This window comes from Paroedura picta, chromosome 6 (genome assembly GCF_049243985.1).
Source record: "Paroedura picta isolate Pp20150507F chromosome 6, Ppicta_v3.0, whole genome shotgun sequence".
Lineage (NCBI taxonomy): Eukaryota > Metazoa > Chordata > Lepidosauria > Squamata > Gekkonidae > Paroedura > Paroedura picta.
The window spans coordinates 38,295,042-38,439,220 of NC_135374.1; the positions used below are offsets into that span (position 1 = coordinate 38,295,042).

Below are 144,179 nucleotides of genomic sequence, written 5' to 3' on the forward strand. Positions count from 1 at the left end.
TCACACTACAAACCTTGTGGTGGATCCAAGGTGGATTTCCCCTTCCCCTGTGGATTTCCAGTTCCCCCATAGGTTATTCTGGGGGGGTCTCCTGTTCATTTTGAAGCCATAAACAGTGTCCCTGGAACCAGCTTACAGGAAAGAACTGTAGCAAATCAAGTTTACAATACTGCGAGGAAACAACACAGAAAATGCCATGAAGGGTGAGTGCAATGCATCAAAAATACTCTGATGGCTTTTCTGTGGCGAAACCACATGCAGAATCTTTTTTGCAGACTTGTTGTGAATTTTCCTGCTATGCTTAATCAATCCAGGTTCAAAGTTTGGGTGATTGGTGTAATGGTTAGGAGCGCGGACTTCCACCATCGGACAACCAGCAGGCAACCAGCAGAAGGAACATATGAAGGGTGAAACGCGCTAGTCACCTGTGTAATGTCCTGCCCTTTCTCCTACCCTCCCCCCTCCATTTCCTGCTCAGTGAAGGAGACAGGGCAGGAGTGATGGGCTGTGTGTGTGAACCACCCCTGGTTAATTTGAACGGATCGATTGGGGTGTGGCTAGGAGCTTGCTGGGAACCTTTCCGTCGTTTTAAATGATGGGGGGGAATCTGCCTCCCTCACCATGCCTTCTGCTTGCCAGCCATATTTTTTTTTGGGGGGGGGGCTTTAAATAACATAGCAATGCATTTTCATAGAATGGAATATGCATTTCTATGTGTAAGTCTCAACTTAAAAAAAAGTGGTGAAACCAACAAACCACTGATTGGTTGGCCCCGTTGACTGACAGGCTGAGAAGTGGTGAGTGGAATAGCACATCACTCCCTCGTTTGCTGTTTGTGCAGCATGTGTGAAGCAGAAGACACAGTAGGACAGCTTTGAATTGTGGAAGGGAGGAGTATAGTGATTTAATATCACACTATTGCATGTTGCAGGCGTCTTGCCATTTTGACCACTGTGTGGAAATGCACCAAGTGAACTTGTCCCTCCACTGCACATGTTCAAATGTGGTTTGTTTGGGCACTTGTAAAAGCACAGAGGGGGGAAATGACATTTTTTGCTTGCAGCAATTCACTAGTAGAAATTAGGCTGCTCATGTCATTTTTTATATCGCTACATTTTCCGGTGAAATGTAATTGGTTGCACCCATGTCCACCATAACAAGTAGTTCCTTTTGTAACATGGTAACCAGGAATAATTTAGTCCTGTGAATACCATTCAGTGGAAATTGCCATACTTGATAACTTGATAAGTTCACATTTTGACTTGAAGCGGCAACCCTTGTGAATTCAGTTTGAACAGAAAGTTGTTGGATAACGTATTTAGACTTTATAGGGATACATAGTTTCCCACAAATCAAAGAAACTTGCCTGCTGGGTACCCGAGAGAGGGCCTTTTTGGTGACAGCCCCACAATGAAGGAGTTGTGCCTGGCCTCCTCGCTTTCCACTTCAGGAGACAGCTAAAGGCAGCTTTATTTAGGATTGCATTTGACTAATTTAGTTTTCATTTCTAAGCAGTTCTAATTGAGACTTTAAACTGTTGTCTTTTCTGTAGCTAATAACTGTTCTTTTTTCTAGTTGGAAACCACCTTAAGTGACACAAGGTAGAAAGGTGACTAATAAATGTTTAAAATAAATAAGCTTGGTGAGTTTTTTTTTTTGTTTTCCTCTGTAATGTGAGGTTGGATTGAAGCATCTGAGCTGTCCCAAATCTGTTTATGTTCCTATGGTTATTAGTAAGCTGGTGATTGATTAGTCTTGGCTGTGCCTCTGTGTGTGTGTGAGAGCGCTCTTGTCCTCTAGGTCTTAAATTTCTGGGTTGCTTGCACATTGTTTCAACCCTTCCCCTGCCCTTCCCCTGCCCTTGTCTGCAGTGGGGAACTGACAGTGCAATTCTGAGCAGAGCCACAACCTTCTTAGGCCAGTGTAGTCAATGTGCTTCCAAAAGTTCAACTCTGCTTGAGATTGCACTGTGGGGTTCCCTTTTTATGTGCTCTTTTACCCACTTTGGCTTCTGGAGGCAAAAAGATTTTTTCAAGGTCTCACACACCACAACTGTCAGATGCTCAATTTTAAAGATGATGATGCCCTAAGATGCTTCCATGCTTGAGAGAAGAGGAAGGGAGCATAAAGGGAGCATAAGGGCAAGGGCTCAGCTAATTGCTGTCAGCAACTGATTATATATTTGCTCATTACTCTCCTATTTAGACATATTTATTGAGCCTAAGATGCTTTCCATGAAATTCAATCTCCTGCAACTGAATCCAAACAAATCCCATTAGTTTATTATTCATATTTAGCTGTAGAATCTGTTAACCATTTTCATTATATTGCATGTTAATGTATTGATTACATTTTGCCTATAGGTATGTACTGATTATTGCCATTCCATGCCATTGTACCTGAGGAAGTGTGCGTACGCACAAACACTCCAGACTCCAACTTTGTTACCTCACAATTGTATATTCCTTACTGATACATTTTGAGACCTTTTCTGGGGAGAATAGTACTTGAAGAGGCTGTGTGTTTCTATAAAGCTTCTTTGTGACTTACTTTGTATTAGCGGAGGGAGGCACATGCGCTAGATAACAACATTCCATGAGAGATAACCCTGACCTTGAGATGATTGCCATCGATGGAGGTGAAGGTTTCCCCTCCACAGGGAATCAGTACTGTAGTATTTTGCCTTAAAGAACCTACCAAACAATTCAAAGATGTGGGGGAAAACTTCCCTCCACATTTCCTCAGTGTGCACCCATTGGGCTGTTCTGCCTCTTCAGCTCAAGTGAAACAGTCCTTTTTAAAAATGTTACGTTTTCCTGTAAAACTCACTTGCTGTCTCGCCACTGAAAACAAAACAGGACAAAGTAGGAATATCTGGTACTTCAAGCATCACTTTAAAAAAGAAAGAAAAGATTAGTTTATCATTTAATGACATTCCCTCTTCAAAGTGTCCTCTTTCTTTTCCAGTGGGGAGCAGAGCTTCCTTTAAGCAATGTTGAGAGGACACCCGTCTGCAAGGGGAATCATTCCTCGCCTCTAGCAGGAGCGGTTCTCGCGCCAACTTCTCTGAAAAGGCTCTCTTTGTGAATAATTGAAACTGTCCCCAGAGTTCAAGATTTCTTTTGCGGTGGGACTGACTGCACTCCTGTGTTCTTCTTAACAGTAATTGTGGAAGAAGAACTGTGTTGCAATTGATGGTAGTGTTTTGTTTTGGCTCTTTTCCCCTCCCATCTGAGCGGGAGGGATAATGGAAGGAACTGTTGTGCCTTTTGCTGGAAAAGTAAATTTTTTATCATTCAGAATGTCTTTTCTGGAAGTAAAAGCATCAATAGAAGATAATTGGAGGAGCCCCGTCGCCACCCTCCATATGTGGGCAAAGTTAATGTGTACCAGGAGATTTGTTTTTAGTGCTGATACAATGGAGGGAGCTTGCGTGTGAGATTTCAGTGCCACCTACTGACGATTCCCTGATACGGACCACTAGGGATTGATGGCAAATGTAGGTTTTGACCATGTTTTAAAATATAACTGCATTTTTGGGGAGGGAAAGACACTGTTTTAAAGCTCAGCCTTCCAAATAATGCCAATGTTATTTCAAACACTAAGAAAGGGTAAAGAAGTACTATTAAAGTAGAATCGCCCTCAGATACAAAAGCAAGAGTGACTATTATCCAAAAGGGAACAATATCCCAAAAGGCCATGAGAACTTTGTGGAACTGTCCAGAAAGATAATCATGTTCCTCTATTGCAGCAAAATTAAACAGGCAACTTAAAGACTAACAATATTTTACTGCAATATAAGTTTTCATGGCTTAACACCTACTTCCTCATATACTAAGCGCGGATTAAGTAAAAGTTTTTGAAGCATGATTTATTCAAGTGTTCCATACTATCCACCCCTCCTCAGTTGCATAGTGAGACATGTTAGGTGGATTCATAAAGTAGTCATACTCATACAAAAAAACAAACAAACATCCAGGCTAGAATTAGAACTTCGTTTTCCTTGCTGACATCACTCCCTGTGCACCGGGAAGTGATGTCAGTACATTACTAGACTCTATGGCATTTGGGCAAAACTCTATGGTTTAAACATATAGCACCATATCTGGGTGCAGGAGGAGTGATATCAGCATACTGATTGTCACTGCTAAAGGCTCCCTCCATTGGCAAGTTCCCCCAACCCTAGACTACTCCTTTGGCTACCCCTCTGAAATTTTATTCAAAACAAGGAGTCTCCGTTTACTAAAAGTCTGAGAACAATTGCTCTCTGAGGAAAATACCAACTACTGACCAATAGTTTTGGCTGAACGTCTCTTTTGTGAGCAATGCCAGTGCACAACCCTTTCATATGTGTTAGGTCGGAAGGATAAATTATAGGAGGAAAGTTCCTTTTATTATCTGCTATAAGAATATGGCCCAAGGCAACAGTCTGTTTTACTGGCATTCTGAACACAACATGTGCAACGGTGGGAAGGTGGGAGGTTTGAGGAAAATGAGGGAAACTTTTCAAATACAGCAATCAGAGGACCTTTATCACTTGCTGAGCCATCAGGCCTACAAGCGCCTTTCTTTAGGAATCCTTGCATAGCCTGTAGCATCCCAAATATGAAGGGATTGGAATGTTAGGTAATACTGAATAGTGGATTCAAGAAGGTGTGGAGTCACTCATGGTATGAAACATCTGCTATTTATTTAGATAACACCAAAGAACTGAACACAACTCACTACCATCTTAATTTATATACAGTCTAGGGTCCCTGCCAAAGCCTGTGATTGGCTCTGTGCAAGTTTAAACTAATTGGACCATTCAAACAATCCAATGGAGGACGGATCCTGCGTGCTAACCAACGGCATTAAGTGTCCCCGCTACTTGAATTGTCCCACTCTGCAGATCTGCTCCACTGCATACACAACAGGTAATATACCTGCATGCATAGTGCCCTGTCTTTGAAAGCTTGCTGATTATCTTCAGTGGGAGATTCCACAGCCCTTTCATGAATATCACAAGAGAGTATTTGATATATATCTGGAAAGCCAAAGCAAGCTCTGCATCAGAGGCATAATTTAAGATTTCGCATTTCCCCCCTGCCAGTTTATTTTTTCTCAGGTGTGAACAAATGCTGATCCTGAATGCCTGAAGTCCGGATGGACAAATTCAGTTACTGTTCTTATCTTCACTGTGTTCTTAGTGGAATGTCAAGTGCCTGCAAACATGGTCCACGGAAAGTCAGGGCCAAAGAATAATGATGGTTAGTATCCCTCTCTTTGATAGGACCTCATGACCTAGGAACTACTGAAAACTGAAGAATGTCCCTCTTATGGAAGTGACATATATCATTCTGTGCTCGTATTGCCCTACCCAATTGTGATGAATAGTTACAGGATCAATAAAATGGCTACCAAGCAGTTTTTGTAGCGTGCCACACACAGAGAGCTCCATATGCTGACCTCCTATGTCTCCTCCTCTAGCAAAAGGAAGGTAAAGAATAATCTGAAAGAAACACAGGCAAAAATAGAGTAGCATAGTGTGATTACAGGGTGGTGCCCCAGGAAATGGGAGACAGATGGGAACAGAAGATATACGCATCACCCTCCCAGGCTTTGTGTTCCCCCTTCCCTTGTGCTTTCAGGGGTGCCATTTCAGAATTTGGTAAGCTAGAGGAGGATATAGCTGGCTCCAAAGGCCTGCTCTTAAATACTTCTCATTTAGATATTTATCCTTCACTTTTTCTCCCCATTGGGGACCCCAAACACACTTCCTTCTTCTATTTTATCCTCACAGCAATAAGCCTGTTGGATAACTTAGGCTGAGACAGAATAAATGGCCTAAAATCACTCAGTGAACTTCCATGGCAGAATAAGAATTCCTATCTGGGTTTTGAAGATTCTAGTCCAACACATGGCAGATTAAAAAGAATAATAATAAACAGATATTATAAACACGCAAGTCCTATAATGTTAAAACTAATAATACATTAATTACTTTAAAATGTTATACATATGGAACTGCCACTTGGATCGATGAAAGAACATTACAGTTGCCAGATCCAGCCTGCCATCCCCAGCAGGAGATTGAGGGTGGCAGGGGGAGCAGATGTTGGCAGTGGCATGATGACATCCAGGGAAAAAACATCTGATGTCACACCTCTCCAAGAATGGTCAGAAAGAGTATAGTAAACCAACGTTTTCAGCAATTGCTAGAGTGGACAGCATTTTCGTCCATACTGCTGCCTGCTGGAGTCCCAGCAAGCAAATGGCTACCCTATAGAGGAGGGGTCAGTAGTAGTCAAACATTCCAACCAAGATGAAATCAACTGCTATATTTAAATAAATGATATTGACCTGCAGAATGCAACTCTACTCAGCAGACTTTAAGCCTTTGGATACATTTAAGTTAAAGGAAAGCTTCAAACATAGCTGAGAGAAATACTGAAGATCCAGTCCGTAAACGGCATGCTGTATTTGTACTGATGATACACTGTTTTCCAAAGGAATATCTCATATCCCATACAGAGATTCAAATTACTGTCAAACCATGGAGGTTTTTCTAGAACAAATAATATTTTTGTCTTCTTTAAATATAGCAATTATAGAAATTACAATAGTTCCTCCTTTTTCCAGCAACGTAAAGATGTATCTAGAAAGCATCACCTAGACTCACATAATAGCTGCATGGTTAATGACCCAAGCCAATAAGGCAAAAAAAGTTTATTTTAAAAAGTGGAAGGTCTGCTCCAATTAAGTTTTGTTAAGAGCACAGGGTCTGGCAAAAAAGAAAAAGAAAAAAAGGGGAGGGGGGGTAAATTCTTTGAGAAAGTGAACAAGCTTGTAGATAATGGTGACCTGGTAGACACCATATACTTGGACTTTCAAGTGGCTTTTGACAGAACACCTCTCCAAAGACTTCTGAGGAAGCATAGAATTCACAGGATAAGGGGATTAAAAGTTGGTTAAGTGACGGGAAGCAAACAGAAGGAATATACAGACAGTTCTCACAATGAAGGGACACAAGGAGGGAGTCCCACAAGGATTGGTGTTAGGAATAGTAATATATAATTTGTTTATGAATTATCAGAGTGTGAGCAGTATAGTAGCCACATTTTCAGATGACACAGAATTATTCAGGGTGGTAAAACAGACTGTGAAGAGCTCCAGGAAGATTTTCACAAATTGGATGAATGAGCAACAACATGAAAATTAAATGAAGTTCAGTGTAGGTAAATGTGTGGTGATACACACGGGAACAAAAAATCCCAACTTTAAGTTTATGCTAATGGGATCTGAACTCACTGAGACTGAAAGGGAAAGAAATGCTGGGGTCATAGTGGATTGTTGAATGAAAATGCCAACCCAGTATGCCTTAGCAGAGAAAAAGGCAAACTCTGTATTAGGGATTATTAAAACAGGGATTCAAAATAAGTCAGTCAATATTATAATGCCCCTGGATAGATCTATTGTGCATAACTGTGTGCAGTTCTAGTCAATGTGTCCCAAAAAGTACATTGCAGAGCTGATAAACGATGCAAAGGGAGCGCAGCCAGAGGTTCAAATTTCCTTGTGCCACACAGAGAAATCGTCAAAATTGCCCATTTCCTATAATAGGTTCATTTTGGGGGGAGGGGCAGAGTTGCCCTGGGAGGGAGAAGCCCTATGAGTCACTCCAGTTTATTTCTTCCCCTGCTGCAAAGGATAGTAGATTATGAAAAGGTAGAGCCTTAATAGTTATTCAAGTTGCTTTTCTTCATGTTGCATTTAGGATGGGACTGTGGCTTAATGGTAGAGCATATGTTTTATGTATGGAAGATTCCAGGTTTAGTCCTCAACATCTCAAGTTAAAACAGATCTTGGGTAACAGGTGCATTGTGCTATGATTTTTCTTTTTGTTGAAGCAAACTGTTTCACATACAGGCATACATATTAAAAAGACAAGTTCTAGCCATGGTTTCCTGTAACATACATTTCCTCTCAGTCATGTGAAAAAAGAGAATATGCAAATTACATTTCACCATTTGTAGAAAAAGAGCTAATCCTTCTGTGGTTTGTCTGAGTCCACAAGAAAGAACATTTTGACGTCTTTGCGTGTCTTTGAGAGAAGCACAGCGTGATTTCACTTTATGTTTTAAAAACTTTCTTAGCAACACAAGATGATAAGATGGCCATTTCAGGCACATTACTTGTTCATCCTGACACATTTTATCAGAGGTAAGTGTTTTCTTCTAACAAAGCTATTTCAGTTACATTGGTAAACCTGAACGGAGAATCCAGTGCATATGGTGATGCCTATTGTAGTATTTCTTTTTAATAATACAAGATTGTAATTCCTGCTGGTTATTTTCAGAAGCAAAGATCCTGGCTAGATTGACCTTTGATCTAAGCTTGCCAGTAATTCTTAAATTCTCCTGATAAAAGCATTAATGAGTTTTATTTTCAAAGGGAGCTTTTTAGAACAAGTTCTTAGAATGTATTAAGGATAAAATGATAACGTTCCTTTCTCCTAAAGGGCAGCATGATTACATCAGAGCATTGGTAATACCCTGCAATATTTCAGGGTTGAAAATAGGGATGTACTTGTAACTCTTCAGTTCTTATGCCAAGGTTTGTCACTTGAACCTCCTTACTCCACCACCCCTGATATATACATGTAGGTAAAGGCTCCAGTTCTTCTGCTGGAGTGCCAGAGGACCAACTTATCTTTGGTTGTTCTGAAAGCCAAGAGAGAAAACCACTGGAAAAACAAAATTGTCCTAAAATATATTATGAACGGTTCAAAACATATGTCAGCAGCTATGAAATGGTGATGTATATAATGGTGATATACAGATGGTATATACTGATGGCATTTGTACTAGTCCACTGATAATCAGTGGATGCAAGATAAGATGCATCCAGCCTCAGAGTTTTAAGTGTCAGTGCCTAAATCACACCCTTATCCCTTTGGGCTCGTTTTCTCCTATGGGTCTGGAGCTCACTCAGAGCTTTCCCCCAAAGTGCAACTTTAAGTCTTGCTACTCTTTTGCATGCCAAAGCAATAAAGTGTTTACAAGTTGGGCACATGGTTGTTTTGTGGTCCTCTCCCAAACACAGGAGACATCAGGAATGATAACCGTTTCAGGCTATTTGCACTCTGCACTCCCCATACTTCTTAAGTAAAGCCATTTTACTGATTTGTAGGTGATAATCTTCACTGTTCTCCATTAAATAAACCCTTGTTTTATTCCTGAGGCCCTATGCAACAGCAGCTTAGAAGGAGTGAGGGAAGGAGTGCTTGTCCTGCCTCTGTCACATAACCTTTTAGGTGAGAAAAAGGAACACTGTAGTTTGAGTGGAGGGGGGGAGCTCTAGAGCCTAGAAGCTTGTTCAGAAAAGTTTGGAAGCTCATCTCCATATCTGGCCTGCAATCATGCAGTCTCCCATGTGTGCCTGCACAGAAGCCATAACAATGAACTAGGATAATATTAGTAATCTTACACAGCTGTTGTTCTTTTCAATGGGATTCCAGTGGCTGAAGTTCCTGGTAGAATGTGCCCATAGTCAATACAAGCATATGATTTGCGCTGCTGTAGCAACCCCTTGCTGTTGTTATTTCTAAGCAAATGTGCATTTTGGAGTTGCTCAAGTGCACTTGATCCCAACAGATAATGTAATCAGTTGAGTCTCGGTATAAGATTATAAACCTAAACCCAGACTGAGCAGCTGAGCTTCAGGCAGAGAAGCTTAAAAATATTGGTCTGTTAATAAGACCTCTCACAACAAGTTAAAAGATACAGAAACCCAAAGTTGCAACACATTTAGAGAAAAAAAGGGCTGTTAATAAAAGTTAACTATTAAAATATTTATTTTTGATTCCCTGCCTGCCGATCTTGCCCTTTGATCTTCATGTACGCTCTTAAGAATCCTTCTCAGAAAGAATTTCCTATATAACCGCCTGTCAGAACTGAAGCAGCTTTCTGAATACAGAATGCTGAACCAAAGTAAACCTCTCTGTGGTCTACCCTGCAGCACTTCCTGTAGTCCTTTTTATGACTTCTACAAGTTGCAGGCTTATGAGCCTTTCCCTCATGCTCTGGCATGTCTCGCCCCACTTTTTTATATGCTTCTGCTCCTGAACACAGGGTTTCTAAATACATTCATGTACTGTATATGGTATATATTATATGTTTTTTTAAATAGAACTATATACTATTTCCCCTATTTATATTATATGTTCCCTATTTGTGAATAGCCAAATAGGATAAAGAGAAAAATATTATTTTTTTAGAAAACTATACAAGAAAGTTTTGAATTCCCCCAAATTAAAAAAAGGTGTTCTCAGTGCATTCACAGAAAATGTACTCAGCATTGGGAGTTGTAGCAGAGCTTGGCTATGTGACTGCTAGGGAACCTGGTGGCTGTGAGCTGCACAGGGCTCATTGACACTTTCTTGGGGGGGGGAGAGCCTTGGTGAATAGCAGCTGGGAGTCACACTGGGATCGCTGCCACCATTGTTGTCAATGGAGGGGGAAACCTTGGTTGGCTCAGCAGGTAGGGGCCAGATGGTGCTTGCTGCCACTGATGGAAGGCAAGAGTTGTCGTGGCCCTCAGGAAAAGGAATTACCTCCCCATGGATATTGTGGATCTCCACTTGCCTATATAATAATAGACAAATCTGAGGATACTTAAATCTGCTGACTGGAGCTGTGAAGAAAAAACAGATTGTTCAACAAGCCTGAAAAGGGCCTTGGGTTGGCAGGAAAATGTGGAATCTATAAAAAGAAAAGAAAAAAAAAGAAATATAGGGGTGGTTATAAAACACCTGAAAATGATTGGAAATGTGCATGTAGTTTTAAGCAACAGATTCCCTCAGTGGCAGTTGCTAATCAACCAAAGCATTCCAAAAAAGCTTTCCAAGACTTAGTTCTGTCAGTGAAAGTCTGAGGAAGGACCTTTCCCAGGCCTATTTTGGATTGCTAGGTCCAAGTCGGAAAATTCCTGTAGATCTTGTGGTGGAGTCTCAGTGCAGGGTATAGAGAGGGGAGAGGCCTTAGTCACATATAAGGGCAAATAGAGCAGTGGTCCCCAACCTTTTTATCACCGGGGACCGGTCAATGCTTGACAATTTTAGGCTTGGTTGCTTGCTACTGTTCAACAGCAGCCACCCTAGGAAAGCCAGGGTGGTAGAGCAGTCAGAACGTCAGAGGAGGATCTGGGAGACCCAGCTATGAATCATCATCTTGCCGTGGAAGCTCACTGGGTAATTTGTGACCAGTCACAGACCTTCACCCTAACCTACCTCACAGGGTTCTATGCAGATAAAAGGGAGTAGAGGGTGGGAACCAAGTCTCATCCACAAGCTGCACTTGTGAATCAGTTAACTTACTGTAAAACGTGTGCATTTCTATTTTTCATTTCAGCCTGGCCGGATATCACCATTCAGAATGAGAAAACTATCTATGCTATGCCTGGCAGAGATGTGACCCTTAGGTGTTGCATTCTGAAGCAAGATGGAATCCACGTCACACAAACTCAGTGGTCAAAAGTGGATGCTGCCCCACCATCCAAGATAGCTGTATATAATCCTGTCTATGGTGTAAAATACTTACATTTTACTGAAATGGGATACAACCATTCTGTAAACTTCAGTCAACAATGCCACCATCACCAGTCAGACTTGGACAGAACTTGTGGCCACAATCCTTCTACAGCAAACTATACAGGATGCAACCAATGGAGTTTACAGCTGAATAATGTTAGTCTGGAACAGACAGGACAGTATGAGTGCAGCTTTGCTACATACCCAGTTGGAATACGAAGCTCAGAAATCAATCTCATTGTTAACAAGCCTGGTAAGGAATAGTGAACCATTACTATTCTTTAATGAGGAATATATAGATAGACTAGCAAGAAAGTCCATTGCAAACAGGAATGCAATGGGTGCTAGCACCCAGGGGACACTGGGAGGTGCAGATCTCTCTGTGTGTCTCTTTCTCTCCCTCTCGCTGCATGTCTCTCTCAGCAGGAGGCATAGCAGGTAATTAGGTCTCATTCTTAGGAGGGAAGCAGGGCTGGTCAGCAGCTTGGAGCAGATCTCTCTGTGTCTCTCTCTGCCTCCCTCGCAGCAGGAGCGATAGGAAGGAATGAGGGCTCGTGTTCAGTCTGGCAGGGCTCTGTATGTCTCTCTCTGTCTCTGACGCATCTGAGAGGAATGTGGCTAGCATCCAGGGAGGGAGGGCGGGAGCTATAGGGGCAGGGCCAATCAGGGTGCAGTCAACTTGGACAACCGGACACGTTCCACCCCCCAGACTGTTTCACAAATATATAGGGGAACCATGGATAAGGATATATCATGTTCATATATATTGTCCAATAGAACTGAATCCACCCACTTGGATCGTGTAAAGTGTTAATCATGGAGCTCTTAGATGATCCTAACCTCACAATCAAATTCAGGAGATGAATTGGATATTCACACGCAATATACAATGGTGTGTGAATCCTACCTGTGGCTCCAGACAGGAATGTACTGTTGTTATTTACTTAGCTATCTGCTACTTGCATAGCAGCTGTTTTCTTTTTCAAAGGCTGTGCTTCGTTTTTACAATGTTCTGCAGGTAGTACACTGGTATTCAGTTTATGCAGTGCCAGATCTGTCTGTCAGGAGCATGAGGATCTCCACACGGCAGAACTTCCATTCAGGCAAACCAGAGTCTGCGTGTAAACCCCTGCATTATCCTTTTCACATGATACAGAGATCATGCATGTCGTGCTCCCAAATGCATGACAGATGGGCTCCCACATCATGTGAATGGAACACCAGCATATTATCTGGAGAATTAAGTTCCTTTCTGTTGACATTCTGCAAAGTCACAGCCTTCTGGGGGTTTTATATTTGTTTTCTTTCATAATAATTATTTTAATTAAATGGATTTAAAAAAAAGAATTATCTTATTTTATCATTACTGGAAGCTGCTTTGGAATCTCATTTGAAATACCGACTTAAAATTGTATAAAAATATCTTTTGTAAAATATCTGTGAAGATAGCTCACAATAGCATTAAAGGTCATGTTTCTGATTCTATAACGTTAAAGCCTTTTGTTAGGAAACTGAATAGTAAATTTTGGAGATGAGAATAATGGGTAAAAACATTGTATAGACACTGAAATCCTGCTATCCCCACAATATTCTGATTTTTGTGTTTATTTAATGATGATAAGCAGATGCAAAGATTGTCATCTTCAGAAATTTTTAAGCAGAGGCTAGATAGCCATCTGATGGAGAGGTTGATTCTGTGAAGGTTTAAGGGGGTGGCAGGTTACAGTGGATGAGCGATAGGGTTGTGAGTGTCCTGCATAGTGCAAGGGGTTGGACTAGATGGCCCATTATTATTATTATTATTATTATATTTATATTTATACCCCGCCTCCCCCCGAAGGCTCGAGGCGGCTTTATGAGGTCCCTTCCATGATTCTATGATTCTCTGATCCTGAGGACTAATTATTCTTTGGCTTATATTTATTTTAATATGTAGTAATGTGAATTTAGAGCCTCTTGTGGCGCAGAGTGGTAAGGCAGCCGCCTGAAAGCTTTGCTCATGAGGTTGGGAGTTCGATCCCAGCAGCCGGCTCAAGGTTGACTCAGCCTTCCATCCTTCCGAGGTCGGTAAAATGAGTACCCAGCTTGCTGCTGGGGGGTAAACGGTCATGACTGGGGAAGGCACTGGCAAACCACCCTGTATTGAGTCTGCCATGAAAACGCTAGAGGGCGTCACCCCAAGGGTCAGACATGACTCGGTGCTTGCACAGGGGATACCTTTACCTTTACCTTTTAATGTGAATTCACATTTTTCCTGATAGAAATGTTTTAGGTCTGGTTCTAATTGAAGAGTATACTAAGCAAAATGGTGGATGATTTGATGTGCTCAGGGATGGCCAAAGAGTTGGAATTGTATCTGGGAGTCCCAGGTTTGAACCCACATTTTGCCATGGAATCTTGCTGGTGACCTTGGCTAGTTATATACTTTCAGCCTGACTTACCTCACAGAAATGTGTATATAAATGCAAGGAAACAAAGAGGAAAATTTTTGGACTCCAAATACAGATGTCGGCCATGTTGCATGTTTCCTATATGGTTTTGGCAGCTGAGCCAGTCCCCATGGGTTGTTTACCCTGGGAGAAGGACAGTTTCCATCTCTAAAATGGTAGCTTATTACACTTCCTCTGCTGGGGTGAAGTATAGCATTTTACAAGGAATGCTGAAGTGTCACATTTAGGAAGAACATTTCATGGTAATTTCAGGGTCTGTTATAACAAAACAGAACAAGAGTCTTTTATCACCTTAAAGACTAACATTATCTTATCCCAGTATAAGTTTTTGTAGACTAATACCATGCAAGTTCCACAAACCCAACGCTTGTTTTATGTTAAATTCAGTGTTGAGTTCAGTTTCGGTCTTGAAAGTATCCAGTTCACTTCAAGGACCGCCTGTTATGTCTGCTTTTAGTTACTTTCCTGGAGAGAATTTCCCTCCCCTTAAAGAAGCACATTTGTACTTTGGAGGTGCTGCTGGGATCTTGGCCAAAAGCTGGAGGATCAGGCCTCTTCCAGAACACCTGGCACCTTTTATCAGGTTATTTATTATTCAGGACTGCCTTCAAAAATTATCCAGGCACCTGAGCTTATGAAACATGCAGCAATCAGGTGACTGTTATCTGTCTCTTGCTGTGCTGGCTGTCCATCAGTTTCTGGTAGAGCTGCCAGATCCAGGTTGGGAAATATCTGGAGATGTTTTTGGGGGTGGGGCGGTGAAACTCAAGGAAGTGGGGTTTGGGGAGGAGAAGGACTTTAATGTGATATAATGCCAATGGGCAAAAGCAACAACTGCCCATTCACATGCCTTCTCCTTTGCAGCTCTTGTAGGATTACCTTTACAAACTTTACAAGTTTACAAACTTACTTGGATAAATGATTGAGCCTGTGGTCTAGACTGCTTATTATGGATTGATAGATTTGATTTATATACCGCCTTCCCAGCAAAACTGGCTCAGGGTGGTATACAACATTAAAAAACACAATAGTACAAATTAAAAAGTTAATAACAATTCAAAACATTTAAAAACTATTAAACCATTAAAACTACATCTCCTATTATGTAAGCTCTGAACCACTTAATATGCCTTGTGAATCCTTATGCTACCCTTCAGTTCGTTCTGGTAGTTCCAGACTTCTGAAATTTTAGTGTTTAGTGCCTTGAGACCCTGTGAGAAAGGCAGATGATAAAACAACATAAATATTTTTTTAATTAGTTCAAGATTTCTCCAGACTTTCTCAGCTAAGAACAGCAACCTGCATATCCAGCCACATGATACCGGTGAAAAGGACACCGTTTTTGATGTTTGACCGTTGTCTTTATATCCTTGTTTCTTGGGCTGAGTTCATCCCTTCCAATGCTTGCTCCTTGCTGATGTGTGACTGCCAATGCCAACAACCCATCTAACATTATCACGACCACTGAATTAGGACAACAGTCAAAGAGCTCTTGTTCACAGTCCATTTATTTTACTTTTCCTCTCTCTGCCATGATATCCCTGCCCCTGAAGCTCTGCTGCACTGACTGCTAGACAGAGTTCCAAAAATAGTTAGCAATTTTTAGTTTTGTCTTTCAGCTCACTGGATAGAACATGCACACAAATTGTGAGTGGGGGGATGTGGGGCATTAGTCATTAAGGAAGCATAACTCCACATCAAAGTCAAACAAGCCCATCTGGATGAAAGAAACGTATGCTAAATCACTGGGGACTGATAACTGGCAAACAGGAAGGCCCAAAGCGGGGGCAATGAGGGTTACTGTAGAACTGGATCAAAGGAAATATGACAAAACAGAGTAATTGATGCAGCACTGTGAGAATGCAAAGAGCTCTTGGAAAACTGTAAAGAATCCTGCTGCTTAGCCAACCTTTTCCTGTTTGTCTCCCAACAACATTATTTAAACCACCTGGTCTATGTTCCTCTGCTTGAATTATTTACAGTGCCATTCTAAGTAGCATTGTTCAGGTCTGGGACCATTCACTCCAGTTGCTTTACAACTCCTGGTGTAACAAAAAAGCACTGCACTTAAGAACATAGTAAGAACTGTTCTGGTTGACTGGACAAATGATCTTTAGGGCCCAGCATCCCCTTTCTGACGGTTGTCAATCACATGTCTCATAAGGTACACAAGTAGAGATATAGAACCTCCCACATTTTTTTAATCCTTTGAGGTTTATTCCTGGAAGCTCTCAGCCCGGGTGGAGTAATAACCACGTGAGTTAGAGGTTACTGAGTGAAAGGGGCAAAAATCCTCTTGATTGCTTGAGCAAAATTCCAATGAAGGGAGACATTTCACTCTTTCTATTGTCCCATTTGTATCCTACAAGCTCATATCAGCTACTAGTCCACATGGGTTAACTCTAACCTTTTCCAGGTCAGAAATTAATGTTGGGAGGAGAAAACCAGGAAGATTAGGGACCCTTGAACAGATTAAACATGGTCCTTGCACAGGATTTCAAACGTAGGCTCAGCATAATGTAGGCCCAGTATTTCAAATGTAGGCTCAGTATAAATCTAATTGATGCCACCAAAATCTGGAAGGAATCCTGCTGCATTTCTGATGTCTGCTGTTACACTAGATCCGTGCATTTTTGAGAAAGACTTTTTAGGACGTTGAAATGTCAATAAATGTATCTCAATACATTCTACTGTCTGAGGCCACTTATTACAGCCTAACCCCATTTTACCTCCTCAGCCCAGCTTTCTTTAAAAGAAATGTCATAGTCATAGAGTTGGAAGGGGCCATCCATCTAGTCCAACCCCCTGCTCAACGCAGGATGAGCCCAAAGCATCCTAAAGCATCCAAGTGCCGCAAGCCATACAAACTTTTGCATGATTCTTGCCATTTCAGAGAGTTAGGCTATTAGTTTGGTCTGTTGGACCAGCTGACAGGAGATGGTGTGAAGTTCTGTCAATTACTCCCAATGAGCAGACTTCATTGAAAGGAAATCTCCTTATTGAAATAATAGCGAATTGATAATCATGAGGCCCTTGCTAAGACTTATATCTTACCCCTACAGCCTTCTAAACTACCCTCCACCCAACAGTTTTGGCATGAAGGCACTTTGGTAATCAAATGTCCAGGACATGTGCAGGCACCTGCCAAGTCCCAAAGATGGTGGGAAAGATAGCCATTTTCACAGTTTCAAATGCAGGGCCTCTCCATAAAGCCCCAGGGTTGGCTAGCTACAGTTGCACTTAAGCTAATCAACAGTGGATAAAATGCTCATTCAGGATCAAAGACCACTGTGATATGTAGATAGAACAGGAAACAATCCATAGCAAGGCAAGTGATACAAGGAAAAAGTATAAAATATGCTTTTGACTGATGGGAGTGAACTTCCTTGGAAGGGAGAGGGAAGAAGCCAGAAATAAATATGGCATGTCTACTTCACTCAAAAATAACATAGAAGAAGGAGAGTTGGCTTATATATCTCTACTTTTCACTGCCTGAAGCAGTCAAAAAGCAGCTTACGACCGCCTTCTCTTCCTCTCCCCACAACAGACACCCTGTGAGGTAGGTGAGGCTGAGAGAGTTCTGATAGTTCTGTTGAATCAGAACAGCATTATTAGGGTTGTGACAAGCCCAAGGTCACCCAGCTGGCTGCACGTGGATGAGCAGGGAATTAAACCCAGTTTGCCAGATTAGAAATCGCCAGTCTTAGCCACTATACCATGCTGGCATGTAGACACATTGAGGGTTTGTGGGCAAAATCCCTATGGTAGAATGAGCTTTTGTCATAGTATTTTGCCCAGAAAATCATAGTGTTCCACACACACACACACACACACACACACACACACACACACACACACACACACCTATCTCACTTCTAGGTGATGGTGGCACGTTGTTTTTTATTTCCAGCTTCTTGCTTGTAGGTGACGAAAATAATAGTAGAACTTTTGCAAAGGTTTATGAAGCACTTCATGGCTTGTTGTGCTGCCTTAAAAGTGCTCTGAGAGAAAGAGGTCATGGAGGATTTGCTGCTCCAACTCTCAGGTGGATACAGAGGTGAGAAGCAGAGTTGACATGATAGCAAGTTAGCAATGGGTGGGTGGGATGTTGCACCCCTCTAAAATCTACTGTTGCAGTTTTCCTCATGGTACGTACAGCCTGTCAAAAATGCCATGAACTCATTAACATGGTTTTTTATTGATGTTCCTGACTGTTCTCTGTCATTCGGCATCCTTTGTCTTTAGCTCATTTAGCTGTCTTTAGCTGGTATGCTCTTTTGCCTTTAGCTCATTTTCTTCCTCTGTGTTCAGTATCACAATGAAACTTCCAGCCATAAAATACCTGTGGAATCCAGTCAGCATTTTATAAACCTGGCAGAGCAGAGTAGACTTCATTTTGAAAGTGCTGTACTGTGATTTTAATCATCATTTTATCTCTTCATCATTTTTTGTTCCATTATGCAAGATGAGAAAAGTTCTGTGGTAGAAATATTATTGAACCAGACACTGGAAATTCCATGCTTTAAAGGCAAGAATTCTTCAATCCTGGCAAGTGCTCCTTTGAAATGGCTGATGGTAAGTAGCATTTTCTCAGGCTATGATAGCAAAAGGAAATTATATACTATCAATCACAAACAGTAATATTCAACTTCAACTGACTAAAGTATCAAAACATACCTTTATGAAAATGGGTTTTTGGGATCCAAGTGGAAAAATTCTGTAAGACAGTAGGCACATTCCAAAAATGATGTAGAACTACCACATATGCCAGATAACGGAAGAGCAGCAATACCCAAAATAATAAACCTCAGTGAATAGACTTAAGTAGAATTCTGAGTGGACCTGTTTAGATCACACCTTTAGTGCTCTAGCAATTATTAACCTCCCAGAATTTATAAAGATACTAGGGACAAAGCCCGTTGCATTCAGGAATACAATGGGTGCTAGATTGGGGGGGGGATGGAAGAACTCTGCAGATGGCCTCTCCCTCCCACCAGGACTTGGAAAGGCTGCAGGCTGGAGACCCCCAGGCAGGGAACTCACCGGCAGGGGCAGCTCTCACACAGCAGGAATCTGCAACCTTTGAGCCTCAGAGGGAAGTGGAAGGAGGAGGGGGTGGTCAAAGGTGGGGGACAGAAGGCGATTGGCTGGCCACTGGACAGACAGGCAAGCTGGTTGGAGAAAGAGGTACTCAGGGGTGGGACAGCCACCCTGAGTGGATGTTAAACATTGAGTGGCACTTAAGCCATGAGACCAGCTCCTCCTCTTAGGCCCTACCAGAAATATTAAGTGGAAAAGATATAACAAAACTTCCCCATGGTATACAACCAGGAGCCGTTTGATCAGTGGAAAAATTGGTGTGCTTCTTGTTCAAAGAGAGCCAGTATGGTACAATAGTTAAGAATATCAACTTCTAATCTGGAGAACTGGGTTTGATTCCCTGCTCCTCCACATGCAGCCAACTGGGTGACCTTGGGCTCGTCGTAGCCCTGATAGTGCTGTTCTAGTCAAGCAGTCTTGTCGAAGCTCTCTCAGCCTCAACTACCTCACAGGGTATCTGTTGTGGGGAAAGGAAGAGAAGGCAATTGTAAGCCAGTTAGAGACTCCTTTGAACATTGAAAAGTGTGGTATAAAAACCAATTCTTCTTCTTCTTCAAACTGATTCCCTTATTTGAAATGACAAGAGGGCTAAAATTACTTGGAAAACTGCATGCCTCTGCTTTAATTATTTTGCTTTTAAAAATGTTTTTTTCTCTTGCAACAAAGCTGCAGCAGCCTGTGTCTGCTGCCATAGGATACTGATGGAGTATGAAAATAAAAATATTAGAAAATATAGTCTAATACACAGCAGCACTGTGTTCATTTATAATTCATAAATGTCTTATATTTTCTTATAAGTATTCAAATTCACACTTCAACCACTCTTCATCAGAATCTTTGATGTCTTTCTTCATCCATAGAGATGGATGTGAGGTGTTGGTGGGGGGCAGGGGGGAGACATCAATTATAATTCCTGCCATCTCTATAATAAATACAGAGACAAGTCAGTGATGCATATTGAAAGGAAGTAAATTTCAGAACGAAGGAGCAAAATCCTCCAGTGTCAAACTGTGTTGTTTTCTAATATATCTTTCAGAAGAACGTGTAAAAGATGATAAGGTCCAATGCAGACAGACAGAAATAAAAATCTCAGGGCTTGTAAAGTAAACTGCCCTGTGGGCAGCTGAAGAGGCATGGTGGAGCTAAATATTTTATCTGTGTTTCTGAGGATGGTAATGAATAGCCTGTCTGGATCTCTTTCTGATACCCTGTGATGTTGGGAATTGTTTCTTATCCAATAGAGCCCTCTCGAGTTCCTAGTCTGATTTCATAGAGTTAAAGAACTTCCGGAGGTTAGTCTAGGTTTTTGCTTGAGCAACAGTCAATTTTCACTGAGTTTTCCTGATTATATCCTCCCCCTTCTCTGGTTCCCTGCCCTTTTGCTAGCTCGAGCCTTCTACCTTTCTACCCTGCTGGCTCTCTTTGGCTGCTTAAAGTGTAGCATCACAGCAGAGCATAGAGCTCAAAAAATAAACTGTAAGGCAGCGATTCTCAGCATGGAGACAAGGCAGCTGCCAGTGTGTTACCTGGCGTCCCCTTGTTTCATCTCTCAAACAAACATCCAGCCCTGGTCTTTCTCCACTTAAGTGACTGATAACTCAGAGTGGCCTAGGAAGCATCAGGGAAGACTCAACGGCTGCCTTCATCATAGTTCAGGATGCTTGTCTTGGAATGTTTTAACTTTATAAGGAACCTTCCCATGTTTGGGAATTGGATCCAGTCTGTAAAGCAGCCACTGTTATGGTACCCACTACTTGTTCTCAAAATTCCAAGGATGCCCACAAGTTCTGCACCACTGGGAGACCCCCGCTGTACAGACAAGGGAATTCATGGTTGATCCCAGGAAAATAAGCTAACATGGCTGTGTCACAATTCATTTCCACAGGTGTCAGGTTGCTAACAGTTGTTCTTATGGGTGAAGGAGACTAAGTAGATTCAGCATTTATCTATACTTATTTTTTTTATAAGAGGATAAAATTAGTAATTATTCTGAACATAAGTTAACAATGTTGATTTAAAAACAAAATAAAGTTTACAAGGATGTTAGATGAGAATAGGGTAACTGACATTTTTCTTGTTTTAAGCAGAAAGGAATGGGAAATGAAGAGATACTTATAACCAAACAGCTGTTTTACCCCCTTGGGTATAGAACCAATGACACCATATCTAAGGAAAGAATCCATGTGGGTCCAGAGAACACACTGAGGATATCACCTGTCTCCATTCTTGATGATGGCAAGATATTTGTCTGTTGTCTCACCCCCAACCCTGAAATGAAGAGCACCACTGAAGTAAAAGTATTTGGTAAGGAGGAAGAATCCTTCTAAAAGTAACTTGTAATACTGCTTTTAGAGATTAATTTGTAGATGTTATTTTTGGTTGTGTGTGTGTGTTTAAGTGCTAAGGGCCCAATTCATCTCAGCACAACATAGCAGGAGAACAAGGGACATCCTCAGACAATTTTTTTGACCTGAAACAGCCTCTGGGGGAGTTGTTTGTCCTATTGGTGAGCTGCACATGCAATTCCTGCCCTGAGTACCATTTTTTTTGGGGGGGGGAGGCACTACCCTCTTTTCCTGTGCTGAGGTCCCAGTCTGAATCAACCCCCTGCAATATTTCCAAATTTAGTTCCCATCCTGTGCAAACCTCTGTCATAATCACATAGTGTATGTGATCTATAGGTAGGCCCTAAGGTGTGTATACATAAAGTGCAACTGAATGTACATTTTTATTTAGAACCGGGTTCTAAAAACACAACGGTAGAGTTTTTAAAAAGCTCATCTGTTCCTACAATTAATACTGAACATTATTCATTGTTTATAGTATTAATTTTAAAAATATGGATACTACTTTCCCACCAATTTAAAGTGGAAACGTAAGACAAAATTAAAGCCCACTATTGAGATAAACATATTAAAAACAACCCATTATAATAATTATAATTAAAATTATGGGTTGGATCCTATGACTTGTCCACTAACTGTAGTGCTTTCCTCTGATTTAAGGATTTTTCTTCCAATCTGATTGGCAAAAAAGCTTCTTGTCTGGAAAGTTTATTGTGCTTTAAGAAAGAACAGCCACTATTCAAATGGAGTCTTAGGATCCAACTGAGTCACATCAGCATAAATCAAACAATCACCAGGCTTTTCCTGCCAGATGAAAATCCCACTCCCCTCCACACACCCAGGTTAGCCTTCCTTTGAAAGATGATTGCAGAGGCTGGTCAGAGCTACAGAGAAGGCCTCATGTCTGCTTCAAGTGATTTCATCTGTCAAAGAAAAAGGGAAAAGCCAGTAAAGCCCATTGGTTTGATTTTAATTGGTGCCAGTGGATCACACTGGGTTTGCAGTTTCCCCACAAAATGCTCAGATTCCCTAAGGAGAGCAGTGCTTCTTACCATCGCCCAGTTTGTACTGAAACCTACACATTCATTATCTTCTCACAACAGTTTTGTTGTGGGCTCGTGTGGCTAGATGTCAGTACCTGCTGACTGATTCTACTGGCTGCCACAGCCTGAGATTATTGTACTGAAAATCTGCCCTAAAGCATATATTTTTCTAGGTCATCTATGTTAGAACAGCCTCCTACCCTACCCTGTGTTTTAATCCTGTTCTCTGGAGTAGGTCAACTGTTTCTACTGACAAAACTGTAGTAATATCAACAATGCAGATATTCATGTTAACTCTCATGGCAGCCACTAAGCTTATATAGTGTTGAGAATATTCACCACATTTTCTTTTTCTTTTGAAAAGTATGCTGGAAAAGTGCCAAGGTCCATGTTTCAAAACCAATCAACTGCCTGTCTGTGCTTCCCTATGTGTAGTGCAACAATTCCCAAACTGTATGACATGGCACACAAATACGATTTCAGTGCATTGATGATGGAAATGATAACGAATCAAAACAATTTAAAGCTCTGGCAAATTCAGAATACCAACCCACAGAAAAGGTTGTCCATTGCACAAGTCACTGTTCTGACTTTGCCGTCTCCCAGTCATTCTCCAATATAATCGGTTGATTCTGTTTGTATATATTTAATTGGATGTGATGGGATCGTTCAATCGTTTTGAATGCCTCAGAATTACCATGCCATACAAAGCTTGCTCATTATGTCTCCACATGAGGCACTGCTTTTGACTTGTCTTCTTCCATTATGATACAGAATGTACTTCTCTGTGTGTGCCTTAGCTGTCGTAAGATCGAGGAACAATGATATAATATACTGTGGGATCTCAAAATATGCACTCTTAGTGCCGTTAAAATGAATGAACGCCAAGCGGATAATTTTCTTTGCAGAACTTCCTACTTTCAGTAGCCAGTGACCATACACACATGCAAAGATTTGCAAGGAACAGATGAGGGGGATAAGTGCTTGTCATTCACTCTTGAAAAAAGAAACAAAAACAGAAATTGATGGGCTGTGATTTCCATCTGTGTTTATCTCGCACAAAAGTAGCTTTAGAGTTTATATCTTGACAGAAGGTTCTCCTTTCCCTCCTTCCTGAGGAGATTAAAATAGAGTTACTGCACTGCAATCTATTTCATCATAATTGTATAAATAGATTTTCTACTAGGGAGTCGTAGTGAACAAAATCAGTACTGTGGTATAACTGAAAGCATAACCAGCCTTTTAAATCCTCAGGCGCATAGTACTCTGTCTTGGCTGTCCTTAAAATATCACAACACTGGGCATATTTGATATGATTCCAAGTCCAGTGAAGCATCTGATAAGCTCCATAAGTAACATGACTTCTTCTGCAATAGGAACAGGGTTTCTAAGATTTGCATTGTTTTCATAATCTCTCTCGTGCACATATGAGGTGGATAAAGTAATAATGTGGATGAACTAGCTTTATCAGCCTCCATGTTGGACCTGGAGTTCTCCCAGAATTGCAAATAATCTCCAGACTATAGAGATCAGTTTGTGTGAAGGAAATGGCAGTTTTGAAGGGCAGACTCTATGGTATATCATTGTATCTTAGGATTGCCAGCTCTTGGCTTGTAACTGGCAGGAGGATGGAAAGGTGGAGACAGGTGTCAACAGCTTTGAATAAAACCAAGTAATTTCCAGCCAAAACCCCAGAAATAATGTGGAGGTTTTGGCTGGACAGAAGGTTATTGTATTCACAACAGTGTCCTTTCCCATTTTGCTTGATGCGTTGTTGCATTTCTCCTACCAATGATAGAATTACCCATTTCATATTGCAAATGACAGATTCCAGGTATGAAATGTTCTTTTGCATATAAAATGCCAAACAAACTAGTACAGTGGATAGTTTTTGTATATGTACAAAACGGTGGGCTGGTTGTGGTATATGTGATGTTTAACATACAGGACTATCCTTGAATGCTGTCCAGTCACACCCTCCTGTGGTACAGCCCATTCTACCAACTCAGAAGTCTACCTTTCATTCTCATTCATTATGCTGCATGAGTCGGGTTGCCAGCTCTGGGTTGGGAAATACACTGGAGATGGGGGGGGGCGGAGCCTGTGGATGCAGGGCTTGGGGCGGGAAAGGACTTCAGGGTGGTAAAATGCCAAAGAGTCCACACTCTAAAGTGGCCATTTTCTCTAGATGAACTGATTTCAGTCATCTAGAGGCTGACAACACTATGCATGAGTGAATCAGGCTTTAGCCTCTCCTGTGAATGTGCTAGGTTAGCACCAAGGCCTGTGACTCAGTGGCCAGTAGAATGGACAGAAGCCAGAAAAATGTAGTTCAGGATGGTTTGTGATTCATGGCAGAAGCACGAGCTGAACCAGCTAAAGTGGCCTTATAAGAACTGAACTGCTTCAATTGGAGAAAAGGAGGTTGAGAGGGGACATGATAGCCCTCTTTAAGTATTTGAAAGGTTGTCACTTGGAGGAGGGCAGGATGCTGTTTCTGTTGGCTGCAGAGGAGAGGACACGCAGTAATGGGTTTAAACTTCAAGTACAACGATATAGGCTAGATATCAGGGAAAAAAATTCACAGTCAGAGTAGTTCAGCAGTGGAATAGGCTGCCTAAGGAGGTGGTGAGCTCCCCCTCACTGGCAGTCTTCAAGCAAAGGTTGGATACACACTTCTCTTGGATGCTTTAGGATGCTCTGGGCTGATCCTGCGTTGAACAGGGGTTTGGACTAGATGGCCTCAGATGTGGGTGCACAATTAAAGAAGCTGGTTAGGTAATTTGAGTGGGAAGTCCTGCAGGCATGAGTGAACACTACAAATAAGTTTTCATTTGCCAGTAATGTACCAAATATGCAGAAGGCTGGGCTATTAAAAGAATCCTGATATCACAAAGTACTACTCATGATATGTGAACTTGCCTGTGCATTGTCATTAAAGACACAGGTTTTTGCATCTGTTATGTTAACAGACAGCTGAGCCTTATGCAAAATTTTACTGTGCTATAATATTTGTTGCCTATTTAATTAAAATGTATGTTTTGTTTTTGTGATAAAGTCAAGCCAGAAATCACTCCCATCCTTCACACAAGCATAGCAGGAAAGGTGAGTAAATTTGCTCACGAATGAATGGCTTTGTGTCCTCTAGTTGTTCAGTTAAAAGTGCAGTGTGGGGCATATTTGGTCAGAAACACTGAAACTAAACACTGTACGTTTGGTTGATGTTTGGAATTGGCCTCTGAGTAATTGAGTAGGTGGGATAACTTCCCTCCAAGGGTAGAATTGCCTTTGTCCATGGGCCTTTTAAGTAGTGAAGTAGTGGACAGTGAAGTGGATAGTGAAGTAGTGGATAATTCCAGAAATATGCACACTAGTGGATAATTCCAGAAAGTTAATCTGTTTCAGTAAAAGTAAATGAGAGTCCAGTGGCAATTTATTCAAGCATAATCTTTCATTTATTTACTATTTATTATTTGATTTCTTAACTGCCACTCCCAGACCAAGCCAGCTCGTCACGGTTTACACTAAGGGCTTTTCCGCATGCCATAAATATAGTGAAATGCTTACCTGGTGAAGATGCTACATTTTTGGCATTTCTCATGATGTCGCCAATATCTAGCGTCCAAGCAGCTAAGGTGACCAGATTGTCCCACCTTTGGAGGGATATCTGGGAGTGCCTGGTAAATTGTACTTATGTTGAAATTTAAAAATATATATTACAATACTATTTTTGCGTTCTATGCATACTATGAAACTTTTTGTTGCTCCATATAGACCAAATTTAAAATCAAGAACCCCCCTGGTCAATGGTGTCCCGCTTTACCAATGTTGAAATCCAGTCACCTTAAGCAAACCGCTAGCTACATCCTCCATTTTAAAGTGCTATCTGGGGAATTGCATAAGGTGGATTCCCAGCTTAAAAAGTGCAAGCTACAGGAGAACAACCACCAGGCCACACGCTAAGGCTTGTTCAACAAGGACTCTTGATCTTTTCTACCATTACAGAGAATCTAACACACTGCCCATCTTCAGCTGGTATTGTGATCCTGATAGAAACAGATGACAATAGTTTTTAATTTCTCAGATTAAAAAACAAATGTTTTGCAGAATAGCTGAGTTTGTGAGGAGGTTATTTTGCTAAATTAGTTCTGCCTAAAAATATGGGCCTATGTCATAAATACCTGTACGGGTAGCCTAAGGAGGAACACGTTTGAATCATGATTCGTATCTATCTACCTCCTCTTATCATTGTTCCTTTTATTTTATGCCCACAGAGAAAAAGTTAAATAAATTGTTCACAAGGGGACTCTTCAAAAATCAAAGGCCTAACATCCAGAATACTAGAAATTATGACCATAATTGTATTCTGTAATTCAGTCTGTACTAAGTTCAAATCCTGAATGTAATACATTATTTCACTAGTATGAAGACATCTGTTAAGCTGACAGTGTTTTTGGAGCATTCTAATAAAGTCAGTTCACCATTTTGTTTTTTGTGCATCAAGAACAAGAGTCAACCTCTCAGCCAGGGCCCAAACCACATCCTCCCTACTTTCATGCAAACCGCATGTCAGACAAAGCCACTTCATTGTTTCCTAATAACTGTGTCAGCGCTAATCGCTGCGAGCTTTCTTTTCACATATGACTCAGTCGAAAACGTACAGACTACTTTGGGGCCAGGAAATCCAGGTTTTCGTTATTTACCTGGGATTTGGTGGACAATATGAATAACAGTAGAATCTTAGAATCGACAGTCCAGAAGTCAGTAACAGGATGCATTTAAATATTATGAAGCTGGTGTTCACAGATCCATTAACCTCAGAGCAGACCCTATGCAGAAATCCAATGCAAATTCATGAGCTTCCAATTGTACAGCAGTAAAGCTAAGGTCAGTGACTGTGTGCTTCAGTTTTTATGTCACAAAAGAAAGGCATTTGCTCTTTCTGTTAACGGATGGTGCATTTCTGAGCATAGCTAATTTTCAGAATGATGCTTCCTTTCATTTCACAGCATTTAATCAAACATAAGTGACAGGATTTATAGATGAGGTTAATCTCATGCTTTCCTGCAAACTCTGGCCTGCCGTTTGTATGAGCCCTGACTTCAAGATGCTTTCTGGTTTGGAAGGTCTGCTCTTGTCTCCTTCCTTCCACTCAGTTCTACAGCAAAGATCTAGAAATTATGGATAATTTCAGCAAACTTCTTCGCTTTCAATGGAGAAACGAGAAAGTGGAGAAGTTAAGTACTCTTCACATCACACCACTCATCAATGTTTCAACCTTCCCTTCAAAGCCATGTAACCATTGCACTCAACGACTGTTCAAAAGTGAATCACAGCCCTACTTAATAGATGGGGTTTTAGCCTCCAGGGGGCCTGAGGATCTCCCAGAATTACAATTCATCTCCAGATTACAGCTTCCCTGCAGAAAATGACTACTTTGGAGGGTAGATTCTATGCTGTTATACCCCACTGCAGTCATTCCTCTTCCCCAAACCCTGCTCTCTCCAGGCTCCAGATCTTCAGGAATTTCCCAGCCTAGAGCTGGCAGCCCTATTATTAGAGTTAAGAACTGAATGGATCAAATACAAGACTAAAATAACATGGATCAGAGAAGCCAGCACTTTTCTTCTTTAAAAAACAAAAACAAAAAACAGTGCCAGTATTCATATATAAAGTCGCATCCGTTTCCATCAGTTCTCCCCTTAGGAGTTGGGAGAATCTCCCTAAAAGGTGCCAGTACTCAGTTATAGTGAGAACCATCACTCCACCACACACACAGAAAAAGAGTATATATGCTATTAATTATAAAAATAAAGGCTTCTGAATAACTATTTGATTAGCACTGTTATTGTATAGCGATGATGTTCTCTATTACTTAAAGTCCAGTTCTAACCAAAAGCAATTGAAAATATGTTTAGAATTACAGCCTTCGAGCCAAACCACTAAATTTCACCACCATTGGCATGGTTTTCTTTTCCACCCTCTTCCACAGGTTACTCTTACTTGTGTAGTAAGAAAGGCATTTCCCAAGCCAGATCTACTGTGGTCCATGGATACAAAGATTCTGAAGGACAACTCTGAAGGTAGTACCATTTTTCTCTAAAATGGCACTCAAAAATAACCTTTTTAACCTTATCTAGATCTAAGAATCAAGCAGAGCACTGTAACTACATGCTAGAGTTTAGGAATCCCTGTTTTATATAGCAGGACAGACATTTTATAATGCCTAAAGCAGTGAAGGAAAAAAGTCACAAAAGAATCACAAGTCTAAACTAAGAATATCATATCTTTGATATTGCTTTCATTTTCAGGGCAACTTTTTCAGTTAACTGATAGAAAACAATATAGATGGGAGAATATTCTTTTTTTTCTGTCTCTTTTCCAAGGAATGTTTCTTGAAAATGAAGATATAAAGGATGAAGAAGGTTTTCATGAGATGAGATCACTGCTGACAATATGGGATACATTTCAGCCACCAGTTCCTAACATTTTCAGATGTACGGCTGTCTACCGTTTCCCAGGAAATGAACTGCGGAATGTTTCTAAAGAAATACATTTTCCTTTGAGTGAGTAAGATTAACTTAGCAGCCATCCAAAATGTGTGCAATCATGTACAAGAAGTCTAACTGTATATACTTTAAAACAGTGGTCCCCAACCTTTTTATCACCGGGGACCGGTCAATGCTTGACAATTTTACTGAGGCCTGGTGGGGGAGTAGTCTTTTGCTGAAGGACGTTGCCACTGCCGCCTGAGCCCCTGCTCCACTTGCTTTCCCGCTGGCGCCCCTGACTTCCCATTGCCCACTGGGGGGCGCTGCCAGCAGTAGCTGTGCAGTGCCGCGCCAAGGGGGAGCCCCAGCTATGGCAGCCACTGGAGAGCACCAAAGGTGAGCCAGCGGCAGAGTGGCAGAGCAGCCCCTGAGGCAGCAGCCAGGGAGGACAAGGAGGAGCCGCGGCCCGGTACCAACTGATCCACGGACCGGCACCGGTCCCCGGACCGGGGGTTGGGGACCACAGCTTTAAAAGGATAAATTCAACGTGAAAAACCTATCTTCCTAAGTGTTCCGTGAACCACTGCATACAAGTTTTTGAAGGCATGAACTCAGTTATGCAGAGGAACCAGTCCACGGTGCTGATACATATTCAACTCTAATGCACATCTTTTTTTTTCACCTTTATTTGTCCAAATCACAAAAGGAGGATATGGTAGCTAATGTCATATCTAGGAATTTGCCCTTGGGATCTGAAAATAAGGGCCAAGCCAAAACATAGTGGAGACGATCCTCCACTGAGAAAGTACATAGTACTATTGTCCTTAGTTACTGGATATTTTATCTACTACATTTCTGGCCATGATTATTTCAACAGGGTTTCAGACAACTTCTTTGCCAGCCCCAGAAATCATTAGTCAAGTCACTGCAGTTTCAGATTCATCCCGCGAAGGTAAGTTTCTGCTTCAGAACACATATTTAAATATTTTCTTTGATTTTCTCAAGGACAGGAAAAAATAACACAAATGGCAATTTTGAGACAGTTGATTGGTAATAAAGTATTCTGGGCAACTCCCATGGCCTGTTGTTTTCCCCCATGTAGTTGTTTTCCATGAATACAGAACCAGAAAGTTATTAAAGCCTTACACCATGTTTCCACCCCCCCACACATAAAAAAAATACACCTGGCAATGCTAATTGAAATAGGATTCCTAGAATGTTTTGAATTTCTTTGTTGGCGAACATTGCAAACATTAACAGTAGGTGATTGTGTATGCCAGCAATAAGTATATGTGCATGTATGTTGTTTTAAAGTACTATTAATCATTGGCAATAAAGTCATAAAATGCTAATCATAATGTTGTGACTAACCATGTGCTCCATCCTGAGCACCTATAGTCCTGGAATTATGCAGTTGGAGAGAATCCAAGTACCTATAGTGCTTCTGGTTTCCAAAATAGGTGGGGTATAGAATTTTTCCACTTGCCGACCTCATTTCTAGCCCTTGTGCCCAGTTATGGTTGCTAGCCTCCATCAGCGGTGGCTAGAGATCTCCCACAATTGCAACTGATCTCCAGGCAACAGCGATCAGTTCACCTGGAGACAATGGTTGCTGTGGAAGGTGGACTCTATGGCATTATGGCTCTTTGAAGTCCACCCCCTCCCCAAACCCTGGTCTCTTCAGGCTCCACCCCCAAAACCTCCAGGCATTTCCCAATCCAGAGCTGACAACCATTTGCCACCCCCATAAAATCAAGTTGTCTACTCACAGTATTGTTTAAGGGATGCCTTGAATGTGTACTCCCAAGATCCACAAACTGAGCAGACATCCAGCTCTGTATTGCCTTTTGGGAATCTTAAGAGAAGGAAAATGTCATACAGAACTCCTGTGCTTTAAGATGTAAGAACAGAGGGCTGTCCCATTCCACACTCACTACCTCCACCCTTCCCTTCCCCCATGTCCTTATACATCTACTTCCCCCAGTACTCCACTATCTGGCCAGTTTTAGGGGGAGGGACGTGGTGTGTGTGTGGGGAAATGGAACAGCCTGGATGAGTTTTACAGGATGTCAGCATTTACTCTCTCCCATGTGTGCAGTTTGCCTCCATAATGGCATTTTCAGGGTAGATATAGATTACCTTTAATGGCATAAAACCTTTGCAGGGTAGCACGAAAGCTGCTGTAAGAGGTCCTGTTGTATTTTTTAAATTCTCTTTAGTAATGCTGATTAAGTTATATAATTGGCTTGTTATCTATTTGCCATAGCTCTTAATGCTTGCTTTTTGTCCTTAGTTAGGCACCCTTATCCTGGAACTCTTACTCAGTTCATAATAATGAAACATTTTTGAATTGATGTCTTGTTTTTGCATCAGGTAGCTGTCATGCTAGCTGTTGGCACATGCTCAGGAGTTTAAACATTTTAATTCCTTTCTGCTTCTTGTGAGCTGAAGGGGACTTTAAGTCCCACGGACATTTACAAGAGAATGTCCCAGCGCCACCTTCAGTTCAACAATCTAATTGTCCTTATGGAAGCATCACCCTGTTTGAGAAGGATGATGATGATGATGATAATGATGGTAATGCACTATTGCCTTCACAAATCTGGCTCTAGAATTGCCACAGCTGGACTGTGAGAACACTTAGGAGGGGAAAATCCTTTAAAAAATTGTTCATGGAAGAACTGTGTAATTAGCAGCCCAAATGTGATTTTAACAGAGGATAATTCACCTTGCAAAGCCTTCTCTCCAGGCTGACAGTTCATAGAATGAGTTAGCCTTCTTCTGTTTTTCTACATCAAATTTTGCTAAATCCAAAATGTCAATATATCTAATTCTTCACCTGATCCCATCAGTGGATGCTTAAATTCAGAACTGAGGACATGGGCAGACAAAGACAGATCTTTCTAGAAACCCCATAAAAGCTTTAGATTTAAAAAAATCAGGGATATTAAGCCCCACCTTCATGAGCCTATAGCTATAAGAGGCAGAGGCCCTCAGGAGCCATTGCTAATCAACTGCAATAGTATTGCTGGCTTTCAAACATTGGTTTCTGCCAGTAAAGGCAGGGGGAGGTCAGGATTTCAAGCTAAAAGAGCTAGGTTCAATTCCCCACGATGCTTTGCACCAGTCATATGGACTCAGCCTAACCTAGCTCATTTGGTTGCTGTAAGAATAAAATGGAGGAGACAAGAAAGATGTAAGCTGCTTTGGATCCCCATTGTGGAAAGAAGTGAGATATAAATGAATTAAGCAATAAATATAGCTGAAGGTGGAGAGCAGATAAAAGTTAAGTTTGTTGGGGAAGGGGAATGAAGGCAATGGAGAAATGATATGGGTGCTGCCAGGAGCAGGGAAAGATAAATACTATGGGAAGTGGATGCAAACGAAAGTGAGGTACTCCACAAGAGTTCTCCATTGCAGGTTCTCTACTACACAACTGGACTTGACTTAGCTGGAATCACAAAGCTTGGCCAGAGCTTTGCCAGGGAGAAGCCACCAGGGGAAAGGAAACTGAAGATAGGAGGGCAGATAAAGATAGGCTAGCTGGTGCTTGGGAAAGAGAGAAGTAAACATGAAAAGCAGGGGAAGGCTGTGGGGACTGGAAGGAAGGAGGAAGGAGAAACAGGAAAGAGGGCAAAAAGAGATGTCTTGTTGCCATGTGGGTGTCCTGCTTGTATATTTTCTGAAAATGATACAGAAGAAACCTGTAACGACAACAGCAAGAATGAGAGACTTATCATAGCAAAATGATGCAGTAAAAAGGGAACGCAATTGAAGAGGGCATGTCAATAGTCCCTGGATATATCTCTCCCTAGAGTCACTGCACAGACATGAAACTACATTCAGAGCTATCAATAGAGCTCAGAGTCAGTTGTTTGCTGAACCTTTGTTCTGAGCTGGCTCAGATTTCCCTGTAGGTCAGATACAGTATATCATAATGATGGGACATAATACATTTGACAAAAGAGACTAGACTGCCTGTTACTGCTTTAAAAATAATCACCTACCCCTGGCTTGTTTTCTTCCCATGCATTTATCTTTATGTGTTGTTGCCAAATGTATTGATTCTATCACTCCTTCATATTTTTTCAAAAAATTAACTGGGATTAACTCCCTATGTGCTTAGCTTCCAGAGGAGCATCCTTTGTATGTTGCACCAAGTCCAGGCAAGCCCGATCCCATCAGATCTTGGAAGCAGGGTTGACACTGGCTAGTATTTGGATGAGAGACCTTCAAGGATTTTAGGTGGTAGTTCCGCCAAGGAACACTAGGAGTCACAACATGAAGGCAAGCAATGGCAAACTATCTTTTGCCAGCTTCCAGACAATCCTCAGATCCTCTGTCTGCACCATTTGATAAATAAATAAATCTATCAAGAGACAATTTGATACTGAATGTTAATCACTGCACATCTCATCTTCTCAAGTATACAGCCATTTTCAGATGACTAAATTCTACTCTTCCCAAAGCCAGATAGGTGTCAAGGATGATTGACCTATTCCCATAGAATGTCTGAAAGAAGTCCTTTGAATCAATATTGGAGGGCATGATTTTTGTTTTCTTTTAACTCTGAACTAAGCTCAGGCAAAGCCAGCTGGGAACAGGAAGGGAAAACAGGACTGACAGTTCCCTGACGGTGGAGAGCTTAAACCACTTTCAAACATGCAGGGGGCCAATTCCAATTGGGTCCCAAGCATGTGAGGAAGGGGTTTTAATACTCTTGCTCCACAACGCGCAGGTGGATGTAAGTTTAGCTTAGTGGGGTAAATACAATTCCTTAGAGAAGTTTCAGGTCAAGAAAATGACCCCTCCCCAAGCTATGGTCCCAATCAGTTTAAAAGCAAGCTTGTTTGTGGGGAGGAGCACTCTAAAAGACAGACAGATAATTCTGTTTTTAAAACTGTTGGGTGCTCTAAATGCAGAACTCCCAGCACACAACTGCTACAGCCTTCACTGATGAAAATGGTTTTGAAGCAGAAGCCAGGGGTGCCATTCTTCCTGCATTCCTGATCCCCGTTTTAGTGCTCAAATTGTTTTATTTTGTCACAATGCTTGTCTTATAAAATTGGCAGCTTTTTAAAGCCCAAAATTAAATCTGCTCATACATTTTACATTTCCTCCAAATTGAATTTGAGTTTGTCGCTCCACAAAGCAGTGCTTTTAACGCTGAACTTAAAGGGACTATTTGGTTTCCCCAGGACACTTGCATGCCACTACAAACCTGCAAGACATTACTGTTATTAAAGCCTCCAGCCACTCAACAGTGCCACAAAGTAAGTAATTTATGAACACTTCTGCAAATTATTAATTTTGTTAATATCCCAAGGTAATGAAAGATGATGGCTTGGTAGTACCACCAAATGCAGTAATACAAAAGATTAATCTGTTTGGGCTACTATCCATGAAAGGAATTTGTTACTGTCTTTAAAATAAAGCAATTCCCTAGACATTTATTTTTCCCTAACTAGTTTAGCTCTGTAACAGGCCACTTTAAGACCTTCTCAAAGGATATGTTTTTAATACAAGGAACATGCAATGGTCGTAAAGTGGCTGCAACTGCTCATGCCTTTTGGCTTCCGGTGCTGAAAATAGTTTGCTCTGGTTTCTAGGCTACCGCATGTGAATCTATTTAAGGGTTGCCAACTCTGCCTTGGGAAATTCCAAGAGTCTGAGGGCATTACCTGGAAACTGTGATGTTTGGGGAAAGGGGGGAGCTGAGTGGGGATGTGGAGCCATAGACTCTGCCCCCTGAATAGTGTGGCCAGTGGGGGTAGGGGAATGCAGTCCCCATTTCCCACTGATGCTCTGAGCAGTGTCTGCAGAAAAACAATGTAAATGGCCATTAAATGGCCATAGTGTGATGTCACTTCCAAGTTTCCAGTGATTCCTACAGAATCGTCATGTCAGTTCTGGTCCAGGATTGGCGGTCTATCAATGCAATTAATAAATAATAAATAAGTGACATCACACTGTCACAAAAAGCTGCTCCCTCCCCCCCCTGTGTCTCTGCCCCCAGTCTTTCACTGGTTGCCAGGCTGGGAAAGTTGCCATTTTCTCCTGGGTAACTATTCTCTGTAGCCTGGTGGTCACTTTTAATGCCAGGAGAACACCTAGGCCTCACCTAGAGGTTGGTAACCTTAATTGCAGTTAGATGGTTTTGTTCTACTGTCATTGGAAATGCTCAGTTCCTTACAAATTTATTTCAGACACAAAACAGGCCATTTTCCCAGCAGCTTCTGCCAACTGTCTGGCAAGGCACCTCTCACTCCCACAGATATCTTGTCTAGTAGTACCTTATAGTTCAGACTGAAAACCGTGCTCTTTATAGCCAAAGGCTTTCAGTCATTATTCTGGGAAGAATCTAACCAATGACCTGTGGGTTAATGTTGTCCATTCAGAATTACAATCCTCTTAACACAATCATTCCCCATGTCTAATATGTTTAGCTGGCTGCTGCTCTTTAAGTCTGAGGAGTCTTGCTTGACTTATAAGCTGCGAAATACTATTCCCGGTGGCAAGACATTCTGCTTGTAATGGCTCACATACATAACACACAAAATTAGGTTGACACAAACGAATATTGATTGTTCTCTCCCAAACCATTCCTGGAACATGAGCATTGCAAGTGTTGACTGAAGCACAGAAGTTTGTTCCCTGACAAGAATAGTTATTTTTTCTTTTCACCTGCATGTTTGCTTCAGGAGCCTAGAGGAACAGAAACCTGCATCACTCTCCTTCTCCACCCCATAAGCACTAGAATCAAGCTGCTTTCAGTTATTATAATTTTGGTGCTCATACTCTGTATGCTGGGAGAGCATGCTACATGTGACCCTCTCAGTGCACATGGTCTTTTGTGTGAACAGATCAAATTCATACTTTCAGTGCACACATATATGTTTATGTGTGGTTCCCAAGAACTGTCCTATGAAGGTTCTGAACCAGACTGGCTTTAGACCATACCTTGGATTCCGTTCTCCTAGTCTTGCAGCACTGCAAAAAATTGAGCTGTTTTAAGAATTGCAGCCTAGAAAAGACAGGTGTCATTGACGGCACACAGCAGCTAACTGGGGACACTACATACCCCCCCAAGCTCCCTATACTGCCTCAGTTGTGAAGAGCCAAAGAATTTCTCTGGTCCTTGGTTGCCCCATGGAAAGGGATTGTGGATTCTTCCTCCTTTCCCTCCCATGCCAAAGGGATCATCGGAGCCTAGGTCAGGCCAGGCATATCTGGTGGGCAAGAATTGGGCCACTCAGGCCCAGCTCTTCCCCCAGCCCAAGCACTGACCCCAGGTGGCTCCACAGCACTGGCTACCCACCTGTGGCAATTTTTTGTTTAGGAATGTTACTGCACTCCTAGACAGAGAAATAAATGGCTCCTGCCACGCCTCTGTGAGGCAGAACCTTTCTGCCCTGGCTGCCTCATGGAGAGGCACTAATCCAGGGCAGACTGGGTCTGGCAGGGAAAATCCTTCCCCATCTGGACCCAGGAAAAGGTGGGGCAAACTGCCCTATTTTAAATACACCGGTGCTGCCGGTGTGGAATGGGTATAGGTATCCCTGACTATGTCCACTAAAGAGGGAGCCCAGGACCACCTGAGGGCCGAAATGAAAAGTCATATCTACCTTGTCCTGTTGGAGCATTGCCTGATGAAAGAGAACTTGGAGATGGTCATAGGGTACCAGCCTCCTGGTGGGGCCTGGTGATTTCCCAGAATTACAACTGATCTCCAAACTACAGAGGAAATGGTAACCCTGAGAGGGGATCCCATTGTACCTTCTCTTTTATGAACCCCACCCTCCACAGAATCTTCCCTAAATCTCTAATAATTTTCCAACCCAGAATTGGCAATCCTAGCACTCTTCATTTTCTTCCCTTTATGCATTTGTTTGATTTTCACTGCAGATCCTTTTTGTGTTGAACTATTCTCAAAACTTTGGAAACTTGACTTGAAACTTGAAAATTGACTTCTGTAAACTGTCTTCATACAGGAATGCAGGATTCTGCCACTGTAACCTCAAAGGCCCCTGTGTACACCACTCACCACCAGATCTTAACACCATCAGGACGTAAGTGTTCAGGTCTTCTTGTATATGGACCACTACTATTGTGTGATAAGCATGAATAACAAGTGGGGACCCACAACAAACTTGCAGGGAGGGTGCATCACATCCTCCCACACCTTTCCTTCCTTCCCTCTTATCCTTCTCAAATAATCGTTCACCCCTCCTCCTCCCTGGCAATCTTACCCCCTCTCTTTCTTTCACTCTTCTGCATCAATCTCCCCCTCTCTTTGTTCCCCCTCCCAAGAATTTCCACCCTCTCTTCCCCGGACACTTCCCTGTCAATATTCTCCCATTGCTCTTTCTCCCTCCTCCCTCCCTTGACCTCCTCAGCTGCAGTGGCAGCCCATCCAGCAGGGCCTCCAGGAGCCACCACATTGATGGCAAGGCGTCCAGGAGCTTGCAGGGCCCATGGAGCCTCCATGTTATCAGCAAGAGCCCCAGTAGTTTGCAGAGCTCTCAGGCTCCACCATGTCAGCAGCAAGACCCTGGAAGCCACTGTGTCAGCAGCAGGGCCCCCGGCAGAGCTCTCTAGAGCCATCCCATCAGTGACAGGGGCCCTAGGAGCCACTGTATCAGTGGGAGGTCACCCAAGGAACCACTGCACCTTCCATCTTTACATTGCAGCCTTAGTATAAGGCTGCATACTCAGAATTATAGCAAATGTTCCCCAAATCCCAGGTTCCCTTGGACCCTAGAAACACATCAAGGAGTGCACCTGCAAAGCTACAGCCAATTAGATTAGATGACAACAGGAAAGGTGAGTCAATGAGATGATTCACCATATGAAGAGGGATTCTAAAATAGGATTTGGTATAGTAGTGGTTTACCATGGTGCGAACATGGATCCAGACAAGATAGTGAAGGGATCGTGATCCTGATCAGATTGTCCTGAAGGGCGTTGTCAAAATTTATGTTAAACAGCATTGCACCTGTACTATTGCCACCTATTGGACAGCACCAGGCCTTTGCAGCTTTGCTGAACTTCCAGTTGTAATCCTGTAAACTAGCGATCCCCAACCTGTGGGCTGTGGACCACATGTGGTCCTTCGACTAACTGGAGGTGGGCCCCGAAGGGCGCCTTCTCCCCCCCCCCGGCCCTTTACTTCATCCCCCCCCCAGCCCTTTACAACACACTTTGGGTGTCATTGTCTCCCATCACTCCCAGATTGGACTATCTCGTTGAAGAGAAACAAGCTCAGGGTTCCCATTGATTTGTCATTGTCATGAGTTAAAATTTCCATGAAAATAAAATGTTCCTTGTGTTCATTGTTGTGGCGTGTCTGTATCTTATTTTGAAGGGATGTTTAAACATTACCATAGCAATCAGAGAGCGTTAGGGCAATGGTTGAGAGTAGAGGAGTAAACTACCGGGCCTCAGTAAAAGGCGTTGAGTGGTCCACGGTGAGTGGTCCCCGGCATTGAGTGGTCCCCAGTGATAAAAAGGTTGGGGACCACTGCTGTAAACTGCTTGCACAGTAACATTTTCTTTAAAAAAAAATAGATCAAGTTGAGTAGCCATGTTTGTCTGCAGCACTAGATAAGAGATACGGATATCTGAAGGATTGAGCAGTGACTTAGAAAAGGCCTGCCACACATTGTGTTAGTCTTTAAGGTTCTACTGGACTTCTGTCCTTTTTCTCCTTAAAAAAATTGGTGCTATTACCCCATTCCACCATTTCTAACATGTTGTAATACTCCTATTACCATGACATGAAAATGCCCATTGCTGTAAGATGGAAAAAAATTAAAGAGGGAAATTCTGCTGACATCAGCAGAGAGGAAAGAAGATTCTCAATCATAATGAACAAACACCAGAGGCCCATGGAGAAACCTAATTAGTAATTCAAACATATTTGCCCTCTAAATACTCACATCCCATGTTGCAAATTATCAGGTGCTTGAGCATACCTAATAGTGGTATCAATTCTTTTTCAAAAATTCAAAATGTTAAAATCAAGCCTTTCCCATACATTATACATTTTTTTTTAAAGGCCAGCTATCTACCAAAAGAGTCACTGACCTGACCTCGGAGACTATCTCTAGCTCATCACCCACTGTCAAGGGTGGGTTTCATCTTACTGGTGAGTCATTGTTTCTTCTCAAATCTAGGGCATTTCCACACCCATTAAAAATAGTGAAATGCTTACCTTTCATTGTCATTATATTCTGGCCCCTCCATATGATGTTGCCGACATGCAGCATCTGGGCAGTAAATGGCTGGCTACACCCTCCATTTTAAAGTGCTAGTTAGTGAATCCCAAAAAGTGATTCACCAACCTATGTAGTACTATCTAATGAAGAGTAACCAGGAGCTCCCCAGCCAAAGAAAGGTATGGAGGTGAAGAAGCGCTATCCTCTGCCTCCAATGTCCCGCCCTCTCCCTTCTCTCAGGGATGGAAGGTTCTTTTTGGTTTTTTTAAGCAAACTGCCTGGAACAACAAGCATGCAGTCAAACGCAAAAATAATTTTCTCCCAAAGTTGTAACACAAAGCATGCCTCCTTAAAGTGTCCCCCCCCAAAAAAAATCAGGAAAAATCAAGACTCGTGATTGCGTAATGGGTGACATTTAAAAAAACACTATGCAGCTATGAATAGTTGCATATGCATTTCTATGGAGAAGGATTGCTTTTTAAAAAATTAGCTGGCATCGTAGGCCCTTTAAAATGCTGAGAAATGGTATTGTTTACCTGGTTTGATTGACAGGCAGAAGAGAGTCACGTGTAAAGTGCTTTGCTCTCTTCCACCATTTCAAGCAGGCATGTAGAGAGTGGGAAGCGTGAAAAGGCCAGAAGGCGCGATTAGAGAAAAGGAGGTTGAGAGGGGACATGATAGCCCTCTTTAAGTATTTGAAAGGTTGTCACTTGGAGGAGGGCAGGATGCTGTTTTCGTTGGCTGCAGAGGAGAGGACACGCAGTATTGGGTTTAAACTACAAGTACAACAATATAGGCTAGATATCAGGAAAAACATTTTCACAGTCAGAGTAGTTCAGCAGTGGAATAGGCTGCCTAAGGAGGTGGTGAGCTCCCCCTCACTGGAAGTCTTCAAGCAAAGGTTGGATACACACTTTTCTTGGATGCTTTAGGATGCTTTGGGCTGATCCTGCATTGAGCAGGGGGTTGGACTAGATGGCCTGCATGACCCCTTCCAACTCTATGATTCTATGATTCAATATTTAGCATTATGTCATTTGGCTGGCGTAACACTATTTTTACAGATGTGTGGAAATGACCCTATTTTTAGTTAGCCATGTTGTTTTGTACTGGATCTTGGTATCTTGAAATGTGCTTTTTAAGACAGGAGGCAGTGACAGATAAATGTCCGGGGCATGGGACTACTGTAAAAAAAAAAAAAAGCATCCTAATCATGCGAGAAAGCAGTGCAGTTATGCAAAATAGACACATCCAAACATTGCACTGAAAAATCAGCTCCCTGCTTTCAAATGAGGGATGTGGTGTAGTGGAAAGGCTAGGATCTGGGAGGCCCAAGTTCTGATCCCTGCTCTGCCACAAAAGCAAACGGGATGGCCTTGGGCCAATCACATACTCTCAGACTGACAAAGGGTTGTTTTGAGGATAAAATGTAAGAAGAGAGAATAATGTTGTAAACTGCTTTGGGTCTCCATAGTAGAGAAAAGCAGGGTATAAATCTCTGATACAAATCAATAATGCTACCAGTCTAAATGGCAGGTACCCAAGTATACTTAAAAGTGTTGCTGTGTTTTAAATAGGATGTTAAAATGAAGACATTGTAATATATTGCACTTTTTTTTAAGACCATCCCTCTACACAAAGAGTGACTGAAGTGACCTCACAGACTAGCCATAAGTCTTCATCCACGATAAAGAGTGGCTTTGATATTTCTGGTGAGTCCTGATCTTGATATCTTTCCCTATAGCATCTGTAAATATGGCTGGTGTTGCCAACTCTGAGGAGTGAGAAATTGCATAACAAATACGAGGGAATTGATGCAGTTAACAAATAAAGGAGCTTGCTGGCAGGGACTCATGGGAATTGTAGTCCATGGACGTCTGGACGGCCGCAGTTTGACTACCCCTGCACTATACCAAGCATTTCCCCCTCCCTCTGACACATCAGGGCAGGGTGCTCAGGAAGTGTCAGGAGAGGGAAGGGAGTGGGTAGTTTGAGAAGAGGGTCAGAACACGGCAGATCCTTTATAAAGCAGGCTCCAGAATCATGCAAGGGAAACAGGAGGGAACCCTGCTCTGGAGGTGAGTGATCAGACACACTGGGAATAGGGAGCAATATAATGGAGCAACCCCCTCCCCTTCTCATTTTGAGGCCTGGGATGCGCTAGTGCAGGTCAGCAAGATAGCAGAAGGGCTGCCCTCAGGATCAAGAAAGAAGCAGTCTTACAAGGGAGAACACCTCCTCAAACTGTACACTATATTCAAGTTGAGATAATATATCGTTTGTGTCTGTGTGTTTGTTTTTAGACAATCTGTCTGTCATAAGAGCAACTGAAGTAACCTCATTAATTAGCCCTGGTAATTCTCCCACTGTAAAAGTTGAGCTTAATATTACTGGTAAGTTGATTTTTTAAAATTCCCATAAGTAGTTTTTTGTCCTGATCTTGACATAGTTCCATGTAGCACCTGGAAGAATTACCACAGTTACCAGCTCAGGCGACTTTGGTCAGGGTGGTGCTGATGGTCAATACGGTCAGATCCGTCAGCGGTATCCATATATTTGGCAACACAAATGGTGTGGGAGCAATGAAGGTTAGCTGTCCCCTGCACATTTTGATGCATGCAAGAACACTTTTGAGTAAATCGTGTTTCCTATCCCATGGTACGCGCTCCTGAGATCCTCATGTCTTATTTTAGGGGTCATCATCACTCGTTGTTGGTGAAGATTTGTTCCATAGTAGCAGTCCCAAGAAAGTAATTATGCTTCTCAAAATTTGATTTCCTAGGGAAATATGTAGCATATTCTGAGATTTCCTGGTGGGCAGAAATGGTAGAACAACTGGGTAAAAATGTTTAGATAGCTTTCCCCAGGTGACACAGACTTCGAAATCTATTCTACTTGGGACATCCCTTAAAGGATTTATAGTGGACTCTTATACATACTTACACCATTCTGTGTCCATGGAGTTCAGTGGATTTAGTTGAAGGGTATAGCTCATACTGTGGAAAACAGTGAACTATAGGTGTGGCCCATTACAATTTGTGGCACCATAACCAGTCGTCCCCCCCCCCCCAGTTTCTCTTAACACAGGAATTGATGCTGTACCTGTTCTCACCACCAAAATATTCCATTTTGCTTGGGGGTAAATACCCAAGACACCTTGCAATGTACTTAACAAAAAGGTCCTACTCAAAGCTTATTGTATAGCCTGTAACTGGGGAATTCCATAATTTTTGCAGGTGTCACAATGAATCCAGAACCCCATCCTTTTTCCTGGCCGGCATTCATAGCAGCGTTGCTTTTTGTCTGCAGTCTCTTAATGATTTTGGGGATCAGAAAATGGTGCCATTATCAGAAAGAAATGTAAGTACAGTGGAACTGATGTAGCATTTCGTATTTTAATACAAGGAGGGAGAGGGGGGGGGGTAAATCATGTAGAACCCAAGAGGCAGTGCTGGATCAGATCAAATATCCACATATTCTAGCATACCATAGTAACCAACCAATTTTTTTCTTGGAAACTCACCAACAGGAAATTAAAATGATGGCATTCCACCAGTGTTTGCTCCCAAAGCTGCAGTACTGCTCTGACCTATGCTGCCTGCTGATGGACCTCTCCTCTATGAAAGCTTCTGATTTCCTTCTAAAGCCATCTGAGCTAGCAGCCAGTAAATGCCTCAAATCAATTATATGCATTTGGGGATGGGGTGAAATTCACTTCTCTTGTACCTCTATCAGGAATAGCACTGGCTGACCCTCCCTCAGTCAATGGGAGACAAACAAAACTGTGTCAATTCATCTGCTCTGTGCCTATCTTTAAAAACCATCATGATGCTCTCTCTTAAGCTATACTCAGGACATCACTTATAACTGCAGGTGAAGAAATGTGTATGAGCCCCACTAACTGTTGGTCTGTGTATGCATCTTACAGCTCCCGCCTCTCTCTCCCCTGCCCCCATAAGTAAACACTGGTGCTGGTATGAATACAGGTGTGATGCTAAATAAAGTTCATTTCCTTTCCAGTAACTGCATTTCTAAGCTTGGAATAAGCCCTGCCTTAGGATCCTGGTTAGTGGAGGGGGGGGGGGGAAGTCCTGATTGCTCATTCTGCACACACTGGATAATGCCCTTTCAAATGGTTTATGCAGTTGGAATATTGCAGTCTCATTCACTTCCAACAACCTGAACCCAAAGAATAACACATCGGTGTGCATCCCTGTTTGCTATTGTTCAAGGAAATTAATGATGGTAACCCCCATACAATCAACTATCAGATCCTCCTAACAGTGCCAATCATAAATGTAACACTATTAATTTCAACAAAACTGAACAAGCACTAACATCTGTGAAAATTCTTTTTAAAATCTGCAATACCTGAAAAGTAATGCTAACTTAACAAAAGCATTAGAAGGATTTTAGAAATCACTGCCTATAAACCATAAACTTTCCCAGGTACCTGTGAAGTCACTGACTGCAGACCTATACCTATTATTGCACCTGGCATTCCAATCAAAATCTGTGGGGTGCTTGTGTAAATTTTGGCACCACGGTGACCATTTTCATCATTATGTGTTTATGGAGAAAGAACTCGATGGTAAGAATATAAGCATTTGGCACAAATAGTGCTATGGAAAATGATTAACTGCCTGAGACGGTCATATCTTCTTTACAGAATGGTGAATATGATTAACTTTGTCTACCTTGCCTACTGTTTTATCCTATACATTTTATCAGCGGCTTACATTTCAAAGCCCTGTTTTCATTTTCAGAATGAACAGACCACCATCTTTCAAGCCTCCACCTCCACCTATCCAGTACACATCTATGCAGGAATCTGAGGGAATTTACCCACCCTGCCCTGAACTGGAAAATCTGTAATGGGCCTGAAATGCTCCACCGAATGGGTTCTTTCATTGTTTTCAAAATGAATTGCCAATGTCTGCCGGTGGTGACCCAGATTCCAACTGGGACTACCTAATCTCGCATTAATTACAAGAGCACATAAGTACTCTTATCCAGTGCAATTTGTCCTTGTGCACTCAATTAATGCTCTGAAACCTAATATATTCCCAGTTACTAGTAGGCAACCTGAATTCCAAGGTCAACAGGGTATTCACAGTACGTATCACTTAAGAAAAGCATGAAACTATTGTCAGTCTATTAGAGGCTTAGTTGATACACACAGCATCCGTTCTCTCTCAGCCTAACTTACCTCAAAGAGTTGTTGGGAAGATAAAATGGAAGAGGGGTAGGGTAGAAAGGTACCACTTCCTTATTTTCCTTCTTTTTTCTATATCACAGTAGCAATATACCATTTATATATTCTCAGGGAGCATTCTGTTATTCATAAGGTAATGTGGGGCATGTTAATTTGCATGCATATGAATGGTCAGGATCCATGTTAAAGCTGGCAACTATATTGGTGGAACACTAGCTGTTTAATAGATAGTAAAGCATCCAGAAATATAAATTTACATATGATTCCCTAAAATCCAAAAAAGTCAAAACTAATATTTGCAGTATAATCCTACACAGAAATAAATGGGTCTAGACTTGAGTAACTGTTCTTAGAATGGTGCCATAAGTGTGGGAGTTTTTGAAGCTGATTTAAAGTATTTCCACTTTCCCTATCAGTGAAACTACAAAATTATTTTTGCAATACTTTGCATACAGTTTTAATACAGCCAGCGGGATCCTGAACATCTTTTCCTTGGGACCAGATCGAACCTGCATCCTCCCCAAGAGCCAGTGTGGTTAAGAGCAGCAGACTGTAATCTGGGTTTTCCCCCCTCCTCCATGTGCAGCCAGCTGGGTGAACCTGGGCTATTCATAATTATTCATAATTATATTAGAGCTGTTTTCACAGAGCAGTTCTCCTAGGGCTCTCTCAGCCCCTTCTGCCTTACAGGGTGTCTGTTGTGAGGAGAGGAAGGGGAAGTGTTTGTAAGCTGCTTTGGGACTCCTTCAGGAACTGAAAAGTGGGCTATAAAAAGCCAGCTTTTCTTCTTATACAAAATCAACATGGAGTAATTATGTTTATGCTGATGACCATCAAATACTTATGTTCAACTCTGGACACTTCTGAAACCTGATTTATCTTTACCTTTCCATATTGTGGTTGCTGCCATACTCCTAACATAGGAGGTACTTATCTCACCCACATTGTTAGGATGAAATATGGAGTTAGAAATCACACTGACAATATACTCTCTGACTGGATGGGTGTTTCCAACCTGAAACATTACTTTGAAATGTATGTATAGAGATAGATATAATAGTTATAGATACATATACATATGCTTGCCCTTATCTGTATGGCCAGGGCTAGTCTGATCTCATCAAATCTTGAAAACATTAGCAGTGCCAACTCTGCTTAGTATATTGATGAGTGTCCATTAAGGAAGTCCAAGGTTGCTTTCAGCGTTCTGCAGGGCCTGCAAGACGGAGCTCTTCCACCAGGTCTATGGTTGAGGCTGGTGCACTAAGGAAGATCTGTCTGACCCCCCCCCCCCCCCAGTACAAAGACATTGTTACATGATTGGCAGACTTGGGGTTTATCTGCCCTTCCTTTCAGGGACAGAATTGTGAATTTTATAGTTTTGCCGCATCTTATTGTCCTTTATTTGCTGTATTTTATGTCTGTGGTTTTAAGGGGTATTATGCAAGGGTTTTATGCAGACGCTTGTAACCCACCATGAGCTGCTGGGAGTGGCGGGTAAAAGGTCTAATACAATACAACACAATATGCAATTCATAGGAAGACAATGGCAAGCCCCTTGGGAACATCTTTTGCCTTTCACATCCTTCAGCATCACTGGCTGGGTCTTGACAGCTCTTTCTGCCACCTCCAAGATGATGCATTATCCTTTGGCGTATTGTCTCTCCTTACATTTGAAGCATGATGCAAGTATATGATGGTGCCGTAGCCATCTTCCACCAGAAGGTGGTACTATAGGCTTACATTTACTCTTGCTGTTAAACTAGTTCATGCAAGCTAGGTAACTTTGTTAATATCAAATATGTTGAAATCCTGTATAGTCAAATATGTAAACTGAATAGTCGAGCTGAGATCATTTTTTAAAAACATTTTTTAAGTCCTGGCTTTAGACAAAAGAAGAGTTAAGACATGACTATGATATATCAAGCATGCTTAGATTTCAGAAAATCTCCTCTGTCACTTGGAAAGAAATAGACAGCTTGACAATGTAATGACAGCACATCTGAAAGATTCTGACAGCAGCATACCAAACAGTTACTGCCAAATGGTCTCCAAATCTCCAGACCGTTAAGTATGCATCGTGTTTTTGAGAAGTTATTTTTTAAGACCGTTGAACATTTGGTAACGTTGGAGTTAGCCTTTCTCTACACTATACTTTGTAAGGCAGAGGGAATTATGCAATAAATAAACAAAAGTAGAATTTAATTGCAGATGCATCCTGTGATTTCATTTTGTATGTTTCGGATGATATGGCTCTGCATGATATGGCCGCTGCATTAGAGAATTGGCAACCAATGCAGCTGCCTCAGCACTGGCTGGACATGGGCTTTCCAAGATGATTTTGTAATTCCCTCAAAACTCTGGCCAACCCTCAGAAGAGTTTTAATTATTAGGAGGAGGTGGATTTTAAAATGATATAATGTTTTTAATGTTCTATTAAGTGATTGTTTTAAGCTTGTTGTCACCCGTCCTGAGCTGACCAGGGAAGAGTGGGATACAAATAAAATTTTTATTATTTTATCCTTTGTTTGCCAAGGTTTTGCATCATGAGGAAATGATGAAGCCACCATAACGTCTTCCAGAACACACTTGAGGTTTGAATATATTCTGTTGAATAGCATCTTTAATATGGGGAGCAAAAAGAATGGAACTTTCAGGAGAATAGTTACCACCCCCAAAATACACCATTTACCACTGCAATAATGTTGTGTAAATCATGCTGTTTGAATTCCCACATATGTAAGCTAGAACTATCAGAACGACATAGGATTATTAAAGGATTTGGGAATCATTTGTTGCTCCATCCAAGACTTTGTGATCTACATGTAATCAAACCCACTGGAGAAGGCATGTGGAATTAAAATACCAGATTGGTTTTTAACAGAGGCATTTCCCCTGATGAATAAGAACTGACTTTCTGTTCCCTTGCAAGACTCCCAAGAGATTTATTGGCAGTGAGTCAAGGCCTTGTATAATAAACTCTTCAGGGCAAAGCTCTTCACTGAATCAGGTAAAAATACATACATAGAAAATAACACTGAAACATAGAACTGAACATTATTTCCTTAAAGGCTCATTCCAAAACAAGTGCAAGAAGTCAATGTTACATTGACTAGAGCGAATTTTAAACTGAATCTTCCTTGTACACTCTATTTTTCTTGTTTTTAAATACAGAATTCAGAATTCTATTATATTCAAAAATTGCTACAGGGGCCAAAGGGATACCGATAGTGGTAGTCTGGAGATCAGTTGTGATTCCAGGAGATCTCCAGCGCCACTGCTGATGCAGCTCACCACACTGAATCCTCCTAATTTGTGCTCAGGCTAGCCTGATCTCACCAGATCTCAGAAGCTAAGCAGGGACAGCCCTGGCTAGTATCTGGATGGGAGATCTGCAAAGAATATGAGGGGTGTGGCACAGATGCAGATGATGGTGAACCACCTCTGAACATCTCTTGTCTTAAAAACCCTACCTGGGTCACCATAAGTCGTCTGTGACTTAGCAGCACTTTCCACTGCCACCAGTTTGTGCACAAACTTCCTCCAAGTGGAGAATTCAGACATCAAGGAGGATGATTCAGGCAGGGCCTTTTTGTGACATCTAGTTGTCAATGTGCACAGCATATTAATATAGAAGAACATTAAGTTATGGAAACCTGAAGTCTGAGATGATACAAAATTTCTCCGTCAGTGAGGGCCAAACTATTGGGAAAACTGTTCACAAGTCTTCTGTAGTTTTCAGGCTCAATAGCAGTCATATGAGAGGGAAATGGGGGGATTGTGAATGGTCCTTCAGCTATAAACACCAATTTACCAATGTAGTGGTGAAAATACACCCTGGAACAACGTTCTCCAAAGATCATGTGGCATAGCTTGGGGTATTTCTGCTACACTTCAATGCTCAGCTTTGGGGTTGGTGTATAGTACTGTGGAATACAGTGCTTTGGTGTGGCTCAGTGACAACAGGGAGCTGCCCACCCACAAAGACATGGCAGCTGTGCAGCTATCCACACTAAAGTTCTGACATCCAGCAATAAGAGTGACATAAATCCTGCAATCACAACATTTCAATCTAGGGAATGAATGGTTTCAAACATGGATGAAAGTAGTATCACCCGGTATCCATAACCTGAAAAACACCAATGAGAGGCCTGCAGGATATGACTTGCCACATAAAGTATGGAAGATTGTGATGCAGCCCACCGAACTATTTTCCATCAGTCACAATAATGTGAGCATTGTACTTTTTAGGGAGAAGTGACAGAGTTCTTTGTATTCTCCCCATCTGCAATTAAATTGATTTAAAATGTAGATATTAGTATTAAGAGGAATGGCCCAATCTGTCTGCATAACTGTTATATCGATTTGGTGACATATTTTATATTATTATATCCTTCTGTGTGCAACTCTGCCATAAAATAAATACAGACTGTGATTAAGATGAACTTAGGAAAATTAAGAAGGGGTAAGACATGAGGGTAGGTTTTCTTTCCTTTAGTGATGAGGTATGGCTTGAAGGAACATGTAAAAAGGGCATAAACTGACCATTGAGTCTAGAACTAAAATAGGACAGGGTATAACTTCAAATAAAGATTCAAACAGAAAAAGCCACGGGAGACTTACCTGCCAGGGCCATTGCGGCAGCGGGAACAAGAGCGGCGAGGACACTGGGCCTGGGAGTGCAAACTCCATTTCCCAGCTTCCCCGGGCAATCGCGCATGCGCGCGAGTGGGGAGGGGTGGGGGCTGATCGGCCGGCTACTTAAGGAGCGGCCGTTGTTGCCCGGGCCTCTTCCCGCTCCTACGGCCCCTTTAGAGCGCGTCGCTGAGTGGCGGGAGCGGACGCTAGGCCTGCCGCCTCGGCGACGTGAGGGGAGCTGCTGGAAAAAGCGAGGGATTTTGAAGCAGAGAGTGGGAGCGGGACGAGCGGCAGGCAAGCGGCGAGGCTATAAAAAAAAAAAAAAAAAAGCCATTGCCGTTTGTCTTTCGGGGGGCTATTCTACGGAGCCCAACCCCTTCTCCTCAGCTTACCCAGCGGGATGGCCCCTAAGAAAGGAGCACAGGGCGGGAAGAGGCCGGCCGGAAAAAGGCGGGAACGGGCGGCGGTTGGTTCTTCCCCCGATCAGGGCCCAAGCGGTAGATCGGCCCCGTCAACGGCTGCAGGGCCTGCTGCGGCCTACGGAACCCGCGTATACGGGACCCGCGGTAATTCGAGACGGGCAGCGAGGGCCGCAGCGGCTTCTGAGAATTTAATGGCAAGGGAGGCGAATTTGGTTCCTGTTCCCTCACAGAGGGCTCCTTTCCGCGTTGGGGATTCCCCTACCATGCAAGATGGATCGCGGGGGGAGGATTTTATGGCTCACCCGGGCAATTTGGGCATGGGGGAAATTTTACCCACCCAGGTTAGGGAGGGGGTTTCATTCCCCATCAATGCCGGCACTGGACAGGGGTCTTTGGGCTTCAGCCCAGTGCCAGCGGGTGGGCATATGGGACTCAGCCTCCCGGGGCATAACGTCTTAGGGGCGGATTGGGGGCAAATGCCTTACATGGGAGCAGGGACATTGCCAGTTACCCATGCTGGGGCTGCGGGTCGCCCAGGGTCAAGGGGTTTTCACCCAGTCGGGCCGGCGCTTCATCAGGAGGCCCAGGCCCAATTAAATTATGGGATGGGTGCTCATGCAGCGCAGTTGCCTGCCCCTCATTTAGGTTTGGGGCAACAAGTCAGCACGTGGCCAGGACATCAGCAGGTGATGGGGCCAGTGCCCCACGAACAGAGGATGTCTGATTTTCAGACATGGGGGATGCATGCCATTCAAGGGAGGAACGTAGGTGCTCCACCCCATGTGGCATATAGCGGTCCATATATTGGTCCATATGGCCCGGTTGAGGCCAATGGGCGTGGCTGGCCGCATCCAAGCAATACCGCTTCAACGTGGTATGTTAATAGGGAGCCCTTGCACTCATGGGCAATGCCTTTTCCTGGATCCCATGGTGGGCGAGGTCCTCAGTTAGATCAAGGGGGTTCACTGGCACGGGGCTCCTCGGCAGGGGGGGGGCGATTTATTGAGGCCAGTCAGGGGGCGCCTTTGCAGGCTGATCAGTCCGCGGCAGGTTCTGACTGCTCGGTGCCTTCCTTAGGGATAGCTCGGGCGGGTGCCGAACCTGAGCAACCCCAGATAGAGTCGCATCAGGTGTCTCGATGTGAGCAAGTGCCTCAATTGACGCAGGGGCCGATGCAAGATACAGCTTTGGTTCCCTCGCAGGCTGTTACCACGACAGTCGGCTTGGATGCAGTGTCACAGACGAGCCAGGGTCTGGCCGGTACAGCCGGTATAGCCGACTCTGTTACAATCCCTTCAGCCATACAGGCAGTGGTTTCCACGGCCCAGGGTTCCTCATCGGGGCAGGTTATTCTGGGCGTTTCAGGTGCGGTCGGCTCTTCCGGAGACGCACCACGGGGTGGAACCGAGCAGCGAGAGGCTAACGGGCAAAAGGCGGCAAAAAACCGCGGGAAGAAACGCTCCAGGGCTCGGCATGCGGTTAACACCTCTGGTGAGTCATCCTCTACGGAGGATGAAACCTCTGAGGGTCAGCGTGATGGCTCTTATTGGCTGCAAAATTCTCTTGTTCCAGGGATCCCAATTTGGTTGATGAGCCGTCGCGACTCGGCTGACACTTATTATAGAGAAAAGGAGGGAGTGGGTCCATTACCCAAGCCTCCTTTGGGGTATCCTTCGGGGGAGCACCCTCCGGGTGTTCATTTGCCTAGGAAGATAAGAGAGCGTGCCCTGGACGGGTACTATGTCGACGTTTTCGATATGGTTCCGCCTGACGGTGATGCTCCTCGAACGGGCCCCAGGAAGGATAAGAAAGGTTCCGGTCATATTGACAGATCATTTACTAATTGGATGAGGGGGTTCACGGAGTTCACCCGCCTCATTACGGGTGCCTACCCGGAGAGGGGCTGGCACTTAGCAAGTCACCTTGCTAATGTGTTAGAGGCCAAGTCTCTTTCCGGGGATACAGCTGCAATGTCATACGATATGCTTGCTCGGGAAAGAGCTTCCAATAACATCCAGGCAAGATGGGACATAAAGGACCATGATGCCTGGATTGTTAAAGTGGGCCCGCATGTTCGGAAGACAGATTATGATCGGCGTAGACAGGTGGGCAGGAGAGACAGCAGGGGTACATGTTGGGAGTTTAATAGGGGCACATGCCAAAGGCGCAGGTGTCGGTTTGATCACTCTTGTGAAAGTTGCGGTGGGGCCCATTCGAAGAAGGAATGCGAGAAGTCAGCTGGCAACAAGACGCCCTTTCGAGGGGGCCGGCTCTCTTCGAAGAAAGGAGGAGGGTCGGGATCAAAAAATGATGATGCCACCAACTGAGATCCCGCCGGAGTTGCTTACTCTGGCGGCTACCCCCATACGTCTGCCTGTATTACTTGAGCTCCTGGCATCGTACCCGAACATTGAGGCGGCTGCCTATCTTGCCAGAGGTTTTTCAGAAGGCTTCAGAATTCCTTTTACAGGGAAGAGAATTTCCACCACTTGTGGGAATTTAAAGTCTGCGGGCCAATTGCCTGACGTCCTGGCGGAGAAGATAGGTAAGGAATGTGCAGTGGGTCGTATGGCTGGGCCTTATAATGTTCCACCAATAAAAAATTTGAGGGTATCTCCTTTAGGTGTAGTGCCTAAAAAGGCACCTGGTGAATATAGACTTATTCAGCACTTGTCGTATCCTAAGGGATCATCAGTAAACGATGCGATTGATCCGGATCTTTGTTCGGTAAAATACGCATCTCTAGACCATGCCATTTCGATAATTAGGGCTTGTGGAACGGGAGCATTATTAGCGAAATGCGACATTAAGTCTGCCTTTCGCTTGCTTCCAGTTCACCCGGCGGATTTCTGCCTTTTAGGATGTTGTTTCAGGGGTTGCTGGTATGTTGACAAGGCTATGCCAATGGGCTGTTCCATTTCTTGCGCAGCCTTTGAGACGTTTAGCACCTTCCTGGAATGGGTCCTGAAGGACAGAACGGGTTGCCCACACATTACGCACTATCTTGATGACTTTTTGATAGTGGGTCCGCCTGATTCGTCAGCATGTGCTGATCGGTTGTTGGCATTCAAAGTATTGGCTGAAGAGTTAGGTGTACCTTTGGCTGATGAAAAGACGGAGGGGCCGACAGTTAGACTTACTTACCTGGGTATTCTTTTGGACTCTGAGGCCGGGCTGTCTCTTCTTCCTTCGGATAAGTTAGAGAGGTTGAAGGGGCTCCTGGATGATGCGCTTAGCAAGAAGAAGTGTACGCTGAAAGAAATGCAGGCTTTGTTGGGCCATTTGAATTTCGCTTGCAAAGCAGTATCCCCAGGGAGGGCCTTTTGTGCTCGCATGGCTAGATCCATGTCGGGAGTGTCCGCACCACATCATCACATCCGTTTGACCAGGCAATTAAAAGATGATTTACGGGTGTGGAAGGAATTCCTGCAGCACTTCAACGGTGTTGCAATATGGCAGACCCCCATCATTCCGGAAAACTCGTTACAGGTGCATTCTGACGCCTCTGGGAGTCTCGGGTTCGGAGTTTACTATAATAACAGATGGTGCGCGGAGCGTTGGCCGGCATCTTGGCATGACTCCGATATCTTACGGGACCTTACATTCCTGGAGCTTTTCCCGGTTTTGGTTGCAGTGACATTATGGAGCGAGTTTTTCCGGAATCATAGGGTGCTTTTTTGGAGCGACAATCAAGCGGTTGTCCGCATCATCAATAGGCAAACTAGTCGTTCTGCCAGAGTTATGCGCATAGTGCGCTCCCTTGTGAGATCCTGCCTGTTGTATAATATAACTTTTGCGGCCCGGCATGTGCCAGGCGTGAATAATGAAGTGGCCGATGCGTTGTCTCGGTTCCAGGAACAACGGTTTCGGGCTCTGGCTCCCTCAGCGAACCTGGCGCCGGACCTGTTCCCGGAGGAACTCTGGAATCTTGGCAACGAGCCCTTCGACAGGCAGTGACTGCTTCATTGGCCCCCGCGACTCGACAGGCTTATTCAAAAGCAGTCGAGGGATACATCGCGTTTACTGAGTCTTGGGGTTGTTTCATCCCTCTACCACCAAAGGAAGATTTCGTTTTACGATACTTAGTTCATCTGAAGGCTAAGGGAGCAGCTCCGAGAACCTTGGGGGTGCAGCTATCCGCTTTGTCATTTTTCTGTAAGGCTCAAAATTGGTGGGATCCTGCAACTTCGTTCCTAGCCCGGAGGGCCATTGCAGGATGGAGACGGTCTGGACCGCCAAGGTCGGACTCTAGGAGGCCACTGTCTCTGCAAGTTTTAGGTGACATGGTCACGGAGCTTCCAGTCATATGTGACTCGGAGTTTGAGTCTCTACTTTTTGCTGCAGTTTTTACGGTCACCTTCTTTGGGGCCTTCCGGTGTAGTGAGGTTGTTTCCACATCAAAAGCAGCAGTGTCTTCCAAGGCAATTTTATTTCAAGATATAAGTCTATCTGATGAAGGGTTATATATCTGGCTGCGATGTTCAAAAACTGATCAAATGGGAAAAGGGACTGGGGTATTCTTGCAGGCTAGATCTGAAGGGTCACCCTGTCCAGTACGTAGCATTAGAGCCTATCTGCGGGTGCGCCCAGCAATGGAAGGTCCCCTTTTCATACATGTGGACGGGACATGTTTATCCCGTTTTCAGCTGGTCGCAGTGATGAGGTTAGTCCTATCAAAACTTGGCCTTCCTGCGTCACAGTATGGGATTCACTCATTCCGCATTGGTGCGGCAACCCAAGCAGACATGTCGGGGGTGTCGAGGGATGATATCAAGACCCTGGGACGATGGCGGTCATCTGCTTATAAACATTACATTAGAAGGGATCTTCTTCTTTGAACTTTGTTTTTTACAGATTTGTCGCCGCCTGCCCCTGTCGTTTGGGTGTTGGGGCACAGCATTGTGTACTGGGCCTCCATTTACGCTTCCTCGTCGGGATGGGATGACTGCCTGGGACTGGGAAGTCGAGTTCGAGTTGTTTGGAAAGGCTACCGAGGGATGCGTTGGAAGTCATTTGTGAGCACACTTATGAAAGCAGTGCAACGTGATGGTCCCCCGGACATGCTGGTTATACAACTCGGTGAAAATGATATTCCAGAGACTCCAGGAAGAATCTTGAAGCAAGAAATTCATCAAGACCTGGACTTCATCCGGTTCCATCTTCCATGGATGGCACTTTGCTGGTCATCCCTCCTCGAACGTCGTGCCTGGCGAGCGGCAGTCAATCCCGACAAAGTAGATCTTGCAAGGCGTCGTGTTAACAAGGCCATTGTTCGTATAATCGAAGGCGTTGGAGGCCTGGTGATAACGCATTGTGACATCTCCCATCGGCAGTGGGCACTTTATCAAAATGACGGGGTACATCTATCAAATTGGGGCATGGACATCTGGCTCCATGGTATTCGGGATGGCATTTTGAGTTGGCTACATAGATGAGCAGTGGCGGAAGCACAGAAGGCATTGGCCTTTGATGTGCTTTGTGGCGGAATTGGAGCATGGGAAGGGTTGAGTATGGGGTGGCTAAGCTTGCGCGCTGGCCTCCCCTAGGTTTGGGGGTCCCATTAAGGGACTGTGTGGATGCTGAGCCTGATTGAAGGCCCGCATTTCCGGGAGGCAGGATAACCCAACAGAGGCGGACGCCCAGTAGGGTTAATCCACCGTGCCTCCTCCCATTATTCAGCCTGCCATTGCATCCGGGTTGAGGTGGGCTATTTGCCATAGTCACCCGTTGGGGGCAGGCTGGATCCGGGGCTGCCTTGTGGTCGGCTGACCACAAGAGGGCTGCATTCCCTTCCCATGTATGCCATGCTCATAAAATTGTTAATAAAGGCTGTGGCCAAATTATAATGCCAAAGTCGTGTGCCAGTGTCTTCTTAGAGCGTTTATAGTTCCCTGCAAAGCAATAAAACAACCTCCCCTATTTACCTTATCAAACATTAGTGAATGTACTATATAGAAACGATTTTCTGAAAACTTAGGGGGAGGGTGGAAAGTAAGAGCGTGCAAACATTGGCCCAGGAACAGTGATAATACGCAAGCATTGTCTTGTAGAAGGCATGCTTTTCCAAGGCCTGTTACATCCCCAAAGAAGTGAGCAGTGACTCATGAAAGCTCATACCCTGCCGCACATTCTGTCCTAAAGGTGTGGCTGGATTCTTGCTTTTTTGTTTTATTCCTGTCAGCTTTTCTTCCAGCATTTATTGAGAACATTGGTACTGCCGCTTAGAACATTATAGAACAAGGCCCATCTGGCTGAACAGAAGTACCGACTTTCTGACCTGCATAATTATGGATTTGCTGTGGGTTAACCGAGCCTGCACCTGCTCCTGCTCCTGTTCCTGCTCCAGGCATCTGAGCTGTCCTCTAGCTGACCTCGACAGGACTAAGAGCAAAGAGCCATCGTACAGCAACATAGCTTATAAATGGAGTTGAGAGACAGGCACTATTTTGTCCAGAGCTTCTTGTGACAGAAGTGGCCTTTCAGTGATAGGGTTTGCTAAGGATACAAACAATCTTCTTTCATTGCTAGGACACCACTTTGGAATATGAAAGAGTCCCTGAGGTGTTGCAAAGTGCATTTTCATCTTCACAGCAAGTGGTCCCAAGTAACTACAGCAAGTCCCATTTATTTATCATGAATTAAATCCCATTGAGACTAGCAGAACAAGTTAATCAGGGCTAAATCCCATAGAAAGAAATGGGATTTAAGCTAATCTCCACTAACTTTAGCTGGTAAGGGATGACCTCTTTCAGTAATCAGACTGCCTCGACACACTTAACGGTGAAACTCTTGCTCATGGATTCAGTTAAAAAGCGACAACATAGCTTTGCAGCATTTTTATAATTCTGTGACTAAGGGAGACTTAAGGTTTGTGAATCTAAATAGTTCTTTGACTTCCTTATAACAATGTGAAATATGGCTATATGTGCTCTACCTCACTAACTGGCTACAGTTCCAGGAATAGTACTTGGTTTGCTTTGGAGGAGAAAACACTGGAGACTTATTACATTTAGTTATATTGCTTTAATTATATTTGCACAGGTGGAAGTGAAGAAGGGTTCCTACAGAGCAGCATATTAGTTTTCCCAGATCAGATCCCCAAAGGCTTTTCTACTTGCTCAGCTTATGCCTGATTTTCTTGGGAGTGGATCCGTAATAATAAAAAGAGAGAAGAACCGGGGTTTCCTACCCCACTTTTTACTACCCAAAGGAGTCTCAAGGTAGCCTACAATCACCTACCCTTCCTCTCCCCACAACAGATACCCCACTTCAATGGAGTCACAGCACTCTCCTTTCGTGCACATTTATGTCAATATTTTGATAACATGCCCACAAAGGAAGGGGATAGAGACTTACTTTCTTTTAAAGGGAAGCTGGAAATTCAGAGAACCTGTTAAACCTATAATCACGATGATAAATCGATATAACAATATAAAGGATTTTTTAAAAACAAAAACAATCACCTTTAGTATGGGGGTAGGGGGAGGGATTCGTTTGACACTGATGACACTCCAATCATCAAATAGTAGGCTGGAGTGGGTGGGAATGGGAAGGACAGAAAACTGATACATTAAGCATGAGGAAAAAGGTTACCTCAAGCTGGCCATCAGAAAAATGATTGAGGTAAAAGTGGTCTCAACAGAATCCAGGGGGGGGGGTTGAAGCAAAAACAAAAAGCCCAAAAATATATGCAGAAATCAGGGGATAAAGAAATGTGGGGAAAACCAATGTGGAAACACAGAGAGATAGACAGAGTGCATTTGATGACATGCTCAAACCCCACCTCTTATTTTCACATTCAGAAACCAGAATATATATATATAGATGAATTTCAAAAAACTCATTTTACAATAGTATTGTGGCAAATAGCACAGAAGGAGGAAGTAGGGAAGATACAAACAGGCTGACTCAGTAGAACTTGAATCACATGTCACAAGAAATGGAATTCTTTTGATATATTGTGGGTAATATTTCATCTGATCAACACCTGTCATCCTACAAAGTGCCTATCTGCACTTGTGATGCTTCTCTTTGATTCACAGAAAAAGTGTGTAGTCATAACTACACAATACGGTTGACATGTGTCGGATCACTGACTCCTGTGCAGCTCACAGAAATGTTTGCTGTGGTTGATTCTCCTTCAACAATACTAACAGTTAACACTTTGTAGTCAGATGTATATGGCAGAAATTTACCTTTAAAAGCTTGTGTTCTTTCAGGACTGTAAGTTTAACTCAACAGTTTGGTGTAGTGGTTAGGAGTGTGGACTTCTAATCTGGCATGCCAGGTTCAATTCTGCACTCCCCCACATGCAGCCAGTTGGGTGACCTTGGGCTCGCCACGGCACTGATAAAATTGTTCTGACTGGGCAGTGATATCAGGGCTTTCTCAGCCTCACCCACCCCACAGGGTGTCTGTTGTGGGGAGAGGAATGGGAAGGCGACTGTAAGCCGCTTTGAGCCTCCTTCGGGTAGGGAAAAGCAGTATATAAGAACCAACTCCTCCTCCTCCTCCTCCTCCTCCTCCTCCCCTCCTCCTCCTCCTCCCCTCCTCCTCCTTCTTCTTCTTCGAGAGCACCCATTTTCCTTCTCTCCTGGTCTGTGGACAGAAACAGTAGGGAGGGGGGGTGCTTTTCACCCCTTTTCTTCGTCTTCGCCATGTGTAACTTGACATATACTTTTTTATATAATTTTATAATTTACTAGATTTAAAGCCCATTTCACATGCAAATGAAATGGGCGCTAGATGGCCTGGGAGAAGGCCTACCCCCCACCCGTGGCTCTCTGGAGCCTTCTCACCACCCGTGGCTCTCTGGCAGAAGGCGGCATGGCCCACCTCCCACCCGAGGCTCTCTCGAGCCTTCTCCCGGCTGGCAGAGCTGCCTTGCTGCGTCGTAGATGCTGCGAGCCCGCTCCGCTGCCCGGGAGAAGGCTGGCCGGCCCAACCCCCACCCGAGGCTCTCTGGAGCCTTCTCCCGGCCGGCGCAGCGGCCTCGCAGCGTCCACAATGCTGCGAGGCCGCTCCGCCGGCCGGGAGAAGGCTGCCCGGCCCACCCCCCACCCGAGACTCTCCCGAGCCTTCTCCCGGCTGGCGGAGCGGCCGGGAGAAGGCAGCGCAGCTTGCCCCTCACCCGTGGCTGTCTGGAGCAGCCGGGCAGATTCCCTGGGCGGCTGAAGCAGCCAATGGGTGCTCCCCATTGGCTGCTTGGGGCGGGATGGACACTCGGAGGGGCCAATCAGGAGCTGCGAAGCGGCTCCTGATTGGCCCCTCCGAGTTTTTATCCCGGACAGGCCCGCCCTAACTCTTCCCACACAGCCCTTACTCCTTTATTCAGTCCGTGGCGCTCCGCACCACGGGGCTGTTTAAAGATTATTATATGAAGCATTTACAGAAAAGTAAAGAGAAAAAGCGACCAGCTGATATGGTTTGCCATCCTCTTTTAACATACATATTCAGTTCCCATCACATATTAATCCTAATCTAGAGGTTTTTACCATCTTTCTTATCAAAATGATTGTTAATACATAAGAATATATTCTATTATTATCTTAAGTGATATAAGGTCAGTCCCCTTCATAAATTGGCCCTGACCTAAGAGTTACTGCTGCTGTCTTGTTAATACATATGAAGTATAGTTTGCCATCCTCTTTTAGCATACATATTGGCATACATATTCAGTTCCCGTCACATATTGATCCTGACCTAGAAGTTATTACCATTTTTCTTAGCAGAGTAATTGTTGATACATATGAGAGTATAATCTATTATAAGAATATATTCTATTATTGTCTTAGATGATATAAAGTCAGTTCCCTTCATATATTGGTCCTGTCCTAAAAGTTACTGCTGCTGTCTTCCCCACAGGAAACCAGAAGAATGCTCCACTGTTCATCACATACTTCAGGTGGTCGCAGAAAATGAAATTGTGTTTTTTTCCATAGTAGAGTATTTCTAGTTGTCCTTCTGTCAGGGCCAAAGTAGTCTCTTGCTTGATTCTTGCTTGCAGTCGCCTTTAAGTAGGCTCTGTATACTTTATCAATCTGGATCTCTTCCTCTGGTCGCACAGAGATATCTCCTGATAGCTTCCTGCGTGCTGTCGCCTTTGAATAGACTCTTTTTATTTTGTTGATCCAAATCACTTCCTGCTCTAAATAGACTTCCAGGTTTTCGGTGCTTTCCTTCCTTAAATCTGTTTTCCCAAGTTCTTCCAAGGTGCTTTGGATTTTTACGTCCCTAGCTCTCTCCCCCTCCTGTTGATTAACTTCCAGACATTGAATTCTCGTTTGAAGTATTGTTGGCTGAGTTGTGTTTTCATCAGCTATTTTTTCCAGACCGTCGATTCTGTCTAAAAGCTTTTTCTTAGTCTTTCGGATTTCCTTTTCCACCTTATTGACTGCTTTCAGTATCTTTGAGTTCTCTTCGCATAACAAATGGAAAAGCTGTGCCTTAGTTAATTTTTCCGTAGTTCTAGGCAGTCACAAACTATAAACAGAAAGTCTCATGAGGTCTCGCGGGAGCACGAGCGATCCAAAATTATCAGTTTGTCGATCTCCGTATCAAGTCAGCTTCCCCCACTGAACTCTCTCCAGCAAAACTTTAAAGTCTCTCTTTTCTTAAGCTCTCTCTCTGTTTGGTTAGTGGGTATAATTAGCTGGGAGCCTCTCACTCGACGAAAGAATTCACTTGTAAATTGGTTGAGGAGGGGGGGGGAGAGCTTGTGGGGAAAGAAAGGAAAAGCCAGAAAACTTACAGTCTTTACTGTTGTAGACTTCGGCTCCTGTCAGTCTGGTAAAAGATGATCTGGGAAGAATGTAGGGTCAGCTGGTCCTTTCAGGCTTAGAAAGTTATTTACGACAAGGGCGCCATCATGACCTTGAGCACATGCCACGGCGATCCGGAGAGCTTAGTCTCCCTCCCTCTCCACGGATCTGTAGGACCCTCAGGATGCCGTTCCCGGTTCCTGGGGCGACCGGCGAGTGAGATTTGCATATCTGCTCAGGTCTGCCAGGTGTGGTTGCTCCTGACCCTCAGCATGGCTTAAGAGCCGGACAGAAGCCCAGCTGTTACGGCGCCATCTTCAGTCGAATCTCTTGACATATACTTTTGATTCAACTTTAAATGGGTGCTCACAGAAATTCTGAAAGTATTTTCCAAGAATCTTTAGGTGTCACATTTCTAACTCCATAATCTCTGCTAACTGATTAAAAGAAAACCAAACAATGGAACCATGCATCTCAACAATACTAATTGTAATATGCAGCAGATTTTAATCGCAAGACACTTTGTAGCCAACCTCCTCCAAAACTGTTGTGCTTCTCTCCAGAGCACTCTCATATTAGAACAAAGTGATCCAGAATTATATACATACTAGGGGCAAAGCCCGTTGTATCCAGGAATACAACGGACACTAGAGCTGGGTGGTGGAAAGCGGAAGGGGAGGAGTTGTCCAGTCTGTAAGGACATGGGGTTGAATGTGTGTGTTCTGTGGGAGGCTGTGGTGCTGTGGAGGGCATAGGTGTGGAGAGATGGGTGTTCGTTGAGTGTGGGAGAGGACTGACCTTTGGGAATTGTGGCATAGTGGTTATAGATGAGCTTTCCAGAGCCATGTCTTCAGATATGTGAAGGGAAAATCAGATTGGAGACTCTTCTTAGGGGGAGATTATGTTGCAACCAATTCCTCCCAGTTCTGTGTTCAACCTCATTTCCCTTCTTGTGTGAATTAGGCCACAGACCATAAAATGTGCCCCTGCTGTACACAATACACAGGTGTCCACCCTGCTCCTTCTATCTACATTTATTTACTGTTGATAAAATGTTCAGACCAGGAACAGCCAACCTCCAGCTGGGGCTTAGAGGTCTCCTGGAATTGCTGCTCACCTCCAGACTATAAAGATCAGGTCCCCAGGAAAAAATGGCTGCTTTGGATGGGTGACTGTGCAGCATTGTATCCCACTGAAGTTTAGGGATGGTAGCCTCCAGGTGGGGACTGAGAATCCCCTGGAAGTACAACTCATCTCCAGGAAGTTAGGCTGCAAGGTGGCGTGAGGGCTTCCTGGCCTAAGTGGGAAAGGGAAAACTCTCTTTCCTCACATGCATCCCTTCAAAAGGAATGCATGTGGCCCCAGATACCCCTTGGTTGCTTGGCTGGTGATGTCTGCCCTTCTGAAGCCTGTGGCCTACTGCTGGCAACTGCAGTCCCTGTTGTGGTCTGCAAGGCCAAGTTGTTGCCTAATAAAAGTGGATCACCTAGTTACCCCCAAAGTTGCTAGTAAGGGCTGGCAGGAGGAGCATACTCGCAGGACTGATGCTAGTCTTTCTACACCCCAAAATACAAACAGTTGCTAGTAAGGGCTTACAGGAGGGGCACACCCACACCACTCCACCCCAACTGCAGTCTGCAAGCCTCTACCATCATCTCTAGATTATAATGATCAGCTCTGCAGGGAAAAATGGCTACTTTGAAGGCCAAACTCTGAGGTATTGTACAATTTTGAAGTCTCACCTCCAAACCTCCAGGAATATTTCTAACCCAAAGGCGGCCAACCTTCATGTGGAGCCTGGAGAGCTCCTGGAATTGCAGCTCATCAGACTATAAAGATCAGCTCCCCAGGCAGAAAGGACTGCTTTGGAGTTTAGACAGGGTTGTTGTGGAAAAGGAACAGGGTTGTTGTGGAAAAGGAACAGTAGGCCTCAAGTGTGAGTTAAAACACTTGAGGCCTACTGCACAGGCCTAACTGTCACGTCTAACAACTTTCCTCACTTTTCCTGAGACCACTGATGGAGCTGGCAGGTGGCTCCCTTCAGGCCTGCTGTGAAGGAGCCTCTGACTGCTCCTGACTGAGGTGAGGTAGAAGAAGAAGAGTTGGTTCTTATATGCCGCTTTTCCCTACCCGAAGGAGGCTCAAAGCGGCTTACAGTCGCCTTCCCATTCCTCTCCCCACAACAGACACCCTGTGGGGTGGGTGAGGCCGAGAGAGACCTGATATCACTGCCCGGTCAGAACAGTTTTATCAGTGCCGTGGCGAGCCCAAGGTCACCCAGCTGGCTGCATGTGGGGGAGCGCAGAATCGAACCTGGCATGCCAGATTAGAAGTCCGCACTCCTAACCACTACACCAAACTGGCTCTCTGAGGCATTTCTGAGAGCAACGCAGAGGAGTCTGTGGGCATGGGTGTGCTTTCCTTTTGATGGGGAGGGAGTGTTGCCCTTCTGCCAAACAGTTGGCTGACATAAAAGTCCCTTCTCATTTAAAATACTGCTCTGGCCAGCCTCACTGCTGGAGGGAAGAAACAGCTAAGCCATGTATATTTCTCTCTGTGACTCTCTGCAGTTTTGAGGCCTACTACACAGGGTTGTTGTGCAGATGAAACAGAGGCAAAAGAACCTCTGCAACAGCAAGCGTTGGGCTGGAAAGCCCTCACGCTCTTCTGCATGGTAGCATGAGGGCTTCCTGGCCTAAGGGGGAAAGGAGACCACCACTCCCAGCCCACTTACTGTGTCCCTGTCAGCAGCTTGCCAGATTGCCCCTGGCTGGGCTGGGGGCTTTGGGCTGTGTCACGTCCCTATTGGTCCAAAGTCCAGGAGGGCGGGGCCAGTCCGAAACATCTTCTGATTGGTCCAAATACTGGACTGGCCCCGCACATTCTCTGCCCACCTAGGCCTTCGCTTTTTATATTATACAGCGAAGCTGTTCCAGATATATATGCCTCCCTTCAAGATACTTGCTCACATTTAAAATTGGAGGCTTGTATCGGAATGACTGAACTAGTCAGCATAAGAGGCACCAAGCATGGCTCGCATCCGTACAGCTTCTAAAAGTAAATGATAAATTCTGAGGCGCTACAGCTATCAAATGTCACAAGCGATTCCTGAGCACAGCTGTCCTTTGTAGTCAGGCATGTGTTATTTTCAAAGAATGAAACTGTTACGTGGCCACATCATTTTTGTCATGACATGGTGCTATGGATGTGAGTGATCCGGTTTCAAGCCCTTGTCTGCCCTAACGCTCATTGGCTAACAGTGAGTGAACCACTTTCTCTCACCCTAATCTAGCCACAGGATTGTTGACAGGATTAAATGAGGGCTGCTTCTGAAGTTACATCTCCTTACTCATGCTTTGAAAGCTGCCAGGAAATAGTTGGCTCAGTTTCCACATAAACTACTCTAGAATTGTCAGACATGCCGACTCCAGAGACGGTTCTGAGCATTTTGCAAAGCACGGGTCCATTCTCAAATGAGCCTAAATCTGCAGTGCAGTTTGCAACCATTTTCTAGTTGCCATCCTACGTAAGAAGATATACATTCATGACCAGTCCTACCTTGATTGGTGGATCAGGTAGAAGGGCCTTTCCCTGTGATCTTAATCCCCAAGCAAACATCTATAGGCTAACACAATCCTTCAGATATTTTGGTTCCAAATATTCCACAAGACCAAAAATTCTGTTTTATAGATAGCACATTATCTCTTTTCAAGAATGAGGGTGGCTTGACACCCTAACTGTGCTACAGTTGGGATCAGTCTAGAAGAACACGACTTCTGCTAGTCAGTTGCTGTTGTTAGAAGACAAACTAGGACCATCCAGAGTTCCTTCTTGCTGGAGAAACAAGAAGTGTCTCCTCTTCAGGTAACACTGGACAGAACAGCATATTTGTAGCCACCACCAGTTCACTGACACCATTTTGAAGTGATTTTTAAAAAGTAGGAGTCATGCTATCTACAGTGAGCAGTGCTTTTTTCGTTCAATTCTAATAGATCTTTCTATATAGTGGCAAAATTGATTATGTTAATACATTCATAACCCAGCAGTGCTGTAGATTTCATTTCAATGGAATTTAGTTCTGAAGCAGGCATCATTCTATGTCTGTACAGTGAGCATAACAATCATCCCATGTCCAAGTGAAAGCAATACCCTCAGATGTTTTGGCAAAGCATGAGAATCTTTAGTCTGCAGAGACGGGGCTTCCTTCCAAAACAGCATCCCTGTTGCTTATTCAAAAATGGTCCTCTGTGGTCAGGTTACTAAATTAGGAATACAAGAGATTTTGAAAGCATCAAATACATTCTATGATTAAATATATCCATCTGGAGAATTTTATGGGCACCTCAGAATACAATATAGATCACATATAAAAGCTTTGCATTTTTGAATGCTTCTATAAGGTTCACATAGCAATGGCTTCATAACAATGCATGGACAAATACCATTCAAGAGGTCGGGTCCATGTCACACCCTGCAATGTCATGTTCATGGCACCATTCCTGAGTTTTTTTTTCAAAGTCAAGACTTGAAAATACATTATCTATTAAAGTTTTATTTAAAATAGAAATCATAAGTACCTATAGGGGATAAAAAGCTTATGCACAGAATTTGAGGGCCTAAGGGAAAACAAAAGATAATTATTTCTATGTATACGTATATGTGTGTATGAACTTTTTAATATCTGAGCCATTTGGTAGGGTGACTAGAAATATCTGATATGGAACTAAAAATATGGGTACTAGTTCATCTCAAGTTAGACTAAGTTCCATTACAACAAACTGAAATCCTATTTGTTTTAAAGAGCTATTACAGTCACCACTAAGTCTACCTGGACTGGAGATAGTTGTCTTCCTACACCCTCTAATTAGAGGTGACTCCTCTAATCCCGCCTTTCTCATGATGTGCTCCGCATACAAGTTAAATAGGCAAGGCGACAGTATACAGCCTTGCCGAACTCCTTTCTCAATTTTGAACCAATCCGTGATTCCATGTTCAGTTCTCACTGTTGCTTCTTGACCTGCATATAAATTTCTCAAGAGACAAATAAGATGCTCTGGTATTCCCATCTCTTTAAGAACTTGCCACAATTTGTTGTGCTCCACACAATCAAAGGCTTTAGCATAGTCAATGAAGCAGAAGTAGATGTTCTTCTGGAACTCCCTAGCTTTTTCCATGATCCAGCGTATGTTGGCAATTTGATCTCTAGTTCCTCTACCTCTTCGAAATCCTGCCTGTACTTCTGGAAGTTCTCGGTCCACATATTGCTGGAGCCTAGCTTGTAGGATTTTGAGCATAACTTTGCTAGCATGAGAAATGAGTGCAATGGTGCGGTAGTTTGAACATTCTTTGGCATTGCCCTTCTTTGGGATTGGAATGTAAACTGACCTTTTCCAATCCTGTGGCCATTGCTGAGTTTTCCAAATTTGCTGGCATATTGAGTGTAGCACTTTTACTGCATCGTTCTTTAAGATTTTGAATAGTTCTACTAGAATGCTGTCACCACCACTAGCTATATAACAGATTATATTACCAAACCAGAAAAACTGAAAATACTGAAGAAACAGACTATATCAAACAGCAGTCTGGTATGACAAGAAGTTAGTTGTGTGTCTGTGTGTGCAAAACAAAACCTCTCAAACAAGGGTTTTAAAAAACAAAACAAAACATCTGTATGTAGGAAATATCCTGATGCTGTTCCTCCACCGGTTCCTCGGATTTAAGGGTTCCACAAGAATACAATCCTTTGGACTCTTATGATTTTGTTTGTGTGCAGGGAACAAAAGACTGGGGAGACAAAATAAATGCAGCAGCTGTGCCCCCAAGGAAAAGGCCTCCAAACAATGGAGAGGTGCCCTTTCCTCTTCTACAGGGCTCATGGCTTCTGCCACTGCTGCTTCCCCCAACCAGCCTCTCCCCCCACTTCTCCTTTCCATTTCACCGGTTCAACCCCTGAAAGCGTCAAGAAGCCGCTTTGGCGGGTGAAGCAGTTGAAATTGCAGGAAGGAAACGGCCTCCCAGTCCCACCAATCGGCCTCCGAGGACTGGCCGGCAATGCGAGGGACAGGCTCCCTGCCCGAGGCCCGGGGGACGCGCCCTACCCGTCTGCGGCCAATCCCCGAGCTCGTGCCGAGCGCTGCCTGCTCCGCCCTCGGCCCCAGTCAGAGAGGTCCCCGCGGTTGCCGAGTGCGAAGGCGGGGCGCGCCCTTGGCTTGCAGGTGCGCGCCGGTCCTTGTTACATAAAAGGCGAGGGAGGCGCGTCCGGCGGGGCAATTTTGCTGGAGGGAGGCTGCTTGCGCGCCAGACTGCGCGAGGGCAGGGGGCCGGCGGAGGCGGGCTCAGCTGGGTCGTTCGCGGAGCGGGTAGCAGGGCAGTGGCGGGCACGGGCGCCCTGGTCTACCAGAGCATGGCCGGGAAGGGGCGCCCTGAGGCGCTCGCGGCTGCCCCCCGCCCCTGACCCCGAGGAGCCGCCGAGCCACTAGGAGGGCTAGCGGCGGCCAGCGTGAAGTCGCGGCTCCAAGGTGGCGAGAGGCGGCGGCGATGGCCGGGGAAGGCAGCAACGCCGAGTGGATGGGCAACTTGCCGCCTGCGCTCCGCGCTCTGCCTCTTTCCAATCTGGCGATCCCAGGTAAGGGGCGGAGTCCCCCGGTGGCGCTGAACAGTTGCTCGGGATACCTGCTTTGCTTCTCGCCCCTCTTCCCCTCCTCCCTCCCTCCCTATCTGGCTTTAGTTTCGAAGGCTTCGTTTGGGGTTTTCACTGGCATTGCGCTTTCTACGGTAAACCTGGAAGGCGTGGGAAAACCCTCTGTGCCCCGGAACTGTGTCCCGAGTACGGCTGTTTTTCTAGTACAGTTCTTCCTTTTGGGGAAGAGGGGGGGGGGGGGAAATCAACTCAGGTTTCCTTATTTCTTTCACCTAGCTTTTCGTCCCGAGGGGATTCAGTATAGTTTACAACTTTATTTTTTGCTTACTCAGTTTTATTCTCCCAGTAACCCTACCAGCCCAACGTCACCCAGTGAGCTTTCATGGCACAGCAGGGATTTAATCTGGGGACTTTCAGGTCATAGCCTAACTGCCACCTAGGCTCTGGCTCCTGTTTGTTTCAGATAATATAAATCTAGACATTTTATTTACTTGATGTGTATTTCATCTTTCTCCCCACTTGGAGCACAAATTGGCTCCCCTCCTCCCCTCCTTCACAACACCCCTGTGAGGTAGTTTTGGCAGAGTGTGATTGGCCCAAGAGCACCCAGCAAGCTTCCATGGTGGAATGAGGATTCAAACCTGGTTTTCCCAGATCTAACCAATGGTATTATTTTGAAGTTTTCTGCAAATTAAAATATAATTGTAATTTAGTCTCAAATTTATGGAAATATTTTAATGACTTTTCACCCATATTCCTCATATGTGCAACTTAATGTTTCTAAAAATTGGAATATATAACAATGACCATTTAAACATTTATCAAGGAGGGAAGGAAAACATGCTTCTCCTTCAAGTTACAACTTTAGTCTTGTTTATTAGTCTTTATATTAGTTATCATGAACTTCATTTTTTCTTTACAGTACCTCTCTTTAGGGTGACCAGGTGCAAAAGGGTCCTCGATTTTTAATAGTTGTCTTAGGAAATGGATAGTTGGGAAGTGCAATTTGTTGTGCCAGGATGGAAAGGCCACATCCACTTCTATATGATTACAGGACCTGCATCTGGTCACATTCTTTTTTGAGCTTTAATCTCTTCTAATAAAATGTTGTAGTCTTTGGTCTGACCACCTTCAGCTGGGGCACAACCCAGTTGTGGGCCTTGATCCTTTATGAAATTAGAGAAAATTCTACAGAATACTTACTGCATTGCAGATGTGAGAGCAAGTGTATTTGGGACAAACTAAAAGCCATTTTCCTGGCACACATCTTTACCACCACCTAGCTAGCTAGCTATCATTAATATATATATATGTGTGTGTGTGTATGTATGTGTATATATCTATATGTATATATATGTGTATGTGTGTGTATACATACACACACGTACACGCGCACACACACACACATATATATACATACACACACACACACACACACCGCCCTTCCCTATGGATCTGGGTGGTTTATGAGTTCCTTTATAGGATTTCCTCTGTGGATGAAATATTATTCTGTTACCTGCCTCACTGAGTCTCAAGGCAAATTGCAGAATATATTTTTAAGAAGTCAATTAGACAGTATAAAACAGACAAATTGATTTGTTTTTAAACAATGCAGTAGGACTGCGATTACAGAATTAGAAAACAATGCAAGCTCAAAACTGTCTCGGCCAACTGTCTAAGGTCACGAACACTGCCCGCCAGGCATTCTACCGCCTACATTAGGCATGACAACTATCTGTCAATACCTAACCTAGTCACTGTAATCCATGCAACGGTCCCCTCCAGGCCGGATGACTGCAGCTACCCTTGTATCTGATCTGGAAGCTCCAACTATGCAGAAGGCAGTGGCCCAAGTCCTCACCAGAACAGGATGGAGTGAGCACATTCAACCAGTGCTTTCCCAGCTGCACTGGCTCCAAGTTGAGGACCAAATAAGGTTCAAGGTATTGGTACTTATCTTCAAAGCCCTAAATGATGTGGGACCTACAGGAGAGGAGACATGATAGCCCTCTTTAAATATTTGAAAGGTTGTCACTTGGAGGAGGGCAGGATGCTGTTTCCATTGGCTGCAGAGGAAAGGACATGCAATAATGGGTTTAAACTACAAGTACAACGATATAGTCTAGATATCAGGGAAAAAAAATTCACAGTCAGAGTAGTTCAGCAGTGGAATAGGCTGCCTAAGGAGGTGGTGAGCTCCCCATCACTGGCAGTCTTCAAGCAAAGGTTGGATGCACATTTTTCTGGGATACTTTGGATGCTTTAGGATGCTTTGGGCTGATCCTGCGTTGAGCAGGGGGTTGGACTAGATGGCCTGTATGGCCCCTTCCCACTCTATGATTCTATGACTGCCTCCTCCCCTGTACCTCTCAGAGGAGCCTCCACTCAAGCTCAAAATCTGCTGAAGATCCCTGGCCCCAGGAGGTAAAGACAACCTCAACCAGAACCAGGGCTATTTCAGCCCTGGCCCCAGCCTGGCGGAACAACCTCCTGGGTAAGATTGGGACCCTGTGGGACCTGAAACAGTTCTGGAGAGCCTGCAAGATGGAATTGTTCTACCAGGCCTATGGTTGAAGCTTGTGTGACATCAAAGGTCCTTGCCTCCCTACACACACTCAGCTATTCCTGAGAGGCAAATGAATAATATCAGTTGCCTTAAAACATCTGATTGGCACTCTGCCCCTCCCCCACTGTGAATAACGTCAAACTCCTAATGTGAATACAAACTACCACCAAGAATTGAATGACTAAATATTATGTAGAATTTTAATTATAGCAGTTTTTAGAATTTTATAACTGTCACTAATGTTTTGTGTTGTGATTGTGATTTTATTCTGCATGTTGTAAACAGGCCTGAGCCCAGAAGGGAAGGGCGGTGTAAAAATCAAATAAATAAAGATGGTCCATGACAAAGTCCGAGAGTGGCTTATAAAGGTAGGCATGGGGAAAGCAAGGTGATACATACAGTAAACATTGCAATAGATTATAGTGCCTTTTCCTTATAAAAGTGCCCTTCTGGATTGTTCTATTATACTGCGGTTCTAATCTCTGTATTTAAAAAAACCCTATTGAAAAAGAATTTGCTTCGTACAGTCTGCAGAATGATGAGGGTGTGGGAGCTTTCTTCATCTTTCCAGGTAGGCCATTCCACAAGGTGGAAGGTAGCACATAGAGTCGTGGTTGTGCTGGAAATCAAGAGAAGTCCTCTTCTCACTAGCCACTGGTCCAAATTTGGTCTTCCTGCAAGTGCTCTTTACACTTCTAAAAATTCCATCTTCACACCCAGCTTTTTCCTATTGTGAATGAAGCTGGAATTTATTTAAACATTTTTTATATGTCTTATACATTTTATGCCAATAAAAGGTTACTGACTGACTGATTTAAACATTTGTGTGTGAGAGAGAGACATATTTATTTCCCCTCATTCCCTCTCCCCCTTCTTTCCTCTCAGTATTCTTTAACTCTGTAAACTAATGGCCAAACAACACGAAGAAACTCTGTGATTATTACATCTAAAGTATAATTTGGGACTAAAAGGCAGTTTCATGGTGGCTTCATTGGGGACACAAGTACTAGAAAAGAATTTGTGTCTTCATTATTTCTTGAAAAGTAACTCCCCCAAATACCTTCTTCATCTGCTTTAAGGCCTAGTAGGGAATACTGACAAGCCAGTGTGTTCCTTTATCTCTTCTGTATTGGGCTTAAACCAGCCAGGTTGGCATTTAAATATCAGGTCCTGCTATGGATGGTTTTCAGAGGCAGACAGCATATCAGGAATTGCAGCCATGGAACATTTGTTTTTGACACTATGTGAATAATGTTTTCCTGCATATTGCAGATGCAGAAAGGTATGAGTGACAGAGGCTTATCTAGGGTTATCCAGTGACTCATACCCAGCAGAGCTTCATATAAGGGGCTTGAAGGTGATTTAGTGCCATCAAAGTACTTAATTTTAAATATCTCCATTTCATGTTCTTTCCAATGTCCAGCCTTCTTTAGTCCCTCCCCCAATCTTGCATATCTTAAACAACTAGATTGTAGTCAGTAAGATTTCATAGCTCTTAAGGCAGAGAAATGGCACCTTTCCTAACAGCACCTATCATCCTGGTAATAATAATAAAAATATATAGTTGTTCTTTTGGTGGCCAACCAGATACTTCTGGCAGCCCATAGGCTGGTCAAGAAGACAATAGACATTGTCTGCTGTTACCCCTACACAGTTAAAAGGTTTGTCAGATGGTTGGACCAGTCCTAGTTATAGTGCAGGTTCATGCTAGATTCATGGTTTAAACAATCTCTAGAGTGATGGACAGTATACATGACTGTACTTTGCAGTGCAATAATCTGCTTCTCCCAGGCATAGCTAAATATCAGAACACAGTGAAGGCTGATTTTTTAACTCAACGGTGAAGCTCACTGGTTAAACTGATGCTTGTCATTTTTTGTTGGATTCAACTACCTCAGAGGTTGTTACAAAGATAAAACTTGCTGAAAGAACACCAGGTATGCTATCCCAAGCTACCTGGGGACATGGACAGATAAAATATGATTAGGTAAACTTATTCTGTTGATTCGCCAGAAAGCCCCAGATTCTCATTGTATGAATGGTATTTTGAGCATTCTTGCAAGAGCTAAATATGGGTACCATGATTTTCAAGGGTTCCCACCAGGGTGCCCTCTGACCCCTTTCCTAACCATATGTTTTTAGAATGTTGGGCCAAGTGGCATTTTGCTAAGCTGCACCTCTGATTGTGCACATTGTTTAAGCATTGCTTTAGCAGCAGCTGCCACCATAGCACAATGATCTTCATTGTTTTAAGCTCTGTGTGTGCAAGAAACCATTTTTCAATAATATGTTCATTTGTATACATTTGACTAGGATAGGCTTCATATTCTCACCATGTTTTGGAGGATAGGCAAGATGCTTCTTGCATTATTTTAAATTTGACTTAATTTTTAAAGTCGTCTGATTGAGACAGGCTCAGTTCATGCTTTGGATCATCTCTTCAGTCTCAGCATCTCCATTTGGATAGAATGGGTTGGGAAAGATCTCTGTCTGGAAAGCCACTGCTGCCAGTGTAGATGACACTGAGCTAGATGCACTAATTGTCTAACCTAGAACAAGTCAGTTTTCTGTATTTCGGCAGCTGCATAACCCAGGAGCCCCACTAGCAGTCACTGCAACCTGGAGCACCCCCTTTCCATTGCTGTTTTGGCCTGCAAGGGATGACTCACTGGACCGGGCTTGGAAGCAACCACTGGGCTGCCTGCTGCTACCTGACTTACATGCTTCTGGGATGCTTGCTACTGTTCAACAGTAGCCACCCTGGAAGACTCAGGTTCAAATCGGCCTGTCATGGAAACTGTCTAGCTGATATAGGGTTGTTGGGAATAGGAAAAGGAGAAGAGACAATAGAGTTGCCAATTTCCAGGGGATGCAGCAATTAAAACTCCTGTGACTACAACTGATCTCCAAGAATCAGAGATAAGTTCTGCTGGAGCAGGTGGCTACTTTGGAAGGTGGACACAATGACATTATACCCCACCGATGTCCCTCCCCTTCCCAAACTCCACTGCCAAAATCTCCAGGAATTCCCCAACCCAGAACTAACAACCCTAGAGTAAAATGAGATGAGGTGTCATGCCCTCACTGTGGAGAAAGATGGGGTGTAAATGAAGAAAATAATGTAGCTGAGAATGGGAGGGAAATAAAAAGGTTAATGGTGAATGACTGAGATGAAGAGAATAAGGCAGAGGGTACAGGGTTGCTGGGAGGAGGTAAAAAGGAAATAGTGTGTGGGGATACTGGGGAAAGTGAGGTGTCCCCCCGTACACAAGTCCTTGGGGATTCTTTGCCATACAAGTAAGCCTGACCCAGTGGCCAACACTATACAACTTGGCCTTAGTTTTCCTAGGCTGAGGAAGGTAAACATAGGTTGGCTGTTGGGTGGGAAGGAGATAAGAATGAAAGCAAAGGGGGGGAAGCTGTGGGTGCTTTTAGGGAGAAGAGGGAAATTGGATGTCCCCCAGCAATTCCTTGCAGGTTCCAATTTGTAAATTTCTGTTACTCAATTCATAAGAAACCACTGGGTTAGAGTTTGTTATTTTAAAAATATTTTTAAAGAAGTTAATTTAAAAATGCAGTTAATATGACCATATCATGTCAGGTCAACACACCCACCACGTTCCCAAAATGGCCTATAATGGGCCTGGAGGGGGTGGAAATGGGAAGGACCCCAGTCATAAAAATGATTTATGGGGGTGTGACAGGAAGGTGTGGAATGCTGACATCACTTTTTGGGTTTCTTAAAGTATGAAGAATGTTATCAGTGGTTTCTCATTTATCCCTTTTCCCTTCACCCTTATTTCTCTTCCCTGAGAGATAAAGGCTTAGAAGGGTCAGCAAACCTTCTCTCGATGGTCAATTTTCTTTATAATACAGTCATGTCTATATTAGCTTTCAGATTCTTTTGCAGACCTGAGATTTCAGGTCTGTAGAGACATCCCCCACTATTTGCCCCTAGCTCAATTTTGTGGACTTATTTATAAGTCCTCTGAAGTGTTGTTTAAAAAAATTATTTCTAACCCATCCTTCTAAGTTGCTCAGGTTGGTTAACAACATTCCCTTAAGTTTTCTGAGCCCCTGTCTATATCTCAACTCCCCCTGAATGCAGAAAAGAGTTTTGGAGGAAAGCAGTAAGATATGCCTATGAGGAAATTGCATGTTGTAGACCAATAACATTGCCCCCTGAATTTTTGCTCTTTAAATAGGTCTTGGGGCCAATGCCTCAATGAAAGCTAGAGGTATCTAAAATTCAATTTATCACCTCTCATAGTGATCTGCTTGTACCCAGAGGATGCTCAGTTTTCAGACCACTGCCAAAAGCTTTGAAAAAAAGTATAGGTTCATGTGTTTTCTTGAAGTGAAATTTGTGGCCTAACTTTTTACCATAATATATCAGTTTATATCCAACGACAGAGATATATATGAAAGGAGCCATTGTTGTGCACAAAGGTTTTATGTGAGCTTAAGATAAGATGGACGTAAAATGTTCTTCAGGAGACCCACTTAACCTTCTGTTTTTCAACTTTATTTTACTATTGTCTTCTTGAAAATGCTTTAATACATTTAAAGAAAAAATGACCCAGTATACCAAGATCATGTCACGAGTATGATGACATCAAAGTATCACATAGCTCTGGTTATATTCACGAAGCCAAATCTGGATAAGGATGAGTCCGGTAGGCTTTCACTCTGAATAAAGCACTATTTTTGTTTCATTCCATCAAAACTTTTGTACTTATGCTGGAGTTTTACAATGATACCATTCATTGTGAAATGTACTCCTGTTTTGCCTTAGCATATATACTATTATGTATATGTGAATTATAATTCTACATATCACATTTCTATTCATTTAAACAGTTGTGATAGGTAATTCTTTGGACTATGAACAGTATATTTGTTTTTGGATGTTGGAAAATGCACTAGCAAAACCTGCCTTTCTAGCAACATGATTAAAGTTGGCTCTGCTCAACACCCAAGTTTCCTGTTACTTAAGTGTCTTGCATATGGCAAGCCAAATGCCACCTTGTGCCAGACTGTGGATATGCCCATTTTGGAAGATGACCACACATAAGCATTTCTACAGTCAAACAATGATTCATCTAGTCTGGAATCCTATCTCTAACAGAAAGCAGTCCTGGATGTTTCAGAGAAAAGATCACTCAATAATTAACCCGTGCTTGCAGTAATACATTAACAGTATGGGCTGGGGCTGGGAATGTTACTTGACCTCTGCAAGTTATCAGCTTACATCGTAAAGCCGGAGGTAGACAGTACTGAACACTTTATCCTGGTTAGCTAGGCTCATTTACGGCAATGTGCTACAACTCTTATGCTATTTTAAGAATTGGGGAGGTGTCATTCTTACCTTTGCATAAAAAGAATAAGATTCACAGGTGTTTAAAGGAATGTATCTTGGTAGAAAGTGCTGCTTAGGAATTACTTAGAAAATTCCAAACTTTTACTGATGTATTTTAGATAACCAAGCAAGTCTTAGAGAGAGGACACATTAAAATCAGGCAACACTGCTGGTCACTACTAGTAATCTGTGTGCTAGAAAAAATAAACAGAAAAAAGGTCTTTTTTTAATGCTTGTCTGTAGGAATCTCCAACTAGCCATATGTTAGCTTCCTTCTTTAGGAGCTCTCAAAAAGGCAAAAATGGTTTAATCATGTTTTTCCTTTGCTAAGGGCAGCCTTTTTCAACCTTTTGACCAGGGAGGAATTCCTGAAATATTTTCCCAGCTTCAAGGAACCCCAGAAGTGGTATCATGTCTTTTTAGGCAATTAGGTGGGGAAGTAAGTCATGAGAGCCAGAAACTCTGCTGTCCCCTCTTCTTTTGCCCTCCCAGCATTAAGCTCTTTTCCAGGGAGTCCTTCCTTCTCATGAGGTGGCCAAAGAATTTGAGTTTCATCTTCAGGATCTGGCCTTCTAAGGAGCAGTCAGGGCTGATCTCCTCGAGGACTGACCAGTTTGTTTGCCTTGCAGTCCAGGGGACCCTTCAACACTACATTTCAAATTAATCTATTTTGCCATCAGCTTTCTTCATTGCTCAGCTTTCATATCCATACACACTAAGAGAGAATACAGTGGCATGAATTATCTTCTTGTTCATCAGTTGACACATCCTTACACTTAAGGCTCCTTTATGACTGCCCTTCCCAATCTCAGTCTTCTGATCTCTTGTTTGCAGTCCCCCTTTTGGTTGATGGTGGAGCCAAGGAACAGAAACTCTTGAACAATTTCATTTTCTTCATCAATAGCCTTAAAGTAAAGTAGTTCCCCAGTATTTAGTACCTTTGTCTTCTTGAGGTTCAGCTGTAATCCCTCATTGGCACTAATATTTGTCCATAGTCATTTCAAGTTGTTAATGATTTTTGCAAGTAGTATGGTGTCATCTGCATATCTCGGATTGCTAATGGTCTTTCCACTAATTTTCACTCTGTCTTGATCTAAATCTAGTTCAGCTTTCTTTACCATATGTTCAGCAAACAGATTGAACAGACATAGATAACTTTGCCAACTGTTTCTTGATATTTTGTCCTGATAGTAACCTCTTGCCTAGAGTATAGGTTACACATCAAAACAATCAGATGTTTTGTCACATGGTTCATTTTGAAACCAACATTTTCATGATCCACATAGCCAATGTAGGTGCTTGTGTAACAATTTAAATATTAAGAACTGGTTCCTAAAAATATCAGATTGGTTCCTTGGAATCAACATAATTTGTCCAGGCCAGTATGCACCAAATTAAAAGAGAAATGGCTAACTGACCTGGAACAGGTTACCATAATTTATTTTAACAGCATCTTCTTAGACTTAAAAGGTCCCATGTGCTCTGATACAATATCGTCTGGGTTGGAGCCATTGGTTTGGTATTATTCAGTCTGAATATTGGTATTATTCAGGGTTATAGCTATCATCAGATAATCTAAAACTTAGAATAAAAACAATTTTTAAATAACTCAAAGTTTCACAAACTCCCAGATTTTAGCTCATCTCCATACACTATTAGCAACCCACCTTTGTTACAGGTATTTCAAAGATAACTGAAAGTATGCTTAATGAATATGTTTGTGGCTGTGAGAAGAGTTGCTGTGCAAAGATTTATGGTTGATGTGCTACATCTTGCCAATGTCAGGGCACATAATCATCAGTCATCTATGCAACATGCCACGTGTTAGGTTGGAGAGAAGTCTGAGATCTGCTAGCTTTGAGTTTTCTTGTCTTTATGGTGCCATCAATATTCTAGGTTGTTGGGAACTAATTACCACAATTCCTCAACCGTTATCAAATAAATGATACAAATGTCTTCTGTTATGAGGCAGGAAAGGACACATAGTAATTATTTGGAAAAAGAATTGCTTAGTGCAACCTTGCCATGTGTATCTATGACTCCTTCCCAATGTGTAATATAGATGATATGTAATTAAAGTCTGATCAATTATGTGATATATCGGGTGATGCACTACCTTTGTGTTACATCATAGTTTATATGAGATGCACAAAGTACATTTTAAGATAAGCTAATGACTCTTCAGACTAAGTTAGATGACTGTCAGTTTCCTCTTAATGCCCTTCACATGACACCATTACTGACAGCATGGATCCTATGTCTTGCTTTTTAAGGCATACTATTGTAATGACAAATATAAGCAATAGGAATCTTTGTAATGTTGCTCAAAATTATTATCTTTACTTCTACACCTGGCTAGGAACAATGGAAGCACTAAATTAAAAGCAAGGCACCCCTGCTTTCAGCTGTATTTAACAGCCTGAGAACTGTCTTGCGGGGAGGCATGTGGAATTCATTTTCACCAAGCCCTACCAGCATAAAAGTTTGCCAACTGCTTCCCCCCGCCCCACCCTCTGGTGATTTTATGTAACCCTTATCACTTTTAGAGGCAAATTTTTGTCATGCTGCTAGCGTGACACAAACCCATTAATGACCAAACACTAAAAGAGCCATAGGAGTAGTAGAACAGATAATAAGAAAAATCAGTCCTGCATTTTTAAATCTGCCCCATGTATCCTCATGCATCTAATCAACAGTGTACAGAAGTTCCCCATACTGTATCACAGTATGTTAAAGGACTGCCCCTGTTAGGGTCCTTGCACTTCTCTCCACTTCATTATTTAGGTATGTTCAATTTAGTCATGGGCTGCTTCTGTACTAATAGTTCTAATTCAGTGGAATAAGCTCATTGAGGATATATGTACTATGTTCTTAGTAATGGACTTGTACAAAGCATGTAAAACATCTTTATCTACATGGCATTTTGTGATTAGTTATCTGTGACGGGTTAGGGTTAGGGTTGATGTGCTGTAACTGTACCATACTGTACTATAACTGTACAACCAGTTATGGTAAACAAATGACAGTTAACTGGAATATCTAAATCTACTCATGTTCAAAGACAAAACTGTTTGCGTAAAGGAAGTTTTGTTTAGTGTTAAAATAGGAGTCCCCATTCTCTGGATATATAAGATGCTTAGAGTTAGCATTTCTTTTCCAATTTTTTCCCCTAAATTTTCCCTTCTCCCTGAGCAAGAAAAATTAAGTTATAATCATGCTTCTCTATTGTCATATGTATCACTAATGTAAGTGGTACTCTCACTTTTGCACTAATACTTTACTTTGAAACAAATGTTCCAATGATTAGAGGAGAACCAACTGTGATAGGAACTTGCCTTAGTTAAGGCTGCTTTCACACAGAGCCACAAAGCCACACACAGAGCAGAGTCAAGTAGCATGGCAGAATGGGCCAAGATAAAGAAGAAAATTTGAATTTTTTATTGCTGAGAAGTGTGAGAGTTGCATGAATCATGCCTGGATTAGGCATGATATCCTATGGATATTACCAAAGTCTGTGGGGCAACTTGCTGCTTGGAGTGAGGATGGTGGGTGGGGGAGATTCCTGTGTGGAAGTAGCCATGGCCCAATTCGAAACCAGACTTTGGGGCTGTCTTGTTTGTGTGACTGGCTGAATCAAAGTTATTTTCAATTTTCAGTTGGAATCATTTTCTGTAATTTGCTGGACTTTCCTCTTAAAGGTTACTCCTTCAAAAAGCTTAGATAGGGATGGAGCGCACTTCTCCATTACTGTTCCATGGCGGCTGATCAGAAACAACCTGAAGAAGGACTTTGCTGAATTATAGAATAAGAAATGAAGGTGACCATCTGTTTTCTTTAAGGTCATGGACATGAGAAAATGCAGGAATGGACAATTAGGAAGTGAACCCCAAAAGACTGATTCATCCCTGTAGCAGGATGATAAGCCCTGTATCAGAATTGGCACTGAAATCTGGGCAAAAATGTGCACAAACTTTGAGTGAATCCATCATTCTACATTATGACCCAGGATTCCTAGGAGACTGGGGTGGGGTGGGGGGCAGCATCACAGTGAACTGTGAGCCATAAATTTCATTGTAAACAACCCTGTGCCACAAGGGAGGGTGGTATAGAGGTGTAACAAATAAAATAAATATTTTCAATAAACAAATTAGTAGGTTTCCTTTTGTAAGGATAGGCTTATTTCAGTGGAGCTGATATTAGTTATATAGTTATGTGTTATATAGTACATAATTCCTGAGTTTTGAAACAGGAGGACCCTGAAATGCCTTCAAAAATAAAAGACAATGGAGAAGCAAATAAAATGGTGTGCCTGTAAGGAAATGGTGTCTAATGGTGTCCAAAAGCAAATGCTAGTATTGTGTAGTGGTTAAAGTAAAAGAAGTCACCAGATATTAGCATTCTTGGGAGGATAGGTGGTCCTGAAGATATGAGGGTCCCAGACTGTAGGGCTTTGCCGTTTAATACCAAAACTTTGAGCCTGATCTGGCTTCCAGTCTGGAGCCAGTACAGTTTGGAGACCACAGACTGATTATGTACTTTCCATTGGGTCCCAGTAAGAACCTGAGTGGCTGCATTCTGGACCAGTTAGTGTTTTTGGAGCAGATTCAAGAGAACAAGAGGAGTTGGTTTTTATACCCTGCTTTTCACTACCCAAAGGAGTTTCAAAGTGCCTTCCCTTCCTCTCCCCACAACGGACAACCTATGATGTATATGGGGATGAGAGATCCCTGACAGGACTGCTCTATGAGACCAGACTATGACAAGCCTAAGGTCACCCAGCTGGCCACGTGTGGAGGAGTGGAGAATCAAATCTGGCTCACCAGATTAGAAGCTGCCACTCTTAACCACTACACCAAGCTGGCCTTGCATAGAGCAAGTTACAGTAGTCTATCCTGGAGGTGACCGTTGCATGGATCACTGTGGCGAGGTCAGATGCCAAGAGGTAGGGTATGAGTTGTGGTGCTTGATGGAGATTATAAAATGCCTGGTGGGCAACATTTGTGATCTGGGCCTTAACCACGGTGGATGGTATTATAGTGACCCCCATTAGGAACTGGGAGTTGCACCACCTCCCCTGTGGCATGCCAACCCAGCCAGAGGACCTCCATCTTAGTTGGATTCAACTTCAGCCAACTCCGCTTGAGCCTGTTCACCATGGCCTCCAAGGCTCCAATCATCTTGTCAACTAATCGAGGACAAACAAATGGCTGTCCATCAGCAGAAATAGCTTGGTGTCATCCACATGCTGGTTGACAACCCAGCCCACTTCACAGATTCCTCATGAAAATAAAAAGGATGCGAACTTGGGTTGCCAAACAAATGCTAGCAACTTGTGGGAGACACTAGGGGGAAGGAACAATGACACTGGCATTATGTTGGGAACAACATTGCTGTTTTGGCACAATGCCCATTTCCCCACAATTCTTGATGCTGCACCAAGCAGGAGCAGAGGAGTCCTAGGCAGGATACTGAGCCCTGGCCCGTCTACGGATTGCCCTTCTGCTCCCTGGAAGAAAAGTGGGATACAAATGTGATGGACAAATGCATACTAAAGTGTCTTCCTGATTGGGAAGACATTTTTCTTACATCTTTTTGAGAGAACTGCTGACAGCGTTTCACGAAAGTGAAATCATCCAGATGACAAAATCATATTTTGCCACATCCTGAACATTTTCTAGTGTTTTGTGAGTACTGCATGTTTGTACTTTTCAAGAGGCCAGTGCACCACATGAAGAAAAGTAATATGAGGATCTTTCAGTTTTAAAAAAATAGTGTATGTGATTTTGAGACTAATTGATTTTATGGATGTAAACAGCATGGATTGTTGTAAAATAAAATTTTGAAAGCTTTGACAGCATGTGTAGTGTCAGGAGAAAGATCTCTCAACCATAGCCACAGGTTGACCTTGCTGTATGTATTTCTTACAGCACTTCTGTGAAACTTACTCTGTGTGGGCTGGTGATAATAGTACAATTAAGCACGTGGCAGCAGATGCATGTGGCTGACACAGCACATGCTGGATATATCTGGGTGTCAATGTGTATCATGTGTATCATATCTAAAATGTGACCAGAGATGTCAATCTGTAGGTCCCGCCCTTCATGAACGATCAGCCCCCTGGATTGGCAAGATTAATAAGGTAGCCCTTGGCTGGCACAGTTATAGGTTTTTATGAGATTAAGGAACTATGCCACCATCTGTTTTTTGGCTTCTGTTTTCTATTTCTATAATTAATGGCTTTTGTGGGGGTTTTATATTGTGTTTTTATTGATTTTATACTGTAAACTGCCATGAGATGGTCTGTCATGAGGGGCCGTATAAAAATAAAAATAAATAAAATGATCATGGCCTCAGTGGAATTCCCAAACATTCTTAAGCTCTCAGTTATGCAGGTTAAGCTTTGTTACAAGTTTGAGAATCCCTCATTTGTGGTGGTCACTTGTGGTGCTTTTTTTCTTGTGGGGGGGCAGAGTACCTTGCCAAATTCATTTTAAGTTTTGCTGAGCAGATAAAGTGCAAAATGCACTTGGGAAAGTGTACTCTTATTTTGGGGAAAAGCAGCCTTGGAGAGATTGCAATTGCAGGAAGAGAGCAGCAATAGTGGTGCCTGCTAGCCCATCCTGCAGTCGTTGGATTCAAAACAGCACATTCCCCTCGGCACCTTTTCTTTTTGTGGTGGAAAGAAGGCAAAGCGTTTCTCCACTTCCCTATCTGTACCTCATATCTGTGTCCAGACCTGGGAAGGGGGGAGGTGCTTAGTGAAATTCCCCTGCTCTACTCCTGACTGTCCTCAAATTTAGTCACACCCACTGATCCCTTTAATGCCAATTCTCTGCTTTGATTCTACAGAAATTATTCCTTCAGTTTTGCTGGGTACAAAAAGGAAGTTGCTCCCCAGTGCTGGATTTGCTCCAAGCAAGAAGAGACAAATAAGATAATAGTGGGTAGCACAGGATGCAGTAATGTTGTAGTGTTTCCCTTGACATGATTCTGTATTCTTTGGAATTCTGACCTTGCTCCACGTAAAAGGGTAGATCTAAAGAGGCTTAATGAGACACTCAACTTGCGTCAGTTGGTATTTGGAGCTTTAGGGGTGTGGCAAGATAGTCTGATGGACAGGAGAGTGCATCGGACCAAATTAAGGACATGGGGGGGGATGGGAAGGTACCTTGTTATCTGACTAAAGACTATCTGAGATCATGACACAGTTGGCTCTGAACAGGAGGAAGATAGCAATGTGCAGCTGGCAGACTATTCTCAGCCACACAAATGGCCACAGAAAGATGTGATCAATAGATCCAGACAAGGGAGCCCTTCAAACCAGTGGTCCCCAACCTTTTTATCACCAGGGACCACTCAACGCCTTTTACTGAGGAGGGGTGGGGGGGTAGTTTACTCCTCTACTCTCAACCACTGCCCTAACGCGCTCTGATCGCTATGGTAATGTTTAAACATCCCTTCAAAATAAGATACAGACACGCCACAACAATGAACATAAAGAACATTTTATTTTCATGGAAATTTTAACTCATGATAATGACAAATCAATGGGAACTGTTAGCTTGTTTCTCTGCAATGAGATAGTCCCATCTGGGAGTGGTGGGAGACAATGACACCCAAAGAAGTGTGTTGTAAAGGGCCGGGAGGGGGGGGGGAGGTGTCCTTTGCGTCCCACCTCCAACTAGTCGACGGACCACATGTGGTCTGCAGCCCACAGGTTGGGGATCGCTACTTTAAACAACAGCTTAAGGGGTCCATCACAAGATGCAAGGTATCTGGATACCTTCTACTCCCTCCTGTAATTTAAACAAGGCTTCTGTTCTCTGTTGAAACCTCTGAGGCTTGAGCTCACTTTTTAAAAACATGTTGGGAAAGAACTGTGCAGTATGTAGTTTGGCCATAAGAGAAAATTTTGGTGCCTTGATGGTCTCTTTGTTAAATTTATTTAATAGATCACTATAAAATTAGCATGCTTGCCTAGATTGTCTGATTGTATCAATAATATAATGTCAATGCCCTGACAATTACAGCCTCAAACCTACATCCTTCTAATAAACAAGTAATTGTTAGCTTATATTTGAAAACTGGGCTTAAAATTTTAATCATTAGTCAGCCTTGTTAAGAGCATGCATCCTAAAGTCCCAAGAGATGTTGTAAGATAGCTTTATGTGCAAATATGGAGTTTACAAAATGAGGAAAGCTACAACTTGACCTGAAGTATCTTTTTTAACCTTTATATCAAATATATACTTTCCCAAAAGTCTTTATATTGTGTTAATCTGGTGGGGGGTGGAGTATGGTATACTTTGGAAATTGTGCTTTGCATTTCACATGCGGTACAAATCTGTAGTCACCTTCACTGTGATGATAGCAATACAATATATTAAACATGGCATTCGCCATAGGCAAAAGGCAAATTAAGATAAGGGTTATGTTGTTCTTAGAGCTGGCTTCAGCAGCAGGTGGAGAAGCATCAGTGTTACCTTCTGCTGTTCAGAGAAGCAGCCGACATCCCCTCATGCCTTCCTTATACTGAGGAGCAGTTCTAAATGTCAATCATATGTAGGGTTGCCAATATCCAGCTGGTGGCTACAGATCTCCTGTGGCAACACCTGGTTTCCAGGCAACAGAGATTAGTTCCCCTGGAGAAAATGGCCACTTTTTTGATGATAAATTTTATTTAGCTAAAAGAAAGAGAAATGAAATAGTGATAGATGACACATTGTGACATTTTTACATTTGTATTATACATCAATTAAAAACATGTTAAAGAAATTATTTATTTATTAAATCTTTATATCATCCTTCATGTTTTTTTTTCCAGGGCAGTTTATAGGATAAATATTCTTTATATTCTGAATTAAATTTGCATCATACATCCTATTGTTTAATATAATTGTTTTTGTCCAATATCAGATTAAGATATCTAAACTTCTTTATTAAGATACAGGTTCAAAAATAAGATCTAAAACATTTTTTGATCTAATAAATATATTCCCAAGATTCAGCATTTTAACAGCTTTAACCAATTGAGGAAATGGTCACTTTGGAAGGTAGACTCTATAGCAGGGGTAGTCAATCTGTGGTTCTTCAGATGTCCATGGACTACAATTCCCATGAGCCCCTGCCAGTGTTTGCTGGCAGGGGTTAATGGGAATTGTAGTCCATGAACATCTGGAGGACCACAGGTTGACTACCCCTGCTCTATAGCATAATACCTCATTGTAGTCCTTCCCATCCCCAAACCCTACTCTCCCCAGGCACACACCCCCTCCAAATCTCCAGGTATTTCCAAACCAGAGCTGGCAGTCCTAATCACTTGTGAACAAGATATCCCAGCTGGCAACATCACTACTCCTGATTCAAAACAAATCTTAGAATTGGAACCCATCATGCTGAGCAAAATGGACTCAAGGGCTGTCATTCATCAGATGTGCCAGGGGGTTCCTATGCCTGCCCTGGGTGCACATGTTAAGAACCTGATATAGGAACATTAAAGTTCTGCGGACAGATTTTATGATTGTCTGGAGTTGGGCAGGTACAAAATACTTCTGTAGATTTGGATATTTAGCTTTTTGCTAGTAGAATGGATTAGGCAGATTACAGATGGAAAAATCTACATGCGGACATGGGATTAGCCTCATTTTGCACAGGAGGCACTTGAATCTGTGCTCTGATTGGTGCCTAATACTTGTCTCATTTCATTATCTCTCTGAAGTTTTTCTGAAGTAGAAGAAGGTGCTGCTTCCATACATTATTTGATTATTGTACTATAGCAATCATTTGTAAGTGGCTTACCTTGCCAACATGGGAGAATCCAGCTGCAAATTATTCGTAGCACGACAATTATGCAATGTCCAACGGCATATGAACCCAACCTAGCTACAATGCTTACACTGCACTGGTCATACGTGTATCAATGGAACAGGTATTGTCATTTTTCCACTGTATGAATTTGTGTGGTGATGCTTTGTTTTTATATAATCTTAAATTTGGCTATAGAATCCTTGATCTCTAGAGCAGATGAACGTAATAAACCTGAACTCATTCACATTATCCTTTGTTACCAACTGTTAGAGCAGTTGAAACCCTCTCCTAAGGACTGGTTCCCTTTTCTATGCTAACTTCATAAAGGTATTAGCAAGGGTGTTTGATTAATCTTTTATTCGTACAGGCAGAGTATATAAATGATTTTTTTCATTTGAAATTACTTCCTCTAATAAATTGCCAGGATCTTGGGGTGGGGTGGATGCTTTGTCTGCGTATGGTATATCCTAAAGGATGTTTTTGGAGCAGGCATTCCTTAGTACATTTGAGGATTTGGGTGGGTTTTTTTTTCATTGAGAGAACCTAATGGCAAACACAATTTGCAGTTAGTTATTTTTCCCCACAGTGTCAGCGTATGAGCTCTACCTTGGAATTACTATGTGGCAATCAAAATCTTTACCCTGTGGTTCTGAAGTGGACAACATTTTGCAGTCAAAGTCAAATTGAAACTGTAGCTCAGTATTTTCTTTAGCCTAAAGACAGATTGTTACAGCCCAGCCAACTAGCAAAGAGACTACCTTCAAACAGGGGATAAAACAGGCCTCAACATAAGCCCATGACCAGGGTTAGAGATTTTATTGTATCTGTTACTTTAAGCAATCATTTACCGTTAGTGCCTTTTGGAGATTCTCAGTAGAAGTCTAAAGCTTATTTAGGTGAGGGATAGTGAACAGCTTTTTGTCATGATGACAACCAGGGTTCCCCTATATTTATTTATATACTGCAGCACTTTTCCATAGCCTTAATAAAGGTGAGAAGAAACTGAATAATTTAGGATTAGGCTTCAAGGTAGCAATAATTAGGACGTTTGACCATTAAAATGTAAAACCCTGAAAAACAAGTCTGGTTCCTAAATTTTGGGGGGTGACTCACAAACCTAAAGAAAATTAAGGCCTGACTTAGAGGAACTCCCAGTAAAGATATGTTGTTTATGGCTCTGGTTGTCATATCTCAAAAAGGATAATTGCATCGTTGGGGAAAGTCCAGGAGAGGACAACCAAGATGATTAAGCTTTAGACAAAAAGTTAAAGAGCCTGGAACATTTCAGTTTCAGGGGGAAAAACTCAAGGGAGGATACGTTAGAGATTTATTAATTTATGCATGGTTTGGGGAAAAGGGGACAAAGATGTTTTGTCCCTCTCCCATAATAGTAGAATTCATAGGGCACCCAATGAACTGATGGGCAAAGGATGTGGGATGAACCCAAGGAAGCGTATCTCACTTCAGTCAGTGAGTAATGAAATTACAGTATCACTGTCAGTAGGTTTAGTGATGACCATAAGCAAAGGTGGCTTTAAAGGGTGATTACATTCATGATGGATTAGTCACCATGGCTAATAGTCATTGGTGGACCCATACATTTTCATGACCATACTTTTGAATTATTGCTACCATGAAGCCTAATCCTAAATTCTTCAGTTCTTGTCATCTGTTTTAAGGCCATGACAAAAGTGTAGTATATAAATAAATATGGAGGAACCTTTTTTGCCATCATAACATAAAGCTAACCATTATCCCTCACCTAAATGAGTTTTGTACTTTTCCCAAGAATCACCAAAAGGCACTTACAATAAATTATTGCTTAAAATAGCAGCCATGTTCAGGGGCAGAGGCAGTAAAACTCTGAAGGCCCAATTCTGGGAGGCAGTATCAGAGCAAGGTACAAACCTCTGTTCCTTGTTTGTTGCCCCCCCCCCAGGCAACTGGTTTGGCCACTGCATGAAAGAAGATGCTGAACTAGGGTTTCAAGGCAGGAGGTGTTCAGAAGTGGTTTGTCATTACCTACCTCTTCATAATGACCCTTGTACTTCCTTAGCAGTTGTTCATCTAGATACTACCGAGGCAGACCCTATTTAGCTTCCAAAATCTTATGAGATAGACTGGGCTATTCAGGACAGGGCAGTGACAGTAACGGTAAAGGTATCCCCTGTGCAACCACCAGGTCATGTCTGACCCTTGGGGTGATGCCCTCTAGCGTATTCGTGGAAGACTCAATACGGGGTGGTTTGCCAGTGCCTTCCCCAGTCATTACCGTTTACCCCCAGGAAGCTGGGTACTCATTTTACCGACCTCTGAAGGATGGAAGGCTGAGTCAACCTTGAGCCGGCTGCTGGGATTGAACTCCCAACCTCATGGGCAGCATGTCGCTGCCTTACCACTCTGCGCCACAAGAGGCTCATTTCAATTGGTATAGAAGGGTATAATAACTGTCTTTAGGATTGCACTGTAGTTTAATGCAATAGATTATCTGGTGTGTTTTCCAGTGGCCTGATAGTAATACATAAAATAAAACATCTTTATAATATACAAACTGATTGTGCCCATCTGTTTTAGACAAGTTGCTTTACCCCCTCAGTTGTTCTCCTATTTGTACGTGCACATTAATGACTTTATAAATGTTTGTTCACTTCCTTTAATTGCCTGGCAGCTACACTAGAATTACTTGCAAGTCCCAGGCTGTTTTGGTTTCCCTTGGATGATCACAGTGCATCTAGAGTCCACTGGGTTTTTTCTTTTCAAATATTCTCATGCCAGCTCATGTTCAGTCTTGTGAAGGAGAGATTCTTCTTTGTTTACATTCTTGGCTTCAGGCTAAAAAAGCCCTTACCTCTTATTTTCCTTCAGATTGCTCAGTCCCAAAGGCTCAGGTGCATAAAGCAATTTGAAGCAGTCTAAAAGCAAACATTGTATTTGTGAAGCCAAGTAACCCATTTTTAAAAATAAAGTCATGATTTAAGTGTCCTACATAAGCAAGGCTATAATCCTTCATGCTGGTATTCTCAGTATGAGGCATGTTGATCTTTGAATGGGCATCTGGGTGGATTCAAATAATGTAATGTTTTTGAGATCTTATTGTCATCTGCAGTTCCTAGTAGCAGGAAAGCCTTGCTTTCAGTAAGTCCATGTTAGATACAATATTAAAAAAAAAGATTCAGGTGAGTAGACATCTTGGTCTGAATAAAGTTTGAGTGCAGGGGCACCTTGAAGACCAAGGAAACATCTATTAAACACCTCTTATTAAGCTTATGATAATTTGCTGCTTACCCTGTACCTATACATATGGATTGTTAACTTCCATTTCAGCGTATCTGAAGTAGTGGGTGGGCACATGATAGCGTATACCTTGAATAAAACTTTGTAGATTTTAAAGGTGCTACTGGACTCAGATTTTATACTTCTTAAAAAGAGACGGAAGACGAACAAGCATAATCTGATTTCTTGAGAATAAATAATCTTTGTAGGTGTCAGTAAATTTTTGCAAAATAATCAAAGGAAGCGGAGAAGAAATACTCAGGAGGTTAAACCAGGATTATGTTTGTAACTGAGTATACTACAGTGGGAGCCAGTGGGGGTGTTAGTTAAGATATCCATTAGGACCAAGGAGACTCAGCCTTGAAGCTCACTGGGTGATCTTGGGCTAGTCACTCACTCCTTCTCGGCCTAACCTACTTGCTCCTGCATGTGTACATAGAATCCAGTAGAAATGATCTGTCATGGTAAGAATAACACAATATTGTCTTCCCTTTCTGTAGGATCACATGACTCCTTCAGCTACTGGGTTGATGATAAATCCCCTGTGGGGCCAGATCAAGCCACTACTATCAAACGGTTGGCCAGAATTTCTTTAGTAAGGAAGATAATGAAGAAATGGTCAGTGACCCAAAACCTGACCTTCAAGGAACAGCTTGAAAGTGGAATTCGCTACTTTGACCTTCGTGTATCTTCCAAACCAGGTGAAGCTGGACAGGAGATCTATTTTATCCATGGCTTGTTTGGAATCAGCGTGCCAGATGGACTGATGGAAATGAACACCTTCCTAACACAGCATACCACAGAAGTGATCTTCTTGGATTTCAACCATTTTTATGCTATGAGTGATAGCCATCATGCATACCTGGTCAGCAGGATCCAAGAAGTATTTGGATCAAAACTTTGTACAAAGGAGTGTGTAGAAAATGTGACCTTGAACTACCTCTGGGAAAAGAAACAGCAGGTAGAAATAAACTTCTATTTAATTGGGATCAGAACCAAAGTTCCATAAACTGGATTCTATCCAGACAAAAATTTCCTGGTGGCATAATAGAACTTTCCTGTCTCCCCTTTCCCACTTCAGCCAACTAATCTCTACAAAATGCTGCTCCCGTGTGAATAGGGGTCCATGAGGAATCACAGGAAGAGGGTCTACAGTGGAAAAGGGGGATCACTGGAAATGATTAGTTTTGTTTGCATTCAGTCCACTAATTCAAATGGCTATGCAGGGCTGAATCTGCACGGAGCTTTTATTCCAGTCCCAGGTTGATTCAATCCCTGCCTTCTACACTGAATGTGGTTTCCATTTTGATTTGGGGTGATTTAAATTTTTCATCTGCAACAAGCATGATTGATCCAGAGTGACCCTACCGATATTGAGTGACCCCACGATATCCTGGAGTGGATATAACCCTCGATATTTGAAAAATCAGTATGAGTAAGCATGCAGCTGTCTGCTTTCCCTGAAATAACTTGCTGCAGAGCCTCCAACACTGTAGAAAAGTCCTGATAGGCCAGGGCATCAGTTCCTGGTTCCCAGGTTGCAAGTCTTCCCTTATAGGGGAAGCTCTAACTTCTCTCAGCAGAAGCTCCAGAAGCCCTAACTTCTCTCAGCAGAGATTTTTCTCTTGGATTTATTCCCCCTCCTCTGCTGTCTCCAATCCTCTCCCTCCTCCCCCGCCCCCATTCAAAAGAAAGAGGCTCCTGCTGCGCTTGGCTCCCCCCTTCTGAGCTTCCCTAATCGTGTGCACAACACTTTCTGTTTCAAGGGGGAGGGGGGGATAGAGGAAGACCCGAGTTTAAATCGATTTGAATTCAACAAGATCCACAACGGAATAAACTAAGTAAGTACAGAGTCAGCCCAGGTCTACCCAAGCCAAAAATATACCTGAAAAATAACTTGCTGGTATTTTGGGGGTATATTTCAGCTTCCTAAATGTATCTGGATTTTCTTCAGAAACCTGTAAAAAATCCCATGGAAATACCAGCTATATTCAGTAATTATTGTTGAACCTGAAAGCAGCAGAGAGACTGAAGCAGATCATTCCCACCTCTTATCTGTTTGTCGGGCTTCTGTTGCAGTACCCTTACAGAGTTTCCTTCAGCTTGGGGCTAGCTTCTTTCTGTGCTGCGGGAAGCAATCTACTAGCTGCAGCATAGCGGATCCTGGGACAAATTTTTCCTGAAGCATGGTTTAAACGCACTGCAGGTGAAACCTTCCCAAGTAGGATCTCTTCCCACCACACAGATTATGGGGACAGTTTTACCTCAGCTGAACCTTCAGAGAGAGTTTGCCCTGCATGATAGCTCCTTGGCAGGTTGCCCAGCGGAGCCCCAGCTGAACTTGCAGGAAGGCTTGTCTCTTTAAACAGGGCTTCCCAAGGGCTGGCCAGGTAGCTAATTCTGGGCGGGCTCTGTTGGGCAGTCTAGTTTAAAGGTTCCGCCTAGACTTTCCTCCCCAGGAACAAGTGTCTTTTAAATGAAGCTCATCAGCAAGTAAACATACTCCAGGACTCTGTTTCTTGTATAAAAACATAATTGTACTCCATCCTTTGGGGATGCTAACTGGGAAAAAAATTCATTGTTTGTATACTGCCCTCTTCCACTTCTACACAACAAAGACAGTGAAATTCTCTGTAGATATCACATGTTGTAACAAATGGCAATGAACCAGTACTTTCTTTTGCTGTTCCTCTGACACGAGACTTTTTATGCATGCCTGATCTGTGTTTTACATTCTGTAAAACGCTTGAAACTTTTCATCCGTATATCATCTCTCTTTTCCTTAAGCTCCAGTCAGCTGCCTTCCTCCCACGCTTTACACCTGTTGAATCTCTCTCTCTCTCTCTCTCTCTGGTCTACAGAAGGTCAGAGGGTTGGAAACATGCTGTAGAAGCTCCTTCGAGTCAGGCACAGCTGCTTTACAAGTGCTGTGGGCCAAATCCGTATCCAACATCAAAGACTAGCATGACAGGGTCAAAAGATCAGACAATTTTGCTTTCTTTCCCTCCTTCCTTTTGTAATTTCTGCAGCATCTGTCTATTGAAAGGTTCTGTAGAATTCAAAAGCTTGTATAATATTTTCTGTCACTTAGACTGGACCCAATAAAAGTCACTGTGTGATTCTGTATTCCTTTGTGCGTGCTTAGCCAGTATATCACAGCTGTGTGGAGGACCAGCCTGCTTCATTTATTGAGATTTGGGCTCCAGGGCAGAAGACGGAGAATGCATAACATGTGAGAAAGGAGAATACGCTGCTGGGGGCCAGGGCATAAAATGCACATATTAATAAAATGCTAGTAAGGGGGTTGTTTCTTTTTTCATGTTTTAGAATATCGGAGAGGCTGGCAGGGTGATCAGTCTGCTTATTTTGCAGTGGCCCTGCGTAAGATGGCAGTCAGAAACTGATTCCCCACCCTCCACCTATATGTAATGGCTGGGGTCTTCTGTTTCATTGCATCTGAATAAGTGTTCCTGCTCACAAAAGCTTAAACCCAGAATAAAACATTGTCGGTCTTAAAGGTGCCACCAGACTCAAACTTTGTTCCAAGTAGACTGAAAGAAGAGTCCTGATGCCACCTTGTGGCTCAAATGAGATTCAGTTGGAGATTTCCATTGCTTTTGACAGTTGTCCTGCTCCTATTTACATGTTGACACCAAAGCAATAAGATCTTGATCTGTCATCCTTCCCCTCCCCCAATTATAGAAAGCACTTTCAGTAGGATTGCATGACAACAAGAATTTGTTTGGGAAGATGGTTCTTAAATTTAGTAGTTTTCCTCTTCTTGATTTTTCAGGTTCTTATTTTCTACCATCATCCTGTCTGTGAAGAATACCCCTTTCTATGGCCAGGGAATACAATGCCAGCACCGTGGGCAAACACCACCAATGTGCGTAAATTGTTACAGTTCTTAGACACCACACGTGCTGAGCGAGCGAAGCAAGGAACGTTTCATGTTTCACAAGCGATTCTCACTCCAAGGGTCAGAACTATTGCACGGTATCTCATTCGGGGACTGAAAAACACACTTGTTCACAGGTTAGTGCCTCCTTGGATTATAATTTGCTCCCTGTATTTTACCAGTACATTAAAAGCATAACCTAAAGTGCCCAACAGAAAGAAAGCCTAAGTGATTGTTTTTATCAGCATTGATCCCTTGTTACCTTTTCATCTTCCACTCTGTTCTGCCATCACCATTTCCCTGTATCACAGTTTAGAGAGCAAGCTTCTTGCTGGCAGGGTCCGGTCTTTGGGGCATATACTCTCTCTCTTACTTCTTTCTCCCCTCCCTGCAGACGCCTCATGCACCCTTTGAAAAGCCACTCCTGAAATTGGAGAGCACTTGGAAATGACATGGGATAAGGGAGGATGAATCCACAGAAATTGAGCAGAAGGGATCCAATCTAGTATTTCCCTGTAGTATTGAATCTGCTTGAGTTGTTTTCTCATCAAAACAAAATTTCCATAATATACTGGTAGCTTCATGTCACATTACATTTGGTGGTATTAAGCTAGCTGAATGTGCTTGTAAAGACAAATCTTAAAGATGAACAGATTTCGGAGTACTGCAAGGTACAGGACATTTAAGGCTGATGTGATTGTACCCAAACCATTATGCAGCAAGCTGCTGCCACCTACTGGCCAAAAAAGAGAAAAGAAATACCATTACTTCCTCTTGTTAAGAGGTAATGATTTTTTTAATATTATTTTGATTTCCATTTTACCAGAGAGAACTCCAGAGAGACAGGATTGAAATGTTTAAATATAAAATGGATATGCTTTAAAATAAATTAATTAATTATAAAGTCAGAGTCCAGTAGCACCTTTAAGACCAACAAAGATTTAATCAAGGTGTGAGTTTTCGAGTGCAAGCTCACACCTTGAATAAATCTTCATTGGTCTTAAAGGCACTACTGGACTCTGATTTTATTGTGCAACTTCAGACCAACACGGCTACTCATTTGAATATATCCTTAATTATAGTAATCAACAGATTAAAATATTCAGCCCAAGTTGTGCTCATGTAATAACTAAATACAACTGGAAAACCTTTAATCGCAAAATTGTGAATACATATAGGATATTCAAAACATCTGTTAATAGATGATGTAACCTGTTAGTTTAAATGTCCCCTGCCTTCCAAAATTGTTTTGCTTGGCAGTAATACATGGCAGCTAGATGGTACCAACATGGCAGCTAGATGGCACCAAAGTGCCTTTTATCCCATTTGTAAACAAAAGCATTTTAAGATGTCATTCTTGAGCATAAGAATGCCTGTGTGTTCACTATACACAAGGCTAATATCAAGAGTTGCAGTTTATCCACAGCATCAACCCAAGTTATGAATATGTACAAACAATTTTTAAAGAATTTCACCAACAAAAAGAAGCACATTGTACCAATGAGCAATATTTCTTTTTACCTTTTTATATAGTTTCTCCTTCCCATTGTAAACTTTTATTGGTTCTTGCTGGCTACAAAACTGAGCAAGAAATAGAATGCTGTTGCCTGCCCATCCCAGTGGCTTTAGGTCACTCACAATGGCTTAAGTGTCCCAGCAGACTGCCAGAAAAGCAGCCCAATGACAAGACAGCCAATTGGGCGTGATGTTGCCTCTCTTGTTTTCAAGAGTTTCTTCAATGATGAAACAACTCTAGTGGGTCAGAAACAAAAGTTAACATCTTCTGTGATAAAATAGCTGTAAAGCTAGAAGGCAGCTTCCCCCACCCCATGATGCAGCAGCAATTGCCACACCCTGCACCTGGCAACTCACCAGGCACCCTTGAGGAGGGCAGGTGGGCAAGGGGCAGCTGCCAGGCTGCCTCAAAAGTGTGCATCGGTGCAGCACTGCACACACCACCCCTTGGACACTTGGAAGGCGAGATGAGAAGGTGGTGTTGGCAGGCAATCTTGCCATGGGCAGGAAGCAGCAGCAGGCTCCCCCGTGCTGGGACAGGAGACAAGAGCATGTGCTCTCCCAGTGCGGCTCCTTGCTAGGCAAGGAGGCAGGTGGTCAGTGATGTGTGGTGGCAGGGATGGTGGTCTATGTTTCATGTAAACTACCCTGAGCCTCCGGGGAGGGAGGCATATAAATATAATAAATAAATAATAAATAGAAGCATCCTGGCAGCTGTGTGCACATGGGGCAAGGAGGTGGTAGTAGTCCCCGTCCCCAGGAGTTGTGGAGGTGGGTGGGCAAGACTGAGGCAGAGACACTCAGTGGCTGCAGCAGGGAAGGAACATGTGAGCTGTGATGACAGGAGCCACCAAGTGCACACGGGGGCCCCTGCCATGCACACCAGAGGCCTGGAGGGCCCTGTGGGTGGCAGGACTGGGGCAAAAGGCAGATGGCCATCTTTGCGAGTGCAGTAGCTGGTAGCATTGGCAGTGCACCAGCCAACTGTTTGGATGTGGGGTAGGGCCTTTCCCCTCCAGGGCTAATGAGAGGGCGGGCATGTCGGCCCCTCTGATTGGGTCTGGTGGGAAGGACTTCCAAAAATGACTGCACAGGCATGTTCTTAAAGTGTCAGACGGCCATGTTTGATTGTTATAAGGTTTCATTTCAATGGCATTCTAAAGGCATTGTCATCTTGCGAAAGCAGAGAAAAGGCACAAGTGGTTTGCTCTGATTTACCACTCACAAATTAACTCAGGAGGACCAATATTCAGACTTCTGCATGTATAGATGTGATGTGGGGGAAAAAAACCTTTAGAAGCTTTCTTCATTTGTATTTTCATTTACTTATGTATATTTCTGTTCAAAAAGATTTATTCTTCCTTTCTTTCTCTGTGGCAGCCCTCTCCTTATTGAATGGGAGGCCCATCAAAGTGAGGGGAGTCTATCTTGTAACTTGTTAAAACATGTAAACCAGACCTGTTTCAAAGGGCCTTGTGTTAGATATGGGGAGGGTGTGTGTGTCTGAATATGTTACTTTATGTAATATAGATAGATGAGGATAAAAATGTATAATCTGTTTAGATTGTTTAGGGTTTAAGAGTTATATAAGTACACTGCACTGTCTTTGTTGGGAAGCCTCTGGACTGCTGGTAGACTAGGCTTGTGGCAGCAGCTGGTGAGAGCTGGTGGGCAGAAAGAGATTCTGTCTTAGGCCATTACTCTGCCAGCTGGGACACTGCACACGATACCAGGGCAGGGAAAGGAGGGGAGGCCGGGCTCATGAGCAATCTCTGGGTTTTGTAATGGGGGCACACTTGATATTCTGTTCATGCAGTCATCTTCCTCCTCGGCTTGGAGCATGACTGGAAGCTTCTTAATTTGAGAAACATTCAACAAAACTTCCAGTTTGTCAAGGCATGTGAAAGTTGGGGCTCATTGATTCCACAAAAATGGGGATTCTAAACCATGATTCATTCTGGGTTTTACAAACCCAACGTGAGGCATAAACGTATTTCAGACAGCCTGGCTCCCTGCATTTGAGAGTCATAACTAAGCGGAGTTCCCTGAAGAAGGAAAGGTTCAATCTCCCTGGTGCTGCACAGAGGAAGGGGGGGAGGGAGGAAGCATATGAGGCTGGCAGCAAGCCAGAGTTGTGCTAGTCACGGATAAGCTTCCATTGGTTTGTTTATAACATTTGAAAGGGAGTCTGAGTCTTTACCCATTCACTTATCAGCTGGGTAGTTGAGTGCTTCAATAGGTCAACAGCAAGTGTTGTACAGAGTAAAATTCAGAAAGGGGAATTGAAAAAGGAAAGGAGGAGGAGTCTCCCTTCCTCCTTCTGACATCACTGAACTTTCTGAACAATGAATAAACAAATGGCCTTCACTCATTCATTGTTTTCCACCCTTGCTTTTGTTACTCAGACAAATGAATCAAGTGGGGCTGTTCCAATCCATTTTTTCCCCCTCATAAGTTTGGGAACAAATACACATCCTCTTTTTGCAGGAAATTCTGCATTTGGATATTAAAATATTAACTATTTATTGCTGTAGTAAATTATATATTACTAAAAATAAAAGTGAACTATATTTACACCTCCTAATTTTCTGTCCTTTTCAGTTTAGCTTGTAAATAACTTGGAGTCATAAATACCAGAGGTCATCCCCCGCATAACCACATGTTTCTAAAGTCCTTTTTGGAGGAAAACAGAGTAAATGGTAAAACATGTTCTTGTTTCCTCCCCTACTCCCACACACACTGGCTGAGATCTTCCTGGTGCCATCCGAAGTCTGCTTAGCTTATGACGGTCGGTCAAGGTCATCCAGTGTGGCTGTTCATTTCCCATGATGAATAGAAGGCAGGCATGTTAAGTGAATGACTCCCATTGTCGTTCCCCAAAGGGGCAGCTCTCCATCCACACAACACTGTATGTGCTTGATTTGTGAGAATGTTGTCCAAGTTAAATGTTTTCCCAATTATTTAAAGTTGTGTGACTGGATGCTAGTTTATTGATGCTTAAACTGAAGGACTGTGTTATGTTTTCCTATCTTTGTTTCTCTTTAGGAATCTCCCTACGATACTTGACTGGGTAAAATCACAGAAACCAGGCATCATGGGCGTCAACATCATTACATCAGACTTTGTGGAGCTGGTTGACTTTGCAGCTTCTGTAATTGCATTAAATGATCTCCTGTTAGAAGACGGAAAGAAAAAATCCTGACATTTCTTTTTTAAAAACTTCCTTTTGGTCATTCACAGAATTTATTCTGCCTCCATGTAAAATGGGCCAGTAATAGGGAACCTTTTTTCAAGCTCTTCCACAGTTGTTTTGCAAAAGATCAAAGAAGTAATTACAAAACTACACACGCGGATGAGCTGCACAGTTCTAAACAGCATCTAGTGGGGTTTTCCCTGTGGCTTCTCTGCTTGCGTTTACTAAAATACAGGATATGCTGAAGGCCAGCCAACTTGGAGTCTGGATATTTGTACACATGTAAATAATTAGCAGAGGCCTCTCTCTGGAATTGTGGATCCTGCATATTGTGAAGCCTATGGCTCCAGTTCTGAAGATAATTATTGATCTCTTAAGTACAGTTTTACTAGGCTGGCTATGTCTGTCGGACCTGTGTGCTGCATTCTTCCAGTGAACTGTATTAAGCTACCTCCGTCACTTTTAAAGAAAACAAAACAGCTAGGCTAATGTTCAGTTTGACCTCCTATGTATATTTGTTTGTGACTTTTTAGAACTTGTGAACTTGTGTTTTTAAGGCCTCCCAAAACTTTTTCTACGTGAACTCAAATTGTAATTTTCTAATGGGAGGTGATACATTCAAAAAGGTGGCTATTTTAAATACAGAAGTTATTGTATTAAATATTGACAAAATGATGCGGAGTAGTGAGAAGTACTGTAATTCTCTAACATTATGCTTTTCTTAAGCAAATTCAAATATCTGGAGATGATTCACTAGAATGAAAAAAATGCTTGTGCATTTTGTAGGAATGAGTAATGGCAGTCATTTCCGAAGTGGTTGATTTAATTCATTTATCCCCCACCTGTCTCCCCAAAGGAAACCCAATGCAGCTTACATCCTTCTGTCTTCCATTGTATGCTCACAACAGCCTTAGGAGGTATGTTATATTGAAGCGATGTGAGCCCAGTGAGCTTACATGGCATAAGTGGGAATTTGAACCTGGATCTCTAAAAACCCAGCCTAACATTATTAAGTACCTCACTGACTCCCAGTTGCATATCAGCTCACTCTGAGAAAGTTACTAGTGTGCCAGAAGAAAATGACTGATAAAACCAGGCATTCCTGCATGGTTTTTCACTCCTCTTCTTGTTTCCCTCCAGTAGCCTTCCCTGGAGGTAGTGTTTGCTCTGTGTCTGCATCAGGCATGAGCTGTGTTGAGCAGGCCATAAATATTTTAAATTGAATTATTAAACAGCTCCCAAAGTAGAGACACAGTAATTCTGCCCACTGTAGAGTCTGCCTGTTGGGCATTATATGAGTCACTACTCTGTGCTTGTATCATGCCAATCAGAAGACAAGCCCACATCAAGTTGAAACATGGAGGACGGACTTTCCACGTAGATGTGTCATTTTTATGACTATGCATTGTAATCTATTCTAACTGTTAATCTTTGGGGATGGAAGAGCCTCTAATATGATTCAGGACATAACTGCACAATACTCTTTTAAAGATATAATCCCAGGGTGTGGTCAGCACTTACGCATATTCTGGATTTATTTATTTTTTATTGTATGGCATGTGTGAAATGTAGCCAGGAGATCCTGAGATTGTCTGGCAGCCAGGCAAGAGGTGTTTGGAGATGGTTTTATCATTGCCTGCTTCCATGTCATGATCCTGGAATTTCTTGGAGGTCGCCCTTCTGTGCTAGCCTGGGCTGACCCTGCTTAGCTTCTGAGATCTGATGGAATCCGGCTTGCCTGGGCTATCCAGGTTGGGTTCTAGAAGTTCCTTGCTTCCCAGATGCCTCATTTGGATGTACAAGAAGGAGGGCTTAAACTTTCCCTGCTGTGCCATTTCCCACAACATTAAATGGCGCCTGGGAGCTGCCATTTGTCCTGTTGGGGAAACATGGTATGTAGCCAATTGATGCGTGATAGGTTCCTCCAGTGGGGCAAAAGTAGCTTCCAGGGACTGTTCAAGGTCAGGAAATAGTACCGCTTAAGAGCCCTCGGTGATCCTGATTCAAATCAGACCTGCGTAGATTTGAGAAGCACAGACCTCTCTGGACATGCTGGCTGTGTTGATCTAGAGACATAACCAGGGAAAGCCCTCTGTGTGATTTTAATATAACAAGTTTTGACTAGTAAACAGAAAAGAAATTTATCTTCATGGATATGAGCATATGGATTTTGCATTCCAATGTAATGTATGTATGCTTGCCAGAGGAAACTGACACTTTGTTTTGAGAAGTTTCTTTCACATTTTAGCTCCAAGGCAAAAAGACAGCAAGTCTAGAGTAGGGTGAAGTAGCTAATTGAGACAGAGGACTGCAGGTTCTATAGACTGATGATGAAGTCAGTCACCCCTCTAGAATGAAAGTCTCAATTGTGCCACTGGTGCTTTGATGGCCCAAAGATCTAACTTAGTTGCTTGTTTTAGCTTTAGCTTTCTTACTGATTTGTAAACTATGTCTACATTTTTATTTGGGAAAAAAGAACATTTACTGTACTTCCTTTTTTATGTTCCTTACTTGAATGATGTGGGGGATTCAGTTGGTAAAGCATCAGCTTTGCATACCAAAGGTCTTGAAACCCCAGAGTCCCACTGTCAGGGTAGACAGGTATTGAGTTTGCAAGACCACTGTCTGTATAAGGCAGCTTTGTGTGAGAGGGATAATGTTCTGGTTAATCCATTTGTCTTTCATGATTTTACTGGAATGTCAGGGAAAACTAATTTACTGAACAGAGTTTGAGCTTCAGATATTTCTTTCAGTGAGTACCTCAAATTCCAGGTTTTAAACTTGACGGTTTGATATTTATTTATTTATTTAAATATTTATTTATGTCCCTTGTTTCTCCCCATTGGGGACCTAATTCAGCTTCCAGTATTGTCTACCCTTCCTCCATTTTGTCCTTTCAACAGCTTTGTGAGGTTGGTTAGACTGAGAGTGATTGGGTCAAGTTCACCCACTGAGCTTCCCTGGTAGAGTAGAAACTTGAACCATGGTTTCTGGGATCCTAGTCCAACTCTCTAACTATATCATTCTTAAGCCCATTCCTAATGTTATAAACCATTTCAGCCAGTGAAAACAGTGTTTGTATAACTATCTGAAAGACTGGCTTACAGAGGTCTCTGTAGACCCTAGAATTCGTTAATTTATTAACCTACCTCAAGATAGAATCACAGGGCTTAAATAGATGATGTTTGTTTTCTGCTCACCAGTTGGGGATGAAACTAGTTGTATTTTTATTATTGTTGTAGTTCTTCGTATTGGTTGTATTTATTTGAACAAAATGTTATGTGGGCGCAAAATGAGTTTTTGTTGTTGGGAGGACCTCAATGCAATAAGCAATAATTTTTATTGATTGTTGAACATGTTAAAGTTCTGTTGAATTATGGCTGTGACATATCTGGTTTATATATTGTGCTGTGTTTTATATACTGTAATTTATAGAGTTTTATATTTTATTATTATATTGTGTGCCGCCACGAGCCAGTTTGTCTAGGAGTGGCGGGATAGAAGTCTAATAATAAATTAAAAAAAATAAATATGGTGAACCTATAGGGTTTTCAAGACCAGTGATTAAACAGAGATGGTTTGCTATTGTCTTCTGCAAAGTCTTTCTTGGTGGTCTCTCATCTATGTACCAACCCTGCTTAGCTTCTGAGATCTGCCTTCCCTCCCACTACTGTTGAGCATACAGTGTAGCAAGTATAATAAAGTATTTGGTGCAGATGCATTGCTATGATTCTGAAGTGTTAATTCATAATATGAAACATTTGTGTGGGGACATTGCCATGTACTTAGACTTGGAGATCTGTTCCTGTTCATCTTTTTTTTTCTTGATGGGGAAACTTGCTCTAAATTTTATAATGATGGCCAGTTTTGTTTGTTTTCGCCATTAAGTTGCTGCTGACTTATGGTGACTATGTGGGGTTTATGAGACAAGAGAAGTTTAGAGGTGATATTTGGAACCCCACAACAGACACCCTGTGAGGCAGGTGACGCTGAGAGAGCCCTGATATCACTGCTCAGTCAGAACAGCTTTATCAATGTTGTGGGGAGCCCAAGGTCACCCAGATGGCTGCATGTGGGGGAGTGTGGAATCAAACTCGGCTCGCCAAATTAGAAGTCTGCACTCCTAACCACTACACCAAGCTGTGCTGTATATATAGGTTGCACCTAATGGTATGTGGCCTTGTGTTGGGAATAAGCAAGACATTTCAGAAGCAAAAGTATCAAGGCTGTAATGTACCCTTAACAACATCAGTTATATCAAACTGATTAAAGTTTGTTTTTTTTTTCAAATGGAGGGCTGGGATCTTCCACGTGCAATTTAGTATCTACGCAGAAGAGATCTTGTATCAAAAAGAGACTGGATATTTTTGAACTATTTGATTATTGTTGTGTTAACTTGTAAACTGCTCCATACTTCATTATTCTGGGACTTGTTATGGGTTATATGAAATGTTTTTTAATGAATTGAACATTGTTCCGTATCTATCACAGTAGACCGTGGCTCTTGCCCAAAGTTAGGCACTTCCACCACCAGCAATACATAACAATGGTGATGTTCTGAACTAGGTCTATTCACACTGATCAAAATAGCTAACAGTTACGGTTTTGCTTGGCAAACTAGGAACCCAACCCATAATTAAGCAGGAAAATCATTTGAGTTATATTAGCTCATATGTGGTCCATTAGCAGCCTAATCTAAGTATTGTTGATCTTGTTTGCAATTAATTAACCTAAACAATAATAAAATTATATATATATATATATATATATATATATATATATATAATATCTATTTTCATATTAACATTTAGTATCTAGCTTCACCTTATGTTGAAGTCAGATGTCTTGTTTTTATAGTTTGATTTCCCCCCCTTGAAGTTTACATTTCATTTCCCCCCTGAGTGTGTATTCTCCCCAGTTCATTGGTTCACTGAATATGTCCCATGTTCTGTTTCAACCCTTCTGAGTGTTGTAAAACTAGAATACCTCATTTAAATTGTGCACATAAAATGTGAGGCTTACATCTGTCATTCACATTAATTCAGTACTACACTGAGTCACCCTGAGATTAACTTCGCACGTGTGGGCAACGTATGTGTATATGACGGAAATCTTCTGTTAAATTTTAATGTAATAAAATTATTTTGATACACAGAATGATGGCTTTTGGGTTTCTTTGTTTTTGTCTATTTGTACAGAGCAATTAAGGAAAATATGCGATCTTGTTTGGATTATTTAGTCCAGATACTGCAGTTCTAACAACAGGTCACTTGGAGAGACAATGTTATGCTGCACTTTTAAAAATATTTGCCCTGACAAGGCTTGCTAGTGGAGAACAATGGTTCTACATTTTTAAAAATACGTCTATAGCAATACTGTCATCCTTGTATGTCTTTGAATTAGGGATTTGGTCTTATTTTCAATCTTTTATTTATCTGGTAAGATATCTTAAAAGGTGTTGCCAGGCCGGAGAACAGCTCATTACGTACAATACAATGGTTTAAGAATTTAATTGAGAAAATGTATGACTGAAAGAAGCAGTTGTCTTTATCAGGGGAATTCATGTCTCTCATGTTTTCTGTGTTTGCAGTTGGGCACATTTGCTCATGTCAGATGCATAGACCTCTGTGCAGACTGGAAGACAAGCTGTACAAATTCCACTCTGCCGGAGCCAATCACAGCCTTGCTCCATTTTTAAAGTGCATCTGAAGCTGCTCTATACAGAATCAGACCATTGGTTCATTTAGCTGACTGGCAGCAGTTCTCCAAAGCAAGTGCTCTACCGCTGAGCTTTTATAGCAATGAAGCAGCATGTTAAAATTTCAAAATGAGAATGAGGCAAAAATTGCCTTTGCTAAAACACAATTATTTAATACTGTGCTATAAAGCTCAATGACATTGCTTAAAAAAAAAAACATGGGATACAGTAGCCCTGTAGGTTTCCAAGTGGTACAGTTCTTTGGGCACTTCTCCTGTATAAGTCAATGGAATGGAAGTGGTACAGGGACGGTCTATGAAAGGTTTCCAAATATCTAAAAATAAGTCCACACCCAATTGTCATCTATAAGCCTTGCATTCAACTATTGATGAAGTTCTAAGGTCCTCAATTCCTTGATTTACTGAAGGTGGGCATTTATCTATCCAAAGCTGTGAGTCTTTTTGCTGTAGTAAGGGCCCTTTTTGCCCCTTTTTGTCACTTGCTGGTTAGGCTCCAAGAGACAGGCAGATAGTTTTTAAAAGTACATAAGCATCCTCAGGAATCTGAACTTTCTGAAAGAAAACTGATGAGTAGCAACTTCTCAGAAAAACTGAATTACTGAACATGCCCAAAGCGTAAGTTTAAGGAATTCATCCTGTGAGTTACAGCTCCACCAGTTAGACGCTTTACTCCGTACTTTGCTAAAGAGTTGTTGTGGTGTCCAACATATCATAAATATATTTTTTATTGAATAAGTTGGAACAAGATTCCTGGGGAGAGCATGAAAAAAAAATAAGGCTATATTCCATAAGGCCAACATAGGTGTGGTTAGCTTGGTATTCTAAACATGCACTGGCCTGTTGAAAAAGGAAACTCCATGAGATTGGCATTGTTCCATGTCAATACTGCTCACTGTTATCAGTCTAGCCAGGTATAAGGAGTAGCTGAAGAAGAAAACAACAAACTAGTGCTTAATAGAATGTCCAATGGCTTTTATCATGAATATTTTTACAGCAGTTATCATGCATTTCTGAAAGCTTCCAGGCTCTCCCGGACATTACAAATCATGGCTGCTTATGTCAATGACTCTGTAGCCTTCAAAGTTCTGTGTACTTAGAAGTCCAAAAATTATTTGTAATTATAATGTGTGCAGAAACCGTAGCATATTAACGTGGTGGTTGTGTGTGTGTGTTTTCAGTTTTGCACAGATACCAACTGATATTGGGATTGTAAACATTGCCCTTCAAGAGAAGTTGACAAGTCATATCTAGACTTGTTATATTTTTGCATCTACTTTATGCATATACATTTCTTCTTTTTAAACAATTCTATTTAGTTGTTGGATTTTGAAAGTCCACCCCCATTCAGTTTTTTCTTGTTTTTTTAAAGAAAGATTAAAAAAAAACAGCTGTTACTGTGTAAAATCAGGCCAGCTTTTTAAATTTAGTCTTGCTCCGTACCACCACCTCCATCCCATATGACTTTTGTGCATGGTGGTTCCATGATCCAGCACAGCCATTTTGGGTGGTCAAATGGGATTCCTTCTTCCTTTCCCACCCATGTGTTCCAATGAAACCCACAAAACGTTCCCGGTGGATTATGCCTTAGATGTCTGCCTTTGATTTAACCCGTCTTGTAACAACACAATTTGTTCTCTTAAAAACTCATTATGCAATAGCATTGTTGGGATACTAAGTGAGAATACTGTAAAATGGAAATTAGTCATTTAAAAAGTGGAGTGCTGACAAACACGCCTTAAGGGTACATTACTAGCACATCCCTTAATCAGATGGAAAAACTCAGAGAAAGGAAGCTGCATGACAGAGCCTTATGTCAGACACTAAATCCTGACCATAGGCTACCTCATGCTGGGTGTGCCTTTTGTTAGACTGGGATAGCAAGAACAGGATGCAAAGAAACTTATTTGCACCAAGTCATAGCTAATCATTTGCACCTAGTACTGTTAGCTCACATGAACACATGAAGCTGCCTTACGCTGAATCAGACCCTCGGTCCATCCAAGTCAGTATCACCTGCTCTGACTGGCAGCAGCTCTCCAAGGTCTCAGGCTGAGGTTTTTCACCTCAGCCTACTGCCAGATCTTTAACTGGAGATATCAGGTATTAGGCCTAGGACTGTCAGTGTGCCAGGCAGATGCCCCACCACAGAGCCACAGCCCCACTAGAAGATGTTGCACCTAGTTACCGAGAATCTCCAGAAAGGGGACTTTCACAATCCCTGCTCTCTATCATATCCTACAGCTATGAGTCAAAGTTCCACTGAAACCGATGTACAAGCTTTCAGATTGTGTATATATATCTGGGCTGTATGTTAAATAGGATTTAGAGCTCTATGAAATTGAAATTGCAAAAAAAAAAAGATGGCAACTTGGTCTAAACCTTAGAGCCTCAAGGCCTTCATTTGTTCCTATCTGTAATTTCTGAACTTCTTCAAATACCGTCAGTGACTTTTCTGAATGCCTCTTCACAGAAGATTCCCCCCCCCATAAAACCTCTGGGAACAAGATGCACTAGACTAGAGTTATGACCCTCTGTCTGAAGACACAAAAGTCTGCCTTTACTACCTACCTGTGCTCCATGGTCTTTGAAGCCAAAGTGGCTCAAGGCAGCAACAGACATATTGTCCTATGTAGGGGGAGCTGAGTGTACTTTAAAGGCCAAAAGAGTGGCTACCAACAATTTTTCCCAGCATCCTCTAGCCAGTCACTATTCAACTGACTTATGGTTCTAGATCACAACAGAAGAAAGGACAGGCTATGCAGTAGAAACAAGTACTGCATGTGCCAGAAGAACCTCACTTTGAAATGTGAATGAGGAAAACCAATACTGAAAGATGTGGGTCTTCTGTAGCTGATCTCATCAGACTGGTGTGATCTTATCTCGGATGTGGAAAAACTCATGTCTGCCTTCAGTTATTATTACAAAATCATTCAGCTGGGAATCTTCTTTCATAGTCCTAAGGTAGAAAATGGCTGCAGGCTTGAAGCTGGACACAACTCAAAAATCCTCTTCTTGTTGCAGCAAAGAACAGACATCTGTTTTGAAACTCCGTGATCTTTAACAGGCTATCCCACCGTAAGGATTTTATTAGCCTTATTTATCACCATTCTTATGCTGCCTATCTTCATGTTTGCTTAAAAACTCTCAAGCTGAAGAAGGGATTTTTGTTTTGTTTTAGAGACCGCAGACAAATGGTAAAATCAGGCATAGGTAATATCCAGAGACATACACAAAAGCTAAAAATAGTCCTCCAAAGGCTCAGGGGGGGAGCAATTGTAGGACAGGTTTGCATTTTTGAAATTAACCTTATTGGGGCATACAAAATAGAATCCAGAGGTCTTTTGGGATTTAGCTGAATCGAGTAGGGGGGGTGGAGCATCTAACTCAGATGAAAGTACATGCCTTTTATACCATAGATACATTGCTAAATATGGTTTGTGTTACCAACAAATGCATCCATTTGCTGGCAGAGCTGAACAAAAATTCTCCAACTTCCACTAAAGTAGCAGTATTAGTGGTATGTGAAACTAGTTAAGTGAAGCAAGCAGTTTTATAGCAGGCAGCTTAATGCAAAAGAGATTTACCAAGCTTTGTAAAGCTGCATTTTAAATGAATTGAGAAACCAGAGGACCATTACTTTTAATGTGAATGTTTGTCTAGTTCATTTTTAGGATTTGGCAGATAAATAAATAGCCTTCAGGCACCCAACATAGAGCAATAAATGAAACTAAACAAAATGTAATGGGAAAATATCTCTTTTGGGGTTTTCCAATGCATTTGCAAGATCCTGTGTAAGTGTGTGAGGGCACATGGACAAAAAAAACTGTGTTAGACATGATGGTAAAGACATGACTTGTGTCTTTAAGAATAAGAGGACGGCAGGGAACGGTTGCTGTTGGCAGCAGAGGATCGGACCTGCAGTAATAGATTTAAATTATGTGGAGAATGATATCGGCTAGATATCAGGGAAATCAATTTCACAATCAGGGTAGGAATCAACTGGCTATGGAGGTAGAGTTTTACAACAGCCCCAGAAGGTTTTGCTGATTGAATGGGAGTTAATTAATTTTAAATATATTTTTCACAATTTTTCTGGCATCAGGGTAGAGAAATGACAGAATGGCATAGGCCTGTTCCAATGCTAATCTTTTTTCAGATAAAGCTGTCTAGAGGGCCTTGGGAATACTCCCTGGGATCTCCGCCTAACCCATTGCTTCAGGCTGGTTCTCTCATCAGTCTGCCTCTTCGATACGACAGAAGGTAAGCAGTAAACATGTCTCAAGGATATACCTTAAATATCAGGAAGTAATTTTACAAACTTTTGGGTCCACTGGCATCTTAAAGACCAACAAGGTTTAGTTCTGGCTTTTGTGTGCCTACATGTTTCACCTGTTACATTGAAACAGTTTTCCTCAAGCCTTACATATAGGTAGAGGGAGGGGGTAGGGATGTGCATTCAGCCTAAACCATGCCAGGAAAACACCACCAAAATACCTTATTTAAGCCCAGTACAGAATCTGATCTTTAACAGGCTATCCCACTGTAAGGATTTTACGGCCTGAATAATGGCAAATATAGCAAAGAAGATCAGTTGGGGCAGCAGGAGCTGAGAACTTGGTGCTGCCTCGGCAGGGGCTGGCGTCTCCTCTTGCAGTTCAGTTTAAACTGAGGAGCCAACCCTAATCGAGGCAGTACAAAGCTCTGTAGTACGAAGCTCTAATCTCTTGCCAGCCCTGCTGATCTGCTCTTGCATTTTCCTTTAAACTGGTTTAAATCTCAATTCTAATTATCTCTTCCTAGCAACTAACTTCCGCCTACCTATATGTAACACTTGATGAAATCCGTTTCAGTGTACTTGAGGAAGTGCACAACTGTACACGTTAAGTCTCTCCATTTTCACTTGTATTCAGGATTGAATTTTGTTGGTCCTGGAGGTGCAACTAGACCCAAACCTAGTTCTCACATCTAGGTTCTAAGAAGAGTTTATATTTCTATGCTAATCTGCTGCCATTAACAACTGCTTTAATCCAATCTCAGCTATACTTATCGCCCAGTTACTTATGCATCTTGACTCGAAGTTCCACAGGGCCTGCAAGATGCAGCTCTTCCGCCAGGGCTCCCCCTCCTCATCTCTGATTGAGCTAGATCTAGGCAGTTCCTCTATCACCACCACCACCACCACCACCACCAGGTATATCTACCTGTATGAGTGGTTGCCAATTGGTTTTGGGCTTCTGATGTATGGGTTTTAATGAGGTTTTATTTTGTTAGCTGCTATGAGCCAGGAATGAGAGTGGTGGGATAGAAGTTTATTAAATAAATACATAAATAATAAATATTAGCCCTTTCTGGCAATTCTTGGGTTGCTGGCCTTGTGAAAACACCACTTACCCCATCCTCCTTCTCTCTGTCATACAAATTTATTTCAGCCAATTGAAACTAACACACCATGTTTCTGATGATATGAGTTCTGACTCACAGAGGATTGTGCAACCACAAATCTCCTAGTCTTTAAGGTGCTTCAGCTGTCTTTGTTTTGACTGCAATGGATTATGATGAATCACAGCTCTGGAATGTGACCTCTCTCACAAAAAACTCTGAAGAAGAGTTCTGGAGAACTCAAAAGCATGCACAGTGTTTCCCGAGAAGGCTCCTATAGGGTCTAGGCTTATATGTACCTAGGTTTTGACCTACATGGGCAATACAGATTATCTTACCTCTTCTTCTGTATGTGTTCAGTCTAAGTTCAATGTTCAGTGTAAATTCTGGTTTTGTTTTTACCATCAATGCTAACTTATGGTGACTGCATAGGGTTTCCAAGGGAAAAGATGTTCAAAAGTGGTTTGCCAGTGATTGGCTCCAGGTCATGACCCTGGTGTTCCTTGGCTGTCTGCGATCCAAATACCTGCTTAGCGTCTGAGATCTGATGAAACTGGGCTAGCCTAGCCAAGTCTTGAACAGGGAAACATTAATGTGGTGTGCAAAGAGATTCACTTTAAAATGAAAAGTGTCTTCTAGCAGATGAAGATTTGTAATTCAAGTTGCAACCACAAGTTCCAGATGCAAACTGAACCAGTGTAAATATTGTTTTGGAGAGCAGCCAAAAAAACATGTCATGATATTTTCTTCATAATGAAAGCTAAACAAGAAAAAAAGGCTTCTCAGCAAAACTGGTTTCTAAGTGCTCTCTGGAAATAGACTCAGGAACATACTAAGAATATACATACAAGACGTACCTTGAATATTTGTGCATTGAAAATGTGCTATGAGAGAAATACATTACGTAGCTGGCAAAAAGTGTTCTACAAATCTTCTTTTTATATAGGGGTTGCAAGAGCACCTATATGCAGGCTGCTTTGAAGAAGTAGATGGTCTTTTTACACACAGAGGGAAGCACTGTGATGGTATCAGGCAGTTTGGCAGATTTATACAGAGCTCTTTGCTTTGTGGGCTCAAATAGGTTGGTGATCCTTGCCCACAGGAAGTTCACCTGGCTTCGATCAGGGTCATGGCCTTTTCAACACTGGCTTCTGCCTGGTGGAATGAGCTCGCAAAAGAGCTAAAGGCTCTGTTAGAACTGACTCAGTTCTGCAGGGCCTGCAAGATGGAGCTCTTTTGCCAGGCTTTCAGTTGAGGCCAGGCTGACGATCTTGCCCCTCCACTGGTGTTTCTGGTGTCTCCTACTAGTAACATCAGCACTGGGGACTTAGCAGACTGAGGGGGGTGGGAGTGGGGGGCTTTTGTTTGATTATGGCAATAGGGGTTGTGATGCCAGGGGAGTGCCCCCTGGTGTCTATGATCCCACACTCAATCAATCCCAAAGGATGATGGATGAAGGACAACCGGAGAAGTTTCGCCAGAAGTACAAAGCTTCATTGATGAAGCTTGACAGGGTACATCAGGCGAGGCTGAGGTTGAACCAAGGACCCATTCCTTCACGCTCCCTGTGGAACTTCCCAATGAGGAGTCTGACTCACTGGAAAAGAATCTGCCTACTAGTGGGCTGCATTCCTTGGGCCAGGACCCCCCCCCACTGCTGCAGCAGACCTGGGACTGCTTCTCCATCTCCTTCCACCTTCTTATCTGTGTTCTCTCACTCCTGTATTCTTCTCTTCTTCCCAAACACTACTCAACACCAGCCCACACTCCCTTTCCTTTCCTTCCTTTTATATCCTTTCCTATTACCCAACACCACCTCCTAATTAGCCTCAGCTGAGGATATGGCAAACCACTGCCTCCTTCAACTCTTTGGAGTTGATGTCAGAGAGAGGTTAACAATATCCCTCAAAGGGACTCCTATCAATCGGCCCAATGATGCTATGATGGGCAGGGATCCAGATGGCAAATGGTAAGATGCTCTTGCCGCCTTGTCACAGGTTTTCTCGCTCTAGCCATCTCACTTGCCTCTTCCTCTCACAAAGCTCCTTGGAATACCAAGGAGCCTCTTTGAGGCAAGGGCAGAGAGGGCGCTGAGGAGCAATTTCATAGATGGCAGCCATTAGGTGGGACTGCTAGTCCTCCATGAAGGCCACCAATGAGTTACCAGAAAGCATAGGGTCTCATAGAGCATCAGGAATCCCTCAGATTTCATAAGTCTCCATGAGTGGACTAAAATATGCCTGTCGCCCAACCAGGGAAGGGGCGAAGCCCTCAGCCAGCTCTTCAGGGCATGGTTGTCTGACCATGGGACTATACTACTCACCACCAGATCCACCTCTACCCCTGCACCAAAGATCAGTTCGAGGGTATGGCCAGTTTGATGCGTGGAGGCGACATCATGCGAATATACATTAAAAAATAAAAATAAAACAGGGGACACTGGAGGAGATGTGTATTTAGCATAGTGTGATTAGGAACCTATTGATATTTTTCAAATAGTCTCCTTCCATGTCCTAATTGTCTCTATGGAGATTTCCTGCTCCCTGCTTGCCTCCAGAATGATATAACCCAGGCAGGCAGCTAGGACTCTCTGTCTCTCCTTTTTCTTCACAAAGTTGTTTCTCCTCTTAATAAAACTATTTTATTCTTTTAAGCAGCTTGGTGCTCCATCCCTCTTTCCATATTCAAATTTTGCCAACACTAACCAGGGCCAACTCTTCTTAGCTTCCAAGATCTGTTGAGATTCGACTAGTCTGGACCATTTATTACCTTTATTCCTCATGAGAAAAGAAGCAAAGGGATGCAGTTCTGAATGATCTGAAAACGGTCATGGGTGCCAGCTTTTTTCAACATGGACTTTGTGTGACCTTTGTAAAAAGTTTTTAAAAACTTCAGAGTATGTGCAGCCCTGCTTAGAGAAGGAAGCTCTGCAGATTAGAGACTACAGCAGTTCCAAGCTGCCACAACAACCTCATGTCGCAATTTGTTGTAATACCTGTAATAGTCCCTTTTTATTTTCTTAGGCAAAACTATTTATAATGGGGGTTTAGAATAAAAACAGCAGAGAAACTTACCCTGCCCACATTTTCTCCATTTCAAATGGCTGTGGCAGTGTCAGAAAAGGCATATTCTAGCAGCTCCAACAATTCACTTATGCTCAGATGTGTATTTGCAAAGGTAAAGTATCCCAAGTCTCCATTCCACTGCTATCTTATAGTCTGGAATGCATTCCTGGCAGTAGATTACACTGGATTTTTTTTTTCTGGGCTGATGCATTTTCTAAAGGGAGTATTTTAAAGTCAGATTCTCATTGTAAAAACCTCCAGACCTGAAAACTATTCTAGGACTCATCAAGTACACTCATTTTCCCTTATCTGTGCCTTCAGCATTAAGTCTTTTGGATGTTAATGCCGATACTTCTGGCAAATACCCCTCACTTATGTCCGGAGAACCATAGCCAGAATTTCTCTGTTTAAACAGAGCCACACCCACACATTGGGATGCTGTGAGACAATGCCTGGTTTCATATCTGGAATGCTTTAGCATACCATCCTGGCCCACTCCCACTCAGAGCCTGTGTGGAGAAAGTACTTGTAGCCCAAAGGGCCCTTCCCTGCCTCTGATAAGCGTGGAAGCTAATGGTTGCCAACTAAAATATTCATGGGGTGGAATGCACTTTCTTTTCACCATCTGAGCGATGACGAAAAGTGGTGCTGGAAGCATTGTTCGATGAAGGCATAGTGTTGCATAGTTGTTCATGGCCTGGAGGGCTGACGGGGGAGCGTTTTCAATGTGCCTTTATGACAACACTGAAGCTTCTTGAAATATTTATTAATAGAATGCTGGATCTGGCATGCAAAAATCTTATGGCATCAATGCCTTATTCATCTCTATACAATGCCCTGCAGAGCTGAGCTCTGGCACATTTCAACTGCCATTCCTATTTGAGAAACTCCAATGGAAGAAAGTAGTTGTCTTCCCTTCCTGTTCACAGAAATACAGTTCCTTAGAAGGCATCAGTGGGCACTGTAGGGTTGCCAGTCTCCAGGTGGGGCCTGGAAATATTCTAGAATTACAATTGACCTCCAGACAAGAGATCAATTTCCCTGGTGAAAATGGTTGCTTTGGAACAGGGGTAGTCAAACTGCGGCCCTCCAGATGTCCATGGACTATAATGCCCATAAGCCGCTGCCAGCATTTGCTGGCAGGGGCTGATGGGAATTGTAGTCCATGGACATCTGGAGGGCCGCAGTTTGACTACCCCTGCTTTGGAGAGTGAATTCTATGGCATTATACTTGGTTGAGGTTTATTCCATCCTCAAACCATGCCCTCCCCAGGCTCCACCACCCCCATTCCTGAGTTGGCAGCCCTTGGACAGTCTAGGGATGATGGTGACAGGCGAGGATCTGATCCTCTGTGGCAGCACTGATCCCAAGGCTGCAAGAACTGCAAGGAGTACATTCCATAAGAAACATACAAGGCTGCCCCTGTATAAATCTATGGCCCCTGTATAAATCTAATTTGGAATACTCCTTCCTATTCAGACCTCATCTGTGTATGCCTAAAGGAATGAGCTGTGGTTCAGAAAGTATCCCGGGGGCTTTAAGCAATTCATTCTCCCTCAAGCCCTCCTTTGAAATATGGGAATAATACTTGGCCTCCTTTCCAGGGCTGTAGTAAACTTTAGCACTGTGTGCTGCCCTGCTGGGCTGCACTCTAAGTGTTTATACTCTTGGCTGAGAATCCAAGACCATCGCAGTCCAGTTTCAAAGTCTATAGCCAAGCCAGAGACTAACCTGAGGAAGGAGGTGTGTCCATAAGTAGTCCAAGGTCATAGCCAAGGTGAGCAGTCCAATAACAGGGAGGAAAGGAGCAGGTACAAGGCAGGAGCTGAACAGAGGTTACCAAGTCCGAAGCAAAGCCAAAGTCCTAAACTGAGCTAAGGTCGGTCAGTCAGTCAGTCAACCAGATTTTTATTACGGTCAAAGGCCAGCATACCATGCTGGGGTCAGGAACCGAGGAGCAATCTGACAGAGATTCGCTGGGAACGTTGGAAAAAGATGTCTGAGCAGACAGGGAATGCATGTATTGCACCCAACCCTCTCCTTAAATGCAGTTTGGCCAGGTCTTCTGGATGAGCCCAGAATGCTTGCAGTTGGGCTCAGTCCTCATCAGAGGAAAGGCCTTCTTTGACAGGGAGCTTCCAGCCTTGCTCTTCACTAGCAAATTGTCCAACCAGCTCACCTGCAATGCCTCTGATGTTCTGGTAAGCCTAATAACCTGGACTCCACTGGTGGCACAAGTCCCAAAGTGTCTAGCAGAAAGGGCAGAGTTGGCACCTGACTGGGATCAAGTAATTCTTCATCTATCAGGGTTATTGGGCCCTGATCCCCAGCCAGATCTTCCAAGACTGATTCATCACCTGACTCCACAGGGCCAGCCAGCAGTAAGCTGGGGCTGGCATCAGACTTCACCAAAGATACTGGAGCCCCCTCTGGCAGCCTCTCAGAGGGTACAGGCATGACACAATGTATGTCAAACACTGTTGTTGCTAAAAATGCTGTGTAAATATTGTTGGTATTTTCTATGCCTTTCTTATGCATCACTGCAGATTTGATGCACTGCAGATTTGATGCAACTGGAATTTGCATCTCTACAGACAAGCTTTAAATCAAAGTCAAATCAGATGGGACAGTATCCGTTTCTTGTATTGAGTTCCTAACATATTTTTTCCTATGTGGGACACAAATCTGGATCAAGACATTATCATGAGTAGCTTGCCAGCCTCCTGGTGGGGTTTGAAGTTCTCCCAGAATTACAACGGATCTCCAGACTGCAGAGAGAGATCAGTTTCCAAGGGGCACATGGCTGCTCCAGAGGAGAGATGCTACGGCAGCCTTTCTCAACCTTTTTACCATTGAGAAACCACTGAAACATTCTTCAAGCTTTGAGAAACACTAGAAGTGATATCAGCAGTTCACACCTTCCTGCCATGGCCCTGAAAGTGATATGTCACCAGAAATGACACCACCCAGACACTTCCACCAGGCATGACATCAGCAGGACACTCCCACAGCCCAGGAAGTGACAGCACAGAAATATTTTCAGATGATTTATGAACAAAGCCGTATCTGTATTCTGGCTACCAGCTTGCTCTTCTGCACCAAAGGAAACTGGAGAAGGCTAAGCTGCTCCAATCAACTCCACCTCCCTAACTTCAGAAACAGGGCCAGAGCAGGTGTATGCTACTCTGTCCACCCCCCCCACACACACACACACACATGAACACAGAATGAGAGAGAGAGAGAGAGTGAAGTTAAAATGAGTACTTACCTCTCTGGACTCCAGTCACTACCACTTGCAATGAGCCTCAGCCAGCAAGGCTTTGTATGGCTGGGGCCTCTCTCCTTCCCACCCCCTCCAGGACCATGATTGGCCATTTTGGGAGGGGTGGGTCAGTCAACATGGCCATATATGGTCATATCTCAATATATCTTTTTTTAAATAAAAAATAATAAAATATATTTAAAATAATTAACCCACCCAATGAGTGAAATCCTTCCAGGGTTGTTGCAAACCCCCACAGTTTCATGAAACCCTGGTTGAGAAAACCTGCTCTATGGTATTCCTCCTCCTGTACATTTTCCTTTACATGAAACAACCACCTGGGTCTCCAGCTTGCCCCAATGACATATAGGCCCCAACGAGCAAAGAAATCTATCTATGAAATTATTTCAGATTGGAGAGATGGTGAGGGAAGGCTGAAATACCCTTCTCTCCCTTGCATTGTTCCAATCCATACTGGGGTCCCTTATCTTTTTTTAAGAAAAAGAACAGTCATAGAACTCCCAGATGCTCATCTCCTTTGGTCCTCAGTAATCCTCAGACTAGAAGAGGATTATTAGTGTGCCTTGAAACATGCAGAAATTAAGCCCAGGCAGGAAGCATTCCAGATATGTGACTCATGTAGAAACACAGTGGGTGGGCTCACTTGACAGTGGGTGATTATTATGCTTATGCCTTCCAAAAATACATCTTTGAGGCTATAAGAACAAACTGGGCCTCAGGATTTTAATTCAGAAACAGGCCAGGTATCAGAAGTTTGGGGGATATTGCTTTAAATGTGCCTGGGAAGTGGGCTCAATAATGGCACTTTGAAAGTGACTCCCCCACACACATACACACACATACACCCTTCACAAGAATGGCATGCAGGGGGCATATTACTGGAGAATCATAGAATCACAGAGTTGGAAGGGGCCATACAGGCTATCTAGTCCAACCCCCTGCTCAACGCAGGATCAGCCCTAAGCATCCTAAAGCATCCAAGAAAAGTGTGCATCCAACCTTTGCTTGAAGACTGCCAGTGAGAGTCCTGCATTAATCCAGTAGATGCAAAGTATATAAGATCACCAGAAGAAATAATGGGGGGGGATTTAAAACCTTGGGACATGAGAAAGTACATGTTGTCTGGGAGAGCTCAAACATTAGCCTGTGCATCATGCTCTTGTTTGGCATAAAACAAAAGATGCTTGAATCAGAGCCCGTCTTTGGCCACCTTAATGCTTCGATTCTGTGTTTTGAACCATAGGATAAGCTAAAGTTGGATACTATTTTTCAAGGAACGCTTGGGCTATGGTCTTGTGGGGCTGAATGGATACATTTCTGAACTTAGAAATATTTCATTACTTTTGAACCTTTCCAGGAAATTCTGATTTTGCATGCAGAATGTTAAATAATAATAATAATAATAATAATAATAATAATAATAATAATAATAATAATAATAATAATAATAATAATAATAATAATAAAGGAAAGGGCTTAGCCCAGTTTAAGCCTCTTAGTGAAAGAAAGAAAGAAAGAAAGAAAGAAAGAAAGAAAGAAAGAAAGAAAGAAAGAAAGAAAGAAAGAAAGAAAGAAAGAAAGAAAGAAAGAAAGAATTTGAAACATAACATAAATCAAACTGCCAAGAAGGTATTTAATTGGTGCCATGTGTCATTGATTAATGAAGACGTTCTAGGAATTTGAAAGTCAAATGTATTTTCCCCCAATTAGGCTACAATTTAAAAGAAAAAAGAAAAAAAGCAAGCATACCTTCCCACCCACCCCTCAGCTAAGCCCCATCATGCCTACACACTGCAAATTGCGTTTACAATTTCCAAGGCAGCTGGCAATGCTATGAGGGGGCTGATTTCGGAAAAATTTCAAAAGCTGAAATGTGCCTTCTACATCGTCCCAGGGCTCTCTACATACAAATTGTAAAAAGTGATGCCACTACTGTGTCCATTAGCCAGCTTGAAGAAACTTTTAACAAGATGTGAGGCTTTCTGCCTTGATTCAGAACCCATGTGGCTGCTATGACCAAAGAGCAGCTGAATACGTAGGTGGTACATACAAGGAACATGTCTGCCTACACAGACTGCCAATCCCCACTGAAGTGAATGACAGCATCCTTGCAGGAGAGAGATTAATCCATAAATCCATACTCCTGGGATATATTGCTGGCTTGTACAACTTCCACAGTTGTTTCCATATAAGGATTTCCCACAGTTGCATAATGGGATACCCTCACTGTTATCAGAAATAGACCTACCTCCTGAATTTATGATGGAGGAATTAGCAATTCTAAGAGACTAATAAGCAATGTGAAAGGCAGGAACAAATGAAATATTCTACCTGTATATACAAAGAGGAGCCGCTTGTGGAGCAGAGTGGTAAGGCAGCTGTCTGAAAGCTTTGCCCATGAGGCTGGGAGTTCAATCCCAGCAGCCGGCTCAAGGTCGACTCAGCCTTCCATCCTCCCGAGGTTGGTAAAATGAGTACCCAGCTTGCTGGGGGGTAAACGGTAATGACTGGGGAAGGCACTGGCAAACCACCCCGTATTGAGTCTGCCATGAAAACGCTGGAGGGCGTCACCCCAAGGGTCAGACATGACTCGGTGCTTGCACAGGGGATACCTTTACCTTTACCTTATATACAAAGAGAGTATCTGACAAGAAATCTTAGACAGAGACAGTTCTACACATTAATAAAAACTATTTTTATTGTGAACAAATCAAAATGCACACCCCCTAGTCCAAAGTCCAGGGTCCCAGGAATGATCCGTGATGGTACTCTAGTAAATAATATTTAGAATATGAGAGTAATTTATATCTTCCTACTGAGCTGTCTATCAAATCTGCCAAACTGCTTTTTTACTGCATCACACCAGAGCTAAAGCTCCAATTCCTTCAAATAAAAACTCCTCACCATGCATAAAAGGGGGGAAGGGCAACCAGTTGAAAAGATAATCCGCAATGGGAATATTTATCCAAAAGGTAAAAATACATGTCATTTCTTCAGATATACATGTTATTTCTTCAGATATTTCTGCTCTGTTTTGTGTTTTCTTGAAAGAAGATAGTTAAATTGTGCACAGTTCAATAGCTTATCTCTGCACTGTCAAAATTTCTTGTTAGTTAGTTCTTTATACTTTGTAGCCCATACATTTTCAGAAATTCTCTTACTGGTGAAGTCAGATGCTGCTGGGAATCGGCCAGCCTTCCAAAATAAGCTATCATTCCAAGGTGGATCTTTAGACCAAAGCCAAAATATTACAGATTTACGAAAAAGATGGGAAAAAATAAAATGTAAATAGAAGTAATTACATCAACTTTTGCTTGCAACTCCCCCTTTTTTTTTTTTTGCTTATTTTTATATTATCAGGACCAAAGCGGAGTCTGAATAAATCAGCCCCCAACCCCCCCCCCCAATTCACTTATCAATTAGATAGGTGATATAGGGGAATAAATTATCTCTATCCTGGCATAAATATGCATACACTGAGATAAGACTGTAACTTTAAAAAATACTCCTATTCATGTTGCCATTTTCCTGGAAGTCCTCAGAAAATATTTGACTGATTATTCCCTTTCACAATGGATTGTTCCTGTGTAGTTTCTGTAGTATATCAAATAAGAATTGTCAGGGGATATGTAGAGTAAGATGTGTACAAGGATTCTGTGCTTTAGCAGAAGTTTGTTCACTATGTGTATGTTCAGGCAGGGAATCTGAAAGGGACTGAATGTTTCACCCTTCTCATGAATGCCCTTGATAGTTCTTCCAACACCAAGGATAAGAACTGGAGATATCATAAGACATACACTGTCATTTTGAAAACACTTGTCATTGGTTGCAGCAGCACAGTGACAATTCTTTGAGTTTCCTCCATGCGTTGCTTAGTCACAGCTGCTATTCCCATACCCCACACCACCAGATGAAATTTTTGCCAGTTTTAAATAATATTGTAGCTGCCATATTTCTATAGTGTTATATTGCTATTGGAACCACTTTTTTAAAAAATCCAAATCTTTCCAAAAGTCCTCTGATGTTTCATCATGAAAAATTGTAGGTATGACGGAAACAGTGAAATGACACCAAAGTATAGCTTACAATCTACATGGCATGCAAGCCCACTTGGATTGTGATCTGATCTTTCAAGTAGCGTCATGACAAAGCAGGGCTGAATCTGCATAGAGCTTTTATTCTAATCCTAGTTCAATTCAATCCCTGTTGTCTACACTGAATGCAATTTCCATTTTGATTTTGGGTGATTTAAATTTTTCATCTGCAACAACCATGATTGATCCAGAATGACCCTACCTTTCCCTCATGATATCCTGGAGTGGATATAACCCTCGATATTTGAAAAATCGGCATAAGTAAGCATGCAGCTGCCTGCTTGTCCCAAAATAACCTGTTTCTTTCTAATGGCTCCAAGCTGTAACAAGGCAATCTGTCCCTGATTGGCTGGATGCCAGTTCAAGGAATTCCTAGTACCTGGTTGCAAGATTTATTTTTCTAAAAGGTTTAAGCTGACTGTGCTCTGGAATCCACACTTCTTGCAGCAGAGATTTGCCTCATTCTGTGAGAGGCTGCTGCTGTCTCGTCTCCTCTCCTCTTGGCTCCCCCCCAATGCCCCCGCTCCCCTGCTCATTTGTCTGCCTACCCACCCACTTGTAGATTTAGCCCCTGTGAGGTAGGGCGACTGAGAGATGAGCATGGAAGGCAGTTCTCTTAATTCTGGAGGATGAAATCAGGGGTCCTCATCTCTGCTTGTCTTAGCTCCCCCCCTACTTGCCCACTCACAGCCTCATGCAGATGGGTTTCTGTTTCAAGTTGGGGGGGGGGACACAAAGACTCGGGTTCAAATTGATCTGAATTCAGCAGGATCAAAAGCAGGGGGGGGACTCCATGCAGATTCAGCCCAGGTTTGAAAAAGAGCAAAGAAAAGCAAGAAAAACTCCAAGAAGTTGATAACTGGAGGAGGATGCTGACGGAGCAAAATATTCATATGAATGCCAATACTTATTTGATTGGGGAGTAACTCATTAGAGATGGAAGTATTTATCATCTTTATATGATGCCTTGAACTTGTAAACAAGTTATAATGCTATTTTTCTAAATACTTCATATGTGAGAATACTGTGTCTCCAACAGCAACAACATAAGAACTTACTGAGAAATAGAAAAATGCTTGCCCATATTGTACACACAAAGAAAGCAAAGAAATTGCCATTGTAACTCCTTGGTGATCAGTTTATACCATGAAGCATGAAATGTGATTGCCATCATGACAGACAGAAACCGGGAGGCTGGAGCCTGGGTTTAAATGTGAAGAAAGCCCTGATTAACAGGGATGAAGAAGAAAAAAATGTCATCGAAATGTGGGAGCTCAATATTTCTTCAGCATCTTGTTTTCATATGTATCTTTAAGATGTTTTGCTGACAAATAATTATTGTTCCAATAAAGAATTCATTCACCTGTTGTGCCCCCCCCATTTTTGCTAAAACTTACCGTTCTTAGTTCACTATAGTGAATCAGTCCCCTTGCCTCCCCCCCCCCCCGTTTCACATCACTCATACTGTCAGCCAGTCCACATAAACCCAGCCTTCCAACTGCAACCATTTCCTTCCCACCTGTCAGCCAACCCACACGCTGCCAATCACTTTACACATGGGCAAATGCATATACACACCAATGCCATTACCTCAGCTCCTTCCAATGCTGATACAAACTCCAGCTAGAAGTTTTAAGCTCTGTCCAGTGCCCACAGTAGAGAAATTGCCCATGTTCATGGCATCAGTAAAAGTGTTAAACTACTAATGATGTTGAAGACTATGATGGAACTATATTCACTTTTGCCCTAACATGGACTTAGACTTCTGTTTATTAACTCTCCCTCCAACCCTGAAATTCTGTTCTTTGACCTTTAAATTCCACATCACTGCTAGATCTGGGCTGTGGAACCACAACCCTTGCAAATTTATATTTGCTTCAGAAGGTACAAGAAAACAGAACCAGCTGTATTGCAGAAAATTTCTAGATTTTTAAGTAACACAGTCCAACTGCTGCTTATTATTAGACCCAGGCTTCAAAGTTCACAGCCATCAACTCTGCTCAGGGCCTGCCAAACAAAACAATTGAACTAGACAAAAATATCTTAATAAGAAAATTAAAACTGATAAAACAAATTCTTTTTTTCCCCTTGATAACTGAAAAAATGCCAGTAAAACATACTGAGATTACATGAGTGCATTTTTTAAAATCACATTTATATATTTTTTTAAAAAATTATGCTTGATTTATAACATTCAGTGGTATAATATCATTGCAATGTGACTATTGCAAAACAACAATGGTTTGGAACCAGCGTTTTTGATCCAACTCAGACAATTCCTTTATTCTGTCTAAAACATCTGAAGAAGTTAGCAGTGACTCGCAGAAGCTGATGCCCTGCCACAATTTTTGCTAGTCTTTATGGTGCTTTTGGACTTTTACTCTTTGCTGCTGCTGCAGATAGACTAACATGGCTACTTATCTTGATCTATCCCCTTCAGATAGTTATAACAGTTGTCCCTCGTGGCTTTTGTCTATGCAAGTATAACAGTAACTTTATTCTTTCTCCCTTTTTAGCCAGGGGAAAAGCTAGTTGGATCCAACCTAATGAGTGAGAGAAATGGGCTATTGCATTTTATCATCTGCACTGAATCTACAGGCTTTGACTTTTGTTGGATTCAACTGATCTATCTATAGTAAACTGATCCTTGCTCCTCTAACCTTGGGGTTGGATTATTGTAATGCCCTTTACCCCCCTTCAAGGATTGCTGCCTTGCCATGGCAAGGGGGCTTGCGTAGCTCAGTGAAGCTATGAGCTATGCCGTGCAGGGCCACCCAAGACGGACAGGTCATAGCTGAGAGCACTGACAAAAGGTGATCCACTGGAGAAGGAAATGGCAAACCACTCCAGTATCTTTGCCATGAAAACTCTATGGACAGTTCCAATAGGCATAACGATATGACGCCGGAAGATGAGCCCCTCAGGTCGGAAGGTGTCCAATATGCTACTGGGGATGAGCAGACGGCTAGTACGAGTAGTGCCAGAATGAATGAAGCGACTGGGCCAAAACTGAAAGGACGCTCAGTTGTGGAAGTAACTGGTAGCGAAAAGTCTGATGCTGTAAAGATTTTTATTCCATAGGAACCTGGAACGTCAGATCCATGAATCAAGGCAAGTTGGACGTGGTTAAACAAGAGATGATAAGACTGAACATCGACATTTTAGGAATCAGTGAACTAAAATGGACAGGAATGGGTGAATTTAATTCAGATGACCATCAGGTATACTACTGTGGACAAGAATCTTGCAGAAGAAATGGAGTAGCCTTCATAATCAATAAGAGAGTAGGAAAAGCAGTCTTGAGATACAATCCCCAAAATGACAGAAGGATCTCAGTTCGAATCCAAAGCAAACCATTCAACATCACAGTAATCCAGGTCTATGCCCCAACCACTGCTGCTGAAGAGGATGAAGTTGACCAGTTCTATGAAGGCCTACAACACATTCTAGAAGCAACGCCAAAAATATGATGTGCTTATCATCATGGGGGATTGGAATGCTAAAGTAGGAAGCCAAAAGATAACCGGGATAACAGGCAAGTTTGGCCTTGGAGTACAAAATGAAGCAGGGCACAGGCTGGTAGAATTTTGTCAAGAGAATACAACGGTCATAGCAAACACTCTTTTCCAACAACCCAAGAGACGACTCTACACATGGACATCACCAGACGGTCAACACAGAAATCAAATTGACTATGTGCTCTGCAGCCAAAGATGGAGAAGTTCTATACAGTCAGTAAAAACAAGACCAGGAGCTGATTGTGGTTCAGATCATTAGCTTCTTGTTGCAAAATTTAGGCTTAAATTGAAGAAAGTAGGGAAAAGCACTAGGCCACTCAGGTATGAACTAAATCATATCCCCGACGAATCCCCGATGAATACACAAATAGATTTAAGGAATTAGATCTGATAGACAGAGTGCCTGAAGAACTATGGACGGAGGTTCGCAACATTGTACAAGAGGTAGCAACTAAAACCATCCCAAAGAAAAAGAAATGCAAGAAATCAAAATGGCTGTCTGAGGAAGCTTTACAAATAGCTAAGGAGAGAAGGGAAGTGAAAGGCAAGGGAGAAAGAGAAAGACCCAATTGAATGCAGAATTCCAGAGAAAAGCTAGAAGAGATAAGAATGCCTTCTTAAATGAACAGTGCAAACAAATAGAAGAAAACAATAGAATGGGGAGGACCAGAGATCTTTTCAAGAAAATTGGAGATATGAAGAAAACGTTTCATACAAAGATGGGTATGATAAGGGACCAAAATGGTAGGGACCTCATAGAAGCAGAAGAGATTTTAAAAAGATGGCAAAATTATACAGAAGAACTATACAAGAGCGAGCTTAACATCCCTGATAACCACACTGGGGTAGTTACTGACCTGGAGCCAGACATCCTGGAATGTGAAGTCAAATGGGCCTTAGGAAGTCTGAGCAACAATAAAGCTAGTGGTAGTGACAGCATTCCAGTTGAACTATTCAAAATCTTAAAAGACGATGCAGTAAAAGTGCTACACTCAATATGCCAGCAAATTTGGAAAGCTCAACAATGGCCACAGCATTGGAAAAGGTCAGTTTACATTCCAATCCCAAAGAAGGGCAATGCCAAAGAATGTTCAAACAAAGATCATGGCATCCGGCCCTCTCAATTCCTGGCAAATAGATGGGGAAGAAATGGAGATAGTGACAGATTTCATTTTCCTGGGCTCCAAGATCACTGCAGATGGGGACTGCAGCAAAGAAATTAAAAGACGCTTGCTCCTGGGGAAGAAAGCTATGGCAAATCTAGACAGCATCCTAAAAAGCAGAGACAACAAAAGTGTGTTTAATCAAGGCTATGGTATTCCCAGTTGCAATGTATGGCTGTGAAAGTTGGATCATAAGGAAGGCCGAGCGTCAAAGAATTGAGGCTTTTGAACTCTGGTGCTGGAGAAGACTCTTGAGAGTCCCTTGGACTGCAAGGCAAACAAATCGGTCAGTCCTAGAGGAGATCATCCCTGACTGCTCCTTAGAAGGCCAGATCCTGAAGATGAAACTCAAATACTTTGGCCACCTCATGAGAAGGAAGGACTCCCTGGAGAAGAGCCTAATTCTGGAAGTGATTGAGGGCAAAAGAAGAAGGGGACGACAGAGAATGAGGTGGCTGGATGGAGTCACTGAAGCAGTAGGTGCAAACTTAAATGGACTCTGGGGAATGGTAGAGGACAGAAAGGCCGGGAGGATCATTGTCCATGGGATCGCGATGGGTCGGACACGACTTCGCACCTAACAACAACAACAATGCCCTTTACATGGAGTTGTAGTGACACTCTCTCCAGATCTAGAAACCAGGGGCTTAAAATTCATAATAAACTGTTGTCCCCCCCCCTTTATATTGTTATTTCTACAAGTGAGGCTTTGAGGCTGGCTTAGTCTTTAAATCCAATGCCTGGACTCAGGGTGCCTTAACATTCACTTGGCTTATTATGAGGGAATTATAGTCTTGAAGGTGTTGAAAAAGACAGTGTCTGGTATACAAAGAAGAAAAAAGGACCCTGAAGGGAACAGCAGGAAGACAATTAGGGTAGTGTGGTCAGCACTTTCTCCTTGCCTGTCTCCAGATTGCTGTTCTTTGGGCAGTTTCCCCATTCTCAGAAATTCTAGCTCTCTCTCAGCTAGAAATAGAGAATCTGTCTCTGCTCTTTCCTATCAACTGTATTCCTAAATAAATCTTTATCTACTTGTTGATCAGGCTGTATACAACTGCTGTATTAAGTACTCTGCTGACAGATGGAACCACATAGAGAGCTTGATGAAAACAACCAAGAGACAGATTTGTTTCAACAATGTGTGGCTTGATCATTTCTTCATTTTCCTTTTTTCAGCCATATCATCAATATTATAATAATGAAGTTACTGGAGAACTGGGGCCTGGGAAACCATGACAGGTTTCTTGTTTGACAGATCCCAAATTATAACATGGAACAGAAAGGCTTTTAACTTGCCATTGTTTTGACAGGAACAGTACCCAAACCTTTATATAACACAGAGCAGAAAGAATTCTACTCGTTTAATGTTTTTTGACAGGAACAGCACCTAAACCTTACTTATCTCATTGAACTTTATCACTGTCTCCGGTGCCGGCTACATCACGAAGGGTCAGTGCTGCTTGTATTGCTCAACCTTACAGCAGCATTTGACATGGTAGGTCACAAGCTATTAGCTCACCACCTCATCATCACCGGAATATGGGGGATGACCTTGCAATGGCTGATCTCCTTCCTCTGGGTCACAGACAGAGGGTAGCCACTGGAGAAAGACAATCACACCACTGCCAACTCGCCCATGGAGTGCCACAGGGGGCAGTCTTCTCTCCAATCTTGTTTAATATCTTCATGCGCCCTCTTGCCCAGGTGGTCCAGAGTTTGGAGCTTGGGTGTCATCAATATGCAAATGACACCCGGATCTTCTTGCTGATAGGTGGCCATCTGGATTTGCCCCGAGATGCCTGGAAGCAGCAATGGGATGTCTTAAGCAGAGTCTACTTTTAAATCTACTTTTAAAGTGCATTGAAAGTGCATTATCTATTGTGTGCAGACTAGGCCTAGGCCTGGTGTATCTGAGAAACCAACTTATTGCCTATGCCCCAAGAAGAGCGTTACTCTCAGCTAATTCCAAGTGGCTAATGATCTCTGGCTCCAAGGAAGTATGTCTGGCCTCCACTAGGTCCAAGGCATTTTCTGTCCTGGCCAACACTTGGTGGAATGAGTTTCTGGAAGAGATCCAGGCCCTGTTGGAGCTGGCACAGCCAGTTTGGTATAGTGGTTAGGAGTGCTGACTTCTAATCTGGCATGCCAGGTTCGATTCTGCGCTCCCCCACATGCAACCAGCTGGGTGACCTTGGGTTCGCCACGGCACTGATAAAATTGTTCTGACTGGGCAGTGATATCAGCGCTCTCTCAGCCTCACCCACCCCACAGTGTGTCTGTTGTGGGGAGAGGAAAAGGAAGGCGACTGCAAGCTGCTTTGAGCCTCCTTCGGGTAGGGAAAAGCGGCATATAAGAACCAACTCTTCTTCTTCTTCTTTGTAAAACAGAGCTATTGGCTGGGGCCAGTAATCTGATAACACCTATTGGGTCCTCCAGAACCCTCCCAGAACTTCCACCAGAATACTCAAGAGCAGCTAGGACAAGCAGGAATTTACGGACTGGACAACTGTCAATTATGGTTTAAATATTTTAATGATTAAATGTTTTAATGCTAACTGCTGATTAATTTTTAATATAATGATTATTTTTGTAATGTATATGTATTATCTACTGTATATGTATTATGATGTTCACTGCCCTGAGCCACTTAGGATGGTGGTATGCAATGTAATAAATAATACTAATATCTTCTGGGGTGTTTGCTACTTCTCCCAATTTGGTTGCATTTGCACATTTAATGAGGAGTCCCTCCATTCCCTCAGCCAGATCACTCGGTCAAAGAAGGAAACCAGGTTGGTCTGACAGGACCTATTGGAAACAAATCTGTACTGACTTCCCCAGATCAACAAATCGTCCTTCAGATGTTTGCAGATCACCCCCTTTAAAATCTACTTGTTATCTTCCCTGAGGTCAGACTCACTGCTCTGTAGTTTCCTGGGTCATTTCTTCTTCTTCTTCTTTGAAGTTTGGGATAACATTCAGTCTCCTCCAGTCTTCTGGCACATGTCCAGTCCTCCAAGAAGTCCTAAAGATGAAGGACAAAGGTTCCACAAGCTCTCCAGAAAGTTCTTTGAGCACTCTCGGGTGCACACCATCCAGCACAGGGGATTTGAACTCATCCAGTATAGCCAGGTGCCTCTCAACAACCTCTCTGTCCATGTCAACATGCCACCCAGATACTATACCTTGCCTACTACCATCCCAAGATGTGTCCATATTCTTCTGGGAAAACAAAGAGGCAAAATTGATCCTGAGCCTTTCTGCCTTCCTTCTGTCCTCTGTTAGACCCAACAGCAAGCCTATTGCCTCATTTACCTTACATTTGCCCCTCACATATCTGAAAAAGCGTTTCTTGCTGAAGTAGGCTTCCCTGGCCAGTCTCCGCTCACTCCCAGCTTTGGCTTCTCTGATGGCTAACTTACAGTACCTACAGATACTCTTCTCTAGAGGAGTGTCCTTCCCTCCATTTCTTGAACATTTCATTTTTACTCCTTAGCTCCTCGTGAAATTTTTTGTTCATCCAAATAGACTTCTTTGATCCCCTACCATGTTTCTGTCTTGCTGGAATGGCTATGGCTTGAGCATATGCCCCTAGTCTGGGACCTTCTAGCTTCAGGAGTCCCTACATGCAGAGGTCTCTCTGTACAAATTGGCAGCCTGGCTCCTCTCACCAGTATAGGTAGATTCTCTGAACCAATATTAGAAGTGATCCAAAATGCTGGAAAACCTTCCACACGAGCTGTCTCTGCTGCTGGCAGCAAATCCCACCCACAGCTAGAAAACAGAGGGGAGGCTGGCAAGCGCCTAGACTTTCACAAAGATGGATACTTGCTGTAGCCATTTCTTCCTCCACCGTTAGGGCTTTTTAATGGGCAATCTAATAACATCATATCAATATAACAGTACAGCAACATGTGTATCATGTTCTACAGATTCCCAGCTGTCATTGAAACAAACAATCAAACAGTGAGGATCTTTCTATAGCAGAGATATAAATGAAAAGATCATAGAATTATAGGGCTGGAAGGGAACTCCAGGGTCTTAGATATAGCTCCTTTATCTGGTACCTTCATTTAAGTAGCCATTTCTCAACAGCTATAGCAGGTATCTGTTGTGCCTGCCAGAGTTAAAGCATAGTCTAATGGAGGAGACATGCAGGGCCCACTCTGCTTTGATATCAACAACTGCATACAACTATATTCTCTTTAAGATGGCCTTTTAAAAATAAGAGCATCACTGGTGAGTTCAGCCATTTTGAAAGTTCAGTACAGACTGTTGAGTGAGGTATCTTTCTGCATTTTTTGTTAGCAAGCTATCTTGTTCATGGTGATAATGTGGCAGAGACATTTTTAAATAAATGAAATATGAATAAAACATCTTTGATATTTTTCTTAAAGTGCAGCTATTCCGCTTGGAAACCCAAAATTATCTCAACCTGCTGTGGAAAATCCATCATTAGACTGAGGCGTCATTCCAGTTCTTTTTAAAAAGTGCTTTTGTCATGGTAGATAAGACATTTCCCCCACTTCCCATTACGCTTTTACAGTGTTCTGCTTTCAGTCCCTTTAGGACATTATTGAAGTGTTCCCATAACAAGACAGGTCGTACTCAACAATACGCTTTATTCAGAACTCAACATGGTGCTTGCAGTAAACTGACCGAACCAAAACCCAAACAACTCTTGTATAACCAAGTTTCCCGCCTGAACCATCCCCTGCATGGGAACTAACAATAACTCTTAACTCTTAACATTCTGGCTATGATACTTTACAATTATAAAAAGGATCAAGCATCATATGATGGGAAAGACTGCTGCCTGAGACCCCGGAGAACTAATACAAGTCTGAATAGACAGGACTGACTTTGAGAGGTCAGTGGTCTGATTCAGTGTTCATATGTGATTGACAGCTGCCTGTTTTCGCAATCCCTGATGAGTCATCATACCAGTTTAATGAGTTGTGTTTCATTTGGGAGGTCCCAAGTTACTCAGGTCTTCTATAGTCTGAAAATTACAAGGCCAGAGTTAAAAATTAAACCTTCAGAAGAATTATGGAATTTCTATGCAGTTAGCCTTTGGTAGGAAAGTACAGCGTGTTACTGGCCAGCAAGTTTCTTATACTACGATATTCATATTTTGTCACTAATCCCAATATTGGAATATGCAAGGTATGTTATGTGCATGATTCAGAAACATATGAAGAATGTCCTGCAGGAAGCCTTGGTAGATATGTGTATTTAGCATAGTTAGTTTAGGAACTTTCTGATGTTTTCAAATAATCTCTTCTAGTATTCTCATTGGATCTTTGAGATTTCCTGCACCTTTGAGCACACTTCTTCCCTTACTGCCTCCATAACTGACAGAATGAACAGAACAGACAGTTAGTTCTCTCTGCCTCTTTTTATACAAAATGGTTGATCTTCATAAATAAAACTATTTTATTCTTTTAAGCAGGCTGGTGCTTCGAACTCACTGCATATTTAAGCTCTGCCAACAATATTAGTCACAATCCTGTAAATCCTGTAAAAAAGACCAGTATTTTGAGGCAATATGAAATGCTGACATTTGCATTTCAGGAAGAAGTGCTGTGCTTTTAGTTACTAAATGTCAGAGAGTGATTTGGCATGTGTGTGTGTGTGTGGGGGGGGTGTTGCTGGGTTGGTAGAAATCTGCCAAACTTCTTAATAAATAGCAATAAAAGTCCCTTTGGGCCAGGATCTGGCACAGCAATTCACTACCCCCACCCCCCGCCACATGCTTTTGTAAGCATGACCTTGGGCTGGTTTCGGTGGGAATTCATTGCTCATTTAGTGGGCCACAGCATTTGCCAGAGGTTTGGTTTAGCTGTTTAACATGATACCAGGCTTATTTATTTTATGGTCACAAAGTTTGCTATCTGTGTGACTTCAGATAATAAATCCCTTTGGGGGGGGAAACGTTCCTTTCAAGAAACTGGTTGTTAACTTCAACCTTCCTAGAAGGTTTAATTATACACTGTATGAAAGAAGACAGCTGTGGGTTTGAACAGGAAGAGTCAATAGAAAAAAATAGCATTCTGTGTTTGCATATTAACCAACTTCTCCACAAGAAGCAATTCGGGATAATAGGGACACAGAGTGAGGGAGTAGTGAAGAGATTTGGTAAGCAAATATATTGCACAAGTATAATTTTCATATGAATATCTGTGCGTTCTCCATTCAAAATAGATACTTGTAAAATAGTTTCCTTTTGACACTGCCAATCTCAAAGAACTGTAAGTGTCCCATAGCCACCCAGCTGGCTGTATGTGGAAAAGGAGTGGAGAATCAAACCCAGTTCTCCAGATTAGAGGCTGCTGTGCTTAACCACTACACCAAGTTGAAATGTATTAGATTCCTCAGCATCTAGGTCTGCAGCACTGCCACACACAATGCCTCATGCTTTTCTGCTGTTTGAGAGAAAGAGAAACTGACTATCAATCGCAGCAGCAGCAGAAGAAGAATTGGTTCTTATATGCCACTTTTCTCTACCCGAAGGAGGCTCGAAGCGGCTTACAGTCGCCTTCACTTTCCTCTCCCCACAACAGACACCCTGTGAGGGAGGTGAGGCTGAGAGAGTTCTGATATCACTGCTTGGTCAGAACAGCTTTATCAGTGCTGTGGCGAGCCCAAGGTCACCCAGCTGGCTGCATGTGGGGTAGTGCAGAATCGAACCTGGCATGCCAGATTAGAAGTCCACACTCCCAACCACTACACCAAACTGGCTCTCAGGTTATGCCACCTCTGTACAGAGAGATCTCCTGAGGCCTTGCCCTGTGTTGTGCTCCCACTGTCAAAGGGATGAAGGGTGACAGCATTGGCAAGGATCTTTTCAACAGTGGCACCCAGATTGTAGGATTCCATGCTGAGGGAGGCATATAGACTTCTTCACTTATAGAGTTTGCGTGAGAAGTAGCTGTTCGGTGCGGCCGGGCTCTGTGTCTTTCCATATTCACACTAGGCTTCTCTGCCATTTCTGGTTGCTAACTCCAAGTGAGACTTGTGATCCTGGAAGAACAACTAATCTCCAAGCTACAGTGCTCAGTTCCTCAGGAGATAAGGGCTACACTGCCCTGCTGAGGTCTTTCATCCTCCCCAGATAACACCCTCAAATCCCTAGGAATTTCCCAACCCAGAGTTGGCAACCCAAACAGTGTTTGCTTTATTGAACATATTTATGTGCTGCCTTTCATATCAAATGGGAAAGTTTACTTTGAAAAGGGGGAAATCTCATTATAATGTAAAAAATAATGTAAAAATAATAAGAACAACAAAAAGAAAAGTGTTCTTTCAAAACAAGATGGTTCTAATAGTCACCACCATTGGCAATCTACGTGAGGAAAATGTTGAAAAGCCATGGAGTAATCAACATGAAATCTCTTTCTTTTCCTTTTCACCTGATCAACCAACTGCAACTTATATTTGCTTTAAGCAACCTTGCCTTTTCCAGGAGGCATGAAAGACAAATAATTAAGGGGTTTCCATGCCTAGGCTGTGGCAGATGACTCATCCTGCTTAGCTGAGCATGGGGGAGGCTGAGTATCACTCCCAGCACTGCTATGAAGGCTCAAGTACGGAGAATGTTTTCCCTCCAGCAACCCCTTCTGCAAAGCATTTCCCCCCAAGCCATCATAATGTCATTAGGGTAACTAGGAAACCCTTGCAGCAAAGGTCCAAATATACCCTTAGAGCTATGTAAATCCATAATCCTGAGTTTTCTATGACCAGCTATCCCTCTGAACAAGTCTTCATTTTGCTTATGTCACTAAAACTGTAATTCAACCAACCTTTAATAAATACTATAGCATAATTCACCACAGTGGCCTATATCTGTGTCTGGCCTACATCTGTTGAATACAGAGGAGAGCAGACATGATTGAAGGATGCTCTTTACAAAACTGCACTAAAATCCTGAAAAGAGAATCCTAAGATTGTCAAGGGGGAGGTTGGGCTGGAATCCTTCTCTTTATCTAATTTTCTATATGGACTGAGTTTTCTGCAGGGAGATAAAATAGGACATGTGACACAGCTCTTGACTGAACTTGCAGTCCAGTGTAGCCCATACACTGCTTTGCTGCCTCAATGAACAAGGCTATAGTTTCCCCCAGCAGCAGCTCCAAACAGACCTCACTCACCATGGCCAATTTTTAAACCTCAAGATCCTCAATATCATAGTATGCATAGAATATTTTGGGGTAGGGGGTTCAGAACTGACGATGAATAGAAATACATTTGAATGTAAACCATGTAGGGATTATAATGTTTGCCTCCATCTCCTCTGCTCTCAGATCATCTTGTCTCTTCTTCACTCTGCTTATTTATAGGTCCTCTGGGCAGGGAGCATGCCACTTGAGCACTTAAGCAAATTGTTGGCGTTGGAGTAGCAGGAAAAGATGTAACTGGAGAGTTTTGTTTAACATAGGCATGCTGGGATATTAATACGGAGATTGGTTCCTCTGTATATCACATTCCTTTTACTCAAACATTATGGAACCTCTTGTATCTCAGTAACCCATTAAAAAGCAGAAGGTAGAACTAAATGGGAAGGTTTTATTATGAAGAGAAATAACAGCAAGGGCACTCAATTTTCACCACATGGACTAGTGCTGCTTATATTGCCCCTTAGCTAACCTCCAGCAGGCTTCTTGTGTCTTGTGACGTCTTCTTAATCACAGATTTCTTAAGCGATGCAAAATTTGTGCATGAACCCGCTTTCAGGCTTATAATATAAACATGGTTTATTTCAGTTCAAAATGTGTTTGAATCGTGTGTGCAAAGCAGACAGAAGCAGCTGGAGTTCTCCGACATACACTTCTCCTCCCAGTGGATGTTTACATTCAGTCAAGCAAACAATAGACCTTCTCAGTGTGATTAGTATTGCATGTTTTGATTAAACAAAGCCTAGCTATCCAAAGGAAACTGCATTATATTTTTGCATGTGTGCGTGTGTTTAGCACTGTATAGGGAATTGGTGTTTGAGAAACAAAAAATGTACTATCTATGAGATCACTGAGCAGAATCCGCCAGCTAAGCAGAAGACTGAAGAAAAAGCCGTTTTCCCTCACAACATCCATTTCATTCAACCTCAGATGGAGCAGTTTAGACAAGCCTGGCTTCTGGCAAAATTGTCTGAACTGAATTTGCAAGCAAAGCTGTTAGTGGTCAGTCCAGCAGCAGCATGAGAAGTGCCCTGCAGGACCAAACTGGGTTGACGTTCTGTTTCCAAAAGCGGTCAGCCAGATGTTCCCAAAAGCCAAGGTGGAAGAAGTCCAGAGTTGAGTCTCTGATTGTGGAAGCTGCATTTAGCTATAATGGCTTACAGACCAATGACAGACTGATTCTCCATAAGTGTACCTAAGCCTTTTAAGTCATCTAAATTAATAATCAACACATTCTATATTTTATCTATGCATTGTATTGGAGGGGGGGTCCCTCCTTTTATCCGTTCTGAAGATACTACTGATTGATTTTTTTTTGATGTTCCCAAATGAGGGAGAAAACAACTATCTCCAGTAATCTCTCCATTCTACCCATATAAAACTCTTTCATGGTCCAACATTAGGCTTTCAAACTCAGAAGCCTCAACTGTTTTTGCCTCACCTACCCCACAGGGTGTCTGTTGTGGGGAGAGGAAAGGGAAGGCGAATGTAAGCCACCCCGAGACTCCTTTGGGAGAAAAGCGGCATATAAGAACCAACTCTTCTTCTTCTTCTTCTTCTTCTTCTTCTTCTTCTTCTTCTTCTTCTTCTTCTTCATTGTGGAGAAAGGTGGTGTATAAGTGAAATAAATAATAATTATAGCTGAAGTCATGAGGCAGAGAAAAGAAAGGTTGGTGAGAAGCTGTGAAAGAGAGAATGAGTCAGGGGGAAAGGAGAGGATATGGGGCTACCAGGAGGAGGGAAAGGGGGATTATTATGGGGGGGGAAGGGGATAAATGGGGAAATGATATGCCCCCCCAATGAGTCATCAAGGTCTCTACCGTACAAGTGGGCCTGGGCCACTGGCTAGCACCACACAACTTTGCTGTAGTTTCCCAAATTAGAGGTTATGTGGGACAGAGGGCAAATAAAGGAAGGCTGTCAGTTGGACAGTTAGGAAAAAAGGGAGCAGAAAAAGGGGAGATGCTATGGGGGATTTCTGGGATGGGAAAGAGGAAATAACGGGAAATGGAAAAATGAGATAACCCCCCCCCCCCAAACACACACACACACACAAATCCTTGTTGCTTATCACTTATATGTACATAATCAGTAGGGTTGCCACTGGGTTGGGAAATACCTGGAGTCATATGGAGTGGAGGCAGCAGTGGGAAATATTTGGTGTTGGGTGGGAGTATATTGCTATGGAGTCCCCTCTCCAAAGTAGTTAATTTCTTCAGGGGAACTAATTTCTGTCCCCTGTAAAATTAGGGGATCCCCAGGTCTTACCTGGAGACTACATCCTTAAATCAGGTAACTGATAATGTTGCATTTTTAAATGGCCATCTAAATCCATTGTCTCATTCTAATTACAACATTAAAGTCAAAAATTTTTAAAGAGAAAAATATATAGCATTTTTCATACACAACCAACAATTATTTCTTTAACTCGGGATATGCCTTTTCACTGAAATCTATTGTTTTTCAGAACTGTCCATCAGGAGAGCAAACCATTGACAAGTTTTCTGCAGGACTATTGAATGTTAATGAAACTGGGACCTTTTTTTTGGCATACCCCACAATTTCCAGTATCCTCCAGTATCAGATGATGGCATTTTCAGAAAGGGTCAAAACACAGTGATAGGATCCAGATGTCTGGTGGTTTTAAATAACCTTTGCACAAGTGATGCAGCCCTACCAGGCCACAAAACATTTCTTATATTACTCCCTCCACTCAAAAACGTCTGCTTTATTGTTAAGGGGTAGTTCAAAAAACAAATTAACTACTACCGTGTGTTTTTTCATCAAAGCATGGTACCTAAGAGTAACCACACAGTTTGAAAATAATCAGAACACAGTGAAGGGATGTGGAACAAAGATCCAAAAAGTATTTTTGGCAAGTCTCCGTTTGCAAGTGAGGGAGAGACTTTGATCATGTTGTGATTTAGCTAGAGATGTGCCTTTGATCTGAAAAATTTAATAGTCCCTGAAAACTTTATCAAGATACTATTTAAACCTTAAGCTTTTTCTTTGTCTGGTCTCCTTTAGCTGCTCCTTCACTGCTTTTTGCTGTTTCTCTGTTCCTGGGTTAGCTAAATCTATATACCCATTCAAGAGCTGCTGGACTTTTTGAATTTGTACCAGAAACCTTAAGACTATTAATTTGTTGGGCCATGAGATATGCAAAGACCCTGTGTTCTCTGGGAAATTAAAAAGGCCATGAAAATAGGAGACTAAGTAAGGCACTACTGATAACTGGAAACTGGGGGTAGTGGCAGATGGCCAAGGCACCATTTAACATCCATGAGGTGTTTCCGCAGTAACCTAAAATTTTGAGTTAACACCCTTTTAGCTGCATGGAATTTCCTCGACTTCACACAAAAATTGGGCTCCTCAGGTGCAGATTTGGAGGAAAGGCTTCCACTGTGCAGCTTTTTTGGAGTTCAGAAAAATGGTGAATTCCCTTCCCTCCCAGGGAGGGAATTCACAGTAATCCAAAGCGTGTGGACAGCATTTGAAGTAGCATCCCTCTTCTTTCCATGCCCTCAACATGTTTTCATGGACCTGCAAGCCCGCCTCCCTGCTTCTCCGCCTCCTTCTTTGTTCCCCTGCAGCCTGCCACCAGATGGACTCGGCCCGCCTTTCCCTGCTGGCAGACGCAAGTCTCTTATTCCCCCACTCCACTTCCATGAGCTTTTCTGAAAGTGTTTCAAAAGGGGGGTTTCCCACCCCCTCCTTTTCATAGAATCATAGAATCATGGAAGGGGCCATACAGGCCATCTAGTCTAACCCCCTGCTCAACGCAGGATCAGCCCTAAGCATCCTAAAGCATCCAAGAAAAGTGTGTATCCAACCTTTGCTTGAAGACTTCCAGTGAGGGGGAGCTCACCACCTCCTTAGGCAGCCTATTCCACTGCTGAACTACTCTGACTGAATTTTTCCCCCCTGATATCTAGCCTATGTCGTTGTACTTGTAGTTTAAACCCATTACTGCGTGTCCTTTCCTCTGCAGCTAATGGGAACAGCATCCGGCCCTCCTCCAAGTGACAACCTTTCAAATACTTAAAGAGGGCTATCATGTCCCCTCTCAACCTCCTTCTCTCCAGGCTGAATATTCCCAAGTCCCTCAACCTATCTTCATAGAGCTTGGTCCCTTGGCCCCAGATCATCCTCGTCGCTCTCCTCTGTACCCTTTCAATTGTATCTACGTCCTTCTTGAAGTGAGGCCTTCAGAACTGCACACAGTACTCCAGGTGTGGTCTGACCAGTGCCGTATACAATGGGACTATGACATCCTGTGATTCTGATGTGATGCTCCTGTTGATACAGCCCAAAATGGCATTTGCCTTTTTTACCGCTGCATCACATTGCCTGCTCATGTTTAGCTTACAATCCACAAGTACCCCCAAGGTCTTATTCACATGCAGTGTTACCTAGAAGCGTATCCCCCATCCAGTAGGCTTGCCCTTCATTTTTCTGACCCAGATGCAGAACTTTACACTTATCTTTATTAAATTGCATCTTATTCTCATTTGCCCATTTCCCCATTTTTTTTCCTTCTTCCTGGACAGGCTCCTCCCCACCACAACCATTTCAGCTTTAAAGTATAAATTTAGAGTTCAGTGGTTCCTTAAAGACCAACAAAGTTTTATTCACACTTCCTCAGATACAAAGAAATCACACATTCATTAAATCGAACATGCATTATTGCACATGTGCAAAGAAAAAAGAGGGGGGAAAGGAAGGGGGCGGGGCTGCCTGTCCCATGCCTCCAAAAAAAACACAGAAGCACGTGGCTCTGGAGTTAATGCAAAAGGCATGCAAAGAAAGCAAATCCTCGGTATTGCCTTTTGGAAACTAACTGTTGTTTTCAACTGTCTCTCATTAATATTCTGTCAGTTTCCATTGGTCACTCTTAGGGAAATGTGGAGTCTAAGCTTTCCTTCAGGGAAACTAAGTTTTTAGAAGGTTACTGAATAAAGACTGCATTCATGTGTCACTTTAAACTGATATAAAACCCAAATGTACAAAAACCTACACATGTGCCTCCTTCTTCCCTTCTTACATGGCATATTCAAGTTAGAAACTGACTTTCTCATGATGTCCAAATACAAGTGCCAAAATTACCCAAATTTATAGCACTATCCTAAACATAGTTCTACTATTCTAAATCTATCAGTTTATAGGATTAGAAAGTTGCTTAGTATGTCATTGTTAGTTCACTTCACATACCCTGACCAGGCCTGGATTAAACTCTGGTTGACTGGTATTAGACTTCTAGTTAACTCTGGTGTTAGACTTCTAGTTTGTGGGGGGATAGAAACTAACACCAGTTAACCTGAATTCAGATTCCACCTGCCTTTCTGAGCTCCATGAACTTGCACTTGGTGACAATAAACAAATAGTAAATAAGCAAGTAGAAAGGATTTTAAAAAAAATCTAATGTTGACTAACATAACATAGACCAAAACATTGTCAAACACTTGAAAGAATTAAAGAAATACAAACTCATTCTTCTCCACTGTTACTAGAACCCAGTATAGAAAAACTTAATTTATAAAACATGATACAAAAATTTAGCGTTCCAAAATACTTTTATAGCTGTTGACTGGCCATTCTTTTGCTATGCTAATAGTATCAGTCAAAACCATACTCTGGTCTCTCTTCAGAGCATATAAATCTTTAGCAGCCCAAATAGTTAGCTGACGTTTCATCAATGAGAACTAAGCATTAGAACCCACTTTGTCTAAGGGTCCATTCAAGCTTGGTTGTGGTGAGTCTCTTAGTAGGGAACTTGAGTACGTGTTTGAGTAAAGACAGAAAAGTGTTGAAAGAAAAAGAGGCTGTGAACCGATGGAAAGTGATGGATTTTGGGTAGAGGGAATCTTTCACACATCCACACACTGCTGGATATTGTGCTAATAATTCACCTCTTAGATTTTCCTATACATTGGTGAGTGATTGTAACAGTACAACCACCAATGACAGAAGGAAACTGTTACATCCACCTATAAAGAAATGGTTGTGCTATTATTTGGTTAATTTCATTATAGAACAAATAAAAAGCAATGAGCAGCCAGACTGAGCACTGATCAGCTGCACATTCCTAATTAATATCCTGGGAATACACCTGGGGTTGAATACAATTGAGATAATTAAAACAAAGCAAACAGTGACAGCCGTTGTTTGACATCTGCTATTAGACCGAGCACTGGTACAGGTTTAGCAAGCCTATCATACGTTTACACTGAGTTGTGAGGCTTGTTCAGCACCTTTCCGGTGCCTTTTCAGATCATTGTATAGCTCAGTGTGTATTTGTTTGATCTTGCTAATTTTGGATATCGAAATAGTGGGCTCTTATTTTAGAGGAAATTAAATTTTCTTAGAATTCAAAATGCAGTCTTTTGTGACTGGGAAAAAGCAAGTTACTCTAGAGCCAGTCCTTATTTTGTTGTCTGCTTTTTGGAATATAATTGTATAAGTGTCTTGGATGCCTGTTGGCTAGTACCTGTGATGTTACTGATGGTGAAGGGGGAAAGGAGGAGGAAATGGATCACCAAGGCCAAAGAGGCGTGCAGAGAGAAGGCCACAGGAGGAATAGGAGGCCGCTGGGAAGGAAGCACCCAATGTGAGGGAGCAGGTGAGGGGGAGTGCTCATGGTCTCAAGACAGGAAGGTTCATCCCAGGAAGAGATGGTACAGAGGCAGAACTAGGGTGAGGCCAGGATGCTGGGTGGATTACCCAGCAAGGGAGGTCAGGAAAAGAAGTGGAGAAAGTTCTGATTTAGCAGCAGCTGAATACAATGTGGGTTGACTATGTTTACTCCTTTGTTTGCAGGTACTTAACTGGACACTATCAGAGGCTTATGGCTTGCAACCCAGGGGCTGCATTAGCAAGACAAATGAATCAGGACCTACCCAGGATGTATTTGTTTGTTTGAATAGTATTGTATAAATTAGTTGACTGGATTTTGGAATTTCTGTCAGCTGCTTTGGGCTCCTCTGGGATTGGCTATGGTGGCCACAGTGTTTAAGAGGTGCTCCTAGCCCAGACCAGCCTCTGTGGTCTGCCAGGCCAATGCTGGAGTGGCTCCCAGACACCACCACTGCTGCACCTGGGCCCAAAGCTGCTCTCAGACTCCCATACTTAAATGTATGACCAGGATGTCCTCTTAACTGAACCTCAGCTCCGGCTATTGTTCAGATTTGGGGTGAGGGGATACTTTGAAATTCTGGTCACCCCCGATATCTGTTCCAGTTCATCATATTTCCAGACCTTTTTTGTGAGGGAGTGTGGAGTAATCCCTTCTGTCTAAGATTTTCACCATCTGAAATGTGAAACTTTACACTTGAGGCATATAATTAAAATGCCTCCCTAAAAGCATCCCTCCTCAGAAAAAATCTCCAGAAACTATCTGCCATGAAGAGACTAAAACTAATGATGTATGTCTTTTTAAAAAATAAGTATATTCCCTAGCTTCCTGCAAATAACAGTGTTACAAAGCCTCCAGAGAAGATCTTGTATCCTATGTCTCATGGACAGTTGTTTTGTGATAGCTGTTTGAATCTCAGCTTATTTTGAGTTAGGCTGAATCTGTCAAGGGAATACTAAGGGAGGGGGGGGGGTCAAACCATATTTTACCACCAGCTGAAATGCCTCCCCATAGTTAGAAAGTCCTGCACCTCAAGCCCTGGCTGCAAAAAGCTAGTTACCTGGACAAAACAACAAAATTAAAATTCTGGATTGAAACAAACAAACAAAAATCAAAGCCAAGATTATTTTTCATAGTTAACTTTTGCTATTGCAAAGCAAACTGCTAGGGGGGGGATTGGGGCAGATTGAGGGGGGGGATCAGCCTGAAACATAGAAATTACTTTGCTGAGAAACAAGAACTTTGAAAACGTTTGTTTTACGGCTTTTCAAGATCTGTCTTGGTTTGGTGTAAGTCACTTGAGAGTTGTTGGATATTTGCTGATGTCGTGATGAAGGAACAGAGGAAAGCCAAGGAGATCTGCCTTTTTTCTTTTATTTTTCTTTTTTGGCATGGAGGTGGGATTACTGTAATCGTGTTATTCTTTTCATGCATTAGCCAAGGCCAGTCTCCAGTTGTATTTATGTAAGTTCAGCTTAACTGAGTTTTTGGTGTACAATTCAGCACCAAGCAGCTGCAGCCTCAGTTTGTACTTGGAAATCTATCCAGTTATATTGTAGCTTTTACCAAAGTCAAATCTATGTAAGCAGTGAGGCAAAGCACATTAAGCAGTTGTCCCATATGCATAAAGGTACAGTTTTAAAATGGTAAAGGTCACACCTTTGTAACATATGAGTTCATTCTCCTTGCAGTGCAGTGAAAGATATTATGTTATAGTTTCTGGAAACATCTCCTTACTGACAAATGTATGAGCAGGATCCAAGGTTTCTATTGTATATGATTTTCTGATCTAGAAACTTGCATGGATAGTCACCAACAGCTGATCCACCTGCACAAAACTTCAGTGTGCACATGTGTATAGAATTACTTTTTAAAGCAAATTTGAGAGTTCAAAAGTGCTATGCTGAAAGATAAATTTATTCATTTTTTCCTCAGTGTTAAGTGTAGTTTTCTTTTCTGGCTGTACACAATCAGACCTGGGTTCAGAACATGTCTTCTGTGCATACAAAACAGCCATGCAGAGCAGAATAAATGTAAAGTAATGGCAGACCCCGACATTTCTCAGTGTGGCAACTTATAACACCAGGCACACCATATGGCTTAATAACCCCAGTGGCTGGTAGAATAGAGATGCTTGCAACTGACATGTCTTCAAATAGAGGAATAGTTTTCTTAGTGACATGGTAACTGGCAGCTATATGCAAAGAACTGCCTTGGCAACAGTATCTAAACAAATTTCTGTCCTTATTTTGAGTGGAAAAATTCCAGTATACTTGCCAAACATGTGTTCCAAATTTCAGAAACGCCAACAAATTTGTCATGCCAACTGGGTCATGCAAAGGCTGACGCTACTACCATAGAGAGTTGGCTCCGGCTGTATTTTTTTTGTTTTTGTTTTTGCAGGCATTTAAATAACCATAAAGAGTAATTGATCCATATGTTGGTAAATCCATATATGTAAAACTTCCGTTTCAGGAAAGTTAGACAACTGTCTTGAGCAATCAACTTGGTGTTATATCCCTTATGTCAAGATCAGGGCTGTCTAGTCTAGAATGAGGTGATGTGACATATCCATAGGTGGGATTTGGGGGAAGCTTGTTCCACAACTCATTCTTACCGTTTCATATCCACCTGTCTTCCCAGAGCCGGAAGAATTAATGCCCCTTTCTCCGTGTTCCCGAACCACAGTGCATCAAGCTATGAATGAGCTTCCTGACCTTTTGTAGGGTGGATCACAGAACTCCTATATACCACCCAATTTGGCACTGAGAGATAATTATTTTAACAGTATCCAAAGACTTCCCTTTGTTTCTTATCCTATATCGTAGAGAAACAGTTCCTGCTCCTTGTATGTGTCAGATAAAGGCTTTGTTCCAGATCCCCTTTGAATGGAAGGCCTACCTATCAATTACAATGTTAAGATACACACTAGAAATGGCAGTAGTACATTCATGTGTCAGGATGAAGTCACTGCTGACAAACTAGGATAGAGTTATGGGAGCTTTAAAACACCTATAAGTAGATGGGGAAGGAACTAGACTTTTTTTCTGTTTCCCTTTCTCACTGTTTAAGCTTTTTTGTTCTCAGTGGGGCTTCTGGATCAAATGTAATCAGCTCTGTTGCTTACTATTAGAGGTGTGCAAACTCCCCCCCCCCAACAAAAACCCAGTGTTTTTTATGTCTGGGTATATGAACCTTCAAAAATATCAGCGTTTCCTGTTATTCCGTTATTAGATTTATTTATTTATTCACTTAATTTATATACTGCTCTTCACTATGACGTCTCCAGGCAGTGTACATAGAACAATAGGAATGAGAAATGAATGAATAAATAAATAAGGAGGGACAATGAGTGAAAAACTGGATTGGATCTAACTCATAATGTGCACTGTACAAATGTAGGGCTGGGATAATCCTGAGTAACAGCTGAATGGTAGAGTTCACACAAGAAAATATCACCACTCTTTCCACTGGGCTATTACTGATCACCTTCTGTATCAGTTATTTGCACAACAAAACAAACTCTATTTGTATGCATGTTTCAGGTTTTGAATTGGTGCATATTTGTTCCACTCTGTAGTCAGATTTCTTGCTGCTTTATCTCCACTGGCTGCCATACACTTTAATTGAACCACTATATGTTAACCAAGCCTCCTGTTCTGCCTAGTTCACACACAAAAATTGCTACCCACCAGCACTTTTTCAGGAAGGGTGGTTAAGGTGGATGATGCCTAGATGACCACAAAATGAAAGAGTGAGCACTGACATAAGGAACATTCCATCTGTAAACAAATGAAACTGGAGGTCTTTCTGACCGAGGCCCCTAAAGAAGTGCCTTTCTCAGTAACAGAAAGGACTGCCAAGCTGGAGGGAAGTTGTTGTTGCTCAGCTGAGTTATGCTACCCTGCAGTCTTCTAGGGCAGAGCCAAAGTCTTTTTGCCAACCTAAATAAACCTTCCCAAGATCTTGTCTCGGTGTGCATACGGACATGAAAAAGCATTTGCACAAACTGGTCTGTCTGTCCCCCCCACACGCCCCCCCCCAAAAATCTGTCAAAAAGAAATGGAGTGACCCAGTATCTGGTTATTATGAGACTCCAATCTACTACAGAAATTAGATGCTCTACAGATTACTGCTACACCCTGAAAGAGTATTGAATTTTTTCATGAAAGAGAAGTACACTTGGGTTAGAAATGGTTTGGAATGCAATTCAAATGCAAAACATTTTTTTTTAATTATAGTTCTAGAGATTACAAGGTTTGAATAAGATGTTGACAACATTTAAATTCTGACTTTTATGTCATCTTCTCTCCAGTCTTTTACATTAGTAATGTGATGCGTGTGTATAAAAGTTATCTTAGTTTTATTATATCCTATGATTTGTACCAATATTTTCTCTGTGAACCTGGTCAAAAACAGACCTTAGAAATATGTCTATAGAGTACAAATTGCAGGCTTATACAGACTCTGTTTGCTGGGGAGGGGTGACCTTTCCACTTTGTTTTGCTTATTTAAACCAAGCTTCTCCTTTGTAGCATTTTAAGGGGCGGTGTTTTTAAAGGCACAAGCATTTATATGCACATTAATAGCAAAATATCAAAAAGAAGAATCTTGTTGCAAATGCACGCACAAGTGTACTGGGGTTGCTTTTCCGCAGTGTTTCATGAAGGTGCATGTGTCCGTGGTATTACAAAAAGGAAAGGAGGAATAAATGAACAAAGAAATTGAAAGCTGAAGTCATACCTACCATTTCTGGATTTCATGGAACAGTTTTCTCCCCTATGCAAAAACAGAATTCACCGATAGAAGGGCGGAACGAACATTAAAACAAAACTGGGGATAGCTACTCATCCCCAGCTGAAAGGTTCTTGCTAGCCCAGAATCACCCAGAAAACATCATAGGTTTATGAAAATTCAAATCCGTGTTTTGTTTTCACACCAGATCAGTTCATTGTGTACTTAGAAAATCTACACAACTAAGTTTCAAGGTCTTACATGAAAAACTTTGTGCAACAAATAAGAAACAAATGTACTTTTACACCACCATAGAACTGATTATGCAGAAAAGGCTCTAGATCTCAATTAATCCAAAAACTGGAACTCAACCACATGTATTAGTGTTCTGCTGATGAAAAACTAAAGTTCAATTTAAAGCATATGTGCCTTTTTCTCTTTCTGTGCGTCATCATATAAGAATCTTGGCTAGAGTACACCATGACATGATTTAAACCATATGCTATTTTACAAACAGGTGGGGAAAAGTTGGTTAAAATGTGTGAAGAAAAAGGATGAAATTCAAAAAGGCTGAAAAAGCGTATAGTGTGCTACAATTAACCATTTATATTGACTTAAAAGTGTTTAATTCTTTACTGGTAAAGCTTGATCTGAATTGGTTTATAGTCTGAATAGTCAGAGGAGACATGCATATTAAGTATGTTGACTGTGATGCAAATAATTTATTTTAAAGGAGCCATCTTCCAAATATGGCAGTGATGTACACTGATTTATTGAGAAGTTCCACTGAATTTAGTGCTAAACATTTTAGACCAGACTTTCTCAATTTTTTTACCATTGAGAAATCCTGAAACATTATTCAGGCTTTGAGAAACCCCAGAAGTGACACGATCATGCAGAATATGGTTAGGAAGCATAGTTGTGTACATGCCCACCTAGGGATCCTCCCTTTCCCATCCCCTCCAGGCCCATCATTGACCATTTGGAGGGGGCAGTCAACATAACCATATATAGTCAAAGCACCTGATAAATGTTTAACAAGTTTAAAACGCATATTAAAATTAATTAACTTCCACCCATTTGGAAAACCCTTCCAGGGACATCAAGAACCTCAGGGTTCCATGAAACGAGTTGAGAAAGCTGTCCTTGCTGTACTATATCTATTCTAAATGTGAGTGTAAGCCTCCATAGAATCCTGAAATGGTAGAAGGACATCATGTAAGCAAGCAAACAAATAATGAAAAGATGTGGAGATCAGAAGAAAACTTTGAAGAAAAACATTCCCCCATAGGATCAAAGTTGTATATCACTTCTATGACACTGACTCCAAAATTACAATAGTACTTTTCTGTACTTACGTACAAGGCTGCATTTGCAATTTAAAATAATCTATTGGGAAGTTTTCTATGTTTTACAGTTAAAACCACAGAACTTTCACAGATGGCCCAAATAAAGTCTTGTAAAATGTTTTAGATATGAATGATGAATTTTATCTGTGTTAATATATTTACAGTATAATCCTACAGTATAATCTGCATTCAACTGTTACAGCCTAAATTTATTGAAGTCAGTGGATTGTATGGTTAGTGAGCTCTTTATTTCCCAGAACTATGGGGATATCAAGTACTGAATGTTGTACTAAAACCTGCCGATCGCATCCTAGGCCATAGATTTGGGATCAAGAGCAAATGATAAGACATATTCAGAATGGGAACAGTGGTGAAGAGTGGTTATAGAACAGCTTCCACTTTCCAATGCATCTGAAAGTACAAAGGTTATGCAACAAATGGTTCTTTATTCATAAAGCAGATTTCAACTAAAACATGAGCTTGCTCAGGATTTTCTTCACACATGCATGGAAATCAGCTTATGTTGCTTTCCCCTTTTTTCGCAGATTAATGCCAGAAGTATGAAGGAA

At 42.5% G+C, this 144,179-nt stretch overlaps 2 protein-coding genes and 1 long non-coding RNA gene across 3 annotated transcripts; 2 read left to right on the forward strand and 1 right to left on the reverse strand.

The window, feature by feature from the left end:
• Positions 1-8,057: 8,057 nt before the first annotated feature.
• CD96 (CD96 molecule) lies at positions 8,058-46,950 on the forward strand. Its single transcript, XM_077342164.1, has 15 exons — positions 8,058-8,202; positions 11,391-11,822; positions 18,485-18,594; positions 21,207-21,423; positions 25,566-25,612; positions 28,500-28,590; positions 28,894-29,073; positions 29,876-29,950; positions 34,197-34,271; positions 36,990-37,067; positions 39,056-39,145; positions 40,838-40,927; positions 41,519-41,608; positions 42,452-42,575; positions 43,982-46,950. The coding sequence occupies exons 1-15, from the start codon at positions 8,145-8,147 to the stop codon at positions 44,088-44,090; spliced, it is 1,866 nt and encodes a 621-aa protein (XP_077198279.1). The 5' UTR covers positions 8,058-8,144; the 3' UTR covers positions 44,091-46,950.
• Positions 46,951-66,503: 19,553 nt separating this feature from the next.
• PLCXD2 (phosphatidylinositol specific phospholipase C X domain containing 2) lies at positions 66,504-101,604 on the forward strand. Its single transcript, XM_077342165.1, has 4 exons — positions 66,504-66,875; positions 88,396-88,856; positions 91,689-91,930; positions 96,354-101,604. The coding sequence occupies exons 1-4, from the start codon at positions 66,788-66,790 to the stop codon at positions 96,508-96,510; spliced, it is 948 nt and encodes a 315-aa protein (XP_077198280.1). The 5' UTR covers positions 66,504-66,787; the 3' UTR covers positions 96,511-101,604.
• On the reverse strand, positions 82,337-93,602 carry LOC143839742 (uncharacterized). Its single transcript, XR_013231841.1, has 3 exons — positions 93,315-93,602; positions 92,056-92,217; positions 82,337-83,499 (listed from the first exon to the last, which is right to left on the reverse strand). It is a non-coding gene; the product is annotated as an uncharacterized LOC143839742 (long non-coding RNA).
• Positions 101,605-144,179: the final 42,575 nt, after the last annotated feature.

What these genes read in the sequence shown, in the direction of transcription:
- CD96 (XM_077342164.1), top strand. Translation starts at nt 8,145, where the DNA reads ATGATAAGATGGCCATTTCAGGCACATTACTTGTTCATCCTGACACAT. An exon ending in GATCTTAACACCATCAGGAC is followed by an intron (nt 37,068 to 39,055) that starts GTAAGTGTTCAG and finishes TTTTTTTTAAAG; the next exon opens with GCCAGCTATCTACCAAAAGA. An exon ending in TGCCATTATCAGAAAGAAAT is followed by an intron (nt 42,576 to 43,981) that starts GTAAGTACAGTG and finishes TTTCATTTTCAG; the next exon opens with AATGAACAGACCACCATCTT.
- PLCXD2 (XM_077342165.1), top strand. Translation starts at nt 66,788, where the DNA reads ATGGCCGGGGAAGGCAGCAACGCCGAGTGGATGGGCAACTTGCCGCCT. An exon ending in TTCCAATCTGGCGATCCCAG is followed by an intron (nt 66,876 to 88,395) that starts GTAAGGGGCGGA and finishes CCCTTTCTGTAG; the next exon opens with GATCACATGACTCCTTCAGC. An exon ending in TCTGGGAAAAGAAACAGCAG is followed by an intron (nt 88,857 to 91,688) that starts GTAGAAATAAAC and finishes TTGATTTTTCAG; the next exon opens with GTTCTTATTTTCTACCATCA.